General features: G+C 43.5%; 3 protein-coding genes across 6 annotated transcripts in view; 2 read left to right on the forward strand and 1 right to left on the reverse strand.

Moving 5' to 3' along the window:
• Positions 1-27119: 27119 nt before the first annotated feature.
• Positions 27120-97318, forward strand: LOC307180693 (uncharacterized protein; the record flags this gene model as incomplete). 2 transcript variants are annotated; one of them, XM_079911059.1, is made up of 4 exons in its annotated part: positions 27120-27280; positions 90600-90735; positions 92630-92721; positions 97100-97318. In XM_079911059.1, exon 4 carries the CDS (start codon positions 97112-97114, stop codon positions 97316-97318), a length of 207 nt encoding a protein of 68 aa, XP_079767185.1. In that variant the 5' UTR covers positions 27120-27280; positions 90600-90735; positions 92630-92721; positions 97100-97111. The 2 variants fall into 2 exon arrangements, with proteins under 2 accessions (XP_079767185.1, XP_079767184.1); XM_079911058.1 differs by lacking the exon at positions 27120-27280 and adding an exon at positions 86609-86791.
• On the forward strand, positions 97287-112258 carry BCL9 (BCL9 transcription coactivator). Of its 3 annotated transcripts, XM_079910812.1 has the most exons (8): positions 97287-97412; positions 98380-98696; positions 99896-100085; positions 100977-101076; positions 104835-107076; positions 108260-108297; positions 108403-108520; positions 109863-112258. In XM_079910812.1, the coding sequence occupies exons 1-8, from the start codon at positions 97360-97362 to the stop codon at positions 110978-110980; spliced, it is 4176 nt and encodes a 1391-aa protein (XP_079766938.1). In that variant the 5' UTR covers positions 97287-97359; the 3' UTR covers positions 110981-112258. The 3 variants fall into 3 exon arrangements, with proteins under 3 accessions (XP_079766938.1, XP_079766937.1, XP_079766939.1); XM_079910811.1 differs by having other exon boundaries at positions 108260-108520; XM_079910813.1 differs by having other exon boundaries at positions 98380-98474; positions 108260-108520.
• A 21547-nt stretch (positions 112259-133805) lies between these two features.
• ACP6 (acid phosphatase 6, lysophosphatidic) overlaps positions 133806-144179 on the reverse strand; it is an 18811-nt gene continuing 8437 nt past the window's right edge. The window contains exons 4-10 of the mRNA XM_079941437.1: positions 144027-144106; positions 140847-140934; positions 139861-139993; positions 138521-138621; positions 136301-136396; positions 134634-134799; positions 133806-133989 (exon numbers count right to left, since the gene is read on the reverse strand). Of these exons, the coding sequence (XP_079797563.1) occupies positions 133846-133989; positions 134634-134799; positions 136301-136396; positions 138521-138621; positions 139861-139993; positions 140847-140934; positions 144027-144106 (808 nt within the window). The 3' untranslated portion in view covers positions 133806-133845. The remainder of the gene's footprint in view (positions 133990-134633; positions 134800-136300; positions 136397-138520; positions 138622-139860; positions 139994-140846; positions 140935-144026; positions 144107-144179) is intronic.

Raw genomic sequence — 144179 nt, forward strand, 5'->3', positions numbered from 1 at the left:
AGGGAGATCTAGGAAGACTGTTTTGGATGGCAGGAGATGTAGATAAGGAGGTTCTTATATTTGCAGTGATGAAAGCTTATAATGGGCTGGAGGGGAGGTGACAGCAAATCACTCAGTCAGCCCGCCAGCAGCCTTTGCTGGGTACCCACTGTGCACAGAGCATTCTTGGAACTAATAAGTGCAGGGAGTTAACCAGACTGTAAAAGACCTTCTCAGATGAGCTTGAAAACTGGTGGAAGAGACCACCACAGAAAAACAACAGCTCTGTGAATGTGAGAGCAGAATCATATTGAATAGTGAAGATAGCTGTAACCTAAGCAGGCAGCAATACGACCACATGCACAAGAAATAACTCAAGCAATCTAGATAGTATAGGTTTAATATATATGTATGCCAGAGTTAACGTATATTGAGTGTTTGCTATGTGGCAGATATAGCATTAAGCACTTTATACACGTTACGTCTTATATATGAGAAATACCGACAAGCCAAAGAATCTAAACATCCAGTAATACGCCTGTTCATTTGGTATGAAATGAAGTAAATGCAAGGATATGGATTTGAGGTACAAGAACTTCAGCATTCAAGGATTTGACATAACCAGTTATGACTATTCATGAGCAGCCCTTAAAGTGGAGGACATGGATTAATGTGTAATTTACTCAGATACCAGAATGACTTATGCTGGGCAATGATTCTCAGCTTTTGAGAGAAAATTGTTCACTGCCCACTGTCTACATCTCAGTACAACTTGGTTGTTCTATATGTTTCATTGAGTTTGTCATCATTCTTCTGAAATGATGCTTGACTGCATTTTATGGGGGATAGTATAAACTATAGTTTTAACTGAGAGCTTGAAGACTTGCAGAGATCTTAAGAAGTATACTTCACAAAGGCAAAGGGTTTCCTGATTTTAGAGAGATGTGGAAATACCCCACAAGTATAGGTAAATTCTCCAAAATCTTTTTATTATCTAGTTCTAGGGTAGGATAGTGGTGGAGTCAGAAGGGCCTGTATGTGCAGTTATTTTAGAGCTGCTGCTGTGACAGCTTTGCCCTTCTTAAGTCTCTGGTGGGAGTAATATCTCAGTATTATTCAGAGTTTGGAATGGAGAATGACAGAATGTATTTTGGATGGGTCAATTTTTTCTTCAAAGGACAACTGGCTTCATCCTTCCATTCCTGGCTGTGCTGAAGGAAGAGGCCCTGGCTGTGCCTTAATGAGGATGGCCGTGTTCTCTACCACGAGAGCCTTCTCTCTGCCCTCTGATCAAATGCATAGTTGACTCCTGATATAAAGTCAGGCAATCTGAATTTTGTCAAGTAACCCCAGTAGTACACGAAGTTCTGCAGCAACAGGAGTGATGATTAAATAGGGCAGTAAAGTTCTTTCAGGAATTTGAACTGGGAAACTCCCCCAAAAATCAATCAGTACCATGAGATGCATCAGATGAACACAGAATGAACACAGAAGAGCAGCTGGAGAGAACAGCCTGGTCATGCTTGTGGTGAACAGTACAGAGATGAAGGACCACCTCTGGGGTTAGTCCGCCCAGTGCCCATATGGCATTTCACTCACTGTTGCCAGATGCTCCTATGATGTGTCTCTCTTCTTATTGCCACAGGTATGCCTCAATAATCTCCCACTGACTGAGGTATGCTAAGGAGTGCTGGTTCCTGGAAAACAAAAAATCCCAAGACTGTCAGAGCTGGTTAGGAATCACCTCGTCAGTGCTACTCAAAGTGTGGTCCAAGGACCCGTGGAATCCACCACCATTCCAGTGTGTGGGAAATAGGAATAGAAACTGAGTAAGCATTTGAAAACTTTAATAGCAATTTGACCTTGCCCCAACATCCAATTTTATGTCTGTTGAATCTCATAATAAAAATCTGAGCTTGCGTTTTGTAAATCTGTGGGGAGTTTCCAGTTCATTTTTCTAGTAATTTATTTTTATTGTGTTTTACGAAATTATCAGTACAATTGACCTTTGAGCAACAGGAGTTTGAACTGCATGGATCCACTTATATGCTGATTTTTTTCAGTAAGTACGATGACAGTACTACACGATTTGGTTGGTTGAATCCTCAGATGCAGAACCACAGGTAGGGTGGGCCGGCTATAAAGTTATACCTGGATTTCAACTGCTCTGAGTTGATACCTTTAACCTGGACATTGTTCAAGGGTCAACTGTATATGAAGGACTGGAAATTGTAAAAAGAAAAAAATTCAAAATGGGTTCTTCACAACAGGTAGTTTGAGGAGCACTGATCTAGTCCCCTGTTTTCAAACTGTGAATCTTTGATTCATGACTGGGTAGCAATGCATTGATGAGTCATGAAATTAACTTGTGTAGGTACCAGCATTAACATGAGAGTAGAAAATATCAGGATGCATTGCACGTAGTAAGGCTAAGTACTTAAACGTTCTGTGAAACTTTTATTTATATGTAAACACACATGCACGTGTGTGTATATATATATATGTGTGTATATATATATATATATATATATATGTATACATATATATGCAACAGGGAAAGGAACCTGGGATTCCCCATGTTTGTTTGTGAAATGTGTCTCTGCTTTCCTCATAGGTGTAGGAGAAAATTTTCGCATCACTGGAAAACTATGTGTTGTCTATAGCACACCATTTTTTTTTTTTTTTTTGCGGTACGCGGGCCTCTCACTGTCGTGGCCTCTCCCGTTGCGGAGCACAGGCTCCGGACGCGCAGGCTCAGCGGCCTTGGCTCACGGGCCTAGCCGCTCCGCGGCATGTGGGATCCTCCCGGACCGGGGCACGAACCTGTGTCCCCTGCATCGGCAGGCGGACTCTCAACCACTGCGCCACCAGGGAAGCCCTATAGCACACCATTTTGTATTATCTGATTTTGATTCAATGGGAGCTGTACGCTATACAACTCTGTACGTTATAGATAACTGATAGCATTGCAAATATAATTCTTGTCTATAGACGTGCAAATTTCCATCGCTTCTGGTAGAGGTTCAAATGACTCCCAGACCCCCCTGAGGAAGAAGCTAGTTTTGCTTCTTTTTACACATTCATGTCAATATGCCTGATCTAGAGATGGGTCTGTTCCCTTTCAGATTCCTTTTTGAACCAGTTGTAACATCTACTTAGTTCTCTCACTGATTGCATTAAATAAAATCTCTAATGAGTGTTCATTCTAAATCTGTTAAGTCATGATTCTACCTTTCCTTGAGAATGATGTTTTAAACAGAGGTCATAGTAGACCTTTCATACCACCATCAGGCTGTGGTATTTGTTCAAATTTAGGTCATTTCTAATGAAATGGGATCCCTTGACAGGAAGGAATGTCTGGGTCCTAAGCAAGGCTGAGGGCCTTCCACCTGGGTTAAGTTTCTGCTGCTGCCCTGATAGGAATCGAAAGGGGTTTCAGCTGTGAAACGTCTTTCACTGTGAACGACCACGTGCCATAAATGATTTTGATTGCTACTCCACAAGAATATTCCTCCCATGCGTTATTCCTGTGATTTAAAGTACACACCTCTTTTACTACAGTTCAGAAAAATCTGAAGGTGCAGTTTGATGTGGACGGGGCACATTAGAAGTACAAGATTTCAGATATAGCAAGAAAGAACACTAGCTTGAGAATTGCAAACCTAGATTGTAAGCCCAGCTTGACCCCTAATTAGCTGTATGATCTTAAGCAAATTCATCTCTCTGGCCTTGGATTCCTTATCTGTACATTGACTTATTAAGTCAATAGCTTTTTGCTTTGTTTGTTTGTTTGATACAACAGCTTTTTCCAAAGAAAGCTTGCACACGATGTCCCAATTTCCAAAACAATGACAGACACTCTGTTCAATAGGGGGTGTCTGCTTGGTTTCAGCTCCCCACACTGTGGTGGCCTCTATTTACGGGGGCCCCTCAGAACCCTGAGGAGGCCTGGAACTCTGAGAGGCACGGAACTCAAGGGCACTAAAACTCTTTCTGATGTTGTGACGATGTTACAGTCAATGATTTCGTCTCTGAATTAAGTGTATTAAAAAATACTTTCCAAGCTGTCCCACCCTTTCCTTCCTTGCCCCACCTCCAACCCCTTGACTGTCTCCAGTTTTAGTTCTGACCTTTGGAGTCATCTCCCATCCTCAGTTTCCTTCATCCCCTGGGATCCACCCCATAGCTTCAGTTCAAAAATATATCCATTGTATTGTAATAACGTTTAATTATCTGCTTCCCCCACCAGACTGTGAGTTCCCTGAGCTGCAAGTCATGTCTCCTCACCTTTGTTCTTGGGTCCAGCACAGTGCCTGACCCTCTCTTCTGTCCTCAGTACACACTCCACCCACCACTGCATCTCCTGTTCAGAGTTCTCTCCTGAACTAGACAACTACTCGCCAGACATTTCCACTTTGGGTATCTCACAGACTCTTCAAAATCAACACGCCCAGAACTAGCCATGGCTTCCATTCAGAATCCTCACCTGCTCCTGAAAAGTCTCATCTCTAGGAGGGGTGCTGCAGTCTGCTGCCCAAACCAGAAATCCTCAACACCTTTCTTTACTTGATTTCCACATCCAAACAGTCACATGTCCCTTCAATTCCTCCTCCTCCCACAATTTTTAACTCCATCTACTTCTCTCCATTCCCACTGCTTCTGCCCTAGGTCAGACCACATGGATAATAAGAGATAGTTTCGATGGTGTTTTCATGGTGCCAAGCGTTATAAAATAAAATAAAATCCTCTTCATACATTAGATTCCTCAATGTTCATGCCCATTCTGAAAGTTTAGTACTGTTAATAGTCCCATTTTACAGTTAAGGAGATTGAAGCTCAGGGAGAATAAGTAACTTGCCCAAGCTGGGAAGTCTTGGTACTGGAATTTAAACCCCTACCTCTCTAATGCTAACGCTCTAGCCCTTAACCATTACGTTAAAACTGCAATATTGACTGGTGTTGTGTCCTACAATTAGCCTGGCCCTTTTAAGTTCTTTCTCCATTCTACAGCCCAGGATTTTTTTTTACAAATGGAAGTCTTATCATGGTGTATCCTCTGCTTAAAACATCTCATTGTTTTTCCTTTGCCTGGGTACAGTACTACAGACTTGTTAGTAGCTTACTAGGCGCTTCATAATCTGGACCCCCTTAACCTCTTGGGTCTCTTTTCTTGCCTCGGCTTCAGTCGTGCTGAATCCTTTGCAATCGTGAGGCTGAACCTTGCAGTGTCTCCCATTTGTACCTCCATGCCGCCTTTTTCTTTTCCCTGGCAAATTCTTTTTCCCACCTCTTTACCCAGCCAGCTCGGAGTCGCACTCCAGTTCTCAGCTTAGAAATGTTCAACTCTAAGAAGCCCTCTGTGGGCACCCGTATTCCCAGAGCACTGTGTGTTTTCTGACAATATCACCGTTACTCTACACTGGAAGTACCTTTGTCGGAATCCTCTAGCGAAACAAGCTCCCAGAGGCTGGAGACTGCTGCCGATCCGTTCAGTGTTGCTCTTCGCCTTCAGTTGGGTTCCTTAGAAGCACAGCCCGAGATGAAGATTCTTATGCAAGTGATTTATTGAGGGAGTACTTTCAGGTGAGACCGTGGAATGAGGGAAACAGAATAGGGCAAGGGGAGATCAGCTGTGGGCTCAGCTGAAGTCTAGCTTAAGTCTAATGGAGGGAGGGGGGAGGGGGCTCTGGGTCTTGAATAACAACACAGAGTTGTCCCACCTTGAGGCAAGGGGGTGAGTTTTCACTACTCCCCCCCCAAACATCAGTCATCTCATCATCTGCAGGCTGCCCCCTGAGTATGTGTAGGTGGGGTTGGGAATGAGGGGGCATAACCTCCCAGGTATCACTGCCGGGAGTTCTTTCCACCTACAGTCTCCAGTAAAGGGTGCAGCTGTGGGTCCTCAGTGGCTGGCAGATGGTTACACCCTCCAGGTGACGAGGATCTGCTACCCACCCCAGCAGCTAGAACATATCCTGCCCCATCACACTCAATAAATGTCAAAGAAGTAAATGATGTGACTTTTTCATTCATCTCTCCATTTTTTCATTTATTCCTGGCTTCATGATTTTTCTAATGAATTAAATCCCCTAATCTTCCCAGTCTTGATTTTTTTAAAGGTCTCCATTTTTTTGTCAAACTTCTCTGAACTCTAATTATTTTACAGGGTTCCCGAATTTGGATAACTCTAGTTTCTCACTTAATAAGTTTTGTTACAATATTAGCCAAACATGTTCATGACTGCATATTTCTACAACTTAATTAGTTGTAAAAGGTCTGACTGGTCCCCAGTCAGAATGTACATATCTTCTCAAATCAAGTAGAATTTGTGGGGAGAAGGTTTCAGTCATATCAGCAAATTTGATTTTTAAACCATTTGTCTAGAACAGTTTGCTCCAAAATATCTGCATATATCCTACTTGGGGGTCTACCCAAATATATCTGTCAATTCTGCATAAGTTGTATACACATTATTGAGGTTTGGGGCCCCTCACCTAGTGGTTAGCTGCTGCCCATTCAGATGGCCTAACATGGGCAGCCCCCTCCCTGGCTAGGAAGCTAGAGAGACCCCCATGGAGGGAAGAAGAATTATTCCCACAAGAAGGTTTGTCTTCTGCTCGAGTGGGCTGGGGCCCTGACTTTATTCCTCAAGGACATTTTTCTCTCTGGGAGAAATTTAGCCCCATCGGGCTCAGCCAAAAATTTAAGAGCCTTAAAGATAGAGACTGGGGCTCCCCAGGTGGCGCAGTGGTTGAGAATCCGCCTGCCATGCAGGGGACACGGGTTCGTGCCCTGGTCCGGGAAGATCCCACATGCCACGGAGCAACTGGGTCCGTGCGCCACAACTACTGAGCCTTCGCTCTAGAGCCTGTGAGCCACAGCTACTGAGACCATGAGCCACAACTAATGAGCCCATGAGCCACAACTACTGAAGCCCACACGCCACAACTACTGAAGCCTGCACACCTAGAGCCCGTGCTCCGCAGGAAGAGTAGCCCCTGCTCGCCACAACTAGAGAAAGCCCGTGCACAGCAACAAAGACCCAACACAGCCAAAAATAATAAATAAATTAAATCATTTAAAAAAAAAAAGATAGAGACTGGGTCTTGTTCATCTTTACATAAAAACTAATAATACTTCAGACTCAACTGTTTAAAAACACTTTCACATATAATACCTCACAAAAATCCCAGTGAACAAAAAATTATTGTCCCCATTTTACCCACGAGAAAACTAAGACATTTGGAGATCAAATGAGTCACCTAAGGGCATGTAGATATTAAGTGGCAGAGCCACCATTCAAACCCAGGAATTCTGATACCAAATATGATGGTCTTTTCACAGCACCTTCCTGTATAACACAAGGCCTGGCATGCCATACGGCCTCATTAGCTGTTTGTTGAGTTGAATTACCTATGACTTCTATTATTCATGTCCAGGGCTCCCCTTCTTTAGTGTAGATAACAAGGAGTGCATGATGGGCTAGCCTGTGTCAACTAAAGCATTGTGCCAATGAGGTCAAGGTCATTGGTTCAATTCTCAAAAAGACCAGTTACCTTTGTCTTAAGACAGTAGCAATCTTAGTTCCAGTGATACAGGCCACTCCCCTAATCTGCTATTTTGCCCACTAGTGCCTTGGCCAACAGCAAGGAATGGGCAAAAGATTTTGAGTAGAGCAGAGCAAATCCTTCACTATTCTAGGAAGCATGGGGAAGAAAATCTTGTTATTTTTATTTTTTTCCCAGGAGAAGGGACAGAGAATCCATGGAGTTACCTATAGAAGGCTCTGGGTCAATATTCAGTGACTTGAGTAGATCTAGCCCCAAAAGGCTTTACGAAGGAGAGAGGGAGGCAGCCATGCTGAAGTGATAGCAAGGGCACAGGAAGAAATGACCGGCTGGGACATTCAGTCCAGCACATGTCATGTCTTCAAAGAGGAGGTCACAGGGTACATTTTCTGCTAGAGATAACTTAAAGACTTTGAGGAGTAGGAAAGTGTCCTGGTTCCAGTGGCTAAGTTTATAATCTAGAGCCCTAAACAAAACCTTCACCCACATTCACTTCCTCCATCCCTACAGCTTAGTCTATGATGCCAACAAAAAGCAAACGCTTCCAAACAGATGCTTGAAAACTGCAGAGCTCTTATTGCTAATAATGTTTATACCATTCAATTCAATGAACACTGATTGACAGGCCTGTTTTACATCTACTACTCTAAAGGCCCTAGGAGTGGGATGAATTGTCTCTGCCTTCAAGTTATAATCCAAGGAGTGAAAACTTTATAGTATATAACATAAATCAAGCAAAATATATATATATATATATATATATACTAATTAAGTGACTGTGCTCCGGGAGATTAAGGAGAAAAGTTGGCTATGATGAGATTCCTTTGGAAAATCTTCATGGGAGAGGACTGAACTGAACTTTGAAGGATTTGGGGGATCTGAATCTGAAGGCAGAGGGAGTGGAAAGAGAATTCCTCCTCTGAATTCAGTGCCGCACCTACATTTCTGGGCCCACCTTACTATTTCAGCCATTGCTGCGGCAACCAGCTGCAGGCCAGAGAAATCTGGAAGCATTGTAGCTTCAGGTGCCCTGACCAGCCCTGGCTTTCTCTTCCTGGCTTCTCTGCTCTCGCTGCCCGCAGGAACCTGCTCAGCCATTCTGATACACAGGCAAACCTGGAAGTGTGTGGATGTTAACACCAAAAGAACAACACTTGATCAACAGGGAGCAGAAGCTTGTGGACTAATACTTCCTTCTTCCACCCTGCAGGTTGCTAACTCTTAGAGGCACTGTACAAGGGCTCTTCAGAGGGTCCTATGTAGGACTGAGCTCTGGTTGCCCACAGTGATGATCAGATAACAAAAGTCATCATGGATTGGCTTCTCTTTCTTCCCTGTTTCGATCTTCACAGACCTCCCTATCCTATTCCTTAGCATAACTTCCCCTAATTAATCTTCAGTACACAAGCCCCGGCCTTGGAGGGAATCTGGATTAAGACTAAGAGTGAACTTGGTGCGTTTTCTGTATATCCCTGAAAAGTAGCTGTTTCAGAGACAGGAGTAAGTCACACAATATGACACAGGGAGGGGGTGTGGATTCTCTCTACCACACCTATCAGGCCTCTGACCAACTCCCTCTTTTGCGTTAGTCCTACGGGGACTTGACTTAGAGTCACCAGGGACCTTCAGAGAGCTCCCTGAGTCTTGGGAATACCACATCTGTGGCATACAGGACACTTTACTGAGGGCAAAGCAGCCAAGCCCCGTTCCCTCCCCTCTCCCCAGATGTCTGTGAAAGCTGAAAGGGGCTCTTATATTCCCAGGCCCAGGATTGCAGGGAGGAGTAAAGCTGAACTTCAGCCTGCCTGCAATACACTTTGTGGGACTCCTGTACATCCCTCCTTCCCTCTCCAAGTCTCCAGATCTCAGCACTCAGGAAGGAAGGCTGAGATCACTCCAGGACCTTCAGCCCATCCTCAGATAAGCACTTGCTCGGGCTACAGACAGCCAGGCTCCCCAGACCACTCAGCCCTATAGCATCCTCACCAGAAAGTGTGCTCAGAAGGGCCATCAGACTGGCTTCCTCTGCTCTTGGCAATAGGCCCGATTCTTCCTGAATGCAGACCATGTTGAGTTTGGTGCCTCACAAGTGAAGCATGATAATAGGAACTTAGAGCAGATGTCACAGGGATGTGAGTTTGAGAAACAGATCTAGGCTGAATGCCTAGAGGAGCAGGAGTGATTCAACGTAGTGAAAAGGAAAGATGCGCAGGGACACCAACTGTCCTGGTGACTCAGGCAGGCTGACTTAGACCAGAGGAATGGGACAGTGTATGAGAGATTGAGGTCGGATGGAACTTCTTCCTTGTAAGGGCCATGAAGGTCTTGAATTTGCTGGGGAGGTGGGAGTGGGAAGATTATCAGGAAGACTGAAGAGAGGAAGATTACTAAATAGTGTTTCTGGTCATATTAAAAGAGAAAAGATAGTTTAAAGGTGAGAAAAGCAATGCCCAGAGTCAGTAGTGGTGCTGAGCTTCTTTTCCTCAGCAATCTCTCTGGCCCTGAATGCCTCCGTCAGAGGTAAATTCTACCTTTGTGCACTTGAAGGTGCAGGAAAGTGATAAGGAGAGAGGACAGTGGGAAAGGAAAGGTGAAAGAGATCGCTGTCGGTACAGTTCAGAGTCACCACCCATTGCCACCTCCAGTAATCCTTACAAGGTCCTCCGGGCCCTTCGATATGGACTCTGTTCAGAAAAGCAGTGTTGTCTAAGGTTAAGATCATTGGCCTTAGAGTCAGACCCGAGGGTCCCAGCACTGTTGTATTCAGCCTGAACATCAGTACTCGCTCGGCAAGTACTTCCCAGCCTCAGTTTCCTCATCTAGAATGGAAGCCCCATGAAGACAGGGACTTGACTTCATTCACTGTAATATTCCTAGAGCCTGTTAGGACACCTAGGAATACCTATTTGCTGAATGAATAAATAAACCTATAAAATGAGAATAATATTAGCACTACTCCATAGGCAATAAACACAGTAATGAAGAACATGGACAGTAGAGCCAGACTCCCTTAACCTGAATTCAAACTCAGCCACTTCCACCACTGTAACTTCAGCAGGCTAGTAAATCTCTCTATGCCTCTCTGTACCAGTTTCCTCATCTGTAAAGTGAGGATAATAATAGGACATCTACCTCAACAGATTATGGTGTGGCTTAAAATAAGTTAATATATGTGAAATGTACAAAATAGTGCCTGGCTATTTATCAGTTAGCTATTATGATTGTTAGGAGAATTACTTGATAAAATCCAGAAAAAATGCTCAGCATTTGATCTTTTATTTAATTAAAAAAATTTTTTTTAATTGAAGTATAGTTGATTTACAATGTTGTATTAGTTTCTGGTGTACAGCAAAGTGATTCAGTTATACATATAAATATATATATTCTTTTTTAGATTCTTTTCCATTATAGTTTATTACAAGATATCGACTATAGTTCCCTGTGCTATACAGAAAGACCTTGTTGTTTAGCATTTGATGTTTTATTCTATATACTCCTAAACGATGCAACTCTCTTATGATGAAATAGAATCAGATATTGTTATTAAATATTTTTAAATATAAAAATATTTTAAGCAGTTAGCTCATCACCTGTCATATCGCAAGCTCTCACTAAATGGTAGCTATTATTATTGTTGTTGCTGCTGTTTTTGTTATAAGAAAATCATTCTGATCTCACCAGGCCTGCAGGCTGATGATAAGCCCACAGGTTCATCTTCAGGGTTGACTTTGAATAGGAGCAGGCAATGGCAGGGATTAACTGAGGAAGGATCCCCAGGAAAACTGCTATCGGTATTGAATAGGCTGAGAGTAGTAGGAACCAAGCTGGTTGTAATGTTTAGCCACAGGCTAGAGAAACAGACTTGAACAAGAGTGGAACAGGAGAAAAACAGTGACGTGAAGAAGCAGGACACTGGGTAGAACGTGTTGTAATACACCAGACCAATTTCTCCTTCTGTACATTCTGTTACTTCCATTACTAGTCAGAGGGGCTGATTCATTTCCTCCAGAAGTATTTATGAAATTTGTACCATTTTTTTTTCAGCACAGTGATCAGGGTTACGGGAAACAGAAAAGCGGTGTAAAGCAGTATGAGTCTTGGGCTTACAATCTCTTGCAGAGAGAATACATGAGATCATGTATGAATATATCCCCAGATGTGTCAAAACAGGCAACTGCTACAATAAGTTAAGACAGGGGAGACATTAATTCATTTGTTCCTCCTTGCATGCATTCATTTACTGACTCATTATTTCATGGACACTGAACACCCCTTGTGCTGAAGGCCATAAAGGATAAGGAGCTCAGGAAGCTAAATGCTGCCCTCAAAGAACCGATACTTTAATAAAGAATTGGTGGTGATCTGTATGAGAATGGCTCCAATACAGGGCAGAACAGGGTCATGCCCAAGAGACCTGCTTGGTGTTAACCAAGGGATCTAGTTGAATAGTCTCATGTGGCTTTCTGAGGATGGCGAGACTTGATTTGATTTGAAGGTATCATCTAAACAGATGGGGGTACGGGGTGGCGTGCCAAGCGGGAAGTCGCTAGGAGGAAACTCACGTTAGCAGGGATGAACACGGCTTTTATTTTGTTAATTCATCAATGCACGGAACAAAATTTTTTGGAAATATCCGTTATGGGTCTGAAAGATGAATAGGACATTACTCCTTCCCTCAAGCAGTTTCTGGTCTAATGGGGGAGGCACACACATGAAGAACAAAAGTATATCAGAGTGTGATGAGTGTAACCATAGAGGCCTGTGTAAAGTAGGTGCAGAAGGGTGTCATCCTCCTGGGGAATGAGGTGGGGGCTCAGTGGCTCACAGGGGAGCCAAGGCCCTGCAGCCACGAGGGACAGCACGTAAAGGCTCTTTAGGAAGGACATTGGAGGCCAGGGTGGAGGGTGGATAATGACTGATGGGAAACAAGGTAGTTAGACGGGTAGAGATCAGATCTTGAGGCATTTAGAGGACATTCTATGGAATTTGGGCTTTATTCAGGGGATGAGGCAATCAGTGAAAGATTTCAGAGGAGATGACATACCACATTTGCATTTTGGAAAGATAATGAGAACAATGTCTCACATTATTTAGGGCCAACTGCGGTTTATAAACCTCAACCTCACGATGACCTTTATCAGCTCCAGAGAGAGGTACAAACTTGCTCAAGGTCACTCAAGCAGTAGGAGCAGTAAGAAGATTTTGGGTTTCCAAGACCAAACTCTTAACCCCTACGCTCTGCTACCTCTCTGTCTGCTCCGCTATCTCTCTGTCTGCGGTGTGGGAGGGCTGGGGAGGGGAGGGGGGAGGGGGGAGGAGCCAGAGCCATAGTCAGAATAAAAGAGAATGAGGCCAGAGCTAAAACGGTGGGAGTGGGAATGAAGAGAAAGAAACAGAGTCCAAAACCATTTAGGAAATAGGTCCTACTGGGTGTTGTGATTAATTTGATGTATACATAGATTAAAGACGAGAGAGAACTAGCGTGGCTCCCAGAGCTCGGCTCCTATAGCTGTATTTCTTGTGGGGCCATCAGCAGTGACAGGAACCAGAAGAAGTAAAGGAAGAGTGTGTGAGATGATGCATTGAGGACATTGGGGTGGAGATCCTAGTGGGTAGTGGGCTAGGCTCAACAGGAGCTCAGGAGCCAGGTCTGAGCTGGAGGAAATCTGATGGACTGGCTAGGATGTGTAAAGGGCTGATTAGACAGTAGAGAGCCTAGATGACAGGATGACATATGGACCTGAGTGTGAAGACAGTAAGAAGTCACTGAGGCCCTTTGATGAGGGAAACAACATGGTCAGCAACAGCTTTTTAAATGTCAAGCATCAAACTAAAATATCCAAGAACCAAAACAGAACTTTATTTCCAGCCCCCGTTCCACCCTGTGGTGAAAATAACACCTCAGCAAGGATGGGCCAGCACTGCCATGCGCAGGGTGGAGACCAAGTTCTGTGAGGCTTAGCAAGCCCTGGGGACAGCAGCTGATCCTTGGCTGTTGTTACTTTCCGTGCTGGGGCCCCTGAGACATCTCCATTCCTGAGGAGTGCAGGCCAGCTCCACGAGGCGCCCAGCCACATGCTCCTTGTCAAGGCTGTGATGTGTCTCCGGGTTTGGAGGTGGTGAAAGGCTGGAGGAGTCCCAGCTTGTCTCTGTTTTTCTTGTTCCTTATACCACTTAGTGACTGAAAGGTAGAGGATGAAAAGAAATATTGGTAGATGAAATGGAGTAGGAGAGATAATATCTTGGAATATTATCCTGCCACATAATAAAAATCACATTTTGGGAAAACCAGTTCACTACAGTGGACAAGCTCTAAAGGAGTGTGGAGAAGATGGAAGAACAGGGGACCGATTCAGAGGCCACCACAGCACTGGGGTGTCATACGGGCTGGTGTCATTTACAATGCACTGTTACCTCTCATTTGATCTGAACAGTGACTCTGTCAGGTGGTATTCATTATCCCCATTTTACAGATAAGGCAAACAAGAGAAGATAATTGCATTAGACCAAATCACCTGGCTAGCAGACAGAAGAGCTCAAACTTAAAACCTCAGTCTTCTGGGAATTCCCTGTCGGTCCAGTGGTCAGGACTCTGCGCTTTCACTGCCGAGGGCCCAGGTTCAATCCCTGGTGGGGGAACTAAGATCCCACAAGGCTGGAAGCCAAAAACAAACAAGCAAACAAAACCTTGGCCTTCTGATGAAAGCTTCTAAGACAGAAGGAATCCCTTGCGCATTCATCACCCACTGCACGTCGCATAACGTCAAGTTGCCTCTCCGGGAATAAGGTGCTCTAAACATCAGAGCCTAAAGGTGCGTTTGGAGGGTCTGTCTTGAGAGAAGGTCCCGCTGGGAAACAAGGACGCACGGCCTTACAGCATTCCTCGGGGCTTCGGGAGGGACTTCCCACAGAGCGCTGCTTCCAACCACACCGTCAGCCTTCCGCGGGGCCCTGTGGAACTTAACCGTGAGGCTCAGTGAAAAGCCGGCTCCGACGACCATCCTCTGATTCATGCTGAATGAATCCCTGGTACGCACTGTCAGAATCTAAGAGGCAGGTGTAGCTCCCCTGACGCTTTCAATAGGAACTTGTTCAAATCATGGAGCCTCTTTAGGAACATTTTTTCAAAGGAGTGGTTTATAATTTCTCATCTGTAGCAGGAGCGAGGGGGCGGATTCGGAGGAGGAAGGAGGAAGTACTGATGGGGAGGCAGGGAAAGAGACCATTCTGGATCAGAGCAGCGAAGATCAAAGGAGGGGGGCGAGCCTCGCTTCTGGAGATGAGAGGCTGGGAGAGAATGCCTGTGAAGGTAAAGGGGAGAAAGAAATGGGTTGTGGGAGGTGGCGCCCTGTCTATAGAGAAAGCCAGAAGAGGTTTCTATTTCCCCACAGGAGAGCTGCGTTTAAGGCTCCCTGGCCCCGCCCTCATCCTCTGCAGGGACCTCCCCTTCGGCCCGGCTGCAGCTCCTGGTTCCCCACCTTCCTCATCCACCATACCCTCTCCCGCCAGCCTTTATGTAGTTTATGTATTCCAACCCCTATACTTTCACTGACCCGGTTCATCCTTCCTGGGTCACCCTCTACCCTTCTCTCTATCTCATTGAATCAGATTTGAGTACCCAATGACCCATGAGTCTGACCTGATCCTCCAGCCCCAGGGGTCCCTGTTGCCTACACCACTGGGTCTCTAGACTCTGCATCAGGATCTCCTGGAGGGCATTTTATTAATTAGTAATTAATTACTTAATCTCTAACCTGTTGGTTCCATTTGGCTTAAACTCAGGTCCAACTTATTACTGGACAAAATTCGGGCTATTGCAGAGTGGCAGCTCCTGTTCTCACACCAGTCATCGTGTACCCGTGTCACACACTAGTTTATGAGTATTGTTAACAATCAAGTTCCCAATTCAATTCAGATCCTTCCTGCTCTTTCACCAGCAGAGAAGTACAATTAAGTTTGGAAACGATCTGAAATTGTCTACTGGTTTACTGGAGAACTTTTTTTTTTTTTTTTTTTTTTGCGGTACGCTGGCCTCTCACTGTTGTGGCCTCTCCCGTTGCGGAGCACAGGATCCGGACGCGCAGGCTCAGCAGCCATGGCTCACGGGCCCAGCCGCTCCGCGGCATGTGGGATCCTCCCGGACTGGGGCACGAACCCGTGTCCCCTGCATCGGCAGGCGGACTCTCAACCACTGTGCCACCAGGGAAGCCCTGGAGAGCATTTTAAAACACAGATTGCTGGGATCCCCAGTCTCTGACTCAGTAGGCCTGGAGTGGAGCCTGAGAATTTACCTTGCTAACAAATTCCAAAGTGATGCTGATGCTGTGGTCTGAGGACCACGAATTTATATCATTCATTTAACCTTAATCACGCACTTCTGGTATTGATATCTTCATTGAGTGTGTATATCCTGCCTCCCAGATGAAACTGTGAACAATTCAAAGGCAGTGATGTGGTAAGTATTACTAGACAGTATGCCCCATTGTACCTAGGTGGCATACTCAGAAAAGTTACCCAAACCAGTATAACTTGTTTGTTGCTGTGAAGGGTTAGTATTGATTTTAGGTAAAAATATGGAATAGGCAGTTTGTCCACAGGGACCTCCCACTTTCCTCTCCTCCTTTCCTCAGCCTATTTCTGTGCCACTTACTCTTCCTCCTCCAGGATGAACCAGGTCCCCCAAAACATATGCCTGCCCTAAAAACCTGGAGTTCTGTGGTCTGCCCCTTAGAGTTTATAGACAATTCTCGTAAGAAGTTTGGCTGAGAAGGAAAGAAGTGAGGTAGGGCAGTAGTAGTTAAGAGGGGTATAAGCCCCAGGAGCCTTTTTATTTTATTTTATTTTTTAAAATGAGGGAGACCTGAGCTTATTTAAATACTGATGGAAAGAAGCCAGCAGAGGGGGAGGGGTGGTGGTATGGAAAGGGAAGGTATAATGGATAAAGGGAGGTCTTTGAGAAGGAGGGGGTGTGGGAGTCAGAGTACAAGGAGAAGGATTAGCTCAGACAGGAGCAGGGACACCTCTCCCATTGTAGAGGGAAAAAGAAAAGAATGGGTTTAGAGGTAGGAACAATGAGGCTTTAGACTCTACGAGGCTCCTAGCTCTAACATCTTATGATTCCATGAAATTAAATCGCTACGGTGTCAGTGGCTTAATGTGTCACCTCTCCTTGGCAAAGCTTTAACCCAAAGGAATGAATCTTTCATGAGAGATTCTCAGGCTATGGGAGGCCTGCCAGTAGGGCAGCAGGGCCTTCCCCAGCGGCCTCGAACACCTACCGCCCTGCTACACAAGGGGGAATTGGAGAAACAGGACAAATGTGCCCAACTGTGACAATGTAAGGCCTGGAACAAGATCACAGAGCTGAAAAGTAGGTGCTGGAATCAGACTAGAACCCTTCTTCACTGGACCCCAGCAGCCATTTGGTCCACCTGTATATACCTGTTCATTCCCAGGCCACTTAAAATGGCAAGGAAGTGGGGGAAGTATTAAGAACAGCTTCTCCCTAGCCCTTGGAATGGAGACTTGTGATGTCACGCTCCATCCCAGACCCACACAGCCCCAGCCCATCTCTGGAGCTCTGAGAAACACCTGACGGTGACAGGAATAACAAGTTATCCAATACCTCTTCAATTAAACTAGCATACAAAGTGCCTGGTACATTGTACCAGAACCTGGATCATAGGAAGAGGTCAATACATGTAAGTTGTCATCATCATCTTCCTCTTTATCATCATCATCATCGTTGTCAACAATCACCATGTGCCTAGGCACCATGCTATGTATTTACATATTTATTTATAAAGTATGTGTTTTTCCTAATTACAACAGTAATAGATGGTCAGTGTTAGAAATATCTAACAAGAAATACATAGCAAAAGAAGTGCGAGTGTGGTGTGCTGGAAAGAGGGAAAGCGCTGGATTCAGACTGCCTGTGTTTACGTTGTGGCTCTACTAATACTAACTGGGTGATCTTGGACATGTTATGTAACTCTTCTGTGCCTCAGTTTCCTCATTTGTTAAATGAGGGCAATAATACTTCTCATAACATAGGGCTCCTGGGAAATTTAAATAAGATATTATATACATAAAGCACTGAGCACGGTGCTTGGCACACAGTAAGCAGTCACTAAAGGTGATTATTATTGATATTATTAACATGGCTGTGTTATAAATAAAGTTCTCCATAATTCACATCTCAGAAGTAATCAATATCGATAGCTCTTTGCATATTTTTTTCAGTTTTTTTCCTATCTATACCGATATCTCTATATCTGTGTCTGTATATAATATGGGATCCAAAATATGTAAACTATTTCACATCTCTTTATTCACTTGACAGGTATTATGGACGATTCTCAAAACAACCCTACAAAGTACATACTGATACACCGTTTTGTCTATAAATGGATATTTGATGTACCCTCTCTGGAGGCTACAACTTCACATCCCAGATGTTCAAAGGAAACCTCTGGAGGCTGAAGTATAGGACATGGGTCCACAGCCTTTTTCTGCAAAGGGCCAGATAGAAATAATTTAGGCTTTGCAGACCATATGATTTCTCTCGCAACTACTTAACTCCGTGATTTCAGTGTGAAAGCAACTGTATGCCACATGTGGAGGAATAAGGGTGGCTGTGTTCCAATAAAACTTTATTAACGGAGAACAAAATTTGAATTTCATATGATTTTCACATGTCATGACCATTATTCTTCATTTGATTTTTTTCCAACCATTAGTTTAAAAATGTAAAAATCATCCTTAGATTGCAGGCTGTACTGTACAAAAATGCAACAGGCTGGATTTGGTCCACAGGTCATAGGGAGCAAACTAGCTTGCCATTCTGGAGCCTGGTTGAAATTTAGAGAGGCAGTGAAGCGTAGAAGTAATATCTTAATATAACCTTCCTGCTTTCTCAGTAGGAAGCACCCTTTCCTCTGCTTGAAATGCATTATTCCACCAAATCCACTAAAATCCTACTCAAGGTTCAGATCACATGGGCATCCTCTGTGAAGGCTTCCCAAAATTCCCTTGAAGAAATGAATGCTGTTCCCCTCTCAGATTCTTTTAGCCCTTCTTTTATAGCACTACATAGTGTACTTTTCCCCACTACCAGAATCCCTACTAGGCCTCAAAGTCTTGTGAGTTCAATTTATTTGGTGTGCATCTGGAACTCGTACAGTGCTCGCCAACTGAGAAGGCTTGAACCAAATTACTGAGCTTCACTCTCACTCTATTGGGTACAAGAAAAAGGAACTCATTAGCTCTAGTCTAGGAGGAGGGAAGGAGGGGGGTGATTTAGAATCAGGAACATCTTAAGGAACCTAAATTCAGGAAGCCACCACCAGAGCTAAAGCCATGGTTTCCAAAGCTGACAACCAGGGATCTTCTTTCTCTCTCAGGCCACATGGACTCCCATCTCTACCGTTCCGACTAGGCTGATTTCATTACTTTTCTTTTCTCAGCAGTCCTCTCAGTTCAAGAGCTCACAGATCAACTCACTTCTGAGAGTCCTAATTTTAAATTTCTGGGAGAGAGGATCTTTTGGCTGGGGGCACTGGTTGCATAGTATAAAGATAAGTGCTGAAGCTTATCTGAGTGGGTAGTCCAGGAGCTACTCGCCAAGAACGGAGGGAATGTGTTGGGCAGACGCCTCAAAATGCCTGTGATACTTGCTGGCTTCATTTATCACATGATGGCTCGTGGTTACTTGTGTGTGTCTCTCTTTTCCATTGTCTAGACAGCGTGCTCCTTTAGAACAGGGACAGAGCCTCACTCATTTTGGTGTCCCCAGTTCCAGTACAGTGTTTTGCACACAACAGGTCATAGCAACTGCTATTGAATTGAATTGAAAACATCACCTTCTATTCAGTCTTTAAGCATCTTTCATCTTTATGAAAGGTACACATTCCATTGCTAGGCAAAAGACTTGTGGCGTAAAAGATAAATTTTCTTTTCCTGGCTTCTGTGTTTTTTTAAATTAAATTGTCTTTAGCTCAGGTAATTGCATTATTTCCATTCCAGGTTTTCAGAGGTCAAACAACCTCAGGTCCAGATGTACTATGAATGCAACTATAATAGTTTCAGAGCAATTATCTCCTTCCAGCTCTGCAGGGCGGAACAACTTGAGCTCTGGAGCCAGGCTAGTAAGAAATCCTTTTATATGTATCCCTCTCAGAGTCAGCCCAAAGTGAACTCAAGGCCAGTTTGAGCAGAGAATTACTTAGCTGTGGCTAGTGGCCTAGGTAGCTGCTGCCTATGCTGGCTTCTAAGCAGGCCTGGGAGCAGCTGAGTGCCCCAGATCATACCTGAATCCCTCTGCCCTTTTACCGAGGCCAGGGAAGCTCAGCTGCTGCAGCCACCAAGGTCAATCAGGAGAGGCGGCCCTTTCCTGGCTGACTTGTAACTGCTGGAGAGCTTCTCTCCACCGTTTATTATTTCTCCTCTGATCTGCTCCCTTGGGGGAGAAGTTGGCTCCTTGTTTACCAAAACCAGTTGCTCCCACCCGTAGCTCTGCTGCCTCTTTCTGCTCTGATGAGCTGCAAGCTTCACGCAGAAGCTGATCTCAGGGAAGAGGCGTTACAGACACAGCCCAAGGCAAATGCACCATGTTCTAGTTTGTGCCTTCCTTGCCTTGGCTGACATTGATTCTTGAGGCCTTTCTCAGGCTCTTCTAAGCTCCCTTCTACATCCTGATCAGAAGGGAGAGGAGACAAGACAAAACGGATTTTCCGTCCCACTAAAATGCCAGTTGTATTATTACGTATATTCTTTGTTCATAATAGACAATTTAAGACTTTCAATGTTGGGGTACTTAATGTAGTTCAAGGCTGAACTTTCTCCCAAGAGGACTGTGTGTGGGTGTGCACATACATATGTGCCACATCTCATGAACTGCACAGAACTCAATTTATCATTAGTTACCCCACTTAAATAACAATTATAAATAAAATGAAATACATATGAACTCAAGCAGATCTCTGACTATCCTTGATCACCTAATCAGACTCCTTTAAAAGCACCCATAGGTCTTTGGCAACAATTAAAGCTTTTTCAGAAAGTTGCCTGGAGAAAAATAAAATAAAATAAAATAACTGTACTTTAAAAAAATGGTGTTAACATCCTGATCTGATTCACAGGCCAGTTCTCATGTCTGCCCTACCACAGCCAGAGTCCTCTGAGAATGGCATAGATAATTTCTTCTGTGATTCATAGTTATTCTGAAAGGTAGTGTTTTCACAAATGCTTGTATACAACCTTTGGTAACTATAGCAAATAGCATGTAAATTACATTGTACTTTTTGGTGTGCAACATCCTTTTTATAGTCTCAAGTATCAAATCTGGTTGTATTACTCTCTTGATTCTGACAATTAAAGTTTCTAATTCATTTAGAAGGACAAAAAATAAATGTTGTTAAGACCTTGGGGCATTTCATCTGTTGGTCACTTTCAGAATGGTTATCCTCTCAGTGTACCCACATGTGAGTCCATTCTTCTGATTTATTGTTTAAAAAGAATGATGAAGCTATATTCATTTATTCTGAAGGAGAGGGGAATTTCTATTTCCCACTACAATGATGGTCTATTTTTACCTGCTATCTCTCTTCAGAGTTCAATAATGTGTATCTCTTGTTAATACGTGATTTCAACTTAGTTGTGTTCCTTTAAACTTTTTTTTTTTGGCCTGTAAAAATTGTAGTTCTCAATTTTCTACCCATCTCTTAAAGTTTGGGGGGAGGCATATTACAGTTTGTGGATTACCCGGATACCTTATTCTTCTTTCTTCTATACTGTAGCTTTTGGTCACTAAATGCTCTTTATTGACCTGAAGCTTAGCTAAGAAAAGAAGATGAGGGAATTCCCTGGCAGTCCAGTGGTTAGGACTGCGCACATTCACTGCCAAGGGCCCAGGTTAAATCTCTGGTCAGGGAACTAAGATCCAGCAAGCTGGGCGGCACAGCAAAAAAAAAAAAGAAAGAAAATTTTAAACTAATAATTTTAAATTTCTAAAACATGAGTTTGTCACAGTACTTTTCTGAGATGCTTGAACTCCACTCTGGATTACTTTGAGGGATCTTTTCAAGTAGTATTTTTAAATGATAACATTATTTCTCTAAGATGCTCTGTATGGAAAATATATTCCCTGACTGCTTATGTTTGCAGACTAATAGTTCAAGTGGGAAGCTCATAAAGGTAAAACAAATGATGATGCAATTAGTATGTCCTTTCAATTATCTGTGGTTCAAAAACGTCGATGGTGAGATAGACAACATAAAAAACACTAAAGAGCAGGAGCTTTGGATCAAACAGAACCACGTTTTGGGACCCTTATATTTATGAGCTGTGTGACCTTGGGCAAAGCACTTAATCTCTGCAAGTCTGTAAAATGAGAACTAATATAACATCTCACATTTGTTGATTACTTGTTATGTGCTGGGCACTGTGCTAATTATGTCACATGCACTCATTATCTCATTTCATCCTCAAAATAATCCTATGAGGAAGGTACTATTAATATCCTCATTTACAAATGAAGAAATTGAAACTGAAAAAGGTTGAGTAATTTGTCCAAAATCACAGAGTAGCAGAGTCTGTAACTCAATGCCATGTCTGGCTCTAGAGACCAAGTATGTAAACACCACACTATATTGTGTCCCTGTAGTAGTACTCTACTCATAAAGTGAGTTCTGAGGATTAAATGCGATAATGCAGGAAAAGAGCATGCCTGGCACGTAGTTAGTGCTCTTATTCTTATTACATGTTATTACATATTACCAGCTAAAATTTGTGTAGCACTTTACTCTTTATAAAGCTCATTGACATAGTAGATCATTACTTCATGATATCATGTGAAGTATCATAAAACTGCGGCTCAGAAAGGTTAAAAGACTTGGCCAAGGTCATTTAGCTTATAAGCACACTGATATGGGAACTCGGCTCTTTTAATTCCAGAGCACAGAAACGTCACTGCCTTCTAATCATGGGGGGGGGGGTATTTTTTATATAATTTATTAAAATTATGATTAGAAGAGGTGGCTCTTTCTAGATTGAGTTCTAAACCTTCCTGCCTCTAAACTGCTGCCTTATCTTAGGAAATCTTGAAACTTGTTTCTTGAGTTTCTGCTTGATTCTCTCCTTTATGTCAGACAATTCACCTTTGAGAAATGTGGAGAGAAAAGCCTCTTTTTCCTGACTCCCACGTTTTTCTCCCCACAGTTAAATGTATTGATAGATATCCTGTAGATATCTATTATGAATCATATACATATAGATAGATATCAAATTATGAATGGGCTGGGTTTTTTAGGGTGAATTTGTAAGTTGGGTGTTTGGAAAGCTGAGCATTTTTCCTTCATAAAAACCGTCTTTTAGATGGAACTTAAGCCCCACAATGACCCCAGAGGAACCTATCATATGTATGTGCCAGCTGCAGGGAAAGGGGGGGAAAGGGGTGTGGAGGGAGATTAAGCAAAGGCCTTCTCCCTGCTTTAACTCCAGGCTTGCCCCAGAAGTAATTTTGAAACAGACTATTTGCTTTTAGTATTTCCTCTCTTCCTCATAGTTTATGCCATCTTTTAGTGCCCCTTTATCTTCTCTTGCTCTGAGCAACCTCCAGATCAGGCCTTCCTTACACCAAGGAGTCCTCTAAATTCTAAAACTACCTACCTGCTCCTCCCCTGGTCTTTCCACTTCACCCTCCAATCTAAATGACTGTTGGATACGAACTAGGTGTTTGGAGGAAAGCAGACTAATGAAATAATTCACACTGAAGTATAAGAGGCTGATTTTCCTTATTCCCTCTAGAGTTTTGCTTTTTAAAAAGATTATTAATTTTAGACTCACAGACATAGAGATCAGACTTGCGGTTGCCAAGGGGGAGGGGTGGAGGGAAAGGAATGAACTGGGAATTTGGGGTGGGTAGATGCAAACTATTACATTTAGAATGGATAAACAACAAGGTCTTACAGTATAGCACAGGGAACTATATCCAATCTCCTGGGATAAACCATAATGGAAAAGAATATTAAAAGAAGAACGTATATCTGGATAAAATCGAGTCACTCTGCTGTACAGCAGAGATCGGAACAACACTGTAAATCAACTATACTTCAATTAAAAAGATTATTAGTTTTGCATGTATATTTGTAGTTGGTGGAAATTCTAGCAATGAAACAAAACAAAGTGAAAATAGCTACTATGTAGAAGGTATTTTGGAAGGGATGCACCATTATGTGGGGAGACCAGCCCAACAGGGGTCTTTCTTGTCCTATCCTTTTATGCCACCAACCTCTCCAGTACACATATGCACACATGCACACAAACACACATCTCATCAGCTACCTTGGCTGCTAATCTTTTCCTCATCAACTGGACAATTATTAGAATGATGGCATTTCAGCGCTGGAGAGAGTTCTAGAGCTAATGTCATTAGCTCATTTTATAATTGAGGAAACAAAGCTCAGGGACAAGGGCTTGGTGAGTGGTAGAATTGGCACGAGGTCTTCTGCCCAAGAATCTAGGGTAATTTCTTCTACACTCCATGCTTAACATTCAGAAGTCTTGCAGAATAAACTTAGAAACACTCATGATTGACCTTGTTCACTTATCCACTTGGATTCTCTTTTCTCTCTTTAGAGGTGGCAGGTAGAAGCCATCACTGCTGGGGGCAAGACAGTCTGACCTGCTCTTCCTACCAACATGTCTGACCCAGAGGCTGGAGATTCTCTGTCCTCTGCCAGGTGGGACTGTGGAGGAATTAGAAAACTGGGGCTGTTTGGGGGCCCTGGTACATGCTTTCTTCTTCATTAGCTACTCATGGAGAACATGTGAAAATATGAAGATTATTATTGCCTCTCTCCTCTTTCTCTCACTGAGCACTTAGATTTTCACTCTAATAATTGGAACTACTCTTTTCACTCCCTCAGCAGTGCAGCAGAGTGGGGGAGAGCACAGTCTCTGGGGAGGCAGGCTGCCTGGGACCATAGCTCAGCTAGCACTTCCTGACTGAGTGAACGTAGCATGTTACTGAACCTCTGTGCCTCAGCTTCTTCTTCTGGAAAATGGGAGCAATAATAGTTTATACTTTATGGGGTTGTTTAATATAGATACGTGCTTAATACATGTTAGCTCTTGTCATCATCATCATTACCATCCACACCTTGTGGGTGTTCTTAGTTTGCTTTGTAAATTTTTTTAAGGAAGGAAAGCCTTTCTGGTCTTAGCTGCCTTTCTCCATTGCCTGGCAATCTGTAAATCATACAGTCATTAAAGGTCAAGTTGACCCTTTATGCAATTCTTGACTAGGAGGCCTCATTGTATATAGTGAGTCACCACCACTTGGAAGTGGACGGTGAATCAGTAGCCCATTAAGGAGAGGTCAGAAGGTCCCCTGGCTCAACGTGAGAGGATCCAAACCTAGCCATGGGGTGCAGAAAGAAACCGTGCACTTACATGGCTGAGTGGACTTGGGGTGCCCTGGAGAACCTGTGCTACTCAGGTCAGAGGACATAAAATGGTGGGTAAATGCTGGAGCGTTAGAATCACACAGACCTGAGGCTGATTTCAGCTCCATCTTTACCTTGCTGTGGGACCTCAGGCAAGTTATTTAACCTCTCTGTGCCTCATTTTTTATCATCTGTAGATAGAGGTGATCTTAATAGAAATGACTTCATGGTAAAAAATGCTTGGAAAATGCTGAGAATCAAGTAAATACTCAATCAAAAGGAACTATTTTCATTATCATCACCATTATTATCATGAATATGGGTCGGAACAGACAGTTCTAGGGATCAGCCATAATGGAGAAGCAAACTAAGGGGAAAAGGTAGCAGGAACAAGGATGTGTCTGATGCGGTGACTTTTAGGTAGTGACGAGCCACTTAGCTAGCGTTAAATGTAAAAAGTCATAATTTATTCTTTATTGTACCCCAACGAAGGAATGAGTGTTGTGTGTTCACATAATTTGCATTTTGTAGAGGAAGAGTCAGAGGACTAGGATATAAATAACCTTCCTGCAAAACACAGATCTGGTAGCTCCAGTTAGGAGCTGAGCTTCCATTCAGGTCTTGCTTGTAGAAGGGTAACCATCCCGGCCCAGGCAAAGAAGACCTTGTCAGGTTTATAACTCCACAACTGGCTAAAAATATGAATGTCACGTAATCATCCCGTCCTTCTTCTTGATCTCGACTGGCCCTCCTGACTTCATGCCATCTGCAAATTTGCGCATCCTTTGTGCTCCTTTTTGCTCACGTTTTATGCCTTCTTTTGCCATCTCATTTACTCCGCATGTTTCAATCTCTGGGCTTCCATTTTTCTTCTTCGTTTTTAATGCGGTGGTTTTTCTCCTCCTCTCTTTCTCTTCCCTCCTTTACACCCCCACCTTCCTCCTCCCTCCACACCAATCAAATTCCTGCTTGCTTCTTGCCATGTTCATTATCCTACCTCATTCCCCCCTCATTCCTCGAAAACAGCTCACAGAGACTCACCCTTCCCCCCTCCAACTCTCAGTGCCCACCCTCCATAAATTCCAGCAGCTTGGCAATCAGTAACTTTAGCATCACACTTCACAGCTCCCAGAGTTTATACTACTTGTTACTACTCTCCTTGCTACCGCTCTCTAGGGTTTCTGCTAAAAAAAAAAAAATTATTTTTAATTCCACTTAAAAATATCTTGGGTACAAGTTGAACCCACAGTTAAGTTTACTCACACATTTACCACATTTCCTGGTTTTATTTTAACTAGTAGCTCAGTTCTAGACTCCATTATGCAGTGAAGAAAGACTAGATCCTTAGGGAACACATTTTTTTTTCTACTGTGAAGAAGAAAACCACCTAAACATTCAACAGAAACCCCAGCCCTGGGTCCACCCACTCTCTTATCTCCCCACTCCCCCAAGCTGCAGCTGACGGGACAAGGCTTTTTCCTTTGTGGAGTCATTGATTTCACTCTTCCTGGAGCTCAGACTGCCTCCCAGTGTGTGTCTGTGTGCACACGTGAGTGGCCACTGCTGTTTTTGCAGAGGGCTCACCTCTCTTCTGCCATTTTACCAGGACACAGGAGGCTGCTCTCCCGCTCTCCCTCTCCCTCTCGTTTTCTCTCCCTGCCCCCAACTCAGCCTAGGCTTTTTCCTGTCTCTTAACTCCACCAGTGCAGCAGCAACTAGCTGAGCTGCTTGCGTGAGAGAGAGAGAGAGAGAGAGAGAGAGAGAGAGAGAGAGAGAGAGAGGGAGAGTGTGTGTGTGTGTGTGTGTGTGTGTGTGTGTGTGTGTGTGTGTGTGTCTGCGTGCGCAGCTAGGCCAAGCCTGCGAGCCTGCCTGTCACTGGAGAGTTTTAGTTTGCATTCAGAAGAAAGGAGGAGGGGAGACGGTGGGGGGGGGGGGGGGAGGAAAAGGTGGAGGGGGGAGGAGGGGGGCGCGGAGAAGGGAGGGAGAATGTCTTGTTTGTGGCTTGTCAGCAATTGCTTGAGACAAGCTTCCATGTGTGAAAGCTACTTGGCATGAATGCCTGGGCCGTACCAAGTGTCACCGCAGCAAGAGGGGGAGTCAGAAGAAAAACAGATCAGACCAGAGCAGACAATAGGCCCCTAAAGTGTTCCCCCTAAGTTGCTTTGATGTTGTCCTAGTGTCTTGATACCAGGAGGCCAGGGATTGCAGGAAAAGGGTCTTTTTTGTCTTCATTCACTTTCCCCCCTCAGTTTCAGAAATGATTCTCCAGAATTTCTCCTCATAAAAAAGGTAAGAGCCCTAACAATTCCTTCTTCTGTGGCAGGCTGGTTCGCCCGTGCCTGGAAGTCGGGGTCTCATTTCTGCGCTGCTCAGGACGAGCGCTGGGGTCCTGCAATTGGAGCTCTAGCCTTGCCCCTGGAAGTCTTTGCAGGCGCTCAGAGCTGGGGATGGCCCCTCTTTCTAGGGAACCCCAGTAACACGATCTGTGCCTCTGGGTTGTTGGGGGAGAAGGGGTGGATGGAGAGGGATGGGAGGAGGGTGTGAGGGTGGAGGGTGTGAGGGGGGAAAAAAAGAGAGAGAGAGCAGCCTGAAAGAGAGCGAGAGAAGGGCAGAGCCCTCGTTCGGAGCAGCCCCAGCCCGGAGCCCAAGGAGGCCTCCTTGCAAGCTTGAGCTGTGCCTTCTCAGGCTGAGCAAGGGCCGTCTGACGCTCTGCCGAGTGCCTGCAGAGATTGCACAGAGCTTTGTGTGTGCGAGTGTGCCTGTGTGCGTGTGCGTGTGTGGACTTCCCACACCCTGCCCTGGCGTGGCTCGTCGTGAAGGGGAGGTACCCCAATCCTTACCACCCGAGCCCAGACGCTCCGAGGAAGAGCGGCATGGCAGGCTAGGAGGGAGGGCGAGAGAACTCTGCCGCCAGACGATCCAGAAACTTTTCCCGTCTCAGGGATTTCTCTGGTGGTAGGGACCGTGAAGCAGTTGTGGGCTGCCCCGTGCCTCAGTTTCCCCGGCTGTAAAATCCAGAGAGCCGACCGGGGATGCTGCATGCCTCCCTGGGATTTGGTAAAACGGAACACATACCATTCTGTCTCAAACGCGTGGAGAAAGCTTCGAGCTAGAAATGCTGTGAATCACAAAGTAGAAGTGTTATCATTGTTCTTGATCATCATCATCACGATAATAAAACCATCATTAAGACACCCTGAGACAAATAGACCGGGGAACACAGATCAAGTGTCTGAGCATTTCTAAGGAAACAAAAAGCCTTTTTCCACCTGTTGGCTTCTGTCCTTTTCTCTTGTGTCTTTTCGTTAGATTTATTGGCCGATTTGTACAGAGAATGGGGTGGGAGGGGTTGGGTTTTCCCCTTTCCTCCTCCTTGGTACATATTTTTTTAAAAAAGAAGGTCAATGTAAGATGCTTGAGACAGAAAATACGCCTCCCGTTATAGGAGTTTATTCAAGACCTTGTGTTTTCTGGCGCTGGCAGGGCGTGCAGGCACATCTATAAACTCTACCTTGGAGGTTAAAGATTTTTATTTTGGCTTTTAGAGATTAAACAAGGTTTATTTACAATTGCTGTTTATCAGAGAGTAAATATCTTACTGTGTGTGTGAGGGTAAGAATGAGAAGGCTATTTACTCGCTGGTGGTTTTGTGGATAAAACCTTAGCTTTTTAAAGTGACATCTTGAGAGATGCGAGTAAAGGACTAAAATCGGTGCCTCATAGTCAGATAAAAAATTTTTTTGAGAAAAAAAGAGGTCTGCTTATTTTCTTGAACGGTGGGTTTCCCTTCCTCTGTTCTTATAACAGTGATTGTTTCAAGGCTCTCAGTTGTAGCTGTCTTTGAATTCTCTGAAGGAATTTTGCTTTCTTACCTAATTCTAGGTTTTCTGTGACTCTGCCACTTGTCCAACAAAAAAAAAAAAAAAAAAAAAAAAATCGGTAAAAGTCTGGGAGGCTGTGCTTCCTTCCATTCTAACTGCAAATGTTTATCAGACTGACTCCCTGTGATAGCTAGAGATTGAAGCAAAGCACCAGCCCTGGTTGAGAGTATTTATGCTCTTCCCATTGAGGCCTAGAGAACCTGACTTCTGGGTGTGGGAAAGGATGAAGGGAAGGTATCAACTGGCTGGGATCTGGCAAGAAGCCACCCCTACCCCCCAATATGTTTCATTGAACTAGAACGGAACTTCATAGTTTAGAAATTAATTGTTTTCTACTTTGTAAGCAGAAGGTCTTACCATGGTTTGTCTCTGGCAAGATTTCAGGGTCCAGATATCTTCCTAAATGGTTAGAATTTCAGAACTGCAAGGGAAAAGAAAGGTTATTCCTCAAGTTTTAAATGAGGACACTAAAGCCCAGCAACGATCTGAGGGGGCTCAATGCAGCTGTGGTTGCATCTGGATCACACCCTGGGGTTCAGAGTGCCCTGCGTGTCAGTCGTTATGCCAGCCACCCTTACCTGGCCTCCGCAGTTGACTTTGCCTACCCCAGCATTGGGCCAGCCAAAGAGAGGCGCCTTTTGGAGTTCTTTTTGCTGTGCTCTGTTATAACAGCACGCTCAGCCCTGCTCAAGGCACAAACGTGGCAAACATGTGTCACAACATGAATTTGCATGAATTCATTCGTGCATTCACTTGTTTATTCAACTAGTATTTTAGGAGCACTTACTATGTATCAGGCACCTTGCTGAGCACTGAGGATGTAGGAAAGAACAAGGCAGATGCACCCTTGCTCTCAGGGAGCTTGCAGTCTTGGTGGTAGAATCAACGTTAACTGCATAAACAAATTAGTAATTAAAAGATTGATAATATACATTGAACAGCATGCAGATACGATAATGCAGGGCATAAAGTTGTATAAGTCATTGACCTGAAGTTTGTAACTAGGCATAAGCTAACTGTCTTTTTGCCTTTGTGGTCGAGCACTTCTTGCCCTGGCCAACTTGCATTCCGCTGGTGGCATTCCTACTCACACGGAGTCCAGTGTTTCCAAAGACAGCAGAAAATTCCCTCTCTCTCTTTCCCGCCACCCTCCTCTGCACAATACAACAGAGACACAAATAATGTCTGCTAACCCTTTTACACTTGTACTATTAAACAAGTTCACGCTCATTGTGAGCCAGCCTATATAACTGTCATTATCTGGGTGATTCACGTTAGCTATAGCCTCTGTGCACTGTTAAACCAGATGCGCATGGGCGGGGGACATGTGGTTAGTGAGGCTCTTGTCTCACTGTACTTGTTCCATAGTTCTTCCAGTTGATACTAAACACTTAGCTGCAGGCCACTCCTCTGTTATCACTGTCATCTTGGAATTGCAAAGATAGTAGTGTAATGAAATGGCTTTGCCCATCCCTACCAACAAGGACACGTATCTATAAAGGGAGAACATTTTTAAAATCTCTTCCATGGGTCGCCTTTTGGTTGGGTTATTAAAATCCTACTGGTTTTATGAGGTCAAAGGTAGGAGCACCCCGACACCCCACTTACGTTCTTGTTTGGAGAGAATATTTGATTGAAATGCCAGTTATTTCCTTGCAGGCAGATTTGTGTTAACGCTTGTATCACTATTTTCTACATCGCGTCTTTCTCAGTACTCAGAGGTGTTGTCTTCAATGTTGTCAATCCATCGTTTTTTAGATTAATTTCGTAGTTTAAAAGGAGGACAGATATGCCCCCCACCCCCACATAAATCATAGGTCTGGCGCCTATACTTTGAGACTCCACACAGGTTGTGTGGTCAAGTCGTGTGAAAAAGAGTCATTTCTACGCACCCAACATTGTTACTCAGTGAGGTTGCTGACCCACATTGTCGCAACCGCCCTATGCGGCGCTTGGGTAGTCGCCTGCATTTGGCACCTGTGGCCACTGCCTTCTCCTGTGAGCTGTATGACTTCATCTGCATGTATTTGATCACTTCCGAGACACTCCCCCCAACCCCCCTTGTTACTCACTGGGGAGCTGCCTTTAGGGGAGGCGCTCCAGTTGCCTTGGAAGAGTAATCCAAAGAGAGGGGTAATCTGAGTGGGGAGTTAAGAAGTGAAGAAAACAAGAATCTGGTTGGGGAAAAGATTGAACAGAACTGGGGAGCCAGGCAGCAGTGATCCCAGTCATCCTTAACTCTGGGGGAATAAGAATGAAGACTGTGATGATATTTTAAAAGGTACAGTGTGTGGATACTTGTATAAATAAAAGTGCTAGAGCCTCTAGTCCTACTGAAGTTAAAACCAGTACAACATGGAAGACAGTACCAAAACTCCTTGGTTACAAGCATTGCTTTTCCATGTAGTTTTACTGAAGGAAATTTTGTGGCCCCACCCACTCCCAAAGAGACATACATATAAGATGTAAAATGGAAATTTTCTACATTTCCTTTAAGTCTTGACATGGTAATCCACTTTAAAATGATATCTGTTTAGTCCTTTCTTGTAATTAAATAATATTGTTTAGTTAATTATATTGCTATCCTTCTGTTATATTTGAGTAAGGTTATGTGTCTCATCCAAGGACTCACAAGAACATAGGGGCAAGATGGCCAACTGCTTAAATCTCCCCATTTAGGTTAAATCTCTTCAAGAGTTGAGAAGCAAAGGGGTGAGGTCGTCACCAAATCACCATGATATTCAGGTCAAAAGTACTGTGTTGACATGGCATTAAAATAATTGCTTTAGTTTTGGCCCTCTTTTTAAAGACTAAGATTTAGAATGTTGATCAGAAGAGAGGGATCCCCATTTCTTATTGAATAATTACATGTTTTTTTACAAAGTACATTGGACCAGTTTCTGGTTTGGGATTTGCCAATCTATGACCTAGGACTGACTCCCCGTTCTTCTTCTCCGGACCTCTTTTAGAATGAACGAGTTGGACTAAATCCTCTCTGTTTCCTTCCAGCTGCATTATTGAGTATTTCTCTGATTCTATGCATAGGATCGTCCATGAATCTGGTCTTTTGGTCACCTTACACAAGGCCCAGTTCAAGAACTATGGTTACCAAAGGGGAAGTGTGACTTTTGTGGATATATGGGATTAATTCCTCTACACCCAAACTATGTTGACATTTTGAAGTGAAAAGCACAATAGGAAAAAGTGGGATTTTAACTTATGGATGTTAAGAGAATTTGCCAGTCAGCATGTAGGCACATGTGCAAGGAGACTTAAGAACCATTTTCAAAAGAATCGACGATTTTGAATGCATGTCTTCCTGTATAATAAGTATGAATTTAAAATGGACGGGCACTGGGTACATCTCTTAGCTTCACCATTCTCACAGCTTTTTCACAGAAATTGTGCTGTTCCTTTTTGCATTATGCTTACATGCTGTTTTGAGGATGCAAGGGACCAGTTTAAGCAATTATAGTGTTTATGATACATGCTGTATGTTTAATGTTATGCTTTTGGGGATGACAGGACTGTTGATGATCTTTATGATATGCAACTCCTGAAGGATATTGCTGAAGACTTGCTGATATGATGATAAATAAATAAATAAATGTATGTGTGCATATATATATATATATATGATGCCTTTAGGATGTGAGTAATAAATCGCTTCTGAAATGTGGCCAAGAGTGGGACAAAGAGGGTTGAGAGTGAATGACATTTTTATTAAGCATGTTTTCTATGCGTAATTCCAAGCACTATTCATTTGAAATTGGCTAAAGCTTTGAAAAGACATAATTTAAAAATTTTACATGGTAGCTTTTAATGCAATTTTTAAAACCCCCGAGTAAGTTCTTCTGCCATGTTTTAGAAATATCATCTTCCTTATAGCAAAGGGGACCAGTTCAAGGCTGCTTTGACAATTAGTAAATCACTGACTCTCTTTGAATTGGTCTTATTTCTGTCTGGAAAAAAATAGTATATAATATATAATTACTTTCTAACTAGGGAAGGGAATTTTGAAAACCACATATAATAATTTTTTCACTTATATTGTTCTTTTATTCTTGATTGCCTAAAATTTCTGACATTGGATATCTTGCTTAACCTTACATAACAATCCTTGGAAGGAGATACAGAAGAGAAAGACATGATTGACTTTAAAGATGGGAAACAGGAATAGGTTTGTGAAATAGTATACCGGCACGCTTTTTAGAATCTAAGAATATACTCTCTAGAAATATGTGTAATGTTTGGTTATTGATAAATGATAAACTATGATGGAAAATAATACTGTACATATTATTGCTGTCAATCTAATTTTTAGTGATATAAATAATTATCAAAAGCATTTTTATGCTATTCACTTAAAGATTCAGCATGCCTCTAATCTAAAGCTCTGGAGAACTGAAATGATTTCCATGAAAACCAGAATCACTCTTTTTCTTGAAAAATAAATTCACAAACTCAAAATTAACAGTAATGGTGGTTGAAGGAAGCCAAGCCATCATTTGTTCAGAAGAGAAACTTGTGAATCTTGAGGTAGCTTTATCTTGCCTAATACTAGATATATTGGACTCTCTATAACCCTTGGGGCTTGTGTAGTTAGTATATGTTTGAGGAGGAAAATTTCACTGAGGGTCTGTGGACAAGGGACTTTTTGAATGCAGGTCAAGGGCACACTTGCTCTGAGGAGTGGTGATTTATTGTACAGAAATCCATGATATACTGGGCTGCTTAAGGCAACCATACTCTAAAGAATGCAGGATTTTAGCTCTTGTGCCGGTGCCCAGGCACCTCTGCCTGCAACATTCTTCTGCCTTGTCTTTTCCAAGCCAACTCCCGCTACTCCTTTAAAACTGATCCTGGGCATTTCTTCTGGAAAGCTCCTTAGACCCAAACCACCCTACCTCTGCTCCACTGTTCCTGGGCTGGGCATTCACTTATGTGGCCCTTATCACGCTGCACTGGAATCGTCTGGCTCCCACTCTGGTCTGTAGCCCCATCGAGGATTGGGGCTGTCTTTGGCTTTTGTACCCCTAATGCCTAGCATCGGGTGAAACAGAGCAGGTGATCAATAAATGTTGTTGAATGCATAAACAGTTTATATTGAAATATAGCTTCTTAATAAATTTAACTAAATACAGAAAGAATGACAGGTAAAAATCTTAAATTATACAATCTACGGAAACTTCTTATATTAGGGTATTCATTCTTCTCCCCCCTTGCAAAGAATAAGTTACACATTCATAACGAAGTATTTTTATACCCTTGAATCCCCTTTTTCTTATGTCCAGTTTTTCTCCCCTACAGCTTATTTGTCATGTTTCCCATTCTTGGATTTGTGCTTCCCTTACCTAAGAGTTTATTATTTATTTCAAAGAATCAGGTGATAAATGAGTTGGTGAAATTTGTTTTGATATTTAGGTGGTAGCTGAAGAGAACTTTCTTCTATCTCAGAACAGGGAAAATATAGAGATATTTGGGGAAGTCGGGACAATCAGGATAGTAAGGTGAGTGACCGACTTCCAGGAATCCGCAATTGTGACCCATCTGAAACAAAGAAGGGGAACAGTACAACTTAACTTTCATCTTCTAAAAAAGGTTTTAAGTGCTGAACCCTCTAGAAAAGTCATTCTGGTTGCAAAGAACTGACTCACTGAAATTTCCTCAAGAAAAGGGGCGTTCATTGTGAGCATGCTCACAGATGGAACCTGGAATCAGAATTAGAAACCTTTCAGCTACTGAAGCAGCTCTAGGGGTAACTTTCTGTCTTCTATCCATCCCGTCCTCTCACTGTGTGTCTGCTTTACTTGGGCTCCTTTTGCTACCTGCTGGTTTGGTCTTCTAGCTTTATTCTGAGTAACTGCTCTCAATCTCATAGCTTTTGCTTACATGGAATTGTTGCTTCTTTGACTTGCCAAGATCCCCCCCCATGTCCAAAACCCTACCATCTCTACCCTACTTCCTTCCTGGCTTCTTCCTCATAGCTTCTGTCCTTATATTCTTCCATTTGTAGTATTCCCTGTTAATTGCTTCATTCTCTCAGAATTCCCTAATTCAGATTCCCGAGAAAGAATCCAACTCATCTTTCCATTGCCCTTCCTTACAGGACTTTAACCAGCCTGTGATTGGAGTTGCCCAAGGGTCAGAACTACACCTCTAGTCTAGGGTGTTATAGCAAAGGGAGGTGGGTGGGAACGGGGGATTGTCGTTCGGTACAAAACTGGATTGCCTTTTAGTAGGAGCTATGGAAGGGCCATCTTCCCTTCCATGTAGCTGGCAACAAATGTACTTGACATGTCTATTATGAGCCCATTATGGAAGTCTAAGAAATTAAGGATAACCAGACTATTAAAAATTAAAATGTTTCATGGATGATGATTATTATAACTGAGATGAGACCGTGGGAACAACTAGCAAATTTATAACCAGGAAAGAAATTGAGAGAGGGAAGTGTATTAGAGTTACTTCTTAATGAGTGACATCATTTCATATATTTATTGAAAACGAAAGTAGGTGAATAGTGAAAGGGAGACTATATTGGTATGGATCCCAGAGGCTAGTTTAAAAAGTAAGCATCAGGACTTCCCTGGCAGTCCAGTGGTTAGGACTCCGTGCTTCCACCGCAGGGGGCACAGTTTCCATCCCTGGTCCAGGAACCAAGATCCCGCATCCCACATGCTGCAAGCCATGGAAGAAAAAAAAGCAAGTATCATCCTGGAACTGGGGGCTAGAGGACAAATAGGAATACTAAGGTTAAGGAGTTTCTGCCTGTATTCTCTTCCTGTATTTTCTTCCTCTACTTCTCTGTTCTGTACTTGATTCCTCTTATCTTTAGCTTCTTCTGGAATAATCTGTCATCAACTAGTGATGGGACCTTGGGCTGGTTATTTATTCTCTCTGAAACTCAATTTACTCATCTGTAAAATAGGGCTAATGATTATTATTTCAATAGCTTATTATATGAATTAAATTAGATGGCATAATATATTTAAAGTGACTGGTACACATTACCTAGAATGTAATAGGTGCTTAGTCAATTGTAGCAATTATTCTAGCACATAGGAAGGAAGGAAACATTGACTAAACAATGTGCTGGGCAAAATTTTGCTTGTCATATCATTTATTCCTTATAGCAGTCCTGCAGGTCTTGTATTATTGTTTCTATTTTTTATTGAGGTACATGTACAGTATTATATAAGTTTCAGGTGTTATGTCTACTTTATGAATGAGGATACAATAACAATACTTAATGGAGTACTTGCTATGTGTAAAGCACTGAGCTTTACACGTGTTGTCATATTTAAACCAAGATAGGTGCTATTCATGTCTTCATCTCATAGTAGAGGAAACTAAGGTCTAGAGAGTTTAACTTGCCCAAAGTCGTACAACTAGTAAGTGACAACCAGAGCTTGTGTGTAAGTCTATCTGAACTTAGGTCAGTCTGACTCTAAAGTTTTCCAAAATCACAGAGTTGATGAATGTGAGTGTGACTAAGTCAAGATTCAGGTCTGATTTAGGGCAATAATTCTGCAGTTCACTACCAGACAAACATGCTGATTGATGAAGAATAGCGGTAGCCATACACACACTTATGCTGCATCTGAATCTGAATGCCGTGATTAGACAGCAAGGGCAAATTTTGGAAAGGGTTCAAAGGGAAAATTTTTTTAGTAATTAAAATATGTCAAAATAAGGTCTCTCAGACCTGGTGAAATGATTTAACAAACATGTGTTGAATGTCTATTGTGGGTCAGGCAGTGAAAAATAGGCTTGACACTGTGGAAATGCAAAGTGCGGAAGGCTGAATCTCTCTCTTTAAGGTGCTTTCATTCTGGTGGAGGGAGATAGATGCTCACACAACAAATGATAAAGCATATAGCAATGGATCGAAGGACTGTGGAATCAAGAGAGAGAACATTAATTTGGTGGTGAAGGGAATGGTGGTGGAAGGAACTTGGGAAGGCTTCATGATGGAGTTGGCATTTGCAATGGTTTTGAGGGGACGAATATCAAAGTACTAGAAGGCTTCTATAGCTTCCTTTTTCTTCACGTCAAGGGTTTTATAAAGGGTGGTATAAAGTAGCTAACTACTGTGGTAATATATTGCCAGATGATAGAGTTTTCAAAGATTAGGCTCTTTGACTAAAAGTGGAGAAATATTTACTCTGATTAATCATAGAGAATAAACAACAAGGTCCTACTGTATAGCACAGGGAACTATATTCAGTATTTGTGATAAACCATAATAGAAAAGAATATGAAAAAGAATGTATCAATATATATATGTATAACTGAGTCACTTTGCTGTACAGCAGAAACACAACATTGTAAATCAACTAAACTTCAATTTAAAAATGTTTTAAAAGTTTTAAAAATTAAAGGAAAAAGTCATAGGGGCACATTGGCATTTTTCTCGTCTATACTTATCTATATTTTTATTGAAGGAATCATAAAATGGAATCCTCTATTCTGTGCATCCTCAGTTGGGGATCTATAGTTGTCCAGCAAACCAGCAAGGGCCTGCAAATCCCTCCAATGGCCAAATAGTACACCAGTATCAGTTCTCAGCTGTATTGAGTGGTATTAAGTAGTACTAAGGTACCGGCAGATAGGTCATTTATCCATCTACACTTTGATTGGAGATTTTTCTCTGCAATTGGGACTTCCCAATTTTCCTTACATACAATACCAGGATTTCTGAAAATTTTTTGAGACATCCTAATTTAAAACATTCTGTCTTGTCTCCATAAGTATATTCATGATTGGTAGTCTGTGTGTTCTGATTGTTATTTCAGGTTGTTAATTAAATGGAGTTTCCACATCTTAATCCTGTTTATAGAGGCCAAGTAGACATCTTCTGCATACGTACCTTATCCACTTGCACTGAGAATGTCCATACTTGTCTTTACACTGTGAGGTAGAAACCCAGCTAAGATCTATTGTTTTGATTAATTTTGGTTCTTTGCTCAAGTCCCCTTTTCCCAAGCTCTGTCAATGGACTATATGCTCATCTTTTTTTCAAGGCCTGGCTCAAATGTCACCTTCCTCACAAAGTCTTTCTCAATTCCTGGAGCCTGAGAAATCTCTCCAGCTCCATGGTGTCCATATTACTTGTATTTTTCTTGGAATGATCATAATAGCTATACATATGTGTTCACTATCACAAATCCCTTAACATATAATAAACAAGAGGACAGGGCCTTAGGTTTTATTCACCGATGTGTCCCTCAAAATACCCAATAGGGTCCCTGCCTTACAAGTGGTTGGTGCTCAGAGGTGTTTATTGAACTGAACTGAGTCAAATTCTTGGCTTCGTTGGATTGGCGTAGGGTATGGTTAACATTGATGTCCGAGCCCCAGTTCCCTTTTAGAAAAGGAATGTTGCTTTAAAAAAAAGTATCATCTTACTGATTTTAGAATGAAAGAAACCATGTAATATAAACAGTTATTGTAATTATTATTAATAAGCATCATTAAAATATCATGAACTGATAGGATTATTTCCTTCAGGCTTGGTAAACAAACTGGTCTTTTCCATCTCCAATATCTGTGATGCCTTGAAATTTTATGTAGACAAGTACACGCTAATGTACACTGGAAGGAACAATTGAAACAGCTCACACTCACTGATGGGCTCTGAATTACTCTACTTGTAAGTGCTCAGGAAAAAGATCTCGGATTCATTGTGGATTGCTCAATGGAGACATCTGCTTGCTGTGCAGCCGTAGTCAGAAGAATGAATGAGATATAATAGGCTGTATTAACTTTGAGAATGGGATAAAGAATAATGCAGAAAATAATATAGTGCACATAATTTGGCATTGACTATTTCTGTAATTACAATAAAACACTTTAATGATATACATTGATGTTATGATTTCACCTTAAAATCAGAATTCGGCATTGGGTCCTTTCATTTCAAAGAAAACAAAGCAGAAATACAAAGGATCCAGAGAAAAACAACAGACTGTCTGCAAGACATACAAGGGATTTGCCTGTAATGAGAAACTGAAAAGACAAAGACATTTTAATTTGGATAAAGGGGGGAAAATGACATTGTATAAATTTATTTAAAATTAATGAAAGTTTCAGAAAATTGCTAGAGCTAGCTTCTGATTATCCCTGGTAATGGAGGTCAGAGATAGGCAGGACAATTGAAATCCTTGATAATCTCCAACCCTCATTTTAGCTATTAATTGCAGCATCCTGTCCTATGAAAAGTTTTAACAGATGAATAAATACAAGACATAGCAGCCCATGGTTTGTCAACTAAATGGCTCATGAGAAAGACAGTCTGGGGTGTTGGGAAGCACACAGAATTTGGAATAAGGTGCGCAGGGTTCTATTTTATCATTTCTGTTTATCATCTGTACAACCTTGAGTGATATGCTTAACTTCTATGAGACCCAGTTAGTTCTGTCATCTGTAAAATGAAGGATCTGTAAAATTACGGGTTTGTTGAAAGAACTAAATAAGCTAGTGGAAGTGGTTGGTGAGAGGTAATGTATGAATTTGAGAGCTGGTTGTCAAGTGCACCTGCTTTCCTACTTGTCTTGCCCATCTCAAGAGCAGACATGCCTCCCAGCACCTGGGGGCTTACACCACACCTTCCCTTCTCTTGAATCTTCTACTGCTTGTGCTAGTGGCAGGAGATTTTAGAAGAGGTATGCAACATTTCCGTCATCTCCAGAAGCATCTGCAGCATGCCTATTCCCTTGCTCCCAGAAAGCCTTAAGATAATTTTGCATCTGTTTTTATTAATGCATGATTATTTAAAGGTCATCTCCGGTAATTTTCTCAATAGCCCTTTGAGGTGCATACTGCAATTATCCTCACCTTCCAGATGCAGACGCTGAAGCACAGACAGCTTGCTTAGAGACAGATAGTAATGGCAGAATAAAGAATCAAACCTAGGCTAACTTGCCTCTGGGTTGATTTTAAAAGTCTAAAAACAGACTCATGTGACAGTACCTTCCCTGGAAAGTGACTGGCTTTTCCTTATTCCCCTAGGAACTCCTACTCTATCCTCGGGCACACAGTTCAGTACTCACCTCCGTCACAGAGCCCATCCTAAGCCCTCTCCTCCCTTGGAAGAAGTCATCTTGTCTACCTGCACACCCTGTATTATAGCTCTTAACAGGCTATTATGTTAACAACAGTAGAAACCCTTATACCCTATTCAGTTAATAGTTGGTGACTTAGCTGAACAAGTTAGTTAAAGCAAGAATCATACAAAATGATGGAATCATTCCTTAAGCCTTTATTTCAACTTAAAACATCCCTCAAGTTTTTGATGTAGGGCCAAGGCCTGTCTTTTGAGTTTCGGGCCTCCCATTAGTGCTTTGCATCCTACTTCTCGTATAAGCCACACCTCGGAGGCTTTCACAATCATTTTGTCTCCGTTTCTTTAACGTGGAGTGAGATCTTAAAGACATTTTGTGAGGCAATCCGATTTTTCCAGATTTAATGATTTTTTTTTAAAAAAAATAAATTTATTTATTTATTTTTGGCTGCGTTGGGTCTTCGTTGCTGTGCGCAGACTTCCTCTCGTTGCGGAGATCGGGGGCCACTCTTGGTTGCGGTGCACGGGCTTCTCATTGCGGTGACTTCTCTTATTGCGGTGGCTTCTCTTGTTGCGGAGCATGGGCTTTAGGCTCGCGGGCTTCAGTAGCTGTGGCTCGAAGGCTCTAGAACGCAGGCTCAGTAGTTGTGGCGCACGGGCTTAGTTGCTCCGCGGCATATGGGATCTTCCCAGACCAGGGCTCGAACCCGTGTCTCCTGCATTGGCAGGCAGATTCTTAACCACTGCGCCACCAGGGAAGCCCTAGATTTAATGATGTTTTACAATTGGCTCTCCCACGCCTAAGTTGCCAGTACATTTTCAGTAATTCACCTTTATGTGCCTTTCCCAAACATTCAGCTTGGATCTTACAGAAACAACTTATCTCTTTTGCACTCATATTTCATTTCTTTAAGTAACTTTAATTAAATTGTGTTATTACGATAATAGGAAGAACTAACATAAACAACTTTGGGAACAAACAGATTGGCTTCTGGTGAGCAGACAACTCCACAGGTGGGAGTAGCAGGATGCAGGCCTGCTAGAGTAGCCACTACTGGCTGTGATCACTCAGCATGTCGCAGGCCTTGTCTTTACATTTGCAGAGGGAATGGAGACCACAGATTAGTCAGTTAAGTGTCAGCCACTTAAGAGAGCCCTGGCTCAGTATGGCTTCTGTTCCATGTCTGGCCTAGAAGATGAATACCTTGAAGGTCTAGCTTTTATCTTTCTGGTTAGTTCCAGAACCTAGCACAGTGGTGGGTGTATGGTGGGCCCTCAATAAACGTTGATAAACTAGCTAACTGACTATACCAACAAAAACAAAACTCAGCTTTGCCGCTGCACATCTTCTGGTGAGGGTCCTGAGCACCAATCCACTGTGCAGAAGTTGGATTAGAGAGAAAGAGCTAGCAAGTGAATTCCTAATATTGCTGTAAGATGAGATGATATATCACCATGAAGTAGTAAAATGGAAGGCAGCTATAAAGAAGTGAATTTTGTGTAATATATAATTAACCCAGGTAACTCACTAACACAAAATAATAGTGAGACAATACACTTGATAACATCTTATAAAGGATTAGATAATATTCTTTTTTTTTTTTTTTTTTGCGGTACGCGGGCCTCTCACTGTTGTGGCCTCTCCCGTTGCGGAGCACAGGCTCCGGATGCGCAGGCTCAGCGGCCATGGCTCACGGGCCCAGCCGCTCCGCGGCATGTGGGATCTTCCCAGACCGGGGCACAAACCCGTGTCCCCTGCATCGGCAGGCGGACTCTCAACCACTGTGCCACCAGGGAAGCCCAGATAATATTTTTGTATGAGGAAAAATCCACATTTATAACCACAGTATTTGACTACAAAAACATCTCTGATGATTATGTTCTGGACCAGCAGGGTCAAGAAAAAATTTCCCTGACTGATGTATCCTTGCAGCATTGAGTTTATTATATGCTTCTTGTGACAAAGTAAAGCATCTTGAATTGAGCACCAGAAGAGGAAAGAAGTCAGAGCTGAAAGATATTAAACTTGATGGTAGGTTTTGGAGAAGCGGGTAGAGTGTTGGTGATGGCAGGGATATCCTCTTTCCTAAGATAAAGTGGGCAAAAACATTTAGCCTTACGCTCAAAGAATGTGTGAAACAAAATAAACTGAACAAGCACAGTTGGAAAAGTACAGAAAGTTTATATGACAAGGAAATGGGATGAGAAAGAGTGTATATGTACATATATAGTATATGTGTATGTGTGTAGAAATAACCCTCCATAGGATCTGGTGTAAACCTTCTCATTAATTTTTTTAAATTAATTTTTAATTAATTTATTTATTTTTGGCTGTGTTGGGTCTTTGTTGCTGCGTGTGGGCTTTCTTTAGTTGAGGCGAGCAGGGGCTACTCTTCATTTCGGTGCGTGGGCTTCTCATTTCAGTGGCTTCTCTTGTTGCGGAGCATGGGCTCTAGGCGCCCGGGCTTCAGTAGTTGTGGCACATGGGCTCAGTAGTTGTGGCTTGCGGGCTCTAGAGCACAGGCTCAGTAGTTGTGGCGCACGGGCTTAGTTGCTCTGTGGCATGTGGGATCTTCCCGGACCAGGGCTCAAACCCGTGTTCCCTGCATTGGCAGGCGGATTCTTAACCCCACTGTGCCACCAGGGAAGTCCCAATGTGTATTGTATATGTGTGTGTGTGTGTGTGTGTGTGTGTGTGTGTGTGTGTAGAGTAGAAATAACCCTCCGTAGGATCTGGTGTGAACCTTCTCATTAATTTTCTGTATTGAGAATCTGTAGGCCAATTCCAATAATTAATTCTTGAGGCCCTCCCTGGTCCTCAAGAGGTTTTGAAGCAGTTGTCTAGAAAAGGAAGAATGGAATTAACACTGTATTGGGCACTCGTATGCCAGTTATTATGCTAAGTGTTTAATATATGTGAGCATATTCCTTTGAATATAAGTTGCAATTGATTTTTGTAAGATCCACATTACTTTTTGTGACACTGTGAAAGAAAAAAAAAAAACTTCTCCCAATTAAACCATGGCGTACCATCAATGTTAAAATACATCTTGATTTCAGAACTATTGAACGTGAAAAATATGCATCTTAGAATCAGTGAGATGTGGTATCTCATTCAATCCTCCCAACAACCCTTAAATTAAGTATTAATATTGCCGGATGAAGAAAGTGAGGCTCAGAGAGGTCAAGTAATTTGCCTGAAGTAAAGTAGCAGATAAGTGTTAGAGCTGGAGTTTAACCCAAATTAGTCTGTCTCCAAATCCAGTGCCCTTTCCATAGTACTATGCCGCTGATGGAAATCAGTGCTTGCCCAGGACTCAGAGATTTTAGAAAATAAATAATAAAAACAATGTATTCTAGTAAAAACAGTTACTTTTGGACTTGTCTCCCCAAAACCTTTTCTCAGGGGAAAACTGAGAGACTCTGGAGTCAACGAGAGCCATGGATTTCTCAGAGGAGAAGGACAATCTGAGTTCCTCTGGTTCAGTCTCTGTCTGGTGCTTGAACCCCGAAGATGACATTCCCCCAAGGAGCCCTGTGGCCTCTGAGAAGCACCAGCAGGGCAGGGCCACTGGGGCAGCTCAGGGCACCTTTTGTGAGCTTTGCTTTCATCTACTCACTGGTCCTGGTTCTATGTGTGGAGACATCTAAAGTTAGCCTCACACTGTCTTAGCACCACGCGGCCCTTCCCGTATTTGAAAACCAGTATGAGGGCCCTTCCAAGACTTGTTTTCTCTAAGTTGAACAATCTGAGTTCCTTGTAGGACATGATATAGACATCTCTCTGGCCGCTATTCTGATGTCTGTATCCCTTTTAAAGAGAGGCAGTCAGAATTGATCATTTTGTTTCGTATGGAATAGAGAACTATCACCTCCCTTGCTTTAGGAACGATACTTCTCTTGGTACCACCTCTGAGTACATTTGATGTTTCCAGCACCTCACCACGGAAGTATAAACTTCTCCTTCCACAGACCCTTCTTCTTTACTCTCCTTCTCTATTTTTTTTTTATTTTAATACCTACTGCTATGTAGGCAACCTGGACTTTAAACTTTATTTTGTTAGAATTGACTTTCTAAGGATTTTTTACTTTGGGCTTTTGTTTTGTTTTGTTGGGGTTTGTTTTTTGTTTTTGCATTTGACACTCATCTCTCCCAATTCTGTAACATCCACAAATGAGATTTTTTAAAAAAGGTTTCTCCGAGCATTAACAAAAGTATTGCTATACAAATTGAGCCAGACAGAGCCAAAGACAGAGCTGGTTGGGAGGTCGTAGGAAATCTTTTAGTTGTTCGGTACCAATCCACCAAGTTCTTCTGTCATACCCTATATTTCTCTATCTTGTTTATAAGACTATCAGGGGCCTTACACATGCCATCCCATTTAACCTGGGCAAAACGTCCATGAACCAGATATTACTGTTCCCGTTTTACAGTTAGGCAAACTGAGCCTGAGACAGGTGAAAGAGCTTGCCCAGGATTGTTTGTTAGCAGAACCAGGATTTGCACCCATGTTTTCACGTCCCTTCTCCTCCACCCATGGATGTACCCCTTGCAAATGACTTTGCTGAAATCCAGAAATGGCATTTTTACTTCATTTTCCTGAACTACAGGAGAGTACTTCCGACCTCAAGGAGACAAACGTCATAAAAGAAGTGCACTCTCTTCCTCCTTCCCCCGGCGAACCGCAGCCAAGCGAGTGCATACCTCATTCCTCTCTAAGGATAGGTGGGACTCGCACCGTTTCCTTCCTGTTGATCTCTCTTAGATACAAAAACAGCGTCTGAAAGAAAAGATTCTTTCCTGGACCCTCTGGGCAATTGAACAGTAGTTGGTCCTGAAGGCCAGGAGCTAGGCCCAGAGAAAACCGAGATTTTAAGAAGCTGGTAAAAGCTAGCTACCTAAATTCTTGGTAATAAAGTCAATTTCAAGTCCTCAGCACATGATATGAGGACTTCGTATTTCAAAATAAATTACAGTTGTAAAGTTAAAAAAGAAAGGAAAAGAAAACAACAGAAGTGATGCACAGAAGATCCAGGGAGCCAACGATACTGCTCAAATCATGACTGGTATCCAGCTTGTCGGTAGGGAAGAAGGTGTGTGGGCACGGATGGGATTCATAAGGGGGCGCCACTCCAGCGTGAGGTGAGCCATACGCTGAGGAATTGTTGACTGCCACGTTGCTCTCTTGCTGAGGGACAGATCTTTGGTGGATTCCTTAACCTTCCAGGAGGAGTCTTTTTAACCATTAAATAGTGATAAAAACAAGGCACCATGAGTTCATGGGAGCATCAGGAGTCACAGACATAATTAATAACAGGTGGTTTGCAACTAAACCATGCACTAGCAATATGTATAAGTTAAATAACCATGGGGACATCTGATTATCCTCCTTCATAAAGAGAGTCAAGGTCTGTGCATGAAGCAAAAGATAGTGAATGAGGAAAGGTTGCCTTGTTGCTTCCCAAGCAAGCCTTGTGCCCATTTTCTACGTAAAGAGAAACCTTGCTCGGTGAGGAAGTTCATTCAGTACTTTTCTTCCAGAGCAACGTCGCTAAAGATAAATGAACTCACCGACACAGCTGATTGAGGTAAACCCCAACACGCTAATTCAGTCTTTCTGGAATGCTAATATAGTAGAGTGAAGAATTAGGGAATTAGCTGAAACTTTTATCTTTTTTTCTAAAAAGGAACTACTCAACTCAAAATTAATTGCTAAGGGCAATGGTTCTACATTATTTCCCATAAACCGACCTTGGGGATTGAAGGGCTGTGGGTAGTGGGAGCCACAGACACAGAATCTGTGTCCTAGGGCACTGTTAACCCAGTACATGATTTTCAGGCAACTCCCAAGTGACTTTTTCTCACATCCATTCCATGTAAAACAATGGAAACCTATTTCCATGCTTATTTGTGTTTCCCGGGAGCCCTTCAATGCCATGGTGAAGATTAAAGGGCTAGGCCCTTCTTATTCCCTCTAATGATTATTCATAATTTTCTAAAATCATCTTACTGAACGATGCCACCTAAAGATGAATTTTAGGTTTAATTGTCTATTTGTTCATTCATTCATTCAATAAATATTTATCAAGTACCTCCTGTACACTATGTTCTCTGCTAGGGACTAACAAGCATAAAATATGAATAGGATTCAGTCAACATCCTCCAGGAGCTAATAATTTAGTACAGAGTAAGACATGGACACAGATAACTATAATACAAAGAACAATTTAATAAATGCTTTAAAAAGAGTCAGGCAAAACCCTGTGGGAGGTTCACATCTAGTCAGAAAGAGCAGAGGAAGCATCGCGAAGATGGTATCATTTGACTCCAGGGATTGAACAGTCTAAGGCATCTCACAGATGTAATTGGAGGAAGCATCCGTTCAGACCCAGGAAACAGCATAAATAAAAGCAAGCCATGTGCTGAGAAAAGTAAATAGACCAGTTTAGCCAAAGCATAGCATGAATGTAGGCACGTATGGAGAGAACAGTAGCTTAGGATACATGGCGAAGGATCTTAGACACTGGGCTAGAGAATTATAATCGCGTGTCTAGGGCAGTGGAGAGCCATTGAAAGTTCTTGAGCAAGAAAAGTGACATAAGCAGACCTTTACTTTTGGAAGATTTATCTGGCAGTAGTATGTGGGGTGGAAGCGTCAGTCAAGAGTCTGGAAGACCAGTTAGAGAGCTACTAGGGTAATGGTGAGAAGTGGTGAGGACTTGAATTAGGATGACGGCACTGGGAATGCGCCGGTGGGGTTGAACTTCAGAAACACAAGAGGCCGACTTGATAGGATTTGGCAACAGATTAAATGGGGGTGGGGAGAGACTCACGCATGACAGATAACTGGCAAAATGATGATGCTCCTAAGAGAAACTGGATGCATGCACTTATGTACTTACATTTATGTGTTTGGGAGAGGGGATGGCAGGATTAAGAATAATCTTTTTAAAAGGCAAATCAGATCCCATTGCTTCCCTGCTTAATCATATCCAAATGGCCTTCCACTGCATTTAGAATGAAATGCTAACTCCTTACCATGGCCTAGTGTAAGCTCTACATGATCTGGCCCCGGTTCGCTCTAACCTCATCTCTTGGCACCCTCTCCAGTACTTCAGCTTTAGCCTCACTGGCCTTCTTTCAGTCCCTGAAATGCGCCAACTTTATTCCTGCCTCAGGGCCTTTGCATTTGCTGTACCCTATGCCCAGAACACTCTGCCCTCACATAACTGGCGCTTCTTGTCAGTCAGGTCTCAGCTTAGATGTTATCTCCTCAGAGAGGCCTTTCCTAACCAATCAATTACCATACCCTTTGCCCACAGCCACTCTTTATCATGTCATCCTGCTTTTCTTCACAGCACTTGCCATAATCTGAAATGATCTTGTTAGTGTACACTGTATCTGTTCCCCTCTAACAAAAATAAGCTCCAAGACTGTGTCCATATCATAACTATATCTCAATTATTAGAATCAAGCCTAGCATATATGAGGTACTTCATAAATAGTTGCTGAATGAACGAATGAATGAATGGATTCTCTTTGGAGAATGTTGGCTGTTTATTCAGGTGTCACATTCAGGTAGAGGTGGGCAACAGATAATTGGATATGTGGGACTAGAGCTCAAGACAGGCCCAGGTTTGACATCTGTCTTCCAGGAGATGAAAAGTCAGGAAACATATTACAGCTCCAGGGCCTTTTTGAGCAAAGGCATCACTTTAATGTTTCAGCCTCAATCACTGATCCTAAAGCTACAATCTCTGACTCAACCTACATTGTCCAAGTGAGTGTATTCTGTCCTCCAGAGATTGTCTACTTGGTAGACTTTAGCAAAAATGCTACTTTGTCTGAAATAGTTTTGGAATACCTTTTTAGAGTTGACCACAGAGTCTGTAGCACCTTAATAATAATGCAAAATATTAATAACTTCCATTCACTAAGCACTTGTGCCAGGTACTGTACTAAGTATTTTCACATATTATCTCATTTAATCCACCTTAAAACCTTGTAAAGTAGGTAAAAAGGTTCCCCAATTTTGCAGTTGAGGAAACCAAGACTCGGAAGCATTAAAATCCTTGAAAAATGTCAAAATTAAAGTTCAAATTTAGTTTCAGTGACTCCAAAGCCTGCATGCTTAACCGCTTTGTACCATGCTCTGTGGTGAGATGTGTGTATGGGGAGAGTTTGTGGGAGGGTGGGAAGGGGGTGGGAATCTTTCTTTTCCTTTGAATGTGAATGTGACTTCTGAAAACAGCCAGGAGCTGTAGAACAGAATCCCGGTTGTACCACTCAATAGGCGTGTGATCTCAGACTAATAACTTTATCAACGATAAAACACTGCTGAGAATGCTGTCTCATAGAACTTGTTCTGTCACGTACAATCTACAAAACACTTGGCACACAGTGGGACTTAATTTTTCACTCCTTTCTTTTTCTCACAAGAGACACAACTAACTTTTGATTCTTTTAGGGTTTGATGGTCTAGTTGGTAGATTATTGAGTCCCTTGCTTTTCCTCATCTTTCCTATTATCATATTTAAGAGTATTGTATAATTTGTTACCACTTCCACAATGAAGTTAGCCAAGAGGTAGGATTGGAGGTTGTACTGTCTGTGAAAGGAACCAGAGAAATGAAGTCTGTATTGATTGATTTAAAGTATTGCTTCATTACTGTTTGAAATCTGTGACCTTAGGCAAACATCCAGGTCTCAATTTGCTCCTCTGTAAAATGAGATCATGTTATTTGTCTTCTACATCACAGGGTTGTTGCGAGGACCAAATTATTGTCACGAAAGAACTTTGGAGAGCATAAAATCATATATAGTTGTAAGATACTATTATTGCCTTCATTACAAAAAATCCTTCTTTTTAGAAGGTCTAAAACAATAATAGTGCTCTGATTGTAAACTGCCTGAATTAAACTCATGCCTTCTTTTATTCTTCCATTGAAATAATTCTCAAACCACTCTCTTATTCTTTTGTCTTTATAAAGTTCTGGCTTAAATGAAGTTTACGTCTGCCCCATCCAGTATGGTAGCCAATATTCACCTGTGGCCATCTACATTTAATTTAATTTAATAAAATTAAATTCAGTTCTTCAGTCACACTAGCCTCATTTCAAGCACTCAATAGCCACGTGTAGCTAACGGCTACCAAATTTGACAGTGCAGATGGAGAACATTTCCATCTTTGCAAGACGTTCCATTGGGTAGCACTGTTGTTGATTTTTTTGAGTTCCATTTTCCATTCTTTCTCATAGCCCTATAGCCATGATAAAACCAAGATAGATGTTCTTCAGATGAGGAAATTGAGACCCAATGTACTTGCAAACAACTATATGATAGAATATCAAGGATCAAAAGAATGTTGGCCGTCATCTATTCCAACTTCCTAATTTTATACAATAGAAAATTTAAGCCCAAGGAGGTGAGATCACTTGCTTGAGCTCATACAACTCTTCAGTGCATTTCCACTGTTCTTTTCACAGTTGAACTGTGGACACATAAGTAATACAGTAGGCTTCTTTTCCTCTTGCAAGGCTGCTAATACCATCCATCTCAGAAGAAAATATGCCTGAGACAGAATTTACAAGTTGCTTGCTATTGTCATTCAGCATCCTTCTCCTGCCTGGCCAAATGCTGCTGGTGAGCCCTTCCTATGTCACAGTGAAGATATGCTGAAAGCTGGGGAGCACACCCTTCCAAGACTGCCTCTGTTAAGTTACAAGGACCCTAGAAAGCTGGCTGCCTTGAGAACCAGAGTATTCTGTGATTGAGAATTTGAATAAATTCCCCAGATCAGCTCAAATTCCATGAGATTGGCCTCACTTCCTCTACAATCATTTAAATCATGAAAATATTGGATCTTTAAGCAAAGTGCTAGGGAATTTAAAATGGGGATTGTTGTTCCCAGGGTTATATGCAATATGGTTATAAAATGGTAAACAGCTCTTGGTATATGGTAGGTGCCCAGTAGACGTTTAATTCCCTTCCCTCCAGCTCCACCCAGCTGCTGGCCCTTTCCTAGATAACCAACGTAACACTTGCAATTTCCAAGCTGCTAGAACCCCAAACTCCTGTTTTGTTTTTTAAATTCTTTTTTTTTTTTTTTTTTGCCATATGCGGGCCTCTCACTGTTGTGGCCTCTCACGTTGTGGAGCACAGGCTCCGGATGCGCAGGCTCAGCGGCCATGGCTCACGGGCCCAGCTGCTCCATGGCACGTGGGATCTTCCCGGACCGGGAAACGAACCCGTGTCCCCTGCATCAGCAGGCGGACTCTCAACCACTGCGCCACCAGGGAAGCCCTGTTTTTTAAATTCTTATCCCTTTGATCAACCTTCTTTGAGAGCCTACAATCAAGGGCCCTGTATATGAACAGTTCTAAAGGTATGGCGGGGTGCGGGGGGGAGATATTTTAAGAATTTATCAAGACAAAGGATGTGGTTGGTATGAAAGCATTTCTAGAGACAAGAGGGTACATTTGAAATAGGAAGCATACCAGAAAATCTGCGCTGTGTGGTTGCCCTGCCCCTTCATACATCTGTGTGGATTAAACAACTGTGGGTTCCATTCTTCAGGTGAAACGGTCATTGGGGCCTTATTGGGAAAGGGGTTAGCTGGGTACTTGAGAACCAAATATATGTATAGGCAGAGGTGGGTCCAGGTTTGGGGGAACCTGAAGTTTATTCAATTTGGGGGACCCTCCTGAAGAAAAGAATATTCAAAACTAATTAGGCGCAGGACCCTGGAGGGGAGCTGTGAAGGTGAGGCTAAAGCTTCATTGTCTTTTGTCTTTTGTTTATAGGTTTAAGACCTAGCTATGAGGGTTTCTTTATGTTTATGATATCCCATGGGGGAGGGGGAGGTGTAGTGGGGATGCTGGGGGAAAGCTAACCAGAGAAGGATTCTGGATATGGGAGGTTATTGCATCAGGCGTCTTTTATTAACTAATCTTGTATGGAAGCTAGAAAAAATGGCTGAATTGGACCCTGTGGGAAATAGAGTGTGGGTGGTTAGGAAGCTGAAGGGGGGAAAAGAACATCTTCCAATGTGGGAAAGGGACAAATACTAACATTGCCTGTTTGCAGTTGTGTTTGACTCAATGAAGTGATATTGTATTCTTTTTTTCCTCTCTTGTTTTCTAAAAAGAGCAACCCCTTCCTAACCCTCCCTCACCTCACACACACACACACACACACACACACACACACACACAACTCCAACAAGTGGATTTTACAAACCCATTGGCTTAGATAATGAATTCTTGTAAAAGTGAATTCATTGACTGTACAGAAGCTAGGAAATGAGGGTAAGATTTTAAAAATCTCCTTAACATGTTACTATTACAATAGCAATTCTACTCTGGCCTGCTTTTCACCATCATAGATAATTTATTGCCAAAATATTCTAATTGAGTTGACATTTCACACATACTTGATATATGTCTAAGGGAAATTTAGGAGGGAAGACCAAAATGGAACCCATTCATTTTTTTTTCATTTATCTTTGAGTCCAGTAAGAGCAAGGAGAAAATGTATTATTTTAAAAGACCAGATATGTTCAACAATTAGTGGTACAAAAATCAATATTTTTTTAAAGCATCAAACTTGGCTTGTAACTGACACTCAGTAGGGAGTAATGCCTAACTCTGTTGAAGGAAAATATGTGAGGAAATTATGAGAATATAAGAAGTGAAAGCGGGCTTCCCCGGTAGCACAGTGGTTAAGAATCCGCCTGCCAATGCAAGGGACATGGGTTCGGTCCCTGGACCGGGAAGATCCCACATGCCGCGGAGCAACTAAGCCTGTGCATCACAACTACTGTGCCTGTGCTCTAGAGCCCACGAGCCACAACTGCTGAGCCCACGTGCCGCAACTACTGAAGCCCGCTTGCCTAGAGTCCTTGCTCCGCAACAAGAGTAGCCCCCACTTGTGGCAACTAGAGAGAGCCCGTGTGCAGCAACGAAGACGCAGTGCAGCCAAAAATAAATAAATAAATAAAATAAATTTATAAAAAAAAAAAAAAAGAAGTGAAAGCAAGTAGTGTTCCTGCATAATGAAACCTAAATCCGTTCTTGTCCTACGACCTCCACCCCCACCCCAATCTCAAGAATCAATCTCTTCCTCCTCCTAATGCAGAGATCCCCTTATTTACTTTGAGGGTGGCATTGCTAGTGACCCAGCAGGTCTGACTGCCTTTCTGCTCAACTGCTGGCTATCTATTTCAAATTTTATGTTTCATTTCAGCTCTAATAATCTCGCACTTTCAAATTGCACGCATACTGCTCTGTAACTCACTTGCGCACACGAACACTGGTAAACCCCATTCACTCTCCTTGATAAAGCCTACTGTCTCCTTTCTTTTGGAAGGCCTTGTGTATCAAGCTTTTGATATGCTAATGATCCCACTGACCTCTGTAGCCAATGCCTTATCTTTTCAGACTTCCAAGGGACCCACTCATCCCAAGAAAGTTCGAGTCACGTTACTTCTCCCAATAGGGCTCTGTTTTAAGTGCTTTAGGGCAAAAATGTGGCCAAATTATCTCATAAAAGGTGAGTTCCACAGCCTTTAGAGGCTTTATAACCTAACAGAACAAATTCTTCCTCACAAATACCCTGTTGACCATTCAACCTAGAATGCTGGACTTCATGAAATCACAGAATTTCAGAGTTGCAAGGAATCACATTTGGTCCAGCATCTCACTGAATGCTTAAAACCCTTCTCTTATTAAATTTCATACCTGGGCAATGTTGAACCAGAAAGCTTGTTGGGGAAAAAAGGCAAGAACAAGCCAGTCTCTTTGTCATTTTACTTGGTTCCAAACAGAACAAAAATTAATAGTTTGTGATTTCTATACACCTATCTGAGTGGGAATCTTTTACTTTTTTTTTTTTTTTTTTTTTGCGGTACGCGGGCCTCTCACTGTTGTGGCCTCTCCTGTTGCGGAGCACAGGCTCCGGACGCGCAGGCTCAGCGGCCATGGCTCACGGGCCCAGCCGCTCCGCGGCATGTGGGATCTTCCCGGACCGGGGCACGAACCCGCGTCCCCTGCATCGGCAGGCGGACTCTCAACCACTGTGTCACCAGGGAAGTCCTTTTTTTCCTTTTTTTCAAATATAGAAAGGGATCAGATGAAATGGGAGGGCAAATTCAAGAGGACTTTTAGCAGACTTCTTTTACTTGCTTCCCTCTTTCCCACAGTCTTTCTAAAAGACATAGTAAGTGAAATAATTAGACTTGAGGACATCTTTGAAGAAAGGCTACCTTCTATATAGGCCCAGAGCAGAAGTTGTCCAAGAGAAGGTGCATTTCTTTATGTGTATCGTTGTATACATGCTTACATTTTTCCCACGGCTTTTTTATACGTGTGTCCCGTTTCCCATCATTCTCGTTCATTCATTCATTTATTCAGTCATTCCCTGAGTACCTACCACTGTTCCAGGTGCTAGGGATCCCTAGGAATCATAGATAAATTGTCTTCCCTTAAGGGAGCGTACTGTGTAGTGATGAATAAACAGTCCAATATAAAGTGGCAAAAAATGATAAACAGAATCCTGGAGAAGGGAAGGTGACCACCAGGCAGCCGGGGGAAGCAGGGGAAGAAGAAAACTCTTACAGTGAGCTTTACAGGTCTAGAGGAGCCTTCTGGGTGGACAAATGGGGAAGGGAGGCAAGTGGAGGAAGGGCACCCACTAAGGGGGAACAGAATGTGTGAGGTCATAAAGCCACTTGAGAACCAAGCCTTCTTAGTACATATTTTCTTAAAAAGGATTCTTTTTGGAGAGAGTAGACGGAAATGAGCAAGGGGCCAGGAGAGAAAGGATCTGTCCCACCACAAGGACTTTGAAATTTATCCTGTAAGATCATTCTGACAGCACTTTGGACTAGGGCAAGACTAGAGCCAGAGATATTAAATAGCCGACTCTCACAGTGAAACTGGGGGGGGAAGGGGTGAAGGTCATTGGCAGTGAGAATGAGGAGGAAGGGGTGTATTTAAAACATTTTGGAGGTAGAATCTGAAAGACAACATGGTAGTGAGACAGTAGATCCTGGGATGACTCTGGACTCCGGTTTAGGTACCTGGGTATTAAGGGTGCCATTTTCTGAATTTAAAGAAAAGAATAGGGGTTAAAAAAGGAAGATCAGCCACAGGAGAAGATTACTTCTGTTTATGCTGAATCTGAAGACTATGGGACATCCTGATGTCCTAATGCAGCCCGTGGCTGGGAAAAGTCCAGCTAAAGCTCAGTTAGTTTCAACAGACAAATGTTGATTATATACTTTCTATATGTCACCTATTGTGTTCAGAGGATGTCTGGGATAGAGATATTGGTTTGAGAACCATCTGTTTGTAAGTGGCAATTGAAGCTATGGGATATCACCCAGGAGTAGCATGTTGAATGAAAAGAGAAGTCTTGAGATGGAAGTCTGGGGATCCCTGATACTTCATGAAAAGTAGAAGAGGGCTTCCCTGGTGGCGCAGTGGTTGAGAGTCCGCCTGCCGATGCAGGGGACGCGGGTTCGTGCGGAGCGGCTGGGCCCGTGAGCCACGGCTGCTGAGCCTGCGCGTCTGGAGCCTGTGCTCCGCAACGGGAGAGGCCACAACAGTGAGAGGCCTGCGTACCGCAAAAAAAAAGAAAAAGAAAAAAGAAAAAAAATGTAGAAGAAAGCTGGGAAAAAATGGGAAGTGAGAGAATTAGAAAGGTGGCATCACAGAAGCTACAGGGAGACAACTGCAAGAGGCCTTGAGGAGTCAATAGTGTGAATCTTGCAAAGTCAGGCAGGAGATAGGGTGGAAAGTGCCTTCTGCAGTTGACAGTTTGAAGCCATTTGTGACCTACATGAAAGCAATGGGGTAGATGGGAACTTTGCATTATCTTCTTAGGGGCAGGGATCATGTTTTCAAATTCTTATACATTTATGCTCTACGTTTGCCTCTCTTCCTCATCTTATCCCTTTGCACCCCCCTCCCCAAATACAACATTATTTTCTGATTTCTCTCCTGAATTCCAGACACATTTACAACCACCCATGGACACCACGCGCAAAACAAAATGCATGCACTTTCATCTAAAAAGCCAGAATCTCTTCCTGTATTCCCTTTCCTACTTAAATAATCCCGCCTTTCATCTGGTCCCCTAAGCTAGAACTCTTGGGCTCATTGAATTCTTTGTCTCCCTCACCTTTTACTTTTAGTCATGAGAATCTACTGACTGTACCTTAAAAATATATCCAAATTCAGCATTTTCTTTCTCCATCTAGCACTGTGTACATATTTCTTCTAGAACTTATTTCATTTCATCATAATGTTGTGTATGTTCGTGTTTCTTCCTCTAAATCCTGGGATCCTTGAGAATAAGGTTGTCCACGTATTTAATCTTATAACTCTGCCCCTAGTGTAGTATCAGGCACCCGGTAGATGCTCAACACGTGTTTGTTGAATGAATGAATGGCAAGACTTTTCATATTTGACATTTGCTTTACTGTCCAGAAGCTTATGGAACCCTTCCTCTGCCTGTGGTCTGCCCTTTCTGGTCTCTGATCTGCCTGCCAACCTCCCTCTTCACTTTAGCTCCAATTGCGTGACACGTGACCTTTGCCTGAAGATGATTGGATGCATTAAACCAACCAGTTAAAATTTGCCCCTCTTCACCCCTCCAACAGAGGAAAACATTTCTCAGATAAGAAGAAGGATAGATAATCTAGTCTTCAGGGGTATAGAGGTATGGGTAATTACCGGAGAGTAATGATCCCTTCATTTCAGGGATTCTGTCTTCCCAAAGTTACCCTATTTTGTGGCTCAGAATAGAAACCCAATAAGTGCCAGGTGGATAAATGAATAAAGAGCAAAAGCTTGAATGCAGAGAAATGTCAATCAGACCCCCAGCCTCAAAGAAGGACCACTTTCTTTCTACCAGGGAAGACTAACTTCAAGGACTTTTTAGGAAGACCCATTTTAAAGTTAAGCCTCATGGTGAGGTTCTTACTCGGCAGATTCTAGCCCTTCAGCCCTCCAGATGTGTGATCATATTCTTTTAACAGATACTTGAAGCAAGAGTGGATCATATTTTCAGGGACAGTCATAGTCGTTAAAGGGGAATGGATGGACGTACATAGTCCTAAAGTTACCAGCCCCATTTGGGGCTTTTCCTGGCTAAATGGGGTGAAAGAATAGACAAGACACGGTCTCACTGACACCTCTGCCTCAGGCGACCTCCCGGTACCTCTGTCATTTGTAGGAACCAGTCTTGGGTTGCTCGGAGGCCCATATTCACTGGGCCATCTCTCTGACGCCTTTAAATGGGAGGCCTTGTTTTTTTTGGCAACTTCATTGATTTTTTTTTTCCCTTCTGTAGCAACAAACGTAAAACACTTTTGTTTTTCTTTTGCCTCAGATGAGGAAAGCTGGTATGTTTTCTCAGGCAAATATCCCAACATGCTGTCTTCAGAGGGGCATAGTTCTATGGACCTGGGCACATCATGTAACCTTTCTGATCCACAGTTTTCTTTCTTTTTTTTTTTTTATAAATTTATTTTATTTATTTATTTTTGGCTGCATTGGGGCTTTGTTGCTGTGCACGGACTTTCTCTAGTTGCGGCGAGCAGGGGCTACTCTTCGTTGCGGTGCCCGGGCTTCTCAATGTGGTGGCTTCTCTTGTTGCAAAGTACGGGCTCCAGGCACGCGGGCTTCAGTAGTTGTGGCATGTGGGCTCAGTAGCTGTGGCTCACGGGCTCTAGAGCGCGGGCTCAGTAGTTGTGGCTCACGGGCTTAGTTGCACCGCGGCATGTGGGATCTTCCCAGACCAGGGCTCAAACCCGTGTCCCCTGCATTGGCAGGCGGATTCTTAACCACTGCACCACCAGGGAAGCCCCACAGTTTTCTTATCTGTCACATGAAGGGGTTGGCTGACTTACCCAAATTCTCCCTTAGACCTGCTATGCTGTGATTTGGGGATTCAGAATATTTCCCTCACCACTCTAGCCACAGGGGCCCTGGCTCTCTGTCTGGCATGCCCTAGATAGCACTGGAAGCTGAGTTATCTCAGCTGTATTAAGAAAACAAAAATGATACATTGAAACTATATTCACACAAAAGACAAAATGAGAATCAGGAGAATGGCATGATGATTCCTCTTATAAAAAGTTTCTTCGCTTTACCCAAATATTTATTTATTCATTAATATATTCATTTTTCATCCTCAAATTAATCACCTATTATGTCTTAAAGCCTGTGCTAATTTTTGCTCCCTTTCAGGATTCCTTAAAATTGTGCTCTTCTAATATGTCACACTGGGGTTCCCTGTGACCAAGGGCCTTTCTCTAAGTCCTTCACTTGCTAGGGTTGCCCATGCTCTTAGGAATGGTAAGGAACCAATCCTTGTGACCGGTAGAAAATAAGGAAGAACTCCTTAGCTCCCATAGGTCTTCAGCCATAGAGATCCATCTCCAGCAAAGTAAGAGATGGAGGCCAAGAAGGCATTGTGTGTGTCATCTGCTGCTTGGGTGTAAATCTCTGGAAACATCCTGCCAGATGAGCAGCCAAACCAATCTCTGGCAAAGACAGACTCACACTTGGTCTCAGGGAACCTGCCTGCGCATCTCCCATCCACCAGCCATACACCATGGAGCCCACCCAGGCGTCCCTGAGGACACAGTGGGTCACAGACATTCCCAAGCAGGTACCATTACAATTAGAGACAATTAATTAGTGGGCAAGAGGTAATAACTCACTGTTATGTGACATTTGCAGTGTGCGGTCAGTGGTAGCATTCATTACCTCTTTTGGTCCTTATAACTCTGAGGTGGGGAGGATTGCTTTTATTACCCCCATTTTACACAGGAAGAAAGTTAAGCTACCCAGTCTGAGACTTGAGTTTTCTGCTCCCAACTCCATTGTTTCTTCCTTCTCTTTGTGCTTTCTGACCAACCATAACTAAGGCTCTCACCTTGCAAGTGAGGAACCAACTTGACATTGCCCCTGGGTGGTCTATTTCAGACAGAGGCAAGGGTAGTTAAGTGTTTTTCAATCTCCAAAGAGTTAGTTGCAGACAGAGACCCACTTTTCCGTCAAAGCCAAGCTCCTGGGTTGGGAAATGCTCAGTGTTCTGGGCATTCAGGCAGGGTCTACCCAACAGCCCCTCCGCAGGGTGATGTTGAGGTCCTTGGATTCTTCCTCAACAGGTGAGAAAGCATCCTCTTCCCTCATCCCATGTCATTTTCCTCCACACAGAGACCCTGGAGTGAGGGAATCAGACCCAGGGACTGCCTTCACCACAGGATGTGGCCGTGGGCAGCCCTGCAGACATAGGAGTCAAAGAACAGCCCAGGCTATTTAAGGTTACCTCCTGAGGAGATGCCAGAATCGTCCACCAAAGGGGAGAAAAGATGCACCTTCCCAGAGCTCCACATGTCTGAAAAGGTGTAGAAGCTTCTTTGGTTTTGCCCCAAAGTCCTGCACTGGAACCCAGTGCTCCACATACATTTATTGAACATCTACTATATGCTAGGCTCTGTTCTGGGTACTGGAGATGAAACACGATACAAAACAATTCTGTCCTCCTGGAGTTTACGTTCTAGTGGGGTAAAGACTGGAGGCAGGCTTTTGCTGCAAAGGCCCCTAAGAGTCAGGTGGCCGATGTATTTCCATTCTAGGCGCTTCTGGCAACAACAGAAATCACTTCCAAGATAGGCTGCAGGAAATTCTTGATCTGAACTGACCATAGGTGACCAGCCAGCCTTTGCATTTTGATTGCCTTAACACTTCTCTAGAAGAAAAGGTACATGGTTTGAAGGTTTCAATTCTCTCTATTATTTAAGAACAGAGGTTTGGGCTTTATTTATGGGTTTTGTTTTCCCCAGTAGAACAATCCAGCAAAGAATTTCTGTCTGTGTATAAGTACTCAATATTTATGCAGTCTCTAATTAGACTCTGAGGATAAAAGAGAACCAGAGTCCATGGTTTTACATGAATTTTTTTCTGAGGGAAAAAAACAAAAGCCCCAGTGGTAGAGCCCAAAGAAGATAGCATAAGTGAGGATTTTCCACAAGATGGAAGTTAGTTTCATAGTTGTGAAAAGAGTTAAGATATGTAATTCTGATAGGGGCAGACATTTGTCAAAGCACAGGAACTCTAAGGCAGGTAGTCTAATAATGAAGTTCGTCAGGTGTTTGTGTTGGGGAAGGAGCATCTTATTTTCCCTAGAATGCCGCATATATTAGACACACAATAAAGACTTCATAATTGATTAGTATTGCTGGCTAAGAATACGGTTGAGAGGTTCACCCCATAGGACAGAACCACAGATTCTCAGAGAAGCCTTCTCTAGTTGCTTCAGTTACAAATGGGAAAGAAAAAAAAGGCAATTCAGTATAACAGTGATTAAGAGGGGCAGGCTCTGGAGTGAGACACAGGTTCAATTCCTGACCTTGTCATATAACAACAGTGACAGATTGTTTTTGTTTTTGAAAATTACTTATTTAGGTCTCAGATTCCTAATCTCTAAAATGAGGAGTGCTGCTATAAAGGTTAAGTCAAAAAATTCACGTGAAACAGTCAATCCTGGCCCTGGCTCAGTACATGCAGCAAAGTGTCGTTATTTTCCAGGAAGGAGAAGTGACTTGCTCAAGTCACACAGCTAGTTAGAGATAAACCTGAAAATAACTAGGTTTCCTAACTCCCTGTCACGTGCTTTTTCCATCACCACTGCACCATGCCAGAAAAGAGTAGCAAGACAGGTAACATGAGGACTTAGATCAGAAGTGAGTATTATGGTGCCTTAAAGAAAAAGAAAGTTCTGTTGCTTATTGAGGGCTACCACGTGCCAAGTACCATCCTGCATTCCGTATGTGTTACCTTATTAATCCTCACAGAAATGCTGCATGGCATTATCATTAGCCCTACACTAGAGCTGTCAAACTGAGACTTAGGTAGAATAAATAATTTACCCAAACCCATGTCATACTGTATGCTCTGAAGACTGCGGTAAGACTGTTGATTGTACATGAAATGTACGTGGAAAGCAAAAGGGACTCTGAACAAGGCTGTGAGTAGTCCCCCTTTACTACTGTCACTGATCTCAGTGGCTGCCCCTTCATGGGGAGAAGACTGTCCTCTGTGGAAGGACACAGCATGCTCTGAGAGGACAGCGTTTTTACAGTATTTGTTTCACTGTGTAGGAGAATCTGCATAGACAAATGAAGAACCTGCTGCCATCTGGGACCAGAATTCCAGAGGAGTAAACTATCTGCACACCTTGGTGGCAGGGGATGGTGTTTCATTTCCAGTGTGAAATGCCAAATAGTCCAGGAATGATAAAATCACCCTGGTTTTTCTTATGAACTCCTAGAAGTCATCTTTGTTGGTATAAATGAGATCATTTAGCCTAATTAGTTCCAAGCTTAATTAGCAGTAATTATCCCAACATGGGAGTAATATCCGAGCAGGAAGTGCCGAGTCCTCGATTAGACAGATCTCTAATTGGTGTTACAATATTGTAATTAAAGCGTGTTTGTACGCCTCTGCCGCGGCACGCCATTTGTTTCATGTCTGATTAAACAGGGAGACCCAGCAGCCTTTTAGGGGGCCAGGACTTCAGATCTGACTCATATAACACGTTAGCCCTGTGACAAAGAAGATTTGGGGCCCTGCCTCCATGGTCACGGTGAGTATGCTGCCCTGAGCCTGAGGGCGTTCCTGCCGAGAGGATGTGTACTTGGCCTGCTTATCCCTTCCCCTCCTGTGTAGCACGTGCAGGAGAACGTAAGTATTCGGCTGAAGGTTCATTTTGTAAGTTTTACACTTTTGAGCACAGCCTCATATATAAACTGGAGAAGGCTGTACAAAATGAACAAATAATAATAGCTGTCGTTTATTGAGCATTTACTATGTGCCAGTTGCTGCACCAAACGCTTTAGATATCAAAACGCATTAAATCTTCAGAGAAAACCTCTGAGATAGCAGTCATAATCCCTGTTTTACAGACAAGGAACTGAAAATGAGGGAGTTGCTTCACCTGATAACTCCAGGTCATCCTTCAGGTCTTACCTTGAACATCACTCCTCCAAAAGGCCAACTCTGACCCCTAGACTAGGTTAGCTCCTTGTCACGTTCCCTCACAAACTTTATTATAATTTAATTGTCCATCTTCCTCACCAAATGATAAACTCATTTCTCCTTTGTTCTCTGCTCTATGCCCAGTGCCCAGCACCCAGCGATGTGCCTTCACTGTAGCAGGTATTTAACAAATAAGAGCTAAATGAATTGTCAAAGACACCCAACTAATAACTTGGGTGACTCAGATGTAGCTCTGTGTGGTCCTGTAGTCTGTGTGTTTTCCATTGCGTCATGCTTCCTTTTTTTATTTTTTAAAATTCCAAGGTTAAGTCTCTAGGTGGTACAAGTACAACACTGGAGGGGAGGGATAGGGGATTTTCTTTCCTCTCATTTTAAAGTGCTATATTACAATTTTGCAGTAAGTCCCTTAACCATTCACCATATTTATCTATTCAATGCTTCAACCTTATCTTACAATTTAGAGATTTTTGCCCATAGTCAAATAATTGGTAATTGAATCTAATAAGCCCAAGAGAATTGGAGTAAACCAGATAAAATTTATGTGCGTTTATATACCACTGGATTCTGCAAAGTTTTAAAAATGTAACTAGCACTCTCAGAATCTGTATTTCATTGATTCCTGACTAGAGTTTTGGCACACTCCAAGAATGTCCAGTTGTTTTGAATAGTGACACACAATTCTTGGGATGTTTTTCTTCAAGTTAACTTTGCTGGATGTTTAAAAGGAAATGTGGCACAAGAAACATTGTGGAGGAATAAGAGGCAAGCTAGATCAGAATGGAGCCAATGCCTTTAAAACTTTGGAAATCAACTGCTAGTTAATCTTGGTCACAGCTGCAACATATTTTGGGATTAAGAAGCTCGACAAGAATATTTGTTTATTCATTAAAAAATTTTAAACATATTTTTAAATGAATAGATGATACTTATCCAAAGTATAAAATTCACAAAAAGATAAAAATGAAAAGGCCCCCTTCCACCTTGTCCCATCCCCCAGCCACTTCAGAGATAACCAGTTTTCCATGTTTTTCTGGAGATAGTTGATGAATATGCAAACATATACATTTAAAAAGGTATTATTTCTTTTTTTTTAAATTTATTTATTCACTTATTTATTTTTGGCTGCGTTGGGCCTTTGTTGCTGAGTGCAGGCTTTTCTCTAGTTGCGGCGAGTGGGGGCTACTCTTCGTTGCGGTGCGCGGGCTTCTCATTGCAGTGGTTTCTCTTGTTGCAGAGCACGGGCTCTAGGCACGCAAGCTTCAGTAGTTGTGGCACATGGGCTCAGTAGTTGTCGCTCACGGGCTCTAGAGCGCCGGCTCAGTGGTTGTGGCGCACGGGCTTCGTTGCTCCGCGGCATGTGGGATCTTCCCGGACCAGGGCTCGAACCCATGTCCCCTGCATTGGCAGGCAGATTCTTAACTACTGCGCCACCAGGGAAGTACTTAAAAGGTATTATTTCTTGATAAAACACCATAGTACACACTGAATCATAAAAGTGAATTAGCTCACTTCCTAGTCAAGGCAAAAACAGGAAGTGAGAGGGAGGAATTCAATATATAGAAACCAAAAGCACAAAGCTCTGTAAGTCTATATTCTTAGAAACTATTACTAAACATCACGGTTATTGAAATTTGAAATATGGTCCTAATGAATGAGAAATGCTGCGTGACTTAGGACAATAATGACATCGTCAAGTGTGAGTCCTGCATCGGCCTGGGTGTTCTGTTCTAACTCTTAGGATGATGTTTCTATACGGCTGTTTATTCCATATCAGCATAATGAAGCAGATGCCATGGGTTCTAGTCACTTAACGTTAGCAACTTAACTTACTGCTGGTCTCTGTAGAGGAGTTAGGTGAGAAAATGAGTATGAATTCATGCAAATCTATTACCATCGAAAGAGAAATGTCTATATAAAGGACATCATCATTATATATTATTTTGCGTGGACAGGGCTTGATGCATATCTTGGATGACTTATTTTAGTGCAAGAATAACCCACAAATCTTCTGGCAGTTATTACACTAATATTGGGGAATTTTTTTTTGTTTTGGCTTTTGAATAATGAGAAATATCTAACCATGATATTCAAATAATTGGATTTGCATTTATACAAGTAACAGATAAACAGGGTTAAAATTGCTGCTGTATGAGTATCTTATGATGCCCAAGGAGTGCCCTGGCCAAGGTCATCATCAGTTTACTTTAGTTTATATTTAGAATTTATTGAGCCCTGCGCATGTTAGGCTTTGCAGAAAATCTGATGCCCTGGGAACTGATACTCTTATGTTATTTATCATCTCATTCTGTTTATGAAGGACTTGCCTGTAGTCCCTCTAGCATTTCTTTTCATCCAGGGCTCACCTTGGGTGGAGACAGACTCTGACGCTTCTCTTATGACTGTGGAAGTCTCTCATGACTCTGAGTAGAGTGTGATTCCCTTCTGAAACGTGCCTCTGGCAAACAAGAGGACCAATGCAGTGGAATGTTCTGGAAGCATCATCAAGGACCACAGTAACCTTTTGTTTTTATCTTAAATAGTCTGTTCCATTAGGCCTATAAATGCTCTTGTATTTTGTGTCCCAATTTTTGGCTTAGAAAATATTAGCACTAGAGTTAGAACATAGTGGCTCTAGTTTTGGGCCCAACCCTTTCTCGCTTTCCTTAGAGAAAAGGTAAGTTTTTGCTTTGTTTCTCTGGACCTTAATCTTTCCATCTGTAATGAGACATTGGACCAAATGATCTCTAAGTCCTCTTGTCTTTAGCATTTTACTAGTATGAGCTTTGGCGCGGTGCTTCCAAAGTTTTCTACCTATTGTCTCATTGTGGGTTTTTAAAAAAAATGTCTCCATGATATCAACCTCTGAATGAATCTGGCTACGATCATGTGATGAATCAAGACATTATGTCTATAAGGACGAACTCCAAAATTTTTGAAATCTAAGTTAATTGATTGTTTCCATTTTACCCAGCTTAAATTTAGAAAAATTTGCCTCTCTGTAAAACCTTAATACAATCTGAATTCTCCCTCTCACTGTATATTTCCTCATGGTTCCTGGCCAGCTTTTCTTTGCCATCACAATATTTCCAAGAATCTGCTTTTTCTCCTGCTGTCTTATAACTGTCTGTGTAACTTACCTCAGTCATTCCCCTTTTGCCATTAATAAATTTAGTTAGTACTGCTGTCTTTTAGGGCACACACTGTGTGATATTCATCTTTTTGGGCTTCTTCCTCTATATGCCAAGTGCTCGGTACACATTAGGCACTCAGAAAATTGTTGTTGAATTAAACTGAATTTCTGACAATTCCCACCAAACACATCCTTCAGAACTTCCTCCAAAGAAACCTTTCTGGACTAACTCAACTCAGACTTTGCATTCCTTTAATTTGTCTTCCACAGTACTTCTGTACACATGGTTTGTATCATATTAACTTGTGTAGTTATTTGTTCTAGCTGTTCCTTTTGAAGTATCAAAAGTGAACCATAAGGGAATGGTACCCAGACTTGGAGTTAGGAAACATTGGTTCTATCTCTGCTAATTTACTGGTTGAGTGACCAAGGACAGTCAATCAGCCTCCCTAGGTTTCAATGTTATTGTTGTTTAATCTAAAAGATGGAGGGAGGGAAAAGTTGAGAATGGATCAAATGATTCTAGGCTTAGAACTCTGATATTTGGCATACTGGTTCCCCAACAAAATTACAGACTTCTCAAAGGCAAAGAATTTCCTTTTCCTACACTATGGAATAGATATACTGCCTGACATTGATGGTGCTTAATAAATTCTTCCCTAGAAAATGACCGTTATTCTACGCCTTCTGGCAAGAAAGTTAAACCCGAGTGTGCCCCTCTCATATCACAGCCCATGACCTGAAAGGGCTCTCAGATCCGCTCTGGGAATTGCTATTCTGGACTCAGGACATCGGCAGCTAAGACCAGCACACGGTATTAGTCATGAAGTTAAGGGGTACACCTAACAGCTTTGCCTTTTTAAGTAAATGTGTTTATGGTTTGTGCTGCTTTCCTCAGTAAGATCATTTCCTTACAAGTAATGAGAGCTGTGTGTGATATGGTTGAAATCCCGTCCCTCAGCTGAGATGGAGAACTCACGTGATGCTGAGCGGGGCCCATTATCCCACCGGCACTCACAGGAATGCTCAGTCTGGCAAATATTAACTCAGGAGCTACAGCAGCAGTTAGGAGACAGCCGTCCGCCCACCTTCCTGAACCTACCACTTCTGGGGTATTTTTTGATTTTCCTTTACTTGGCTTGAACATTGTGCTTATTTCCCCTTTCATTCATTCTTTCCTCCTTAAAAAAAAAAAAAAGCAAAAACAAAACAAGACGTTCTAGTTCCTCGATTTGTCCCCAACTGAAAGCCCTGATGTCCTCATTCATTTCAGAGCAAGGCTTTTCCTCTTTTGCCTGAGTGATGTACAGTACATGTATTCACCCCCTCTGCCTCCAAGCCACAGGCCCGGGCTTTGGAAGAACTCTGGAGTCTTCCAGAGGTCTCTGGGAACAGACCGGCTCTGGATAGAATAGATGGGTTGTGAGAGCAGCTCAAAACCATTTCTGTGTGCTGAAGAAGCTTTCTTTGGAGGGAGAGAAGCATATGCTGTTTTTCCATATGGCAGGGAAGGGAATGACATATTAGGTGGCAGAAAGCTAACACACATCTGAATGTATGTAAAGAAAAGACATAACTAACAGGGAGGAGTTGTGGTTTAGGTTAAAACCACAAAGGAAGTGAAGGACGTTACCACCTTCCTCTTTGTGGGTAGAAGATTCTCCTTTGGCTCATCTCATGGGCTCTGTGAGACTGAGTCTTCCTACAGGAATATGTTTATTGCTTCTACCCTTCTAGAAAAGCACCATGCACCGTAGTTTGTGGTCTTAGAGAGTTTAGACTTGCTTTTTAAGGCATGAACCTGCCATAACGTTCTCCCATTTCCAAACTTCTCCCAAACATGCTTCCCTTATCTTAAATAGAAAAGAATTAAAGCTCTCTGGGAAATGAGGGGAAGGAAAAACCTTTTCCCAGGTTACCTTAGCAATTTCCCTACTTTACTTTAACTCTCCTTTGTTTTCCTAGAAGAAACCTTCTGATTAAGCTTTGACTTAGCAAAGGAGATTGGTAGTAGTTGTGTTCTCCTAATAGAAACCATTCATTGAGCACTTACAATGTGCTGGGTATTTTCCTTATATTGTTTCTGAACTTCCAAAAGTTTTGAGAAGTAGGTTTTATTATCCCCATTTTTATAGGTGAGAAAACTGAGGCTAAGAAAAATCAACTCATATTATGATCTTGAACCTTGAACTCAGGTGTGTTTGATGGTAACACTTGAGCTTTACCCTGCCTTTCCTTAAAATCTGGCTTTAGAAACATTTCAGCCACCAATGCCACAAACTTAGAAGATTTGAAACCAGGTTCTGCCCCTTATTACCTAGATGACCCTGGACAAATTATTTGATTCCTCTAGGCCTTATCTGGTAGGTCTTGACTGGTATGACAATTGCTTAGATAATGTTGGGTAAAGTCCTCCTTACTGGCTTCTTATTATAACTAAATGAAGCAACCAACATAAAGGGGTAGAATATCAAGTAGCAAACAGTAACCTCCCCAAAAGATAGCCATACACTAATTGTGTGTAGGTCAGGTTCTGGACCAAACTGAAAGAGATGAAGTTTGCTTGGGAACCCTCCATTTCCTGCCCTAACTCCCCACTCTCTTTCCAGCAAAAGATGCATCCAAGTGTAAATGGCTAGTTAACACTTGGAAGAGCAAAAGCCATACCTCTTTAAAAACAAAACGAATGAAGCAAGCTTTCCTTATAGAATTCTGTCTTTCTAAAGCTTGAGACAGGGGTTGTTTTTTGGTTTATTGTTGGCAATGGGGGGGGCGGCAGGGGGCAGGGCGGTTGTTGGAAGAGGAGGAAAAAGAAGCATCTGAGTGCCCCCATCCACACTGTGCACAAGGACAGGTCCTTTAATCTGTGCTTCTTTTGGGGGATATGTTCAGTGTAGGGTCAGTCATAGATTCCAGGTCTCAGCTGCTTTCGATCAGAACTTTTTTTTTCCTCCTGTGGTGATTTTGCTTGAGTTTTAGACCCAGGCGAATTTCAGTTGCCTGGGTCTGTTTTTCATTGCAGATTTTGTCAAGATTTTACATCTAGGTTGCATTGGAAAGGCTTTTCTCTTTTTTTTTTTCTTCTCTGACTATTCTGTGTAAACTTCAGATTCTGGATTTTTTTCCCAGTTTATTTTATTTTAAATACAATATTAGTGTCTTCCTAAGTACAAGGGTAATAACTATTTATTGTAGAGAATTACTAGAACAAAAGAATAAAGAAAAATTTAATCACTCATGAACCCAGCATCCAGGGCACCATTCACATTTTATTGCATTTCCTTCAGTCTTTTCTCTATGTACATATATGTGTATATTTCTATCTATATAAATTGTATGTACATATGTTTTGCAAAATTAGGATAGGACAATGTATACATTTTATATCCAGCCTCTTTCACATAACTTTATCACGAGCATTTTTCAAATGTCATAAAATACTTTTTGCAAAAGATTTATGGCTGCATATTTCATTGTGAACGTAGCAAGGTTTATTTAACCATTCCCAGTCTGCTGGATGTTTAGATACTTCTTTGCATAAATTTCTGTCTGAGTTTCCTCATTTCCTTTTTCCTTATAAATAATTCCTAGAAAGGGAATTACGGGGCAATTAGGGAAAAGAGTACAAACTTTCCACTTTTCATTTTAAAAATTATTTGTACCAGATTATTTTAATACTGGCAAGCCTGTGTATGGCCTCTTTAAAGGCTCTTGATATATAGTGCCAAACTGATTTCCAGAAGTGTTGCTCTAGGACAGGGCAAACTATGACACATAAGCCAAATCTGGCCCATGGTCTGTTTTTGTACAGTCCATGAGATAAGAATGGTTTTTACATGTTTAAATGATTGGGGGAAAATCCAAAGAAGCATAATATTTCATGACATTAAAATTATTTGGAATTCTCATTTCAGTTTCCATAAATAGCATATTTTTGGAACACAGTCATGTTCATTCATTTACATACTGTCTCTGGCTGTTTTCATCCTACGATGGCAGAGCCCAATACCTGCAACAGAGATTGTACGGCTTGCAAACCCCTAAATATTTACTGTCTGCTCTTTACAGAAACAGTTTGCTGACCCCTGCTTTCATATGTAATCCTACAGGTTGCATGTGAGAGCACTCATTTGACCACACACTGAACATTGGGATTTTCTTATTTTTTGTTAATTTGAACAAGTCAACAAATATTTACCACATGTTTATCCTGTGCCAGGCCTGCATAGAAAATATGATTTATTTATTATATTACTTTTTTTTTTTAAGAAGATGTTGGGGGTAGGAGTTTATTAATTAATTAATTAATTTTTGCTGTGTTGGGTCTTCGTTTCTGTGCGAGGGCTTTCTCTAGTTGTGGCAAGCGGGGGCTACTTTTCATCGCGGTGCGCGGGCCTCTCACTATCGCGGTCTCTCTTGTTGCGGAGCACAGACTCCAGACGCGCAGGCTCAGTAGTTGTGGCTCACGGGCCTAGTTGCTCCGCGGCATGCGGGATCCTTCCAGACCAGGGCTCGAACCCATGTCCCCTGCATTAGCAGGCAGATTCTCAACCACTGCGCCACCAGGGAAGCCCTATATTACTTTTTTGAGTACTAGCTAGAATGAATTTTTCGTAAGTTCAAGTGATTTTTTTTCTGTTAATTTTCTGTGTATGTGAAGTGTTAAATTTCAACTCAGGTATTTACATTTTTCATATTGTTTTGTGTGAGTTCTTTATATACTAAGAATATTAACTTCTTTTCAGTCATATCTGTTGAAATCTTACTTGTTGGAAATATTTTGTTTTCATTAGGTTGTTTGACTTTTAGTTTTGTGATTTTTTTAAATACAGAATTTTACATTTTTATGTAGTCAAATCTACTGAATTCTTTATTTTTTTCCCTTGATTTTATTCTAAGAATATCTTTCCCTGTCCCCAAGGTCAGATAAAGATTCATCTATGTTTCTTCTAGTTTTTTTTTTAAAAACTAATTCATTTTTATATTTATCTCTTTAATCCCTCTGGAATTTTGTATTATATGATGTGAGATAAGGATCTGAATTTTTTTCCCCAAACAGTAGGACAATTATTTCAACATTATTTCTTGAGCAAGCCTTCCTTTTTCTACTTATCTGTGATATCCCCTTTATTAAATTCTTATGTATCCTGAGATGTGTTTCTGGCCCACATTCTAGTTATCTTTAAGTGTGTGTGTGAGTGTGTGTGTGTGTGTGTGTGTGTGTGTGTGTGTGTGTATTCCTTGTGGATGTCCACTTTTGTTGTTCCTGATTAAGTCTGTACAGTACACACATCCTGGCTGGATTTTTGGCTTTATATTTTTTTTGTTCTTCCAGTGTTTTACTCCTTTACCATTGTAAATTTCAGTAGCATCTCCCCTTCTCGTGGTCAATTTGTCAGGAATGTGGTATAAGCTTATCTCCTAAAAGTACACAAATGGTAAGGAACCTTCCTACCAAACAAGAGATAAAGGCCAAAGCCAGGCCTTGCACCTATGTGACCCCAGAACCGTAGTACTCATTTATAACCACTCCAGGTGACAAATAGCATTTGTAACCTAGGAGGTTGGAGGTTTTCTGGCCAAGTAGTATCAACTGGCATAAAAGGAGCAAATCTCTGGAAGGGGCTCCCAGAAGAGCTGTTACATGATGCACAGCCCCTAACCTTCTGTTAACGGCTCACCCCAACCCGACCTTGGTTCACAGTGGAGTTATTTCATTTACCAGGTGTGAAAATTGGATTTTACCACAGAGGAGGGGAGTTATTACCTATCAGGTCTGCTCTTTAGGGGAGCAGAGATTGTGGTGGGATTTATTAAGAGATTTGCTATGCATGGAACATATAATTAGAGATGTGTTCCTTTAAAATGGATGTCCTATCTTTGTCATTTTAGGAGTACTGTTCTTTTCTGTCTGACAGCCTTCTTTCCCGTGTAGGTTGCGCATAGCCTACCTAGGATCTGAATATTTTATACGGCACCCTTCTGCCAAGAGAGGGACCTCAGGGGTGTGACAAAGAGTACAGTGTAGGGGGCTGGTGGGGACTGTCTGTAGTTTGGATGCTAATATTAGTCACATATTGATACTAAGAATGGCAGAGGGGGATGATAAAGTAATTTTCATGTTTATTAATTGCTGTCTGGTCCAGGCCTCAGTTTGATAGAGATATTAGGGTCACTCTGAGACTCTCTGATGAAGGAATTCTTGAAAACCAAGAGTTTAGATTTAATTACCTGTTGTTAGAGACAGCCTCAAATTTAGTATCTGGTTAACCATATCTGCTTTTTAGAAAGACACCTTGTTTACTATCATGACGAGGAAGTGGCTGAATTTATTATTGTTTAGCGTTTCCAGCACACTTTGTTCTCGCCAAGTGCCTTGGACTTATTTATGTATGTATATTGGTTGCTCTCACAGCACTCCCATGAGATGAGTGGGTGATAAGTTTTATTATCATCTGCTTTTCCAACGAGGAGGAAACGGGAGCTCCTGAGAAGAGAAGGGGCTTGCCTGGGTTTACAGCTCAGATTGCCCTTCACCTTGTTAGGGGACCCTCAACAAAATGGTGATAAAGGCAGCCCTTGCAGCCTTCCTCTGCCCCATCCCAGTCTTGGTGTGTGACCTGTGCCCCGTTTTGTACACCACTAACCAGCGGCTGCTCCCTTAAAAGAAGTATCACTATTCTTGGCCTCTGACTCTGCGCCGCCACTTTACACCGCAACACCTTGCTTCCTCACCTGCTTTATAGTAAAGGCGTCTTCCTCCCCTCCTTTGCTTTTAAAGGCCTTACTGTTTTCCTCACTGCCCAACTCAAATCCCTGGAGTCCTCTGTGACTCAGCCCCTCCATCCACTTCAGTTGCCCAGTGAGCCATGTAGAGTCTGTCATCTGAACGTCTTTCCGTTTGTCCCTTCCCTCCTCTTCCCCCTGCCACTGCCATACTTCATTATACTCCCTACCTGGACGTCTGTAACAGCCCTTACCTCGGTCCCTGCACTCTCCAACCTCATCTCTCGTGTCTCTAAATCTTCGTAAGTACGGCTTTGATAAATACCACTCTCCCTCTGGGTCCATTCTCCGGAGCTCCCCACTGCCTTCCGATTTAAATGCAGATTCTCACCGTGCATTCAAAGCCTACCATCCTTTTAGCCTTCTCTCCTATTAAGTCACTAAACAACTGCGCGTCAAGATATGGGTAACCACGCGCTTGCCGGCAGAGGTCCCGACTAGGCGGGTCTGCGTGGCGGCCGGGAACCTGAATTGTTAACACTCATCCCCCCATCCCCCAACCCCCGTCAGGTGCGCCGCGTGCCGCGCGCTCTGGATCACGCGCGGCTCCAGCACCGTTCTTACCAAGCCATATGCTATCGGCCCTGTGCCTGGCTGTGCTGTTCGTTTCTCCTGAAACACTCCCCTCCCTGCCCCATCTCCACCTGTTGAAATTTTTCTCAGGCTTTCAGGCCCAGCTCAAATGTCCCCTCCTTCAAGAAGCCTTTCTGATTGTTCCAGAGGGAGAGGATGCAAACTCCTCAGCATTAAATGTAAGGTCCGTTCACACAGTACAGCCCGGCTATACAATTCCACGTCCCCCACCCCCACCCCCCGTCTCCTGCCGGGTTCCTCCACTATCCCTAAACTCCTACTGAAAATGCATTCTCAGAACAGGCCCTTTTACACATACCTCTGCCAGGAATGCGGTGCCCCTCCCCCTCCTCCTCCCTTCCCCCATCTCTCTCTCTCTCTCTCTCCTCTCCCTTTTTTTTAAAACTTATCCTACTAGACTCAGCTCATGTGTCACTTCCTCCGTGCCACATTCATCGCAACCAACAGTCTTTCTAGGCTCTCCCCGCCCCCACCGGCACTGAGTTACTCCCTCCTCTGTGCTTCCCCGGCCTTTTATACCCCATAGAGAACTCAATGCCAGTAGCTTACTTCGTGTTTTACCTGTTTAACTTAACCCTAGGCAGTGACCTTGACTAAGGTTGTATTCTGTGGACCGAGTGAACAGTCAGTCACTGCTTCTGGAATGCAAGCATGAGGGAGTCTCTTTCCTCCCGAACCATCCCTCCCCCAGAACGATCTTTGCTCTTTGCACTTTCCCCTTAGCATTTCTCTTTCCCCTGTCTTTTCTGTACTTGTTTTATGCCTCCTACTAGATTGCTGGCACCCTTGAGGGGAGAAACCTTGCAGAGTTTCGCTTGCCATCCCCAAGCCTGGTTCCTTACCACTTGCAGGAGCTCAATAAATGTTTGCTTAATTGAATTGTAGGGTGTTGTGCTCAGCTAGCTGCTAAACAGCCCCATTTAAGGGGTTAACTAATAACACTTGGAGAAGTTCTTCTCATCTGGGGGCATTTGCAATTTAATGGGAATCTTAAAAACCCAAAGGAAATGTTCACTAATGGTGGGACCGCAGGCGCAGCAGGGAGGCTCATTTTTGGTGGTGCTGGATGAGGACTGGGGAGTTTTTCCAGCCAGGGAGTCCTTCACCTTTTTTGTGACATGGAACCCCTTGGGCAGTCTGGTGAAGCCTATGGACAGAATAATGATTTTAAACACATAAAACAAAAGAAATTGTGAACAAAAATAGTTATAATGAAATATCAAAATATTAAAGGCATCAAATTTGTGATATAGTATTACATGTGTTTCTTTATTAGAGCATTAATAAAAAAGATCTACTGGCAGATCTAATAACTACTGTAATTTTGTCCTAGTGATGAGTGTAAGTGATATTTAGGATATCTGCCACAGCTGTAAGATGATGTGAAAATATCTGTGATTCTATTGGTAAAAAGTTATGAATTGCTCTACCTTGATCTCTTGCCTACATTCAGAATTGAAGGAAATTATAAATTTCAGTTAGAAGCTAGTGAAAATAAAGGTTTATTTTCCTTTCATCTAAATTCTACCTTGGTGTCCACCTTGCACCCGGGATTGAGAACCCCTGCTGAGCTGACCCCACCCCCACCCCCATATGATGTGGGTGGTAGGTGGTCCTGAAGCCAGTGTTGTTCCAACTTTGGGCTTCCATTCCTATCTTGAGCTCCCTGATTTTTTTATTTATTTATTTATTTTTTTGCGGTACGCGGGCCTCTCACCGTTGTGGTCCCTCCCGCTTCGGAGCACAGGCTCCGGACGCACAGGCTCAGCGGCCATGGCTCACGGGCCCAGCCGCTCCGCGGCACGCGGGATCTCCCCGGACCCGGGCACGAACCCGCGTCCCCTGCATCGGCAGGTGGACTCTCAACCACTGCGCCACCAGGGAAGCCCGAACTCCCTGATTTTTTGAATCTTTTTTTTTTTAATCCTTTATTTTCACAGCCAAGGTCTGTAGTCTAATTTTGCTTCATTTATACCAGAAATGTGACAGAAGGAGAAACAAAAAGGATTGTCAGGCCTTGGGGGAGGGAAGACATCTTTAGTCCCTAGCCTGGGAGGGTCTCCTCCCCAAAGTTCTAAGCTTTGGGTAGAGATGGGGTGGGGGCAGGAGGAGGAAGGGTCCACTAATTCTGAGGTGAGAAAGCAGTTGTAGAGTTTACCTGAGTCTCTGCTGGCTCCTAAATTCAAAAGTCAATATTGGGGCCAAAGAGTCTGATTCCAGGGGTGGTCCAGCATAATATTGATCCTTCTTGGTTGTTAGTAACTAAGTGAAATATCATTGCTCTTGAAAACTGCACTCCCTAATGCTGATGTTACTTCTAATTTGGGTAAAAGTGTTTGTGCAGTTCTCTTTTTAACATCAAAATACAGGGAACATATTCAGTCCATTCCCAATTATCCTTGTGTATCTTAGTCACTTAGAGGCAATTTTCCCCTGTTTGCCATGCTGTGGGGCACGTACCTTTGCTCTCAGTGGGTGTATGCTTAGAGAATACAAGTAAATCTGAATATTAGCTATAGATGCGTCGCTACCAGGGTAAATGCCACGTTAGCCCAGGTAAACCATCATCCTTGCCCCTAAATGGTAGTGACACCAAACGTGTGCCATTGGCATCTTCCTTTTGTCTTGTGTGCTTTTTTTTTTTCTTTCGTGATCTTATCCATTTTTATTGCTTTGGCTTTCACCTCTGCACCTCTAGCCTACCCTCTTACCTGGTGGGACATCTCCACTTTAGTGTTTAATGGTCACTTGTGATTCTAAAACTCTCTGCCTTCACAAACCAGCTTCACGTTTCTAAAGAACATCTTTATTGAGATACAATTTGCATACCGTAATTTCACCCATTTTAAGTGTATGGCTCAATGATTTTTTTGGTAAATTTACAGTGTTGTGCAGCCATCACCAAAATCCAGTTTTATAACATATACTTCACCCCAAAAAGGTTCCTCATACTCATTGGCAGTTGATCCTTATTCCCAGTCCCACTAAATGTGCTTTCTGTCTTCATAGATTTGCTTTTTCTGGACATTTCATGTCAATAAACTTATACAATATATAGTCTTTTGTATCTGGCTTCTTTCACTTAGCATAGGGATTTTGAGGGGCATCCATGTTATAGTACGTACCAGTACTTGATTATTTTTTATTGTTGAACGTGTTCCATCGTATGGATGTACCACATTTTATTTATCCATTCATCAGTTGATGGATATTTGGATTGTTTCCATAGTTTGGCTATTGAGAATAATGCCGCTGTAGAGCATTCGCATACAATTCTTTGTGGACATATAGGAGTGGAATTGCTGGGTCATATGGTAAATTATGTTTAACTTTTTAAGAAACTACTAAACTGTTTACAAAGGCGGCTGCACCATTTTCCCTTCCCACAGCAATGTATGAGAGTTACAGCATCTCTCCATTGTCACAACCCTTGACATTGTCTGTCTTTTTTAAAATCCATCCTATGTTGGTGTGTAGTGTTATCTTACTGTGGACCAGTACCATTTTTGAACCACTCTCATTTCTGGCCACAATGCCCCTCTTTTCACCAATTTTATGGCTAGAAGCCAAACTTAAGCTATTTTTTTCTTCCTCTTATATTTACATGCTGCAGAAGTGAGCTGCTATAACCTTCCTCAGATAGCCCCTGGCCTTGCCACCTCTTCATTCCCCCTCACACTATGCTACCTGGCTCTGCATCATCTCTACACACTAGTCTTCCAGCTGCTCTTCTTGCTGGTTGAAGCTCTCTCTTCAAATTGTCCTTCCTGTAGTTGCAGATTCATTATTAGAATAGTAACATGAAAAGGGCATGTGTGGATGTGGAATCTGGGGATCTGTGCTCTAGTCCAGGAATCACCTTCGTTATCACATGACCTTGAATTAGTTCTGTAACTTATCTGAGCCCAGCCTCCTTCATTAAGTTACGTAACCTCTCTTAACACCAGTTAGGAGAGCCCCAGTTTCCTCATGCGCAAGTAAGGATAATAATAGAGCCTATCTTACAGAGTTGTTATGAACCAACCATACAATCCATGTAAAGGTCTTAGCATAGTGCCAGGTGTATGGGGAACACTCAATCAGTGCTGGCTAATATTATTATTCTAATGATTATTATGACTACTATTATTATTCACTATGCTGGAGGTATCTTCCAAACCTGTCACATGGTTATCATAAAGACCAGCTGTTGCTATGAATGTGAAAATGCTTTGAAAAATACCATGTATGTTGCAGTGGTATTATTATTACACAGTTTTTCCCTTGCTCAAAGAGAGAGGCTGTGTAGGATAGCAGCAAGGGCACAGGCGTTGCCGCCAGCCTAGCATTCAAGTCTGGACTGAGCTGTTTAACTATTGTGAGGCTTGGGCAAGCCATTTAACCTCTTCATTTTGGTTTTCTCACCTGTAAAATGGGTGTAATTATAAATCCCATGCAGGGTGATACTGAAAGGAAGGTCCTGGTTCCACGAGCAGTGTTCAGTAAACTATGACTTTTTCTTATTAGTGGAGATTTAGAATGTTGTTTTAGCTATATAAATGCATATATACACATGTTTTTGGTTCTGTTTTGATAAGTATAGGCATCTATTGCAATATTTGCTAGTATTTTCAAATACACGTGTCTTTGTTAAATGTCTACCAGTAAATGACATTATAAAAATTATTCATAGAAAAGCTGTAAATTTTTTTTTGTTTTTGTTTTGTTTTTTGAGGCTGTAAATTTTTAAGCATGGTACTTTTCTTTTTACAATATTATTTTATTTAGAATGAACAATCTTTTGGTTGAAAGTTACCAACAGGATAAATCATGAAGAAAAAGTAAGCGTGTTACTTTTATAATACTAGGGTTTTTGTTACTCTTTTTTAAATCGAAGTATAGTTACTGTATACTATTATATACGTTACCGGTGTACAATATAGTGATTCACAATTATTAAAGGTTATATATACTCCATTTATAATTATTATAAAGTGTTGGCTACATTCCACATGTTGTAGAATCTATCCTTATAGCTTATTTTATGTGGCTTTTTTTTAAACTCACAGTGTATCCTTCTTGCATGCTTTCTCTAAATTATATTTTGTGTCATGAATTCCCAACTTATTTAACCAATTGTATGCCCATTGCATCCTAATACCTGCACTGAAGAGAGGCTGTAGTGTGGGGTGATTGAGAGATTTCACCTCAGGTTGACTTGGGTTATAATCTCAGCCCCCAATTAGCTGCACGATTTAGGACAGTTACATACTCCTTGAACCATCTGAGCCCTGAACTGTAAAATGAGAATAACAGATCATACCTCATGACGTTATTATGGGTATTAAGTGAGACAATATAAACATAGTGCTCAGAATAGTGCTTGTTACAGGCACATACTAAATACTCAATAATGGACAGCTGTCATTATGGTTGTTGGAAATGACCTTTACTGTTGTAATTTTTGGTCCACACATATGCTATTCTCTTTTCAGTCCCTGGCTTGCTCCTTGTCTCTCTTCCTCTGGGGTCATTGTCCCCTCCTGGAACTGCCCAAATCCTATTCTTCAAGGCCCAGTTCAACTTCTGACCCTTCAAATTATTGCTTGCTACTCCAGACTTTCCTCACTGCTTTTTTTTTTTTTTTCTTCAAGTCTAGAGTTTGTGTCATGTCTGTAATACAATTTAGGAATTAATTTTTTTTTCTTTTTTTTAATGCGGTACGCGGGCCTCTCACTGTTGCGGCCTCTCCCGTTGCGGAGCACAGGCTCCGGATGCGCAGGCTCAGCGGCCATGGCTCACGGGCCCAGCCGCTCCGCGGCATGTGGGATCTTCCCGGACCGGGGCACGAACCCGCGTCCCCTGCATTGGCAGGCGAACTCTCAACCACTGCGCCACCAGGGAAGCCCTGAAATCTTTTTGCTTCCTCAATTGGACTGTAAGGTCCCTGAGAGGGACTATTTCTTCAGCCTCTAATGAAATTCTCACTCTACTTAATTTGTCACTAAGAAAGATAGTAGGTATTTATTAATTTTTGATCATGAAGAAAGCCAACATGTAAAAGTCATTATGGAATTTTAAAACCAGGGATACTTAGTCACTGTATAGTCTCCTTCATTAATAAGAATTAAGATGTATCCTGAAAAGAATGATTTATTCCAAAACACAGCACAGAGTGGAGAAAGGAGTGGTGGATGAAGAGTTCCAAAGTCAAGGTCAGCACTGTTTGTTAAGTTAGTAAAGCCTGTCTTTACTGACACAAATGACCTTGTTTTTGTTGTCCTCATTACTTCTTGTCATCTCTCTCCTATCTCACCTCTTTCTCCAATCCCAGAGGACCTACTGCCCTCAGAAAGCCCTCTGAGTATCTCCTTCTAGCTTAAGTTTCTGGGGAAGGTTCTCCAAGCTTCAGAATTAGCCTTTTCTTTCTTCTCCATAATATTTCCTCAGTACACGTGGCAGTTAAGAAAGATAGAGGTCTGGCCAGATAAATTATTAAAATAAAACAGGGCGAACGCCCTATTATGTTCCTTCCCAAGGGATTGGGGAAGTGACATCTTAAATCCAAAGGTATGAATTTCTTTCTTTCTTTGCAGAGCATGGGCTCTAGGCATGCGAGCTTCAGTAGTTTTGGCACGTGGGCTCAGTAGTTGTGGCTCACGGGCTCAGTAGCTGTGGTGCACAGACTTAGTTGCTCCGCAGCATGTGGGATCTTCCTGGACTAGGGATCAAACCCGTGTCCCCTGCATTGGCAGGCAGATTCTTAACCACTGTGCCATCAGGGAAGTCCCCCAAAGGTATGAATTTCTAATGATAGAATTTAAAGGAGTGTATTCGGAGAGTTGAAGAGATACCAGTGAGTGAGATTTGATGTCAGAATAAGTGAAGTATTGAGGAGATGGCCTTTTTGGTGCTCCAAAAATCTCTCCGAAGGTCAATCCCATTGTGGATAATCCAGAGATGAACAAATGTAATAATAATAACCAACATTTATTGGGCACTTACTGTATGCCAGGCACTATTCCTAGACATCTACATTAGTCATTCATTTGTTCCACTTACTACCCTGTGAGGAAATACTATCATTACTCCATTTTATGGAAGAAAAAACTCGACCCTAGAGAAGTTAAGTAATTTTTCTAGAGTCGCACAGCCCTCTAATGGCAGAGCTGGGATTCAAAGCTAGGCAGTCTGATTGAGAGCCCCTCCACCCAGAAATGGCTTTTTTGAATCATGAGTCTCCCCTTGTAAACATTCTGGGAAGAGGGAAGAGGCAACTTCATGAGAAAAACCTAGGTATCACCATCATCATCATAATCATAACCATCATCACAGCAAACAAGGCACTGTGCCACTGTGTACAGGGCACTGCATAGAATGCTGAGAAGGCAAAGAGGCATCTGGCCCCACGGCATGTCTGAACCTGACCCCTGAACCCTTCAGGTTGCTTCAAATGCCTCCACTTCCACAAAGCAGTTTCTGCTCACCTCATGGAACTCCCAATAATGTATCTCCTCTGACAGCCACTTTTTGCCTCTGCTCTGCCACTTATTTATTATATTACTTTCTATCTTGTATTGTGGTTATTTATATACATTGTCACACAGCTGAGCCTTTGCACATTGCTGAGTCCTTTGCCTGGCTGACTCCTACGCATTCTTTAAGATTCCACTCAGGTCTTATTGCATTTCCTGACTCTGCTGTCTGGATTAGATACGCCTCCTCTGTGTGCCCCAAATGCCTGGTATTTATCCATATCACAGCATTTACTATACTTGATTATAAATGTTTACTTGTTAGTATTCCTAACTAGATAGATCCCAGATCCTAACATCAGGGAACATGTCCTCTTATTTGAATCTTCAGTACTTTGCACAATACCTGGCACAAATGAAGCATTTACTAAACTTTTTTTTTTCCCAATGAATGAATCTTCCATATAAGTCTAATTATACTTTGAGGACAAAATTGGATATCTGATTCATTTTTTGACCCCCTCAAGATGCCCTGAACCTAGTAGATGCTCAATAAATATAGCAATGACTAAATGACTGCAAAACACAAAGAGGTGTCAGATTCTGCTCTCAGGATATAGGGGAGGATTGGCAACTACAATTGAAGGTAGATGACATTAAAAGTTTGCGTGTCTAGGCTATGTTCTAAAATTGGTGATATAGACATCTACGACTGAAATTAATGATAAAGAAAATAACGTTTTTTCCTATTGAAGTTTGAAGTTATTTGGCCAGTAAAATGCAGTCCAATATTCAAACCCAGGTCCAGGTGACTCTAAAGCCAATATTGTTCCTGCTATACGACATTGTTGAGATGTTAGCGTAGAGGGGCCCTAGCTGGGCCCAGAAGACCCAGTAGGGCTAGGGTAATTAGAGACGAATAGGTACTACACAAATGATAATATACATATTATATATATATTATGATAATTATATCACATATGTAATGATATCATATATGATATCATATATCATTATATATGATGATTATACACACACACACACACACACACACACACACAGGTCTTTTAGGGAGCTCTATCTGGAAAGAGCATGGAGAATTGACTGATGGGGGAAAAGCTGGAGGCAGGAATGTCTACTTGGAAATTATTACAACAGTCAGTCTCAACTTGGGAACAGAAAACAAGAAATTGATTTAAGTGGGAATTTGTGGACATTGGTGATTGAGAAAAATACATAGACAGCTGGAAACTTTGAGTCAGGATTACTCCAAAGTTTTGAGCTTAAGTGAGAGGCAGTGAATTCAGAAATGAGACGATTTTGAAAGATGGTGAGTTTGTTTTTTGATGTGTTAAACTGACTTCTAGGTGGGCAAGCTGAGTGGATAGAAACGCAGGATTTAAGCTCAAGAGAGCGCTGAGCTGGACTTGAAGATGTGTTGATCACCTGCAAAGAGGTGATGGCTGAAGTTAGGAGAGTGAGAGAGAGAGACATCCTAGGGAGAAGTGGAGACAGAAAAGATCAAAGAACCAAGGAGTTTAAGGAACATTCAGGGAATGTTCAGGTCAAGGAAGTATTAAAATCAAGAAAGAAGACAGGCCTCTGGCTTCCCTGGTGGCGCAGTGGTTAAGAATCCGCCTGCAAATGCAGGGGACACGGGTTCGAGCCCTGGTCCGGGAGGATCCCACATGCCTCAGAGCAGCTAAGCCTGTGCGCCACAACTATTGATCCTGCGCTCTAGAGCCCGTGGGCCACAACTACTGAGTCCACATGCCACAACTACTGAAGCCCACGCACCTAGAGCCCAGGCTCCACAATTAGAGAAGCCACCACAATGAGAAGCCCGTGCACCGTAACGAAGAGTAGCCCCCGCTCGCTGCAACTAGAGAAAGACTGCGCACAGTAACGAAGACCCAGCGCAACCAAAAATAAATTAAATAAATAAATTTAAAAATTAGAAAAAGAAGACAGACCTCTAATTATCTATTCGAAGGAAGTGAAATTACGATCTTGAAGAGATATCTGCGCCCCCATGTTCACTGCAGCATTATTTACAACAGCCAAGACATAGAAACAACCTAAGTGCCCATCAAGAGATGAATGAATAAAGAAAATGTGGCGCATATATATATACTATATATATATATACTATATATATACACTATATATATATATATATATACACACACAATGAAATATTGTTCAACCATAGAAAAGAAGGAAATGTTGCCATTTGCCATAACTTGGATGAAACTTGAGGGCATTATCCTAAGTGAAATAAGTCAGAGAAAGGCAAATACTGTGTGATCTCACTTATATGTGAACTCTAAAAAACCCAGACTCACAAAAACAGAGAACAGATTGGTGGTTACCAGAGGCAGAGGGTAGAGGGTTGGGGGAAATGTGTGAAGGTATTCAAAAGGTAGAAACTTCCAGTTATAAGATAAATAGGTTCTGGGGATGTAATGTACAGCATGGTGACTATAGCCAACAATACTGTATTGCATATTTGAAAGTTGCTAGGAGAGTAGATCTTAAAAGTGCTCATCACACACACAAAAATTGCAACTATGTGAGATAATGGATGTTAACTAAACAGTGTGGTAATCATTTCACGACGTATACATATATCAAATCATTATATGTACATCTTAAACTTATACAATGTTATATGTTAATTATATCTCAATGAAGTTGGGGGGTGGGGAGGGAGAAAAAACCAGAATATCATCGTATCTTGGAATTCAAACTGTAAGAGAGTAAGGAAAGGATATTCATTGGATGGATTTGGTGATTAGGTTTGGCCATACTGGAGAAAGAATTTTGGTAAGTGGTTGGGTTAATTATAGAGGAAGAAAAGGAATTGTGGTAGCAGAGAACGTAGGTTACCCTTTGGATAAGTTGGGAATGAAAAGAAAGGGGAAAAAAAGAGTATTTGTGTACGAAAGATTTTACTGAAGATACTAAAGTAAAGAGAAAGTAAAGGGAAGAGAGAGAACTGAGCAAAACCCTTCTGAGGTGAGATGAGATGACAAGGTTGGTCCTGCAATGTAGGAGAAGTAGTGGATAAAATTTGGAATAATTGCTGTGGGAAATGACATAGGAGGCAATGAGGATGCATAAAAGGATTGCCAAGTAAAAACTAATAAAGTTCAATTGAAGTTTCATCACTTGAAATTTGATTGAGATCCATTTTCTTGTTTTCATGGTTTTTTTCTAGTAATGTCTGCCAGCCCAGGAGTGGAAACAAATGTAGGTACATCTCAGCCTTAGGAATTTCCATTGCTGGGATGATGGGTGGTCAAGGATTCCAAAAGGCAACGTGGCTAATAAGAGCAACCTGGATGCAAACCATGGAGGTGAGGTCAAAGCTGCAGTAGTTGGGTACCAATCACAGAGAGGCTGGGAAGAGATTGTGGGAAGTGGGAAGAGTTCAGCAGTGAAGGCAGAACCCAGGAAAAATAACATAAGTGTATCTGAGGGGCAAAATTCCTAGAGAAATGTCTAGCAGAGTAAAATGAAATGAAGTAGTAGAAATACTCTCCCAGAATTATTCTTGGGAAAGAGGTTAATAATAAGAAATGAAATAGTTAATTAGTGGAAACTGAAGAGGAAAGGGGACATGAGACTGTAAGGACAGATGTGAAGAACTAGACTGAAGACCAAGAAATCTGGGGAGAAATGGTTAGAGCAGATGCAACACATAGGTTGTTAAGCCATGATGGACTATGGCTAAATTGGAAAGCTGGGGAAGGGGATCAGCATTTAATATATCAATCAATTAGGGCTCAGGAATCTGCGGGCTGAATGTCACAAAGCTTGACTTTTAGAAGGCAGGCAATGAGGTTTGAGTGTGAATGTGAAGGAGAAACATTGGTGGTACTGTCTAAAGGGATCTGAGTGTCACATCACAGATCTGTCAGAGCTTTTACAGATAGGGTGCCTCTAATTCCCAGGTTGTGGAAAACAGATATGTGGGGACACAGAACAAGACCCAAGCTCACATCAGAGTGCCAATGGCCCCAGGTGGAGCTGCAGGAAGGCAGGAGGTGGGAATTTTGATTTTTTCCTTACAAAAGAGACACTTAGCCCTCAATTTTCCTGGCGGGGATGAAGCTCTGGGACTCCCCATTGGCTTAAATGGACTGGTGAAAGCTAGGATAGGGAGATTTTTTTCTCCTCCATGGGCAACCTAAAGAAGAAATCCCTTCCTGACTATTTTATTACAGCACTGTGAAAGTCAAGATGCCATTCCATTCTAACCCCTCATTTTCAGTCATAAATGACTATCTTAGTAGTATTCCTTTGGGGTTGAAATTTGCCACTTTTGCTTTAGTCAATGAGATAGACGAATTGGTAAGAAACAGTATAAGCAGCAGGAAATCGTGGACAAACTAAGGGCTTTGACCAAGGCAAGGATTTATTAGGGCCTCTTATAAACCTAGCAGCAGCTGCCTGAGTGGGTTCAACCCTTCTGAGTCTTGATCTCATCATTCCTAAGGTAGAATTTCATGTTCTCTCCTACAATAGTAAATATTGTTAGGAATGAATAATCCTTGGAGGTTAGAACAGTGCTGTAGAGTGTTGGACTTAAATTCTAGTCCCTAAAAATGGGCATAGTTTTGGCAAGTCATTAAACTTCTATGTCTTAGAATTCTCATCTGTAAAGTAGGAGGTGTTTCTTTCCAACCCTAAAATTTAGGTATACGTTTATCAAGAGCTGAGAGAACAAAAGTGTTTCGAAGGTGGAGTTCACAGGTAGAAAAGACTGGCGGCACACTTAAATAACAGATGCTGTGATTACTTGAAGAACTAAGAAGCCAGACATACAACCCATGTTTGTATCACAGTGAGTGCATATCAGCATTATGAGAAGCAAATTTCAGAAAGTAAAAACTCAAACCCAGATCTCTTTAGTGTTGAAAGCTTTTATTTTTAACAATACTACCATTTGGATTTTAAAAAATGATTTACCTTAGAATTTCTAGAGTGACAGAAATAGTTTGAAGCTTTTATTTCGAGGATGCTTTTAACAATGATTTCATCATTATCCATTAGTATTTATGTATATACAGTGTACTAGATCCCTGTACAGCAAAATAGAATTCTTTCTCAAGTGAGATGGACATGCATGGAAGTTAGAAAATTCAGAGGAAAAAATTCTAGTAAAAATAAACTATTTCATTACAATAAATAATATTTTAAAGTGCATTTCTGTCCCTTGTGCAAGGCAGCTAAATTAACATGACTTTCAGCTTGCTTAAATTCTCAGTATTATTGCTCTTTTAGCCTAGTGTTGCACATTTAATATTCATTTGCTTTTTTCTTCTGGTTCAATAAATAATTCCGAACTTTGACACATATAAAGTGTCAAAGTTAAGTGAGGGTGTAAGGCCTAGTAAAATGGTTAAGACTTTTTTGCATGTGTGTCATTATTATAATGAGCTTGTTTTTTGAGCTCTCTGAGCAGAGGTGATCTGGTTTATTTTAGTAGTGGTTTTCTCTTACAGATAAGTCTGTGAATCTCTTCTTTCCATCTACCTTAGCAATCCCAAATGCTTCTTGTGTATTTCTGGATTTAGTTGTCTTTTCATATGTCCATACCTGACTTTTTCCTCCTGCCTTCTTTTACAGAGGTGCCTACTATGTTTCATCAAATATTCTATCACCAAAATTTGACAAGAAAGCATTTTAATTATTTCCCATTTGGAATCCTTCAATCGATCCTAAATTTATATTGTTTATACCTGCTTTTGTCTTTTTTCTTTATTTATATGCTCAGTTATAACAGAAGACAAAGAGAAAACATCTTGCTATGAAAAAAACAGTTTTTCATAGAATCTAAGCTGGGGAGCCATGGTATAGAAACTTACATGACCAGCTTACAGTTTTAAATGGTTTCTAAAGCTTTATCATTTTGGGCTCTCCTGTACCATCCTTTACAACCAGCACCATTCGTTAAAAGATTGCCCTAAGGAAGGTTTCCTATTTTCTAGACAGGGAAAGTGACATAGAGATAAGTACCTGGTTAAAACCATGGTGATAGAAGCAAAAGCAGAAGAAAATTTATCTACTTCTCTTGGCCATGTTGCCTCCATCTATCTTCGGGGAGAATACACAGTACATTATAACATAAGCAGTCTTCGCTTAACTGATTCAGAAAAGCTGCCGGGCCAGTGCATATAGTTGCAGAAACATCTTAGATCAAGACTCTACAAACACAGAGATGTAACACTGTGTTCTGGGGAGGGCTGTGGAGCAGACAGGTCTGTAATAACAGTTGGGCAGGGCAGCAACAAGGGCCACAAAGATAAAACAGGAGTAGTGGGAATCTGAGCTTTATTCAGCAACATGCGCTCACCATGATGCCATCATTTTTCCTTCTAAGAAAAAGTGCAGTCTAATGGGTTACCCTCTCACTTCACAGGGGACAGTGCCGGGATGCCCGGGCTTTGAGCTCTCCAAAGCACAGGCCTTCCAAAAATCAGGGAAGTGATGCTGCGATTAAAAAAGCGGTTGTGAAGCGATTCGAGGATCTAGGTAGAGGTCCTCAATGGGCACTAGGTAGCGATGCGTGAGCGGGGCTGGGCCGGGCCCCATAAGGAAGGGGAAACCCTGCACCAGCCAACGCATCTGCAGGACCTGGCGAGAATGTGCTTTGGAGAAGCTGGAAGAGAGTTCAACCCCAAGAGGGGCCTGCACCCTTGGGAGGGGAGAAAGCCGGCAACAGCAAAGGCAGTGCAGAGATTGAGGGGTGAAGACAAGGGACGGGAGAGGGGATGGGGCAGGGTGGAACCGCATCCGGGAGGTGCGCGGGGGGTCGCCTTGAAGATTGAGGACTAGGCCGGGACCAGGACAGCAGGGAAGTGTGAGGGAAAGACCCCTTCCTTTGGCAGCTCCCAATGTATTTCTGTCAAAGATGGCCAAATTCCACGCTGCCCTTCCCCCCTCCGCGCCTTTTCCACTGGGTTGCTTCTCAATGCTGCGAGAGGCGGTGGGGAGGTCCGGGTGAGTGTGTGCGTGGGGAGGAAGGTGCGGGAAAGAAGCGACCCTCCCTGGCCGCCCCTCCCACCCCACCGGCCTTTTGGGAGGTTCTTTTAGTTGAGAAAGGGGGCTCTGCCGCTTTAAGGTGGGGAATAGGCGTCACCTCTGGCCGGGTGACGAACTGGGGCGGGGACCTGGTGGGCGTGTCCATGCAAAGCAGGAGGTGGTGCCGGCGGTGGGCGGCCCCATAGTAAAATATTGGAGGGAGGGGCGGGGTCGAGGAGGCGAGGCTACTTGGTGGGCGGGGCGAAGGGGGCGGTGCCTCTTCGGGAAGGCAGGGGAGGGGGAGGAGGAAGCGGCCGGTTGGTACCATTACGCGCGTTCCGGAAGGGGGACAAGTGACATTCCCTTGGAGGGGGGCGGGCCCTTCCCGGCGGCGGGGCCCTTACTGAGGCGGGGAGGGGCGTTCCCCCTTCCCCCGCCGGGCGGTACGTCGGGGCCGGGGGGAGGGGGCACTCCTTCGCTCGCGTCAGAGGCGGGGCCGGCGGTACCTTTCGTGGCGCGGCGCGGCTGGGGGAGGGCCGAGGGGAGGGGGAAGGGGCGGTACCAGGAGGGGGGTGCCGGAAAGGGGGAGGCGCCGGCGGACAATGGAGCCTATGTGTGCTTGCGGGAGTGGGACGGCGCCGCCGCCGCCGCTGCCGCCGCCGGGGGGAGACGCTGCGCCGCCGCTGCCGCTGGCTCGGGCCCCGGCCCCCCGGGGCTGAGAGCCGCCCCGGACCGAAGCCCCCTCCCCTACTCTGTTCCTCCTCTCCCCTCCCCCACTCCTGCCTCGGGGGTAAGTGGCACCTCAGGGGGAGGGGGAGGGGAAGGACCGAAGCCGGGGGTGGGGGGGCCGGGTCCGCGTCCGCGTGTTTTGAGCGGGTTTGAGGGCAGGGGTAGCGAAAGCCGCCAAGGGCTGGGGGGGTGGGGTGAGGGGAGAGAAGCGGTGGGGGTCGAGGTCGTAGATTTAGAGTTGAGTCTAGAGAAACCTGTAGGGGGAGATGGGGGGCGTCCTCTGCCCACCGCTCACTGAGTGGTGGGGAGAGACGGAGGCATCTCTCGGTTTATTTTTTAGAGGATATGTCCCAGGCGGTGCTTGGAGAGACTAAACGATGAGATGGGACGGTCCCAGGGTCCTGGGGTGAAGGGGCATTCGAGGGGCGAGATGGAGAGCTAAATGAGGGAATTCGAGTTGAGTCTGGTGGGGTCTGTTAGACCCCGGAGATGGATAGTGAAGTACAGGGGACTTTGCAGGCCAGTGACTTGTTGGAGGGTTGGGGAGAAGTGAAAGCGAAGAAGAATGTTCATGTAGTAAAGGGCTCCAGCAGGTGAGGTGGGGATGTCTAGGTCACTGAGTCATTGTGGGGGTCGTGGACACACCAGTGGTTTCCAAAGTGGAGCTGTAGCCATTAACCTTTGAAAGTTGCAAAGACTATTAAGATGTCACTGGTTAGTGTTGGGCGAGCCCGGTGAAATGGAGATATCCCAAGGAAAAAACAGCAGGGTTGGTTATTATGTTCAGAGGGAAGGGCCAGAGGCCTATAACAGTGTTGCTGGGGGCCTTAGGTGAAGGCTCCCAAGCCTTGAAGGAGGAGGCCTGAAATCTGTCCTCCAGAGCCCTGCCCTGTGATAGAGAGGAGTGACTTAGAGCCTAGATTGCAGACAGTTGGGGACTATTAAAGTTACTAAACAAAGTAGAGAAATGGACATAACTATGTGTTGGTAGCGAGAGACTAAGGTGGGGTAGAATTGGCGCAGAGTTAGACTGTGGTTAGGGCAGACATGGACAGATCCCTGGCAATGACTTTAGTGGGAAAATGATTGAGTGGCTGTGTAAAGAGTTACATTTTGATCAATGGTGTGTGATGGAGTATTTGTTAGCATTTGATATATTCAAGAATTAAGTGTTTATTCTTAGGTCAGAGATCTGGACTCTTGTACACTGAGCACAAAGTGATGAATCAGAATTAGCAGGTAGGAAGGATAAGTAGTTGAGAGTAAGGGGTAGGGGGTGCAAATGAATATTGGTAGATAAGACTCCTGTGTGGACAAGAACTTTTCACTCTTCATGGAGATTGTACAACATGGTTGTTCTGTTGATTTTGGTTTTTGACTGGATACTAATGATATGGGAAGGTTTAACAAGGATTTAGTGTGAACAATGTTATGGTCCTAAGTACAAATTTAAGAAAGACCTCCTTACTAACTATTGAAAAAGACCCAATCTGTAAAACACAGAAATGGGTTAATAAAAGCAGTTAGATGGCATAAGGATGCTTTGGGGAATGAGAATTCCATTAATTAGTGGTTTCGATAAGAGAAAATTTAATGCAGAGTTGAGATAGGGATGACCTTTCACAGTTTTAGAATCTAGGATCTAATGGTATTGAACCATTAGAATATTATTTTGTAATAACAGTGTTGAATGTAAGATGATAATAGTTCCTAAACATAACGGTAGATCGATAAGAAGGTCATTGACTAAAAGATGAAGGAACAATTTCCATACTGTTCTCTTCTTATAAGGCAGGTTTTATGTAGTAACTTGGCTCCTGAGCTAAGGATTCCTGACCTGGATTCTTAGATGACTAGTGTAAGTGAAAAAGCACTTACGTACTTTGGAATTTATTCTATGGGATATTTTTCCCATAGCCTTCAAAAGTGTGTCTGTTCCCATGGATCAAAAGAAAATGCTCTCTGGGCTTCCCTGGTGGCGCAGTGGTTGAGAGTCCGCCTGCCGATGCAGGGGACACGGGTTCATGCCCCGGTCCGGGAAGATCCCACATGCGGCGGAGCAGCTGGGCCTGTGAGCCACGGCCGCTGAACCTGCGTGTCCCTAGCCTGTGCTCCACAACGGGAGAGGCCACAACAGTGAGAGGCCCGCGTACCGAAGAGAAAAAAAAAAAAGAAAATGCTCTCTGGCTTGTAGGGGAAAAAAGTACAGAGGTTTCACAAGCATTATAATCAACTTAATATTTGGTCATGGTGATCTGGTATAGTAGTTAGAGCCTTGAACTTGGAATCAGGAAGCTGGCTTTACCATTGACTTATGTGTGACTTTAAACAAATCTCTCATATTTATTCTCCAGTTTTCCCATTTATGAAGTGGGGATACCACTGCCCTAACCACTCACAATGCATTGTAGCACTTAACAAGTTAATGCTTATCTGCACGGTGCCTTGGACACTTCTGGGAATGAAAGTTTACGTAGCCCAACTTTTTTCTCACTTGTAAAAAACTGCTATCTCTGGAACAGACCAAATTCAACTTCTGTAACAATTACAGCAGCATGCTTGATCAGGGAACAAAAAGGAGTACCTTATACATCTACCTTGTTCTGTTGTCCAGGTTTTGGTTTTATATTAGTTTTGAAAGGTGATACCTCTTCCCCATTTAGTGGTAAAACAGGATAGTGATGACAATTGTAGAAATGTAAGCAAAGGTCCCCATGAGAGAGTGGGACTGTACATGCTGTGAGTGTTAACCTAGGCTGATGCTGACTCTAAATTTGTGTGACCTTGGACATGTTACTTGGCTTCCTGGTGGCTTAATTTTCTTCAACTATGAAGTACTGCTAATGGAATGACTTACTTGTCTGTCTGCCTTGGTGACTATGTTAGGGTCTATAGAAACTTTATGTGCTCTAGATCAGAAGTTCTTAATCTTCTACCTCCCATGTTTTCCTTTGGCAATTTAATGAAGCATAGGACCCCTTCTGAGAATCATGTTTTTTAAATGTATGACTTAAAATATATAGAATTACAAATGACACGGAAACAGTTATCAAACTGTTAAACAATTGTAATACAGTAGTTTGTATGTTTACAACACATTAAATAACAAAATGTAGCTTCAGGCCTAATGATACTATAATTTTGAAGTAGTGATGAGTGTAAATATTATGTTGAGAGATCTGCAACAACTGTAATGTGATGTGAAGTGTTTTGTGGTTCCTCTTGGTGACATAGTCAGGGGATTGCTAATACTACTGTGGGTTGTTACCTACATTCACAGTTAAAGGTGGTGCTAACTTTTACTTGGAGGTTAATGAGTGTGAAGATCAAAATTTTCGCCAGCCAGGTTCACAGGTGCCACCCCTCCCAAGTCTCTCCAGAGACCCCTTAAGAGGTCGTGGATCCCAGGTTAAGAGGTCCTGCTGTAGACCAGCTGATTTTTGAAAATTGAATTATCTAATGGCCACTTGCCTTTTAAGCTTTGTAGTTTTTTTTCAGCATCTTCACCATGCTAAGAACAAGGGCATAGAGAAGATATGAAATAAAAGTCTATTTTACAACCTGTGATAACTGTTCGTGGTTGGGGAGAAAGTTAAAAACAGTGATTAGAATGAGGCTTTTGTGCCTGATGGATTTTGCTTTTCTAAACTTCCCAGTCTTCAATAGGATAGAAGTAGGCTATAGTGCTCCAGCTTCTTGCATTTTGAGTTTTAGTGGTTTTGCCTTCCTTCCCCATTTTTGACCTAATTATTTTCTTACTATTCCTTCTTCCAAATATTGTTTTGGTCACAGAGCATTGGGGAATGGGTGGTTTTCTTTGCCGATGGTGTGATGGGCTATGAACTTTTCCATTCTTCTCATTCCTGTAGGACTGAATGTGGGACTAGCTGGTGTTACTCCACTTTGACCTAAAAATTCCTTTCTGTTTGGGAGGCAGAGATCACTCTTGGAAAGTTCCTCTGTGTCCCAATGTTAGAAGAGAGAGCAAATTGGACATCTTGAAAGGTAAAGAGCCCGATGATGAGCACGTAACTTCTGTGATTCAGTCTGTGCATTTTGGATTTTGTTTCTGCTTCTGTAGGGTCTCTTGTAAGTTAAAACTATATTTGTTCATAACTGTAGCAGTTCCCAAGGCAGAGGTCATCAAGTTAAATGCAAGTCATAACTGTAAGTGCAATTACCTTGTACTTTTCTATGAACAGGGACTTCTGCAATAAATTATTTCCTAGGAAAGGCAGATGGTAAGAAGTTAAACAAGTATTTATTGTGTCATCATTGATTTGTATGAATGTGAGGCAAGAGTAGCAATACACAAGCCTCAAGCTCATTATAATACACGAATCAACCAGCATTTATTGAGTTTCTTTTGGGCCCTGAGATGATGACCCTTTCCTCAGGGGGTTCCCTGACTATATGTAACAGGGAAACAATTTTTAAAGTGTTCTAACAGTGTCATGAATGTAATGCTATGGGGCCATGGAGGACATTCCTGGGGATAGTTTGGAATCAAGGAAAATTTCACAAAGAAGGGATATTTGTGCTGACATTTTACTTTGGGTAGCCATTACTCTAAATGATGACAGATGACGTTCGTTTTTGAATGGTTAAATTCTGTCGAAACTCTTGAGCTTGATATAAATTTATTTGCTTGCTTAAAGTTCGTTAGCTTGAAGGACAGTAGGTGAGTTTTTACTCTTTGAATATGAAAACATATATTAGCATTTTGTTTGGACCAAAGTTTTCTATATAAGTCCATAGTATAGTTTTCTTTTCTCCACATGTTTGGGAAAGATTGGTTCTTCCTATTGTGTGCTTTTTCTGAGAGGAAGCCTTTGAGTAGTTGGCATGCCAGAAGTTAAGAATGAGCTAGGAATGGAATCCTGAGGCCTTTTAGTTCCACATTCTAAGTTTGATACTATGCCTTTTATGGTGTAGTGGTCATAGCATAGAAACGAAATTTGTTAAACATGACATAGTTGTAATAAACTTGACTTCTTAGAGCAGGAGAGTGGAAAAGGATCATTGGAAGAGTTGAAATCGGAATTATAGAGGTGATTTTGACCTAAGTTAGACTAATTTGTGAATTTATTTACAACTTTGTGGTAACCTTATAGAGTTTCCTTTTAAAGATTCCTAAATAATTTGGCCTTAGGACAATCTGGAACTTGGTTCTTCCTTGCCATTTCAAAACTATAAATTCTGGGCAAAGGGGGAGGCTTGGTGTTATAATTCTAGTTTACAAGGACTAATGTTGGAAATTGTTCTGCCTGGTGAGTTACTTAGTGTTTTATTGAATTATCTAGCTCAAGTCAGTATAGCATTTCACACACAGTAGGCTCTCAAGCAAAGGAAATCATCTGGTCCTGTTGTTCAGTCATATGTTCCCACAAAAGTATGTGAAAATAAATTTCCTTGCTGCATGCTTGCCATGTAGAGTTACAGTTGAGAGTAGGGAGGAACTGTGAATGGTGTGCACTTTGTGAATTCAAAAGCGTATCTGGAATTTTGAATCTTTCACCTTTACAGTCAGCTCTCAATTCTCTGTACTAATTAGGAATGGGAAGAAGCAAAAATGTGAGGGTTTTTTTTCCTACTAAATGTTCAGAAAAGTAGAAAAATTGATTTTATTTGCTATTAATATTTTTCCAGCTTCTGAAAAGAAAATATGCAGTTGGGAAGGAGGGAGAGTCACAAGGCCCTTGAGATATCTATAGATTGGATAATATACCCTGTAATAATTGGAAGGTGGTTCTGTTTACATGGGAGGTGATAACTTCCTCTTCAACTAATACTCTAGAATAAATAGGAAACCTGTTCTTCTCTTAAGATAGTAACAATGATACTATTGATTTTTTTTTTAATCACTTAGAAACTTCTTCTTTATTTTATCCTCATCCAGGTGAGGGTCACCTTTGAGACAGGGGTTCCTGGACTCCGCAAGCTCCTCCCCTCCAGGATGAGCACTGCTGTATCGTGACCCTTGGGGTTTTGGTGAGTAGCCTGATGGATGATAGCACTAGAGAGCATGCGTGGCTTAGAAAGATGATCTTGGGGGAAAGCTTCAACTTTTATTCAACAGATATTTTTTGAGCAAATAGCACGTGTCAGACACTATAGTAAGTGCTAGGAATACAAGGATGAACAAATCAGTCTTGATCCCTGCCTTCATGGAGTCTAGCATGAGAGATGAATGTTACGCAAATGATCACATAATCATACAACATGGGAAATGTTGTGAAGGAAAAACACAGGATGCTATGAAAAGAGTGTAATGGAGAATTTCGTCTAGATTAGTGGCTATACAGTATCCTTTCTCTCTGAAGAAGAAACACTGAAGCTGAGATTTTCTTCACTCAGCAAAAATATTCAACTTGATATGGAAGGTTAGGGGTGAGGGAGAGAGGTGTCAAGAATGACTCCAAATTTCTGTCATGAGCAGCTGGGTGGATGAAGGTGCCATTTACTAAAACATAGAAAACTGAAGGGAAAATACTTTTGGGAGGGAGGCTATATACCGAAGAAGAATTCATCTTTGTCTTTGTTAGGTTTCAGACATCTAGTGAGATGTCAAGTTGGCAGTTGTGTATACAGGTCAGCAGAGCAGAAGCTGAGCCGGAGATGGAAATTTGGGAGTTGTTGGCATGTAAAGAGCTTATAGAATACGAAGAGAAGACGCCCCAGGGTAGAGTCGTGAGGAACTCAAAATTGTAGAGATTGGATAGAGAAGGGGCCAGCAAAGGAAGCAGATGAAGAGTGACTTGAGAGGAAGGAGGAAGACTGGGGAGGTGTGGTATTATGGGAACCAAGAGAGAGGAGTTTCAAGAAGGAAGTGATCAACTGGCAGAGTCTACGAGATGGAGTAAGATGAGGTTAGAAAAGCGGTCAGTGGTGACCTTAACAAAAGTCATGGTTTTTGTGATCTGTGGGTAGAAGTTGGTTTAAAATGGTTAAAGGGTGAATGGCAAGTAAGGAACTGAAGACTGTGTCTCATCAACTCTGGTAGAGAATCTTGGCTCCAAAGGGGAGTAGAATGCCAGAGCTGGTTTTGTTTTGCTTTAATTTTTTTTTTTTTTTTAATCTGGAAGATACTACAACATGTCTGAAAGCTGATTGGAAATATCCAGGAGATGCAGGACGTAGAGAGGTGGCCACCGGAGAGAGTGAGGGTGCTCAGTAAGCTGGAAGGGATGGTACCTAGATCACCTGTGGTAGGACTGACCTTTGGGGAGAAGTGAGCTTTTTTTTCGGTTTCATTAATAGGGAAGAAAGATGGGATAGGTACTGATAAAAAGAGATTCGCAGATTTGGTGGTGAGGAATCCTGCCTGGTGACTTCTCTTATCCCTGTTAAGTCCTGGGCAAGGCCATGCACTAGGAAAGGAGGATGATGGTTGGAGACGGCGAAGGTAAGAAATGCCATTAGGCAGGATAGGCGAGCTTGCTAGAGAATGGCAGTAGTCATGGTTAACCTGAATGTTTATGTTGTGCTGCTAAGCATTTTCTGTGTACTGGCTCACCTTGTCCACCAAGTCCATGCTTAGCCAGGCACTGCAGTGATGAAGAGCATGGCCAGTGTCTGGCTGAATGCCAGCTCCACCACTTACTGGGGTGCGACCCAGCTTACTTGGGCAAATTACTTACTGTTTCAGAGCCTCAGTTTCCTCATCTCTAAAATAGGGATAGTAGTAGGACCTGCCTTCTGTGGTTGTTGTGAATGAGTTAGTATGTACACATAGTAAAAATTTTAAGTATTATTTAAGAAGAAAAGAGAGAAAAATTATATAAGCAGATCTTAGAGTTAGGAGATTTAGTTATACTGGGGAAATATCTCACTCTGGCTACAATTGACCATTCTGTGGAAGATCTTTTCTAGTCCTTAAAGGTAAACATTTGAGCACTAACCTGAAAATGTAGGAGCTGAAAGAGTCTCATTTTATTCTTTGGTGTTGTATGATAAGATACTTGGCAGATTTCTTGCTTGGTTGTTTTTGGTGTCAGGCTAAAGCTAGGGTGACTTACTTCAACAACTCCCTTGGATTAGGGGTTAAAGCACCTGGATTTTATTCCCATCACTAGGTGAGCCCACAAGCTTGTTTCAGCCTTCTGTGCTGTCTCTCCACCCGTAAAGTAATGGTAAGGAGATGGCTTAGAGGAAAGAGCAGGTCAGAGAGCACTGATGCGAAACCTGGGAGAAGCCCATTCACACCTGTGTGCTCCGTCCATCTGTAAAATGCCGTTGATTATTATTATTAGAAATAATCTTTGCTACCAGCTCATCAGAAATGCCTGGCAGGTTGAGGTGATTTGATATTTGTAATATGTTTAGAGTTTCTTTGGAAGGAGAGTGCAACACAAGTGCCAGGTGTTTCTGCTCTGAGAGGAACTGGGTACATCACCAAGAGTCCAACCACATTCTTAGTACGTCATGCTGAGTATTATAGAAAAACCAAAGAACTTTAAAACAAGGTTCTTGTCTTCAAAGAGCATAGTCTACATAGGGAGATAAAAAATACACATGGGGGCTTCCCTGGTGGCACAGTGGTTGGGAGTCCACCTGCTGATGCGGGGGGACGCGGGTTCGTGTCCCGGTCCAGGAGGGTCCCGCGTGCCGTGGAGCGGCTGGGCCCGTGGGCCATGGCCGCTGGGCCTGCGCGTCCGGAGCCTGTGCTCCGTGGCAGGAGGGGCCGCAGCAGTGAGAGGCCCGCGTACCGCAAAAAAAAAAAAAAAAAAATACACATGGGACTATTCAATTCGACGTATGATTGAGTGCTAGAATGTGTGATGCAGACAGAAAGTACCAGAAGAAGTTACAGAAGGGGACTGTGTAGGTGATAACTTCTTTTTTTTCCTGAGGTGAATGTTTTCTGATGGCTTTGTCCATGCAAGATTCATTTACCACTTCTGTTTTACCAGTGATTCCCGATGTTTAGTGGGAGGTTACAATATGGTGTATGATCATATATTATGTTGAACTTGACAGCCACAATCAGTTTTATAGTCTAAACTGGAAAAACAAAAAAAACTAAAGGTGGTGGGGGATAAACATACAACCTTAAATATAATCAAGACCAAAATATTTTTAGGATGCTTTCTCCCAAGGTCAGCATAGAAACATTCCGTAACATTGTATTCTATTTCTTTTTCCTGACTTCTTCATTTAAAAGAAAAAAACGTGATTGTATGCACTCAGAACTTCCATAAATTCCTTTCATGGTCTCAGGTAAAATCGCTGGGACTGTTGCAAATTTCTAAATGAAGAAATAGACATCTAACACTTGACAATGATCATATTCAGTGCCAAGTCCTAGAATATAATGGACCCTCCCAATTTTAGTCCAGTTCTTGAGCCTCTCAAAGTGTATATAACACCTAAGCTACTTCTAACTCCCTTTGATTCTTTAGCCACTAATCCTGCATCTAATATCCTCATTCAATCCTATACCCCATGGATAAGATACCAGAAGGTAGAACGGGAGGTGCGGGGGGACAGTGGTTACCAAAAAACCACATTGGAACTGCCCTGGAAGGACCAGTGACTGAAAGTGTATCTTGGTTTTCCCTGTTTAGGCTTCCCTAAATAAAGGGCTTTCTCATTTGTTCTCTGGCTAGGTTTGGGAATATTTTCTTGACCTTTATGCTTCAAATTAGCCTTGCAAATTGGCTCAAAAAATATCTTAGCCTTCAAAGATGTTCTTTTACCTTCCGCATTATGGATCATTCCCATGCCTACCCATGCCTACAGCTCCTGTCATTAAGCAGTGAGAACACAGGACACGTACTCAGCATAATTTAGTAGAAAGATGATAGAAATCAGGGGACAGAACTGATTGTATTGGCTCAATAGTTGATTTCAGAAGTACCTCCTTTAATGTCTCCCCACCCTGAGGCCCTGAGAATATAAACAGAGAGTAATTTGTTTCATGGTTTGAAATTGGGTTGGGTTGGTTACATTTCAGAGCCATCAGAGGTGAAACACCAGATAGTTGCTATGGATTTGGAGTACTCAGTGGTTTCAAAGCATTGTTTTGAAGAAAGAAAAACCCAGGTTTTTGAGGGTTTTGTATCTGGACGTAGAGAAATGTAAGGGAGGATATACGGCTAAAGATAAAAATGTCTTTCTCATCTGCTTACAAACGCCTGGTACACGAAGCTTGGGTGGGAGGCTTGTATGCTTGGCAGAAAGTCTTAGTCACCCTTCAGCTGCATTAGCACCAGGGCCTTTTGGCCGGAATATGAACATCTCCCTTTCCTTTAACCCTGATGGAAGCTGAGGAACCATCTAGCTCTGCACCATCAAGTTGGCGGTGCTTTAGCCTTGGTCCTGCTGTAAGGGTGTTTGATGTCTCTGTTTTTGCTCTTTTTGCTCCCAGTGTGCCCTGGAGATGCGAGATTTTCCTTTGGCAGCAGGAGGCACACACCCAGAGAATGCTGGAGCCGCAAGGGGACAGGACCCACTTCCACAGCGGAGAAAAACAAAGAGGAAAAAGGCGTGCAGGTGGCCAGCGCTAAGGGACTCACCCAACAAGCAGTGGGCCACTGCCACTGTCCTCAGCAGCTGTTTCTGCTGCAGCCCGAGAGGAACTCGGTGAGCCCGTCCCTGTTTGTGGCTGCAAGCTCAGGATTTCAATCAATGCATTCCAGTAACCCTAAAGTGAGGAACTCTCCGTCAGGAAACACACAGAGGTGAGGGCTAGGGCCTGGCCCAGCTGCCCCTTTGGGATGTCATAGTGGACCATGAATGCTCACTGGTGGAACAACATGTTGAATTAGAAGCGAATGGGGAAAGAAAAAAAGATAATTAAATAGTGATAGAATAGTGAATCAGAGTTTAGGTTAGAGTTTTCCTCTGTTATTATTTGTCCATTATTACCTGGCCGCTCCTATTTACCACCCCTCTCCTCACCAAAACATAAAGAAAAAGACCTTAAAGACCAGCCAGTACAGTGAGCTAAACTTGGCAAATGAGGAAACCGAGACCTGGAATGGTGAGGAGGCCTAAGGTCCTAGAACTGAAACACCAGCCCCTGGACTCCCACCGTGAGGCTTTTTCCTCTGTTCCATGGAAGTTAAGCTGACGCCCTAAAAGAATTGTTTCCTTCTCCCCTGGCGGCAGTGGTTAGTGTGCCTGCTCTGGTGTGATCCTGCTTGTTCAGGGAGTATGTCCTGGAGGATTTCCCTAACCTGCCAGTCATGGGCAGGTTTCCTCGCGCTCTCCTGGACCTGCTCGTATTTTCCAGCAGGGAGGCTAGTCTCCTGTTACAGCTGTTCCTTGTCATCAGCTGAGGGGCGGGTGGTATTTTGATCTTAACGATGTCTGTTTGTTTACTCTGAGCTAGTCTTAGTGTGAGAGTCATTTCTCTATGTACATAGAAACCGTTGTCCTTTATTGACAGAAGCCCTAGAGATGGGTCCCCATGTGACTCTAGGGTTCCCAAGGCCTGGCAGGCCACTCTGCTTGATCCTCCTCTCTGTTGAGAGCTCTGAGATGAGAGCAGGGGAGGAGGGAGCAAGCAAGTGGCTGCGGTGAAAGGTGGGGTGGTTACTTAGTGGTCCAGGTCTCCTTGACCCATGATAAAAATCAGTCCTCCCTAATTTGTGCTGCCCAGTTGCATCCGGTGTCTGATCTCCCTTTGTTATTTGTCTCTTTTAGTAGCCCTAAGTCAAAGCAGGAGGTGATGGTCCGTCCCCCTACAGTGATGTCCCCATCTGGAAACCCCCAGCTGGATTCCAAATTCTCCAATCAGGGTAAACAGGGGGGCTCAGCCAGCCAATCCCAGCCATCCCCCTGTGACTCCAAGAGTGGGGGCCATACCCCTAAAGCACTCCCTGGCCCAGGTGGGAGCATGGGGCTGAAGAATGGGGCTGGAAATGGTGCCAAGGGCAAGGGGAAAAGGGAGCGAAGTATTTCCGCCGACTCCTTTGATCAGAGAGATCCTGGGACTCCAAACGATGACTCTGACATGAAAGGTATGTCTATAAGATATTTGAGACTCAGAGGGAAGTAGGTATTCCTGAGGAAAGGCCTCTGACATTGGTGGATGCCAGAGAGCCTAATAGCAGCCAAGTGGGGAGAGTAGGCGCGTCAGATTCAGGAGTTCTCGCAGTTTAAGATGGAACTATTTCTGGTCGTTTTCCTGCTAACTAAGAATAGTTTGGAACCACCTTGTTGACTTCTTGCTCTTGAGGATGCAAGCGTTTTAGGATGTTCCACGGCCCTAGCCACGTTCTTGTGGATGTTTCTGGCCTCCATACTCTTGGTACTTAAGTGTCAAGCCGGTAGCTCCAGCTTGTCTATGCCAGGGTCCACCCTGGAGCGGTCTTTCTGACACTCCTCCTCTCCATCAAATCCATCCTTCAAGACTTGGGTTTTGTGCACTCTGGCTGCCATTTGGCCAGAGTTGTAGGCACAAGAGGCAGCCCTGGCACTAGTCCAGGTTTGTCACAGTCAGTTTCAGTGTGGCAGGAACGAGTGGCTACATGTAGTAGAGATACAGTAGGCACCAAAATGGAGTGAGCCAGAAAGAGTATAGGACCAATGGCTGTGGTTTTAGGCTTTTTCCTCCTAGTATAAAGTAAAAAATCGTAACTATAGGCCAGAACATGAAACTAGTATTCAAGCAGTGGAAGTGTTACTTCCCGACCCAAATTTGAAATGAGAACCTGGGTGATCGTTCCCCTGTCTTTCCTTTCTTCTTTAGGTGTTTGTAGGAGGCCTGTTACAAGCACCAGCACTATGCTGGGGGCTGGGGGTGCCATGGTCAGCAAAACAGAAACAGTTGCTATCCTCAAGGGTTTGAATGCACCTAGACAGCAGATCATTAAACAATTACAGTAAATTTGATAAATGCTGAAATAAGGGGAGTTCGGGGGCTATGGGTTCAACTAGCAGGGGCAGCCAGTCCAGGAGGATCCAAAAGGGGTTTCCAGGAAGGAGGGACATTTATGCTAATATCTGAAGAATGCATAGTAGAGAAGTAAGGAGGTGGGGGAAGAGTGCTTTGTAATTAGTCATTTAGGGAGAAGTGTTTTTATGAATAGAAGAGGTTTCCTCTTAGCAAGGTACTTCCTCCTTGAAATTCTCAGGGTGTTTGCATTATGATGCTGTAAATGCTGGCAGAAAAAAGAGTTTTATTCTTTCTATGACATGACTCTTTTCATTCTTTTAGAATGTAATTCTGCTGACCACATAAAGTCCCAGGATTCCCAGCACACGCCACACTCGATGACCCCGTCAAATGCTACAGTCCCCAGGTCTTCCACCCCCTCCCATGGCCAGACTACTGCCCCAGAGCCCACACCTGCTCAGAAGACTCCCGCCAAAGTGGTGTATGTGTTTTCTACTGAGATGGCCAATAAGTAAGTTGATGGCTGTGTCTTGCTGTTGGCGTGGCTTGTGTGTTTGGGCATCTAAGTTCTTACTCCCTTTGAAGATTGATCCTTTTTTTGCCCACTTGTATTATTACTTAAAGTTAACGCTACAGAAAGAGGTAAAATAAAATATAAAACCTCCCCACCCCTACTCCCCAGAGGCAACCATTGATGCTACTTCCTTGGCTTTCCTTCCAGAAATTTTTTGTGCTTGTACAAATATACATATATATACTTTTTTAAGCACAAAAGGGATTGATTGCACAATATACACTTTTCTGCAACTTAGTATTCTTTTTAAAATGACACAAGTAATGTCCATTTTGGAATAATTAGAAAATGTAAACAACTAAAAAAATCTCAGGAATTTACAGAGATAACTACTGTGAACATTTTGGTACATACGTCTCTAGTGGATGGATGGGTCAATGGATATTTATTTATTTATTTAAAATGTGAATATACCCTAGTTTTTTTCATTTAAGGTTTTAAAAATTAAGATATAGAATGAATCTTGGCAGCCTTTAATTATTAGGTGTGAGAATTCATTTTACCCTTCTTGGGTTGGGATTTTGAGCTAGGATGCTCTATAAGACACCTACTAGAGTGGATGGCTTTGAAGGAGAAAATCCTGGGGGTTTTTAGTACCTCTTTTTGAGATTTGCTAATGGCTATCTTTTAATTTCAGAAGTTTGATGATAAATGATAGACAAATAATGAAAACCTTTTTCTCTTGATTTCTTCTCATTCAACATTGCTGGTGGTTCTTTATACTTCTCCTTCCTCTCTTATACCAGTTTAATCGGTTAAAGTGCTTTAAATTTACAGTTAGTGAAATAGGAACAAGTCCTAGTGTGTGCATCTCTTCTGTCTTTGCAGAGCTGCAGAAGCTGTATTGAAGGGCCAGGTTGAAACTATTGTCTCTTTCCACATCCAGAACATCTCTAACAGCAAGACAGAGAGAAGCACAGCCCCTCTGGTATGTCATTTTGGAAACGGAATAATGGTTTAAAGGTTCTGCAGTGACTGTAAAGGTGGGAGATGGTGAATTTCACTGATAGGGAGATAGTCTTTTTTTCTTCTCCCAGTTTTATTGAGATACAACTGACCGACAGCACCGTATAAGTTAAAAGTGTACAGCCTACTGTGCTGTATACTGTATACTTTAACTTACATACGTGACGAAATGATTACCATCATCTCATATAGATACAAAATTAAAGACATAGAAAAAAATATATATTTTCCTTGTGGTGAGTACTTTTAGGATGTACTTTCTTAACAGCTTTTATATAGAACATATGGCAGCATTCATTATATTTATCATGTTGTACATTACATTCTTAGTACTTATTTATTCTATAACTGGAAGTTTGTGCCTTTTGACTACCCTCCTCCAATTCTCCCTCCCTGGTAACCACAAATCGGATTTCTTTTTCTATGAGTTTGTTTTTTTGTGGTCATTGACCTACAACACTATGTTAGTTTGTGGTATACACGTAGTGATTTGATATTTCTGTACATTTCAAAATGATCACCATGATAAGTCTAGTTACTGTCTATCACCATACAAAGATATTACATAGTCATTGACTGTATTCCCCACACTGTGCATTTCATACCCGTGACTTATTTATTTTGTAACTGAAAGATTGTACCTTTTAATTTTCCTCACCTATTTCTCTCCTCTCCCCAACCCCTCTCTCCTCTTTCAGCTACCTGTTTGTTCTCTGTATCTATGACTCTGTTTCCGTTTAGTTAGGTTTGTTCATTTGCTTTGTTTTTTAGGTTCCACATGTAGGTGAAATGATACAGTATTTGTCTTCCTCTGTCTGACTTATTTCACTTAGCCTAAACCTTCTAGGTCCATCCATGTTTTTGAAAATGGCAAGATTTCATTCTTTTTATGGCCAAGTAATATTCCATTGTATATATATACTACATCTTCTTTATCTGTTCATCTATTGATGGGCACTTAGGTTGTGTCCATATCTTGGCTATTGTAAATAATGCTGCAGTGAACATAAGGGTACATGTCTTTTCTAATCGGTGTTTTTGTTTTCTTTGGATAAATACCCAGGACTGAAATTGCTGGATTGTATGTTAGTTATATTTTTAATTTTTTGTGGAATCTCCACACTGTTTTCCATATTGGCTACACCAATTTACATTCCCACCAACAGTGTATGAAGGTTCAATGGGAGATAATCTTGATGGTATAAACTACATTCTGAGCATTTAACCTAATTGTGTGGTTTTAGGCATATCACACTGCATTGGCCTTTTCTACTAACATGCTGATATATTGATGAATTACTAGGAGAGAAGAGGTACAACATAAAAAAGGAGATATTTAGATATCTTAGGATTTCTGTCATGTAGCCATCTCTGGGAAATTCTGAATTCAGACCCTCTGTAAAGAGCAGGATTTTAAAAAATAGCAAACACTCTTGAGTTACTTGAAGAACAGAGAAAAAGCAGCAACAAAAACTGCAGTACTGGAGTACATGCTGATGATACCATAATTAAGGTCTCAGTGACTTTCAAAATGATTCTTATTTATTTCAAAGTGAGAGAACCATTGAATGCTTTTAATTGCTTGATATTTCCAAAATTATAGTAAATGTTAGTCTGTTTCCTCTCTGGAACTTAAGCACCTACTATAAATTACATTAGAAAATGCATATAATGGTTGTTTTAATACACGTAGTGTTCCAAATTGAACCAAAAGATATTTCTTGTGTCTTACATTGTCAAGGCATTGCACCAAATGCTGTGGGGACACTAGAGGTTCAAGGTACAGTCCCTGAGTTCAGGAAGCATAAAATCTAAAACTTGGATGAGTCTTAAACATGGGAAAAGTTAAATGACAATAAACGACTGAAGTGACAATTCAATACAGAATGGATGACATTTCGTCCTTGTTGTATATGAACATAGAAGTCCCCCCTGTGACATAGCAGGCTTAGGCTTTCCTAGGCCTAGGAAAAGAATTTCATGTCACTCTGCATCTCTGCTACTCAAGGGTAGACGATGGATATGTATAATATTTTAAATGTATATATTTTTAAATTTATACTTTAAAAATATTTGTTTATTTATAATTTATATCATTTTGGAATGCACGGCGTACATTGCAACTCAAACCGACATTTTATTGACTTAATGACAGATCTTAAGTCATTAAGACAGTTTTCACTTCCACCTTCTCTGGTACTAAAATGAAATCAGAAAAGGAGTTTATAAGGAGTGAATTGGGAATAGTCCAATCACCATTGCTCCAAATCTAAAATATAAAGGGTGGTACTAAACTGTTTCTTCTGTCACAGTCACCTTGTAGGAAATCAGTGACCACCCTTAACAACAGAACCAAACTTAAACTAGCACTGGAGAGAAAATTAAGGTGACCTCCACACTCCAGTTAAGGAGTCAGAGAGACAGAGGACACTGCAACATCCAGAGTCATCCAAGTTCAGCCAGTCTTACCCCCACCAGTCTCGGTCTGCAGACACAGATGCATGGAGAATACCAGCAAGTGGAACATTTGCATACATACCCACGGAACGTGAACTGTTCGTGTTCAGGGATATGTATGATGATTCCTGTACAAATCTGCGCCTTGATAAACGTTCCAGAGAGTAGGTGGGGATGTAAGTAAGAGTGTTAGGGGTTTGGAAATACAGGCTGGATTAAGCGAACAGGTAGGAGCAAGTGAACATCAAAAAGGGATCACGCGGCTCACTGGAGGCTGGTGAGAGATCCCTTGATGGAGTCGCTAGACTGGGCCTGTCTGTTCTTCATTACCGCCCTTCTCTAGTACCAGTACCTCCAGCAGTGCCGAGGTGTAGACCCAGAACATTACAAGTCCCTCTTCCAGACACTGACAGTGTCCGTGTCACCTATTGTAGGTGAGCGTGCCTTTACCCAGGACTTAGTATAGCATCGGTACTTAATAAATAATAATAAGGCGATCATCCAGCCTGTAGAAAGGGCCGCGTGCTGTCTATTGGAAAGAACAGATCAAGGGACAGCACAAGCTAGATAGCCTCAGATTTCTCTGCAGACCCTTCCTGCCTACAGATGGTCTCACTACAGTTAATGTACAAAGTCTCGTATGGAATCAGTGATCACAAACTGAAAACAGAAATCGGAGATGTCAGGCCCCTGGAAACTCAAGGATAGGAGTACCTCACTAGTCACCGTGCCAGGGGAAACACTGAAGTGGAGCGGCCGTACCTCCCGCCTCTGACGGGCAGAGTACAGAGCTGGAGGTGACAACGGCTTTCTCTTTCAGTTGAAAACATTAGACTTTTTGATTGACAATGAGAAGTCTACATATCCAGTTATACTTTCGGGGAAAGAAAAAGGTGTTAGGTACAGCCTCCCACATACCAAGAAACTAATCTCTCCCTGAATCAGAAACACATAGTAGACATGTGATATCAAACCTGTTCCTCGAAATAGATACTCAAATGTATTCACTTTGGCAGCGTGGCTTTCCCTTGGCATGCTTTAAAGTTATTCAGCAAGGGAAAGAGGATGCCGTTTGACAGCAAAGTGTGAGAAAGAAATCAAAATGTCTGCATGTCCAGAGTGGGGTTGTACATGAGCAGTTTCTACAGCAAGTGTCAGTGTAGATTTATGTGGCTGGGACAAGTCCTTTATAACATATCTTGCTCTTTTCATTGCCCTTCTGTTCAGTTCACCAATGATTTTTAAAATCTCGTTTATCTTCAGAACACACAGATATCTGCCCTTCGGAATGATCCGAAACCTCTCCCACAACAGCCCCCCACTCCAGCCAACCAGGACCAGACTTCCTCCCAGAACACCAGACTGCAGCCAACTCCACCCATTCCGGCACCAGCACCCAAGCCTGCCGCCCCCCCGCGTCCCCTGGACCGGGATAGTCCTGGGGTAGAAAACAAACTGATTCCTTCTGTAGGCAGCCCTGCCAGCTCCACTCCACTGCCGCCAGACGGTACCGGGCCAAACTCGACGCCCAACAACCGAGCAGTGACTCCCGTTTCCCAGGGGAGCAGTAGCTCTTCAGCAGATCCCAAAGGCCCCCCACCTCCACCCGTGTCCAGTGGAGAGCCCCCCCCGCTGGGAGAGAACCCCGACGGACTGTCTCAGGAGCAGCTGGAGCACCGGGAGCGCTCCTTACAAACGCTCAGAGATATCCAGCGCATGCTTTTCCCTGATGAGAAAGAATTCCCGGGAGGACAGAGTGGGGGACCCCAGCAGAATACTGGGGTGTTAGATGGACCTCAGAAAAAACCAGAAGGGCCAATACAGGCCATGATGGCTCAATCCCAAAGCCTAGGTAAGGGACCTGGGCCCCGGACAGACGTGGGGGCTCCATTTGGCCCTCAGGGACACAGAGATGTGCCCTTTTCTCCGGATGAAATGGTTCCACCTTCCATGAACTCCCAGTCTGGGCCCATTGGACCCGACCACCTGGATCACATGACCCCTGAGCAGATAGCGTGGCTGAAACTGCAGCAGGAGTTCTATGAGGAGAAGAGGAGAAAGCAGGAGCAAGTGGTCGTGCAGCAGTGCTCCCTCCAGGACATGATGGTCCATCAGCACGGGCCGCGGGGAGTGGTCCGAGGGCCTCCCCCTCCGTACCAGATGACCCCCAGTGAGGCCTGGGGGCCTGGGGGTGCAGAGCCCTTTGCTGACGGTATCAACATGCCCCATTCTCTGCCCCCGAGGGCCATGGCTCCCCACCCCAACATGCCAGGTAGCCAGATGCGCCTCCCTGGATTTGCAGGAATGATGAACTCTGAAATGGAGGGGCCTAATGTCCCCAACCCAGCATCTAGACCAGGTCTTTCTGGAGTCAGCTGGCCAGACGATGTGCCAAAAATCCCAGACGGTCGAAACTTCCCGCCTGGCCAGGGCGTGTTCAGTGGTCCTGGCCGAGGGGAACGTTTCCCAAACCCCCAAGGATTGTCTGAAGAGATGTTTCAACAGCAGCTGGCAGAGAAACAGCTGGGTCTGCCCCCGGGGATGAGCATGGAAGGCATCAGGCCCGGCATGGAGATGAACAGGCTGATCCCTGGCTCCCAGCGACACATGGAGCCGGGGAGTAATCCCATCTTCCCTCGAATACCAGTAGAGGGCCCGCTGAGCCCTTCTAGGGGTGACTTTCCAAAAGGAATGCCCCCACAGATGGGCCCCGGTCGGGAACTCGAGTTTGGGATGGTTCCTAGTGGGATGAAGGGAGATGTCAGTCTAAATGTCAACATGGGATCCAACTCTCAGATGATACCTCAGAAGATGAGAGAGGCTGGGGTGGGGCCCGAGGAGATGATGAAACTCCGCGCCGGCGGTGCAGACATGCTGCCTGCTCAGCAGAAGATGGTGCCCCTGCCCTTTGGCGAGCACCCTCAGCAAGAGTATGGCATGGGCCCCAGGCCGTTCCTCCCCATGTCTCAGGGTCCAGGCAGCAACAGTGGCTTGCGGAATCTCAGAGAACCAATTGGGCCCGACCAAAGGACTAACAGCCGGCTCAGTCATATGCCACCACTACCTCTCAACCCTTCTAGTAACCCCACTAGCCTCAACACCGCTCCTTCCGTTCAGCGCGGCCTGGGGCGGAAGCCCGTGGATCTCTCTGTGGCAGGCAGCCAGGTGCATTCCCCAGGCATTAACCCTCTGAAATCTCCCACGATGCGCCAAGTCCAGTCGCCAATGCTGGGCTCGCCCTCGGGGAACCTCAAGTCCCCCCAGACTCCATCGCAGCTGGCAGGCATGCTGGCGGGCCCAGCTGCTGCTGCTTCCATTAAGTCCCCCCCTGTCTTGGGGTCTGCTGCTGCTTCGCCTGTTCACCTCAAGTCTCCATCACTTCCCGCCCCGTCACCGGGATGGACCTCCTCTCCAAAACCTCCCCTTCAGAGCCCCGGGATCCCTCCAAACCATAAAGCACCCCTCACCATGGCCTCCCCAGCCATGCTGGGAAGTGTAGAGTCAGGTCAGTATGCTTTCATCCTCACAGTTGCACCTTAAAGCCAGAGATTGCAAAAGCCTGATTTACATCCTTTAAGAAAACTGGTGTCTTAACCTGATTATGCAACCAAAGGAGGTGGCTTTTGCCAAGATGGACGTATTTGTGGCAGAGTGCGTAATCAGTACTTCCATGGGGTTATGCTCTTAGTGCAGAATATGTTTCTCAGATAGGACTGGGAGGAAAATGGGAAATGTGTGTCATTTCACTGAATGATTTACATTTGCACAGTGAACTCACGGTGGTGGAATAGAATGTCTCAACAGTGGGTAAATGTGCCTTTAAATACTAGATCCACCCACTTCAGAGGGCTGCCCTTCATCATGTCAAGAGAGTCTGAGTATCATCCCAAGCAAAGAGGAGAGGCTGCTGAGAGACTTGAGTGGTTCTCGTAAATATGTGTTGACCATAGAAACTGTTACCGAAACATTCTCCTTGGTAAACTGCTGTTCTCAGAGATCAGCTACAATTTATTAGTATTTTCTTCCTAGGAGAAGCTCTCACTGATGATGGTGGTTTTGTGAACGGGACCAGAGGAGGTCAGTGGAAGATGAGCACTGAGGTATAAATACTAGGTCTGTGCTGTCTCCACTTGAGGAAGACTAGAATCAGAATAAGATAGATTTATCCTCCCAAGCTCAAGTGTGTCTCTCCGTTAGGTAGCAGTTCACAAAAGCAGTACAGTGGAGTTGCCCCCTCAGACCTTTTCAGTTCAGACACCTTGGTGGCAGAAAATCAATCAAGAGCGTGTGTAGGGCGATTCGGTTAGTACCTGGGGTGGGATTGCTAATCTGGCTTCCTAGCATACTAATGCCTGAGTCGAATTCTAAATTGTGATTGGCAAGGGAAAGAGATCCATAAGAGTTGCCTGTAACCCATGGTTTTCCCAAGTTTGAACTAATATTTCTTATGCATTCTTGGTGCGTTTGTCTTCCCATCTGCTGAGCTGTCACCTCCATCTCACACTGCAGTCTCCCTCTGCACACACACGGAGCTTGACTAGAGACTGATGATTCATGTCCTGGGCCTAATAACACTGTCCTGTTCATCTGTCTCATTCCTGGCCCTGCTCGTTCATAACGATAGGCCCAGTAGCTTTCAAGAGAAATCTAATTCCCTGCCCTTTTTTTATTTTGCTTTCTTCTCCTAGGTGGCCCCCCACCTCCTACAGCCAGCCAGTCTGCCTCTGTGAGTATCCCGGGAAGTCTTCCCTCTAGTACACCTTACACCATGCCTCCAGAGCCGACCCTTTCCCAGAACCCACTGTCTATTATGATGTCTCGAATGTCCAAGTTTGCAATGCCCAGTTCTACCCCGTTATACCACGATGCCATCAAGACCGTGGCCAGCTCAGATGACGACTCCCCTCCAGCTCGTTCTCCCAACTTGCCGTCAATGAATAATATGCCAGGTAAGAAATCAGGAAGATAGGATATGGAGCTAGCTCTGGACAAAAGAAAAACTTCTTGAAGTCTTTTCTTGATGGCTGGACGTTCACCAAGTTGGAAAAGTATACTATCTGAGTTAGTTTCAGTAAGACTAAAGTGTCTTGCCTAGAGGAAGAGAATGATCACAGTATTTTTTATTAGCTTAATTCAGTGTTTGTTGATAAGAAAGCAGGCTTCTTTATAGTTCTTGTCACTTTCTTATGGAAATTTTGATGCTTCTGTGTACCTAGATGCTTTTTTTTTTGTTGTTTTTTTTTTTTTTGGTAGAAGTTGGGGAGGTCCTCCTGGCACAAAATTGAGAGCGGTATCTTTTCAACATGCTGATCAGAATGTCTTTAGTCCTCAGATATTTTCCTGGAAGGGCAGCCTCAAACCACAAGCAGCCACAGGATTTCAGACAATGGAAAGCCCCTATTTCCTAGAGAATCACTTTCTTTAGGACTAGAGAGAGAATAAAATTCCTCCCTTCCCTACTCATTCTGTTCTCCTTCACCCCTACACCTCCTGTTTCCCCAAATCTCACTAATAGGACATGATCTGGGATGGTGAAGGTGGTCAGTAAAGAGACCATGACTTTTGAGCCATGGGTGTCTGGTTCCAGTTCCATTCTGATTGTTAGGGATGCTCTTTATCATCAGGCAGGTTAGGGCATGCTCTGTGTGTGGCACAAGCACCATCCTTACCATTCTCAGTGGTTAACTCCATGGAGAGACCAAATATTTAAATGTCCCAGAGACCATAGTAGAACCTGTGTGTTTTCCTTTTCCATTAAAAGTTGGCTTTTCTTTACCATTTCACGTAACGTAGAGTTCGAAATGCTCTCTCTGTAAGGTAATATAAAATAGTGATGTCCAGTATCAATTGAAAAAGGCCTGTTTGGTTTCCTTGTTGTTATTGCTGATTCTTAGACTCATAGGACTGATTAGTCTCCAAAAAGGACCATACTAAGTCATCCAGGCAAATTGTTTTCTTCTATATTAAATGTCTCCAATGAAGAAGACTGTACTCATTTGCATATTCACTTGTAACTTTTCACACAGGAGACTTTCTTCCTAGCTGTCTTCTATATACCTTTATGTCCTACAGTTTAAGACTCAATGATATATTGTCTTGTAGAGCTGTTGGTTTGTGTGCCCCAAAATGTATTATAACCTTATTGAGGGCAGAGATTGTGCATTGTATGTTTCCCCAGCACAGTACCATGCACACTTGATGCACAATAGTTTTTTTGTTAATTTGATTTATGATAGTTTTCCTGAGTTGCTTTCGGTTAAGTTGATTCCTTTGATATCTTTATTTTTCTAGGACTGGGCATTAATACACAGAATCCTCGAATTTCAGGTCCAAACCCCGTGGTTCCAATGCCAACCCTCAGCCCAATGGGAATGACCCAGCCACTTTCTCACTCCAATCAGATGCCCTCTCCGAATGCCATGGGACCCACCATACCTCCTCATGGGGTCCCGATGGGGCCTGGCTTGATGTCACACAATCCTATCATGGGGCATGGGTCCCAGGAGCCTCCGATGGTACCTCAAGGACGGATGGGTTTCCCCCAGGGCTTCCCTCCAGTTCAGTCTCCTCCACAGCAGGTTCCATTTCCTCACAATGGCCCCAGTGGGGGGCAGGGCAACTTCCCAGGAGGGATGGGTTTCCCAGGAGAAGGGCCCCTCGGCCGCCCCAGCAACCTGCCCCAAAGTTCAGCAGATGCAGCACTTTGCAAGCCTGGAGGCCCAGGGGGTCCTGACTCCTTCGCTGTCCTGGGGAACAGCATGCCTTCAGTGTTTACAGACCCAGATCTACAGGAGGTCATCCGACCTGGAGCCACCGGAATACCTGAGTTTGATCTGTCTCGCATTATTCCATCTGAGAAGCCTAGCCAGACACTGCAATATTTCCCTCGAGGGGAAGTCCCAGGCCGTAAACAGCCCCAGGGTCCTGGACCTGGGTTTTCGCACATGCAGGGGATGATGGGCGAACAAGCCCCCAGAATGGGACTAGCATTACCTGGCATGGGAGGTCCAGGGCCGGTGGGAACTCCGGACATCCCTCTTGGTACAGCTCCATCCATGCCAGGCCACAACCCAATGAGACCACCAGCCTTTCTCCAGCAAGGCATGATGGGACCTCACCATCGGATGATGTCACCAGCACAATCTACAATGCCCGGCCAGCCCACCCTGATGAGCAATCCAGCTGCTGCCGTGGGCATGATTCCTGGCAAGGATCGAGGGCCTGCCGGGCTCTACACCCACCCTGGGCCTGTGGGCTCTCCAGGCATGATGATGTCCATGCAGGGCATGATGGGACCCCAACAGAACATCATGATCCCCCCACAGATGAGGCCCCGGAGCATGGCCGCTGACGTGGGCATGGGTGGATTTAGCCAAGGACCTGGCAACCCAGGAAACATGATGTTTTAAGCTGCTAAGATTGGATGTGCCGATCCTTGTCAAGATGAGATTCCAGGTCCTGAGAGCTGCTTTGAGGGAGTTCCAGGAGTACTGTTGGTCATGCAATAGGAGAACAGAGACCCAAGGGCTGCTTTGGGGGAGGGGGGAACTCGAGAATGTATGGATTTATCTGAAAACAAATTATTCATTTAATCAACAGGTGTGTTTTTTTAAGATTTATTTTTTAAGAATTATTTTTGTGGACTTGGGTATCCCATGATAGCACCTACTTGGGGATCTGTAGCCGTGCTTTGAGAATTGCCATGGGCCATGTGTTGCACCATTCTCTGTATGTTTACGTCCTTTGGACTGGCTTCTCCCAGGATTCTTTTCTGGTTTTGTTTTTGCTTTGGGCTTTATTTTTTTTGTGTGTACTGTACTATATTGTAAAAGGGATTTTAGCAGAGACTTTAGTCTTTGGGACAAGAGAACAGGAATGCTGGGCTGTTTACTTTAGGTGGAGAATCCATCTTCAGACCTTTGGACTATTTTCTTTCAACTCCAGTGTATAGAAAAACCAAACTACGACCTCAGAGCAGAGTATTAATGAAAAGCACAAAAAGAGGAACTAAGTTCAGCGAGGGGTGGGGGGAGGGGGGAGATTTTTCTTTTTAAAAATAATGATGCTTAGGACATTTGTTTTTCAGTTCAAGTGCTCTTCAGCACTGTCTCTCCCAATCTGAAGACCCACCTTCACATTTTTCTCTTGTTTTCCCTCCTCTCTCCTTCCCTATCTTCTTGGTTAAGTGAGTTTCCTCCTGTTGTGTCCCCCACTGGTGACCCCCTGCTTCCCTCCTCTCTTTTTCCCTTTGGCAGCTGCAATACACGGTGTTATTTTGGGGAAATAAATCTAACGAAGCCTCGCCTTCCATGCCGAGCGTTGTCCCGGCTCTGGGAGGGAAAGGTCTGTCTTTGGGATGCTCAATGGTCTTCTTTGCCCTTCGTCTTTTCTTCCCCAGCCTACCCTTCCCTGCCCACCTTGTTTTCTGTTCTCCTTTTATTAGGAATTCCCAAGTGAATTTTATTAATGTGGGAGTGGAACAGATGCTAAAAGCTATCCAAGATTTTGTTTTTGTTTTTAATTTTGTGTTTCCTTCCCTTTCCTCCCCGTCCCATGCGTCAAACGTTCTGTGTAACCTCCATTAAATTTGGTACAAAACCACTCACCAGAGCTGTGGTGTCAGAAAAATAAAATATATTGTTTCTTACAAAACTGAATTGCCTTTTTTGTCCATTTGGATTCCTGTTTGTTCAGTATTGGGCTTATTAGTTGCCCTGTGACCCAGAAGCATAGTAGCTTTGTATCGGAGTTGATCTGGGTGAAGGTTAGGGGAAGTACATAAAAGTGCTTTTGCAGATGAAGCGTATTGCTTGCTGTTGAGGAGTAACTACCCGTGTAGACTGATCCTGTGCTGTTTCTGTCCCAATCAGGAAATCCTAGTTATAGGCAGAAGAGCAGCCCTGGTCCCCATGCCCCACCTCTAGAGGCAAATTCATGGTCTTTACTGGGAATTTTTGTGAGAGCCAATGTAATGGTGTGAAGTAATTAAGAGGCCAAAGGTATAGTTTTAGTTATTTGAAAAGCCATGAAATGTCCCTGGAGCTTGTCAAGGTGAAGTATTCTTACTGCACCCGCAATCGTGGGTCTCTGTCGTCCGTTCTGCTTCCCCACCGCTGCCTGTCCGCGTCCCCTCTGCAGGCCCTGCTCAGTCTACACAGTTCACTTCCACGCACACACCTTCGGCACGTCAGCGTGTGTCCCGCAAGGTACGCCTCTATGGGACCAGCTGTTTGTGTTTCTGTACAGTTAGGTTTGTTCTGGTGTGTGTATTTGAGTTGTAGGCGTCTTTAGCTAAGCAAGTGGGCGTCTGTGTGCGTGTTTGTTCTCAGGTGAGAGAATCTAAGCGAGGAGCAGCAGGTGCAGAGTCGTCTGCAGACAGGCTTGTACAGATGGGGCTCTGCTGGTGTTCCACAGTCTGAGTTTTACCTGTGAATGTTTCTCTCTCTCCCCGAGAGTGTTCTGAGAGTCATTTTCTCTTCCACCTTCAGCAGCACTATCTTCTCAGTAACACAAGAGCCCCAGACCACAAAAGTGAGATATAATTTGAGCACCTCCTCTACCAGTCACGTCCACTCTACTTGCGTTCCCTTGCAAATTCTTGAGGGGCCCTAGGAAGTAGGTCGTAATCATCTCATTTGCAGTTGAGAAAACTGGGCTCACTGGTTTAAGAATTCTGACACAATCAGATCTTTACAGAGGGTCCTGGGCGGTGAAAATTTTACCTTGTGGAGAAATTAGAAGAGTACAACGAGCATTTTGTTTCATGAATTTAGCCCTGTTCCTAGGTTCTCTGGCTTTGAAGTAATAGAAGAGAACAGGGAAACAGCTAGGCATGGGGAGCGTGAGATGAGAGCCCTGAAAGGAAGGCTGGGACCTGGCGTTTGTCCACTGGTCCGGTTTCGTGGGCATCCCCACTTCCTGCTGCATCTCATAGTGCTGTGGTCACTAATGCTGTGTGGTCCCTTTGCGTCTGTCCCAAGGAGGGAGCCAAAGGCAGACAGGAGTCTTGTGGACCCTTGCTGGGAGAGGCTGGGGATGTGGCACTCCGCGCTGCCCCCTGCTGGAGAACTTGCAGCAGTGCAGACCAACTTACCCGTTTCAAAGGAGCTGGGTTTTGAAAAGACCCCTTCAATAAATCTTCATTCATTTACATTATCAGCTTATACATTTCATCATGATGACATCTGATAAACCAAGTTCATTTGGGGTTTAAATGTAACAATTTCTAATTTGCCACTCTTGCTATGAAATAAAATCACATTTGAGAGGTTGGATGCTTTTGCATGGAGAACTAATGGTGCAAGATTTTTTAAAACAGTGAAGGGGTGATAAAGATGTTTCACGTTAACATAATCCCGTGAAAGCCAAGGCAGTCTCTCCCACTCCTGCCCCTGCCAAAATTTGGGGATTAAATGAAGGAGATACAGTAATGATGTGTAACTTCATTTCTGGGGTAAGTCGTGAGGTGTGGATCATAGCATTATTTCTTAAGGACTAATGAAGCGTATGTGGTATTTTCCCTAAAACAATGTGAAATAAAATTACTTTTTTAAAGGATCTGCACTTATAAATGAAAACAAGCAAACATAACTGAAGGGGCCTTATGAGGGGTTGGGGCAAGAGAAAATAAGTTTTAAAACAATTTTACATATTTTGAAGCTATGATCCAAAAAATTGATCCAAAATTTCTCCCAGCTTCCCTGCTCTCCTGTACTTCTTGATATTGTGATCGTGATGCAACTTCTGTCATCAGGGCAGCTTCCTGGCCATGCGACCTGTGCAGCTGCACAAGGCCCGGCTTGGTTTAATGCTCTGCTGCCACATGTTGAAATTCTTAATAATCTTTGACCAGGGGCTCCACATGTCCATTTTGTACCGAGCCCCACAGATGAAGTAGCCGGTCCTGGCTGTTGTGAGAAATTCCAGCAGCTCCAAGCAGAGCTGGGATCCTGGTCTCTATCTTTATTCTTGCTTTCTCCTTCCCAGTGGCCGGGAGTACCCTAGACAGGGTGGGTACTGTGTTCCGTTTAAACTGTCTACACTTTAGTCACTTCCTTTTCCTTTTCTGACTACTTTTAAAGTGCTGAGAGGAGAGGAAAGCTGTATTTAACCCAAAGACTCATTTATTCAGCAACCAGCAACCATTTAGAGAGTGCCTAGTGTGTGTCAAGAACTGTGCTAAGGCTGGGACCGGGAAGTGCGTGTGTGAATTGACCATTCCGTGCATTGCCATAGTGAAGGTGCGGACAGAGTGCCACAGGCCAGAGAAGAAGGTACGGTGAAGACTCCACGAAAGGTGGTTTTGAGTTTACTCTTGAAGGAGGGAGTACTTCCTGGTGGAGGGTGGTGGTAGGCTTTTAAACAGGAAGTGGGGGCAGCAAAGGCCTGCTTGTTGCAGCCAGCTGGGCTCTTCAAAGGGGGTGGAGAGAAGAAATTAGCTCAGAAAGAGAACAGGCCACAGGAGAACCTGGGGTGGCCCGCTGAGGAGTTTGAACTTCCAAGTTTTAAGCACGGGAATCTGGTGATGAGATTGGCTCTGCAGAAAGATTACTGCCCTGGGGTGTGGAGGATAGGCTGGGGGGGGGGGGGGGGGCGCGAGAGAACCACAGGAAGATCACATGCAAAAACTTGCTTATTCTACGAAATCTTTAAACTCACAGACTCCTCTTTTGCTTTAAAAAACATCAAATTGCATCATATTTCTTCTGCTGCTTAAATAAGTTGAGCCTACTGTCACTTTCTTTTCTCTAACCCAGACCAGTCATGTTTTTCAAAATCACAAACACTTATATTTAAGAAAAGTCAAGGAATCTTAATTTGGTGGTAAAATTTTAATGACACATTTAAAGCAAACAGTTTATAGAGCCCAGAAGCCAGTTTGTGGCCCAATATTTTATACTGGAGGGAGTTAAATCATAAACTAGATTAAAAAGAAGGTATGCTATGAGGATTGTGTAAATTAAAAAAGCCTCTCTCTCTCTCTCTCTCTCCCCCTCACATGGCTCCTTATCTGGGTTACTGTAACAGACCCGATCTGTTTTCTGCCTATAGGTAACCACACTTCAACTGTTAACTTTCTGGCTCAGTGCTTAGTTGTGCTTGGCAACAAATACTGCCAGAGGAAGAAGGTGAGTATATGATCACAGAAAGAAGATAAAGAGAAGGTTCAGAAATGAGTCCCTCACACGTATTTAAAGCATGGAAAAATTCAGTTATTTCACCAAACATACAAGAACTCAGGCTTCCCTTGCAGAATCCCCCCTCAGAGCCTGAAGCAATTATGAGGGACCCCAGGGTTCCAAAGAACAGGTTAAAAAAAAAAAAAAAAAAGCCCAGCCTTAGGAAAGTGCAGGTCTTCCCCATGGTGGGGAGAGGGGGACAGGACTGGACTGGTTTGATGTGTGACTCCAGGAAGTTTGGTTCTTCATACTGTACAACCTGCCCACAGCTCTGTGCTAGACTCCCTCTTTCTTTCTCCTGTGGCTGGAGCTAGGGTCAAAGGCAAAAAGGACTTAGAAATCTCAGTGGTATTCAGTGTCCAGTTAATTAGTGTTGAGGGTGGATTTAACTTTTCAAAAAAAATTTTTTTTTTTTTTTTTTGGTCACAGCCTAAGTTTCTTCCGTTGAAGACTCCTGGGAGCCTGTATTTATTTCTCAGTCTTTGCCAAGCTTTCAGGAGCTTTCATTTTCCCCGCTTCCCACATAGAAACCCCACAGCTCCGCCGAGAGTTTCTTTTCCTGGAAACTCTCGCCCTTCCCCATGAATCAGTCTGATCTAAGCATGTGCTTTCGGCTGGGCTTTAAAATCTCTGGAGCTCTGGCCTCTGGCGGCTCAGTTCCCAGCATCAAATGCAGTCCAGCCGGGCCCAGCACCTTGCTAGACACTGAGTCATCACCATTGCCTTCATTCAAAGTGTATTTGGTTACAGGGAGTCATGGATTACTGTGATTTATTTTGTTCTCCAAACTGCAAAAGTTCTTCCAAGGCTTTGGTGAAGTTCTCTGTTACAGCTGTCAGTAGTTGAGCTATTAAAAAATTTTATACACACACACAGATTTATTTATACAAATGTATATGTACTTTTAATATACTACAGTATGTAAATAATTAAATGCTAGTTTTGAAATGTCAATATACTGTCATAAAGATTAGTTTGTCTTTTCCTTGTCAATGAAGCTAGAGAATTCCTACAATCCTCTTCATTCCTATTATACTTAGTGTCTGCAAGGCCTTTAAAATATAATCATTATTATTTAAAAGTGTAATAATACCAATAAGGAAATACAAGGATCACATCCATACAAAGTATGAACTAGGCGTCACTTGGCCCAGGAAAGAAATGGTCTTTAGCATTATATAACAGAATCCATGGTTTCAGCAAGGGCCTTATAAGAAACATTGGGCATTTATCTTAGATCCTGCACTGTGCTGGGCACAGCAGAGTAAAAGGAAAGTATAACAGCTGCCTACAAGGAGCCTACATCTAATTGAAGAGATATATACTAGCAATGGCTGTAAAATAGAACTGACACCTTCACATCCTTCAGGTCTCAGCTTAATTGTTACCTCCTCAGAAAGGCCTTTTCTGATTACCCCATCAAAACATCCACCCATCCTCAGCGCGCGCACGCACACACACACATGCACATCATCATTTTGTAGCACAACATCCTATTTGTGTCCTCTACAGCAATTGTTTATTCTATCTCACCCACTCCATGAAGTCAGGAACCGAATTTTTCTTGCTCATCACTTGTTCACGAGCATCTAGCATAGTACCTGCATTCTAACAGCAATCAGTAAATATTTATTCGGTGAATGAAAGAAAGGAAGGATCAGCGTGAGTTTGGGTGGCCAGGAAAGATTTTGTATGGTTGTGGTACATGAGGTGGTCTCTATAATAAAGCGGGGGGGGGGGGATACACAGAAGGACAGCACACATGAGGGAATGGCGTGGGAATGAACCGGTGAAGACAATCAGGCTAGTTGACATTGAAGCGAACAGCTTAACCAAAATAGATCATTTGAGTAATAGAATGTGAGGTGGAAAAGACAGGGAAAGAAGAATGGCCCCAAAAGGCAAGAAAAGAAATTTCATTTTGACGTGGGAGGCACTGGGAAACCACTCTTTGGTCTTGATCAGGGGAATTACATGGTAAATATTTTATAAAATGAGTCTGGCAGGAGCATGCAGAATGGATTGAAGCAAGCAGCCCTAAAGCTGGAAGAGCTGACTGGCAGCACGCACAAGTCATCCAGGGATGAGGAAGTCAGGCTGCTGGCAATGGCGGTGAAGAGTAAAGGGTAAAGCCAAGAGGGCTGTGAAGGAAGAGCCCTGAAAATGTCATTAGATACTGGGGGAAAGAAGGAGGAGTCAAACAATGCCAAGACTGAGAAAATGAAAGGAAGCTAGAATCATGGTGTCGGAAAGGACCCACCTACTGCCCTACAGCGTTCCTGACAGGTGGCCACCCAGTACCGGGGAGGCCATTCTACTGAATGTCATCAGTTCTAATATTTAGAAAATTCTGCCACACGAAGAATCAGCCTTCTTTTAGCTTTCTGTCTATCCCAATTCTGCTCTTAAGAGTAAATACAGAATAAAGACAGTCCTTATTTCACAGGCCAGCCTTTCAGATAGTTGAAAACAATTATTCTGTCCCTCTTAATTTTCTTTTCCCCAGGCTAAATCCCCTTATTCATCAACCAAAAACCGTGAGATCTGGTTTTGAGTTCCCTAACAGTTCTCACAGTTTTATCCTGCTTTATTACAGCTTATAAACTCCTTGAAAGTACAATACCGAGAACTGAAGAGAGCGGTGCCCCAGTCTTGTCTGATCAGCACTGAGCACAGTGAGACTGTTACTTCCTTTTACCTGAACACGGTTCTACGAATAGGGGAAAGTTATCTTTAAAAAATATATATTTCTGCTGTGGGGTTACTTTGGAATTTTAGGAAATGAAAACGCCAAGATCTTTTTCATGTAAAATAAGTCATTTCCCTAATCCTATATAAATTTTGCTTATTTATATTCTGCATTCAGAATTTTACAGTTATTCCTCCTTAATTTCAATATTAATTTTAATCCATTATTCCAGAATCTTAAAGTCCTTAGAAAATTGTTCTAACATTGTTTGTTTTGGTTCTCTCCAAGTGATGAAAGGGCCCAGAATAAAGTTCTGAAGTTCACAATTAGAGTTACTCTTTTTTTTTCACCTATTTCTTTTTATTGTGCTAAAAAAGAACTAACATAAAATTTACCATTTTAACCATTTTTATTTTTTAAAGATGTTGTGGGTAGGAGTTTATTAATTAATTTATTTATTTTTGCTGTGTTGCATCTTCGTTTCTGTGCGAGGGCTTTCTCTAGTTGCGGCAAGCGGGGGCCACCCTTCATCGCGGTGCGCGGGCCTCTCACTGTCGTGGCCTCTCCTGCTGCGGTGCACAGGCTCCAGACGCGCAGGCTCAGTAGTTGTGGCTCACGGGCCTAGTTGCTCCGCGGCATGTGGGATCCTCCCAGACCAGGGCTCGAACCCGTGTCCCCTGCATTAGCAGGCAGATTCTCAACCACTGCCACCAGGGAAGCCCCCATTTTAACCATTTTTAAGTGTACAATTCCGTGGTAGTAAGTATATCATCGTAGTTCAACCACCACCACCATCCCTCTCCAGGACTCTTCATCTTGCAAAACTGAAACTCTGTGCCCATTAACAATAACTCCCTGTTTCCTCCTCCCTCCAGCCCCTGGCACCCACCATTCTACTCTCTGTCTCTATGAATCTGACTGCTCGAGGTACCTTGAATAAATGGAATTATCATATAGTATTTGTCCTTTTGTGACTGGCTTATTTCACTTAGCATAATTTCTTCAAGGTTCATCCGTGTTATAGCATGTATGAGAATTTCCCTCCTTTTTAGCACTGAGTAAATCCATGTGTGTATATATCCCATTTTTTTTAATCCATTCCTCTGGAAATGGACACTTGGGTTACTTCCATCTTTTGGCTATTGTGAATAATGCTGCTATAAACGTGGGTATACAAATATCTATTTGAGTCTCTGCTTTAACTTTTTTTAAGTAATCCTTTTTTTTTTTTTTTTTTTTTTTTTTTGCGGTACGCGGGCCTCTCACTGTTGTGGCTTCTCCCGTTGCAGAGCACAGGCTCTGGACACGCAGGCTCAGCGGCCATGGCTCACGGGCCCAGCCGCTCCATGGCATGTGGGATCTTCCCGGACCGGGGCACGAACCCGTGTTTCCTGCATCGGCAGGCGGACTCTCAACCACTGCGCCACCAGGGAAGCCCTTTAATTAATCTTTAATGTAAGTCAACTTCATTAACTTACAGAAGTAGAATTGCTGGATCATATGGTAATTCTAAGCTTGATTTTTTTGAGGAATTGCCAGTTTTCCACAGTGGCTATACCATTTTGCATTCCCACCAGGAATGTACAAGGCTTCCAATTTCTCTGCATCCTTGCCAACACTTGTTATTTTCTGTTTGTTTGTTTAATAATAGCCATCCTAATGGGTGTGAAGTGGTTTGGGTTTACATTGTCCTGATGACTAGTAATGCTGAACATTGTTTCACGTGCTTATGGGCCATCTGTATATCTTCTTTACAGAAATGTCTATTCAAGTCCTTTGCCCTTTTTTTTTCTTTTAACATCTTTATTGGAGTATAATTGCTTTACAATGGTGTGTTAGATTCTGCTTTATAACAAAGTAAATCAGCTATATATATACATATATCCCCATATCTCCTCCCTCTTGCATCTCCCTACCACCCTTCCTATCCCACCCCTCTAGGTGGTCACAAAGCTCCAAGCTGATCTCCCTGTGCTAAGCGGCTGCTTCCCACTAGCTAGCTATTCTACATTTGGTAGTATATATAAGTACATGCCACTCTCTCACTTCATCCCAGCTTACCCTTCTCCCTCCCTGTGTCCTCAAGTCCATTCTCTATGTCTGCGTCTTTATTCCTGTCCTGCCCCTAGGTTCTTCAGAACCTTTTTTTTTTTTTTAGATTCCATATATATGTGCTGGCATACGGTATTTATTTTTCTCTTTCTGACTTATTTCACTTTGTATGACAGTCTCTAGGTCCATCCACCTCACTACAAATAACTCAATTGCATTTCTTTTTATGGCTGAGTAATATTCCATTGTATATATGTGCCACATTTTCTTTATCCATTCATCTGTCGATGGACACTTAGGATGCTTCCATATCCTGGCTATTGTAAACAGAGCTGCAATGGACATTGTGGTACATGACTCTAGAGCTAATCAATGAATTTGGTAAAGTAGCAGGATACAAAATTAATGCACAGAAATCTCTTGCATTCCTATACATTAATGATGAAAAATCTGAAAGAGAAATTAAGGAAACACTCCGATTTACCATTGCAACAAAAAGAATAAAATACCTAGGAATAACCTACCTAAGGAGGCAAAAGACCTATATACAGAAAACTGTAAGACAGTGATGAAAGAAATTAAAGATGATACAAACAGATGGAGAGATATACCACGTTCTCGGATTGGAAGAATCAACATTGTGAAAATGACTATACTACCCAAAACAATCTACAGATTCAATGCAATCCCTATCAAATTACCAATGGCATTTTTCACAGAACTAGAACAAAAAATTTCACAATTTGTATGGAAACACAAAAGACCCCGAATAGCCAAAGCAATCTTGAGAAAGAAAAATGGAGCTGGAGGAATCAGGCTCCCTGATTTCAGACTATACTACAAAGCTACAGTAATCAAGAGAGTATGGTACTGACACAAAAACAAAAATATAGATCAATGGAACAGGATAGAAAGCTAAGAGATAAACACACACACATATGGTCACCTTTGCCCTTTTTTTTTTTTTTTGCGGTACACGGGCCTCTCACTGTTGTGGCCTCTCCCGTTGCAGAGCACAGGCTCCGGACGCACAGGCTCAGCGGCCATGGCTCACCAGCCGCTCCGCGGCATGTGGGATCCTCCTGGACCAGGGCACGAACCCGTGTCCCCTGCATCGGCAGGCGGACTCTCAACCACTGCACCACCGGGGAAGCCCACCTTTGCCCTTTTTTGACTTGGGTTGTTTGTGTCTGTTGAGTTGTAGGAGTTCTTTATATATTCTGGGTATCAATTCCTTATCAGATACATGATTTGTATCTCTCATTCCATGGGCTACCTTTTCACTGTTGATAGTGTCCTTTGAAGCACAAACTTTAAAAATTTTGATGATGTCCAACTTATCCACTTTTTTTCTTTCATGTGCTTTTGGTGTCATATCCAAGAAATCATTGCCAAATCCAATGTCATGAAGCTTTCCTCCTGTTTTCTTCCAAGAGTTTTATAGTTAGAGCTAATCTTTAGATTGGCATTAATTCAGTAATTCATTAATATTTTAAGTATACTTTTGCAATCACTTATAAATCTATTAGCATCCAGTTCACATTTTCCACCTACCCATTAAGCAATTAATCCTTTTATCTATTCTTTTAATCAGTACCTACAAAGCTAAGAATTATGGATACAGCAGTGAAGTGGTCAGGAATGGTCCCACCCTGCCCTCACCAAGCTCATAGCCTATTGATTGAAGAAGCCAGACACTGAACAGGTGATTACAAGCACAGGTATGACATGAAAGAAAAGGAAACTGCCAACATGTAAGACTGAGAAACATAAACTAACCAAAAAGATTTTATCAATTTCTTGGGAATCTTTGACTTATTGGTCTATTAACCCAAACAAAAAAAATACTTTAGCTAACTACTGACTCCGAATGGTAATTATTGCTTTCTTCTCTAAGTGCTCACAGACTTTTATTAGTTTCAGAGTCCACTCTAGGCTCTACTGGGGGCCAAGGAGCTCTTGGTCTTCAGATTCTGGAATCTAACATTTCACGGGTTTTAAAAAACTAGGACCACATTTGCCTCTGTATTTTTGGCTCTCTGAGACTCAAAATCTGAAAATATCTTAATTTCTCATAGATAATTCTCTGAAGTAACATTTATAACTTCTTTATCTACCTCAGGGTATTATTCACTGGATATGAAGATCTGAAGTCATTAAAAGCAACCCGGTGTTATGTGCTCACCTCTTTAAGGTTTTGATCCCTCCTAACCATGTTTGTTTGGCCATTTTTGGCTTGAAGATTGGTTCCCTTTATAGCAAAGAGATTTGGAGTTAAGTGATTTCATTTTGTCTCTCTCTTTTATTAAATCTTTTCCCCCAGATACTTGGGCCTATATTTTACTTTTTCATTATATTCTCAGAATATAGTTTAAAAGCAGTTAGCTTCCCCTCCTCACCCCACCTTACCCAAGCCTCGGGTGTCACGGATAAAAATTGGGGGAGTTGGGGAGAAGTGCTTGTTGGGGGTTGAGGAAGTGCTGAGTATGAAGTGAGTGATGACGTGGCATCTATGTGTGCACAGCTGGAAGTAAAGGCAGGGGGATGAGAGGTTTGGATTGGTTATGGAGATGTGAATTTTTCCACATGGAGATGAGTATAGATTATCTGTCCATGGAAGTGGGAGAAAAGAGAGTCGCATGGAAGGCCAAGAACTAAGTCATGAAGGATTGGCACAGTCAGAAGCGGGGAGAAGTTTCAACCAAAGAAACTGAAATTCATAGAATAGGAAGAAAGCTTAGAAATGATCTAGCCCACCTCTCTCGTGTAACTGATGAGGAAATGGTTGTCCAGATAAAAAAAGAATCAGTCAGTGGAATAGCTACAAATGTATAGAGTTGTATACGTCCTGAGAGGGTGGAAAAGTGGTTTTCAAGAAATAGGAGATGGTCCACAGGGCCAAATGGTACAGAGGAATTGAAGAATGAGAGGGCACTAAGGATGGGGCTCAAAACTGATTAAATGATGCTTTGGTCTTCCAGAGTACAGTTTTGATAAAGCAAAAAAAAAAAAAAAAAGGAAGCCAGATTGCAAGGGTAAGTATCAGGGAAAAGGGTTTGAGTGTGAAAGAGACAAGGAGACAGATAGTGAGTTATAATACACTCGGTAGGTTTGGCAGTACTAGGCAAGAGAAATAAGATGATAGCTAGAAGGAAAGGAGAAATAAAGTTTAAGATAATGGAAATATTACTATTTTAAGACAGAAAGGAAGGAACCAATTGAGTGGGAGGGACTGAGGATGCAAGAGTACTCCTACCATCCTTGGCAGGAAGATCACAAGAAGCAGAAAAGGAACCAGAGCACAGGTGGATGTAAGCTTTGGAGAAAGGAAGATACTGGGAAGTGAAAAGAAGAAGGTACCACATGTGGTGAAGGAGGCAAAGCAAAAGGAAAGCCACATCTCAGAGGACAGGTATGGGGATATGGGGAGAAAACCAAGCTGACCTCAAGGTGCAAGGTGGGACTCTGAGTCCTGCCTCTGCCTCTCCCTGGAACACTGACTTTGATCCCTCAGAGCTTTGTTCCCTCGGAGCCAGCAGCTTTACGTTTGGATGTCACAGAGTTTTTATGAGACTGATATCAGGTAACATACATGCATATGCCTTGTACAAGCTGAGTTATCAAAGCATTTTTGAGATTCATCCCGGGGCTCACAATGCAAAAAGAGAAGATCTGAAATGGCGGCGCTAGTGAGTAAATTCAAAAGTTCACAAGATGTGTGCTGGCTGGGCAGTAGGAAGGTTCTAGCTGGAGCTGGAAATTGTGTTTCTTCTTTCAGAAGAGAGACCCAGGGAGCCCTCTTGCTGCTCTCCTGGGCACTGAAAGGCAGCACAGAAAAGCCTTAGAGAAAGAAGCACCAGAGTGTAAATTCTGAGCAGTAGCAAGAAGGTACTATTTCAAGGGCCACTATTCCCTGGAGTCTCAAAGCCCAACCGGCCCAAGGTGATGGTAGCAACACTTTTAACAGGGTTATACTGAGGTCACCAGATTCTCAAGCACTCCCCTCTTCTTTAAAGTTCAGAATCATCAAATTAGAGGACCAAACCCCATCCTTGACCACATGAAAAACAAAACGAGGCCTGCCTCTGACTCAGACTGTTCACAGGGAATGAAGGATGCTGTGGAATCATAGGAGCACAGATTCTCAGGGTGGGTGGAGACTTGAAGGCCATTTATTCCACCACCTGGCTGGTGTGCGGCCCTTTTCCATAGTCTGGCAAAATGCCAGCATAAGCTCAAAATCCTCCAGTGACAGCCCAGTTCATGCATGGCAGCTCTGATTATTTCATCGACTATCCTTATATGGATCTAAAGTCTACATGTCCCTATAGCTTACATACTGGTCTGAGTGTGGTCCCTGGGATCCACATAAAAAAATCTTCGATGTTCCCTCAGTGCCTCCATTCCTCCCCCTTGATGGTCCTTTTCCAGTTGACATGTTTGTCTGTCTCTGCTACCAAGTCTGGCTCTCAGATCTGAGCACAGCCCTCTGGGTGTGCTCCGGGCTGCACAGGACAAAACAGGGCCATCACCTCCTTCATTTCAGGGACCAGTGCAGACACAGCACACTTAGAATTTTGAGGAACATATCATATTATTGATTCACACTGAACAAATTGCTCACTACAACCCCTATACTGTTGTGGGCAACTGACTGTGAGATCAAGAACTCTGTATTTATCCCCAGTAAGTTACATCTTGTAATATTTGGCCCAGGAACAAAAGAAAGATATCAACATGGACATATCTGGACATATCTAACATACTTATCATTTATTCACTCTTATTCATTCATTCAATAACCTGTTCCTCCCAGTTTTATGCACTTAGTAAATGTGACTAGCCTGCACTCTATGTTTATTTTTACGCAAACCGTTGAAAAACATGTCCAAAAGGGCAGAGGCCTACCGTACAACATGAAACATCTCCCTGAAGAATGACTGACCACTGATTTAGTTACTTTATTAATTCAGAAAATTCACTCAATTAATATGTGTTGAGGCTGCACGCGCCAGGTCATGATCTATGTGCTGGAGAAACACACAGCAGTGAACAAACCAGACAAAGTTCCTGCTGATTATAGAGGGAGAGACAGGATAATGCTAATACTACTACTACTAATAGCTAACATTTATCGAGCATTTCCTATGGGCCAGGTATTTTTCTAAACACTTTATATGTTTATTCTTCATAAAATCTTATGAAGTAAATACAGTACTATCATTATTCCCATTTTATAGATTAAGTGTTCTGAGGCACAGAGGAGTTAAGACACGTGCTCGAGATCACACAGATCCTAACGGATGGAGCATCAGCCTAGGCTGTCTGGCTCCAGAGCCTGTCTGTTTAACCACTGAGTTTCTATTGTGTCTCTGAAAAAATAAACACTAAATTAAACATACACATAAACACATAAGGAAATATTCTCATACGAAAAAGTCGCATTTAAGCTGAGGTCTGAATGACGAGAGGGAGCCAACGTCTCAAGAACTGAGGGAAGAGCAAGAGGTAGGAGAGGTGGGCAGAGGGCCTATCATGAGGGGCCTCTTGTACTAGGGGAATGCTAGGGATACAGCTATAGGAATTCAAGCGTTCAGTATTCAGCCTCCACATGACCATTTTTTCCACAAATATAACGTGAATGATTTCCATTCCTAATCCCTGCACATGATCAAAGATGCCCCCTTTGCATTCTGACAGTTCCCTTCTAGCTGTCACCATCACTGGTGTATACCAAGACACACTCTGGACCCACAGTCAAGATTCAGCATCCATTGCATCTGCATCGTGCTATGGGATCTTGGCCAAGTCACAGCCTCTCTGATCTTCAGTTTCCGGGGATTTTGCCCATTGCTCCAGAATGCCACCTTACACCTAGAACTGAACCACGAGGGTGTTAAGCATCTGGGGACACTTTGATCTAGGGAGCAATCACTCTTTCAACCTTTCTCCTTCCTGATCTCTTCCATCCTTCTCCCCACAGGCCCAGGTAAGCTGTGTCTAACATGATGCATCTGGCTTCCATTACTAGCAGCTCCAGGGACTGCTCTCTCATCTCCCAGAAGCCCTGCTGGTTTGACCCCATCAAGTTCTACTTACCCAAGTGTTATACAACCCTCCCCTTAATTACACACTCAATCAGTTCCTCCCGAGCTCAGCAATTTGTGGTCTCTGGGCATCCCCCGGCTGCTTTTCTGGAGGTAGCTCCCAGGCTGGGCCTTGGCGAGCCTCTGAAGCACTGACTGGGTTTCTAAGGCCAGAGTTGAAAGCCTTGCTGCTACTTCACACTCTATTTCCTTCCAAATTAATTCTCTGATGAATACTGTCCTTTGCAGTGATTCAGTACAGGCCATTTTCTTACATCTTTCCTTTACCTTTGAGACTTTTAATCTCTCTTGAATCCAGATTTTCCTCCATGGAAAACCTGCCTCAGGGAAAAATGCCCTGCTTTCCAACCAATATAAACAGACCTACCCCGCAGCACACTTCCTTTACTGGTTTACCTAGGCCCTACTTTTGATTTCAAAGCACATGCTTGCACTCTCTAAACATCCCTACACCACAAGGAGCAACTCAAAACTTCAGGGCATGTAACAAGGCTGCTGAATTGTAGTTTCTTTAAGCCCCAAGTACATGAAGATGCAGATTCAAAGTTTGTACTTAAGAAGCTACCATGTCCCAGACCCTTTTATATAGTGATTTTGCTTTACACTCTCCACCCCTTTCCCTCTCCAACGTGCAGAGAGTATCATCATCCTCAATATACAGATGAAGAGAGACTTGGCCATGCTAAGTGAGTGGCACGTGGTCACAGAGCCCAGGAAAGTGGTAAAGCTGGAATTCAAGTCCCTGGTTCTTTACTCCAAGGTGGGTGCTCTCTTGCCATCCCACAAGTGGCTTAAGTGCCTCTGAAACAGTCACCAGGATCTTAACCCCCCGTGGCAGGCCATCTAGGATGGGGCGCCCACTGCCACGGCTGCCTGAGGAACACTCAGAAGGAGCCACAAAGAGGCTTTTCTGGCAATAATTTGAGCAATGCCTCACGTTTTTATAACACTTTTTACATTATGAAGTGCTTTACATATGTGACCCCTGGGATAGTTCTGTGAGGGAGGCGCTATATTTGAGTCCCACCATACAAATGAGGCTACGCAGGCTTGTTAATGGAAAGTTAACAGAATGTCCAAAGTCACACAGAAAGTACATACAGAGGTAGGACTTGAACTCACAGCTCATGACTCTAAGACCAGTTCTCTCTCAAGTCCTTACACATTAGTTTGGATTTTTGCTTCAGAAATGGAGATTCCATGCCACCAGCCCTCTTCCACCACCTCCCACCTTCAGGGAAGTGTACATTTCAAAAGCCAGGTGGAGAGAAAGGAGCTCAGGGAAGACCAGCTTTTTATTGGGGAAAGTGTTTCTCCCCTCTCTCCACTCACCCTTGGACAGGGACCAGGTTCCTAGAGGCTGGCGGGGTGGACTGAGAGGGTCAGGACTGCATGGCTGGTCCCCTTGGCCACTAGAAGGCAGGGTCTGAACAGAGCACAAAGCCTCTCCCCAGACAATTCTCCAGCCAGCCAAAGGGACTCACACTCGCCCTAGCAGACCCAGGGTACACAGCAAACCACAGCTCTTGGCCCCAAAGCTGAAGAATGATACGTCCCTGGCATATAGTAAACAAAGTAGTTGCTCTTAGCCCCTCCCAGCCTCCTTCGCAGGTACATGGGCAGTGCCCTAGAGGAGTCCAGCTAAGGAAAAGGGGGGCCAGGTATCACTTACAAAGACCCAAGTTTCTTATAATAAATACAAACAGGTCCCCATGCCAAGACCCAGTGCTCTGAGGTCTGGGGGTGGGGTGGGGTGGGAACTCTTTCTTCCTCCCTCTCTCCAGGTGGAACTTTCAGAGTTTTGATGTCCTTGCTGTTCTTTTAAACTGTCTACATGCAACTATTAAAGGGGTGCCGGCACATAGCAATGCCTGGCCCTGTCTACTAACAGCTATTTCATCCCACTGCGTACCAGACCAAGAGCTCTTGAGTAAGATAAGCCATGAGGCCCTCAGGAGGGTTTGGCAGGTGAGTTCCCCATGAAATCAGCCTACCCGAGCAAGCCCGGTTATGTGGGGGAAGAGGAGTGACCGCTCTCCTCTATCCTGGGAGGCCCTTTACTTTGCCATCCAAGGATGAGATCCCCTCTGGAAATTATTTTAACCTTAACAACACTCATTTTCAAAAGCATTAAGAGAAAGGAGTCAAGGGCAAGGGCTGGTTAGGAGTTTATGAAGTGCTTTGCACATCCATCCTCAGAACAAATCGTCAGGGAGGCAAATAGCAACGTCACTGTTTTATAGTTGGGAAAGCATAAGCTCAGAGAAGTTAAATGACTTGCCCACAGCTGCACAACTGGTGGGCGAGGGGCCAGAGTTCTCCCGCACACACAGGCTCACTCTTCTCCGTAAGGGCAGACACTGCCTGCGGAGAGTGTGGCTGGAAAGAACAATCCCAGTTTCCTACTAGTTGAGGAAACCTGTTACAGCTAAGAATCTAGTGGGGAAGAAATAGCCAAAGGGCAAAAAGGAAAGTTTGAACGCCCTTATATTTACTCAATTCTCACAACAACCCTAATTAGTAGGTATAATTATCTCTGTTTTACATGAGAGGAAAAACAGGCTCAGAGACACCTGTCCAAGGGTCACAAATACTAGCTTCAGAATTTGAACCCAGTAGAAGCCGCGTGTTTTCTTTACTCCATGCTTCCCCCTGGTGGTGAGTGGGGAAGAGTACATAGAAGCCCCTTTGTGCAAAGCAGAAACAAGGAGACGGAGAGGTCAGAATCCATTCAGTAAATCTTGGCTGAAGTCCACTTTGTGCCACGTCTTGTACTTGGCTCTAGGAACACAATAATGGACAAGACAGGCAGCCCCCTACTGAGGGACAAACAGAAACACGGGAGGCATCAAGATGAGAGGGATAGGGACTTCCCTGGTGGTCCTGTGGTTAAGACTCCACACTTCCAATGCAGGGGGTAAGGGTTTGATCCCTGATCAGGGAACTAAGATCCCACATGCCACAAGGCACGGCCAAAAAAAGAAAAAGAAGAAGAAGGAATTCTCAAGACAGACCATCAGACTCAAGATGGCAACACCATCTCTTACCTGAGCCTACTTCCTAAAGACTTGCTGGTCTCCAGGATTGTGTGAGCCAACTTCTTAAAATAAATGTCTCTCTCTCTCCTCAAAAAGAAATTGCTTAATTAAAAAAAAAAAAACAAAAAAAAGATGAGAGGGATACATGGGCAAAGGGAGGGTGTGTTGGGGGCCAGGGTAGGAAACAGTGTGTCACAAGAGCCAGAGGAGCGGGACTAACTTTTCTTGAAAGAGTTCAGTCTGGCCGGGGGGCGATGCATGAGGGGGCGTGAGGGACAAGGCTGGAGATATAAGCAGGGGCCACGTCTCAAAGGGTAACGGAGCACAAAAAAGGGAGTGACCTGTTAGGAAGGCACTGAGTAACCTGGGAGGATGATTATGGGCCCAGGAGAGCAGTGTCAGAGGTGCTCGCTCACTCAACAAATGTGTGAGCACTAGTGCATGCCAGGCATTATTCTCAGTGCTGGGGACACATCGGTGAACAAGGTAAAGTCTGCCTTCATGGAGTTTACATTCTCATGAGGGAGATAAATAAATACACAGATGTGTCATATCAAGCACTGAGAAATACCACAGGGGAAAACAGACAGGACAAGGTGGATCCTGGGTTTGCTTGGGCTACTGTAACAGAATATTACAGATCAGGTAGCTTAAACAACAGAAATATTTCCTCACAGTTCTGGAGGCTGGAAGTCCAAGATCACGGTGTCAGCAGGGTTGGTTTCTGCTAAGGCCTCTCTCCTTGGCTTACAGATGCCCATCTTCTCCCTGTGTCTTCACATGGTCTTCCTTCTGTGTCAGAGTCCTAATGTTCTCTTCTTTACCCAGTCATATTGGATTAGGGCCCACCCATATGACCTCTTTTTTTCTTTTTAAGTTGAGAAATATGGTTTTTAAAAATTAATTAATTAATTACTTTATTTATTTATTTTTGGCTGCGTTGGGTCTTTGCTGCTGTGCGTGGGCTTTCACTAGTTGCAGTGAGTGGGGGCTACTCTTCGTTGCGGTACACGGGCTTCTCATTGCGGTGGCTTCTCTTGTTGCGGAGCACGGGCTCTAGGTGCACGGGCTTCAGTAGTTGTGATGCGTGGGCTCAGTAGTTGTGCTGCACAGGCTCTAGAGTGCAGGCTCAGTAGTTGTGGTGCATGGGCTAAGCTGCTTCACGGCACGTGGGATCTTCCTGGACCAGGGCTCGAACCCACGTCCCCTGCATTGGTAGGCAGATTCTTAACCACTGCGCCACCAGGGAAGCCCATATGACCTCTTTTTACCTTAACTACCTCTTTAAAGGCTCTATTCCAAATATAGTCACATTTGAGGTACTGGGGGCTAGGACTCCAAAATGTGAATTTTGAAGGGACGTAATTCCACCCATAACACAAGGTGATAGAGTGTAACTAGGCCGGAGGTAGAGTGAGGGGTGGATCTGAAATATCTTATGTAGGACAACAGGGAAGGGCCTCCCTGAGATGACAGTGAGCTGAGATCTGAATGAAGAAAGGGCGCTAGCCATGCCCATGTCTAGGAGAGCACTGCAGAGAGGGGAAGAGCTTGTGCAAAGAGCTTGAGGTGAGGACACGACTTGGGGGTCCTTGGCAGACGAGAACGGTAAGGCGGCTAGTGCAGCCAGCGTAAAGTAAGAAGAGACAGGTAGGAGAGAAGTCACATAAAAGCCTTGACGACCATTATGACTGGCTCTCGCTTTGAGATGGGAAGCCCGGGGAGAATTTTGAGCAGAAGAGTGACATGATCTGACTCATATTTTAAAAGCAACACCTGTGTTGAGGATAAATTAGCAGAGAGGGAAAGGGCAGAAACAGGAGACTTTGCAATAATCCAAGTGAGAGGTGATGCTGGGATGAAAATAGTAGCAATGGACGTCTCGAGAAGTGGTCAATTCTGGATAAAGTTTGAAGAGAGGTGCAGTAGGATTTACTGACGGATTAGATGTAGTACAGGAGAAAAAGAGAGGAGTTAAGGGTAACTCCAAAGTTCTTGGCCCAACCGGCTGGGTTAATGGTGATGCCACTTACCTCAATGGGGAAGTGTGTGGGAGAAGTCGAAGAGGCATGAGAACTGAGAGTTTAGCATGGACAATGGGAAGTTCAGTACATATTAAATAGCTTAAATATCCACACAGAGATGTTGAGTAGACAGCTGGAAATGGAACCAGAATTCAGGGGAGAGGTCCAGGTTGAAGGTATGAATTTAGGAGACATTATGTAAATAATATTTTAAATTGTGGAACTGCTTGAGATCACCTAGGGGGGTAAGTGCAGGAGAAAAGGTCCAAGGACTAAGCCTCGAGATACTCCAACGCTTAGAGATTTTTAGAAGGTGGATTCAGCAAAAACTGAGAATTTGAGAAATGAGGAAAACCGAGAGAGTATTTGTCAAGGAAGCCAAATGAAGAAAATACTCCAAGAGTGCCGATGAGAAGCTGAGTACGAAGACTGAAAACTGGCCACGGATTTAGCACCCAGAGGTCACTGATGATGTTGCCAAAGCTGTTTCCGTGGAGTGGGAGGGGTGAATGCCAAATCACAGTTGGTTCAAGAGAGAAGGGGAAGGGAAGCATCAGAGACGGCAAGTATGAACAACTCTTTTGAGCAGTTTTGCTACAAAGGGAAGAAGAAAAGAGCATAGTAGTTCAAAGATGTGGGAAAACTTTTTAAGACAGATTTTAGAGCATATGTGTAAGCTAATGGGAATAACTGGTAGGAAGAGAAAATTAACAATAGTGAAATAATTGTAGGAATTACTGCAAAGCTGGAGGGTTGGCCTTGGATAGGAGTAGGGATGGTTCATTCTTAGTAACAGGAAGGAGGGCCTTATAGGCACCAATGCAGCTGGGTTAGCAGGTTGGGGGTGGCGTGATGGATATGGAAGTTCTCTTCTGATTGCTTTTACTTTCTTAGTGAAATAAGAAATAGAGCAATTAGTGGGGTGAGGGGATATTGAAGATCGAGGAAAAAAGATAGGAGTATATTCAAGAAATAAACAGGTAGGACTGATAGAACTTAACTGATTAGACATAGAAAAGTGTGAGAGGAAGGAGACAAGGATAGATTTCTGGTTTAGTAACTTGAGTGGATGGTGGAGGCGTCTTCCATTCAAATAGGGAAGGCTGTAGGAAGAGCAGATCTAGGAGGAGAGAGGGAAAATTTTTTGCCTGTGGGACATCCAAGTGGACATAAGTGTCTGAAGCTCGGGAGAAAAAACTTGAACTAGAGCAGTAGATCTGGGAGTCAACAACATAAAGATAGGAAGCAGAGGGGCTTTTGTGCTTGCTATTTTCTCTGAGAAGTAAAGGGGTTGGTGGCTTGAGATCAGAGGAAGTTTGAAATAGATTCTGGGGAAGAACGAGAAAATTGATAAGGAAAGAGGGGGATCACCAGGTAACCTTGGGGACCCAGGTCAAGGTGGAGGACTTATGCTGAGAGTGGTCCCGACCCGCCAAGCGAGCCCTCATCCACGCTCCTGGAGCTCCAGCCACCAGAAGCCAGTGCCCTTCCTGCCAGGTCCCCACAGCAGGGCTGCACCTCATTGCCCAGCAACGTGCCCTGACCTTCAAGCCTGCCTTTTACATAACACCACTTCCTTCTTGCTTACCTGGTTAACTCCTACTCCCTCATTTTCTCTATTCAGATCAGGACAGAACTTCCCAAGAAGCGTTTAACTGCTCCCCCCAGCCCCTGCCAACTGGGGCTGGGGCTGTCTTCTCTGTACCCAAGTAGACCCTGATGTACCTTATCACAGAATGAAATATACTGTATTGTCATCACTGATTTACTTATCTGCCTCTCCTACTGGACTGAAACAACTTGAGGGCAGTAACCTTTCACTTTATAATGATCACTGCTTAGTAGGTGCTCAATATATGTTTGTGAAATGAAGATAAGAAAAAAGAACTGAAGTCCAAACCCACACTCAATTCTACAGGGTCATGATGTCCCCAGCCTATGTCACAGGCAGCTGCTTCTGGCCATGGAAATCAAGCCACAAAATAGGATATATCATTCTGGTCTCAACATTACATGCCTTTTCCTTTCAAGAAGAGACCCTAATACACCTACAGGAGGGAAATACCCTTCCCTCATGTTAAAGTACCTTAACCCTTGTTCCTGCCTTTCCCAAACACAACAGCTGGAGGCATTGTATAAAGGCATTTTATTCAAAAAATCAACACATCCTACTTGTACAAATCACTCACTCTCTATTTCCAAGTCCCATCACTTGGGCTTCAGAGCAGAGGGTGTGGTATTTTTCTGGGCTCAAGGTATAAATTGACATGGTGTTCAAGAACTTGTCCAGCGGACACAGCCGGTCAGGGCAACCTTTCGGCACCTGCTCCTGCGGAAGAGACAGAACTCAGCAGGGGCACTGAGGACCCTGCCTGGCTGTTTTCAGCTGTGCCCAGGGTTCTGAAAGGCTTTGACCCAATGGTGTGTGTATACACACATATAACAGCCAGGAAGGTCCCATTAACTGGTCAACTTCCAGATGAAGAGCACTATGCCCTGCTTGTGAAAGTCCCTCGAGAACGGTTGGTTGAACTGACTGGGAAAACACACTCATGTTTACTCCCGAGCTGGGAAGGCTAAAGGTCTAAGCCGTGGGGAGTGCTCTCGCCCCTGCCCTGGACAGCAACCTGCTGAAGCAGCCGAGGCACCAAGCGTACTGACCGTAAACATCGCCTCCCAGAGACACCATCATTAATGTTCAAAGCAGGCCTCACGGTCAGGGTGTTACATCCTGGCAGAGACACTCAGGAGAAGAGAAGGGTGGCCCTATTCTTAGAAGATAAGGGATAAGGCCCAAGTCCCAGCCTGCCACTATATGCCCAGTTCTGCCTTAACCCTGGGCCACAGCCTTGAGAGGATTCAGAGAGCTCAGGTGCCAGTGGAGACTCCCTGGGCCCGAGGAGGGAGACTTGGTGCTAAACCGGGCGGGTGGGGTCGCCCAGCCACCTCCCAACCCCACCCCAGAGCTCTTACCTCCCCGCGGTAAAAGAGCTGCACAAACCACTCCTTAGACTCCCGGTGCTGGTAGAGTTCCATGGTCAGGTCCACAGCAAACGGGGGCCATTTGTGGTCAAAAATCCCCAGGGCCATTAAGAGAGGCATGAGGGTCACGTCATGAGCTGCATAGAGGTACAGCTTTCTGCAAGAAGAAAACAGTTCTTCACAATTAATTCTTTACCTTAGGACTCTGGAGGCCAGGACGCTGCTGCCTTCGCGAGTGAGGACACCGGTGACATCTACGAATCAGCTGAGCCTACTAAAAAGCTCCTTTGAAGTAGATCGTGGGGAGGACCCTCATCCGCATGCCCCTTGTTTTCATGAGGAGGGATCCCCACTGGAGTAGCTCTCCTGGCCTCCTCGGGCCCAACCAACCACCTACTCCTCCCCCGGTGAGTTTTGAAGAAGAAACTGGGCATGTGTGGCACAGCTCTACCTCTCTCTTCTCTTCGGGACCCGCCTGCCTACAGCAAATGTTCTTCCTACTCTCAGCTGTGTGATGAGTTTAGCAGAGCAAGCTCTCCTTGTTGGGGAAGCTTGCAGTTTGGGGGAATTAAGTCCATTTCATTAATATGCCTGTTTGGCCCTCAATACATTCTCTAAATGGGCTTTAATCAGTAATAAAGTTGCCTTTTAATCTATATCTACCTGAACCCTGTATCTGTCTCTTGGGAAACACTGAGGATTTTATTTGTTGACCCTCAACCTAGAAGGCTAGCATTGGACCCTACAGTACTCTACAGACACAAGGCTGAGGCGGGGCAAGGTGGCAAAGGTCAGTAAGAAATATATTGTCATTGCAGGTCTGTGAAGGACAGGGAAGGTCATTCACATGATTTGCTATTATAAATCTAGGCCCAAAGTTCCTGAATGTTCCTATTTCAACTCACTGTCCCCTACCTTTCCCACACTCATCGCGCATTTCTAACTACGTACAATTCTTTCCCTCAAGAAGGCAGTCTACAACAGTCCTTCTCCAATATTAGGGCGCTTACAAACCACCTGGGTGTCTTGTTAAAATGCAGATTCTGATTCAGTGGGTCAGGCTGGGGCCAGAAACTCTAACAACCCCAGGTGACAGTGAAGCTGTTTATCTGCAGACCACACTTTGCTTAGCAAGTGCCCAGGACACACAACATTCCAAATCCATGGTCCCTAACCTGGGGTTCCAGGCACTCCAAAAGTGGCAGTGGATGTTCACAAGCCGCTTCCAACATTTTTAAATGCCCAGTAGAAATCCTACCTTCCTGTATACGCAATGAAGGTGTTCAAACAATCTATTAAGCAATTATCAGTGTTTGGGGCTATTATAATATCAAATCAGTGTGATGTCCTAATTAGCTACTCCATTGGACACATGTTCAATTAGTTAAAAAAAAAAAAGGGAAAAATAAATTTAGGGTTCTTTTTTACTGAAATAAAATTTCCGAACATGGTAGGACAGGTGTGGCAGGAAGAAAGGTAGAAATGTTGTGAATGTCTCTGGGACACGTGGCCTCTTAAACATCTACTTTCAGTCACTGACAGCCTCGTTCTTGCCCTCCCAGAACCTGGGTTCTCTCCCTGCAGCCAGACGCCACCCCGTCCCCACCTCCACCCCCACTGCCCCCAGCCACACCTAGCTGAGCTGCTGGGCCAGGTACCTGGTCTTGCCGGGCGGGGTGGCAGGGTCCACGACTTTCAGCAGGTTGCTTTCCAGAATGTGGAGGAATTGGCCCACTGCCATCTGAAGGCTTTCCCTATGGCGAGTAAACAATATTTAAGTACCTAGCGGGCACCTGGCACACAAGGGATGCAGGCTAGTTCTGCCCCCTTGCACCTCATGAGCCCAATGAGAGAGAGCTGAGAAAAGACAAGGGATGCATGAGGGACAGTGACAGGCGGTAAGGAGAAAAACAGCGCTGCCACAAGTCTGAGGGCTCTCTGTGCGCAAAGACTGCCAACAATAACAGCAGCAGGATATAGACCTGGTAAGAACACAGCTGAGACAGGATAAGTCATGGAGAACCAGGGCTTCACGGTTAAAAGAACAAAACTGGGAAGGACACGGTGTAATGAATTCCAGGAATTCCAGAAGGCCCTTAGAAAAGCCATCCAAAGGAACTGCCTAAACTACACTTCCTATGCTTCTTTGGAATTTAGACCATAAGGACTTTTCTTGTTTATTTAACAAGAAGTTCAACACTAGTGCTCCCAGGCTTGGCGCTGTGGGTCCACGACTTTCATTCTCAGGACTGTCAACCTCATGATCACAAGGTGGTACCTCTACTCAAAAGCATGTCTTCTCACAGTAGCAAATAAAGCTGAAAGATGGGGGCTAGTAAGTAGCAAAAAGGCTTGGTTTGGGTGCCTCACACTTTTTATCAAAGAGGAAAAAAAAACCTCTCCCAGAATTCCCAGAACCCAATCACTGACACAAGGAAACGGGGTTGCCATGATTGGCTTAGACCAATCTTTACTCATGGTGACTGGGTAAATGGCCACCTTTATAAATCAAGGAAAGTCGAAGCAATAGCTGAGGAGTATGCAGATACGCTTTCCAGAAGAATGTGTGCAGGCCAAGCCAAGTTGGATGGCACTGTGAAGTTGTAACCATTTGTCCTTGAAGAAACATCAGTTTTATGAAACCAGGGCTAACGGAAAGGAGAATGGATCAGGTCTTGTGTGAAACGCTTTACACCAGGAGAAAGCAAACTATGGCCATGGGCCAAATCCAACCCACCTGCCTGTTTTTGTAAAGAGAGTTTTATTGGAACACAGTTGTGCCCATTTGTTTGCGTATGATCTATGGCTGCTTTCACGCTACACGGGCTGAGATGAGCGGATGCAACGGACAATACACGGGCCGCAAAGCTATATTTACTAAATATGTGTGTATGTGTTGGTGGAGGGGAAGGCAGTGAGTGACAATTTAGGTCCAGTGGGGCCACTTCAGGAAAAGATGAGGGAAGGAGACAAGTCACTGGGAGTGGCAGCAAGCTGAGTGGCGCGACTGGAGCCTTCCAGATGCCCGAGGCAAGTGCAAAGTGGACACACTGACTCTGCGTGGGAGAAAAGCAGGCAGAGGCTCCTATGCTTATGCAAGACCAAGCAAATTCTTGAAATGTTAGCTGCTTTTTCCTCCCACTCATCTTCCCCAGGACTGTTCCTCTACTTCCCATCTCCCCTCTCTACCAAGTCACCTATTCTGAGGACAAGCTGAATGCTTTGAACCAATCACAGAAAGGTGTTTTTTGAGATTTGGTAAGAGAGGCATTCCCCATTCTGGCAGTCAGGAAATATGTCTTCTAAAAACAGAGCCCTAAGTACCAGTAAAATAGAGAAAACACAGGACTGGCGGTCAGAAGATCTGGGTTCAAGTCCCGCCTCTGCCACTTGCTAGCGGAGCCTGGGCAAGGTAGCCCACATCTCTCAGGTCCAGTTTCTCCATCTCTAAAGCGAGGACTTGGACTTGTCAGGGATAATGACACCCACCTCACAGCGAGAACAGGAAGGTGCTTTGTAAATTGTAATGTGATGAATAAAGTAGCAATAATGATTCTTCCTTCAGCATCCCCGCCACCCCAATCTTTTGAAACTTAAAGCAAAGGAAAAAGTCAGTGATTAAGAGAAATCCAGTCGAGTGGTGGCTCCCGGGTCTGTGTAACAGTGAATGGAAGCACTAGGTCACTAGTCCCAGCTCTGGAAATGTAAGGACCTAGGGCCGAGTCCATTCAGAAGGCCAGGAGAATGGGGTGATCTCGGCCTCTGCACACAGAGACGCCAGCTAACAAGTGTGAGCAGGCCTGATGAGCCCCCTTCCCCACACACTGGGAGGTATGACCAAGCGTGACTTTATGCCAGCAGCTGAAGAGGCTCCTTACCTGTCTTCCCTTTGCAGGATGTACAAGGCTGTGTCCACTGCTCTCTGCTCAATCATCCATGCAAACCTCTTCAGCGTGGGGCAGCTCGGGAGGCTGTGCACCTGAAAGGTCCAAGGTACAGTTTTTGAAAGAAATGCTTCTCTTCCACTGAGCCTGGCAGCCAATCAGCTTCCATGGAGCCCTAGGGGCCTGTCTTCTCCCGGGGAGAGCCTTAACAGCTCAAAAATCTATGTCCCCAAGGCCTGTCGGAAGCTATTCCTCGAGATCTAAAGGCCCAGGAAAAAAAATTGTTTTTCCTTTTTCTGATACTCCTCATCTACCCCAAAGTAAAAAAAATTTGTATTTTCTTAAGCTAAAAAAAAAACAAAAAATTGAATAGAATACAAGGCAAGGAATTCATAAATTTCTACTTGGCCTTCATTTTCCCCAAGATGATTTCTAAAAAGTATGCCATATAAATATGTTATATATGCAAACTCTTGCTTATTAAACTTAAACCTATTTTACACATAAGCACAAGGTGCATTTCTGCCTTCAGGGCACACCATCAACTGCACAAGAGAAGGAAGGAAGATCCAGGCTATACTGCCTTTGGGTGTCCGATCTTTTTTTTTTTTGCGGTACACGGGCCTCTCACTGCTGCGGCCTCTCCCGTTGCAGAGCACAGGCTCCGGACGCACAGGCTCAGAGGCCATGGCTCACGGGCCCAGCCGCTCCGCGGCATGTGGGATCTTCCCAGACCGGGGCACGAACCTGTGTCCCCTGCATCGGCAGGCGGACTCTCAACCACTGCACCACCAGGAAAGCCCGGGTTTCCGACTTTTGAATCTAGGACAGCATTTCCTATTGTGCGGTCTTCAGTATTTATTAGATAAAAAAGATTCTATGGCTAAACAAGTTTGAGAAAAACAGACTTAAGGATGAACCAACTTTCTTTACTACAGGTTTCTCAGATTCTTTAATATGCTGACGTGTGTACAGACTCTCCAAAAAGTGATACATTAAAGAGAGATTCCAAAATTTTTAGACAATAATCTCTCCCTACCATCACCCACCCCACCCCTGCCTGCCCACGTAATACACACTCACATCATGAGCATTCTGGTGAATGTGCTTTAAGAAACTCTGGTTGAGAGTTAAATGTCTGGGCTCCCAACCCAGTAAGGGGTCCTCCTTGATTGTTCCCTATCCCTCAGTTCCCACGTCCATTCTGTCTGCAAGTCCTATCACAGGTGCCTCCAAGCCAGGAGCTCTCCACCCAGTTCTAACTCAGGAGGCAGCCCACCAAGCCTCCCCCAGGGTCCCCCACCCCCACGGCCCGAGGAGGACAGCCAGCCCACCTGCTCAGCAGCCATGTTGTCCAGGAGGATGAGGAAGTCCACTCCATCGCTACTGGCAATGCCCATCCCTTCCTTCACCTTCTTCAAATCCTCTGAGATCCCTGGCTGCAAAGAAGCAGCCTGCCTCCGGCCTCTGCCAAAAAATAAAAAGTTACTCCTTGTATTTCATCATACTGTATAGTGATTAACAGTTGACAAAGTGTATCTCATTCTTCATTTGGGATCTCATTTAACCTTCAACGACGACTCACTGGGGTTAGCTAGTATTATTGCCATGGTATAGATGAATAAACTAAGACTCTATGAGGTCAAATGACTTGTAAAAGGAAGTTAGTATGTACCAGGACTAGAATAATAACCTGGATTTTCCAAATCCCACTCTAGCATTATCAAAAACAATGCAAACATGGCCAGGTCTGCTTGAAAACAGCATTCTCCTTCTTCTGGGGGAACACATACTACATAGTTTCAGTGCAGACCAGAAATACCTGAAAACGGCCAAGTGCCATCAGCCCAAACCAGTCTATCCTACACGGCAGAGCGCTGGTGAGAAAAGCGGAAGCTGTGTCTTCTTCTGCTCGTCCATCTGGATTTGCAGTTTGATGACTGACTTACTCATCTTTATTTAATCATCTTTTCTGTAAGGTTCTTCATCTGCCCCATCTGAGAGCATTGAACGATTGAAGAGAGGATAATGCTTGGCAAATGGTAAAGCCCCAAGCACGGCTGTATACACCATCTTTCCAGCCCAGCGTGTGGCTCTCCCCAGGCATCCTGTACCTTCACTATTAGCCTGTCACTGTGAGTAAGAGCTGCCTCACTTCCTGGACAGTTGATGGCAGACCTGAGCTTAATGCAATCTCTTTCATTCCTTATCCACCAGCACGGCCAGCCTGGGCAGGCCCTCAGTTCACGGAGCGCCTGCCAGCTAAGGTGGTAAAACGCTGCCTGTTCACCCCTGGTGAGCAAGAATCAGGGGCAGTTACCTGGTTCTTTCCCGGAGCCTCTGGCAGTTTTGGTAGTTGGGGTACAAGACTTCAGAGCTTGCTTCATCAGTGTGGATGATGATGGGTCCTGGAAGGAATGTGGGAAGCACAGGTGGGAAGAGGCTTCAGCTTGTTCTTCCCAGCAGCTCCACCCCCTTCTTCTTCTCTCTGTCTATGCAGACGGAGCTGCTCCCAGAGGCAGATCATCCCCTTAAGGACAGTGAATGCCTTCAACATGCCCTGGCCTTGCCAACAGGAGCTCTGCTGCGGTCTGAGCAATGGAGAAAGCAGTAGCAGCCTTGCTTTGTCCAGCACAACCTCTCCTGCTGGGCCACCTATAGCCGAGAGCAGGTACAGGTGCCGATCAGACTGGCACGTCCATGACCCAGTCCAAAAAACGTCGCCTCGAGGTACCACCAGTACCTGGGGATTCTAATAAAGAATGCGTCCTCCCTCACTTTATCAGAACTAGGTGACATTCTTGCTTCCCAAAGTCCGATCCTATAGGCCAGTATGGTGACTGACATGACAATCTGAGAAGGGTGGCCACAGGGTCACAAATTCTCTCAGACCCCATGGCCTCGCCCAAAAGAAAACCCAGGCTTCCAGATGAACTACCAGGAACCAAAGACTAGACTACAGTGTTTCTTACAGGCCTCGCAGCAGCCTGCTCCTGTGCAGAGCTCACGAGTACCCTTGTCCCGTCCAACAACGCCCAAGAAAAGTGCTCTAGCACCTTCCCATGCTTTGCTCTGTGCCAGAGATGGCAATGGCCTGTGGTAGCGCCCTGTTCTATCCAGCTCAAGCCTCACCTTCTCTGATGGCAGAGAAGCTTTTTGGAATTCACTGAGGTCAATCCATGGAGTGATTAGGTGAATCTAAACCCCAAAGAGCTATTATTTCCGAACAAATTATTGATAGCCCAAACCTCAGTATTTAACAGTAGCCTATGGTGACTTGAGTAGAATACCAGTATTCAGACACACTATGTTGGTCTGGACAGAAAAAGGAAATCAGACTGAAAGTCATGAGTTTAGGCCTGAATCTATAACTAACCAGTAGGATGGCCCTGGGAAGTCACTTCCCTTCTCTGGGGCTCATGTGTAAATCGAAGGGATGAGACTAGTATCAGCAATTTTCAATTGTTTCTAAAGCAGTGGAAGCTTCTTTCTCCCACTATTAGATAAGGTAATAAAAGAAAAGGTGCTGATGGCTTCAAGGTAGGGGTCCAAAGTATAGTCTACCTGCATGCCCCAACCCCCTCCTTTTCTGTAGTTTCTGACCCCTCTGAAGAATCCTGGGGTTCCGCAGGAAACGTTGTAAAAAAGAATAGACCAAATGATCAGAGGCCCTCTCCAGATACACATGTTTTCTGAGAAGCAGGAGAGCACAAGAGGGAAGGGTATGGATTGTGAAGCCAGACTGCCAGCGTTTAAATCCCAGCTCCTCCATTTACCAGCTTTGTGTTCCTCAGAGAGTCATTTAGCCTCTCTGTGCCTTAGTTCTCTTATCTGTAAAATGGGGATAATGTTACCTGCCTCACAGGGTTATCACAAGAATTAAACAAGTTAATATCCGCAAAGCTCTTAGAACAATATTTATGTATAGTAAGTCCTTTAAATGTGAGAATAATAGTAACTATGATTTAAACCTCTAATTAACACATGATAATTCCTACCTGGTACCTGACATTAGTGTCTGGATAATGGACCTACAGTTTATAATAAATAAGGCACATTTGAGTTGGCACTCAGATACGCATTGAATGAATGAAAGACCAAACGGTGCAGACCAACACCTTCCAGCTTCCCCCCACCAGCCTGATTCTCTGTAGTTTACTCAAAACCCTCTGGGCCTTCTCTAGGATTTTACTCTTGAAACAATATGCCAAAGTTGCACCACTTCCACCAATGGTAGCACCTTGTGGGGTTCTTAGGTCTATTCAAATCCCTTGATACTGGCCAAGGCATGGAAGTAGCTGTGACAGGAGTCAAACTGGACTGTGAGGATGTCTGGGTCCAGTGCAGGGAGCGGCTACCCAGGCAGCCACACCAGAGGCTGGTGATGATACCACTTCCTTCCCTGCACCAAGAAACCCCTTTCCTACCTCAGTTACACTTTAGGTGGTTCTGAGGAGAGGACATTTGCCTTTTAGAAGCTGAGCAAGTGAACAGCTTTCAGAAGGCCAGGCACTATGGATTATTCCTAAACTCAGGGGCTCCCAAGAGGTAAGGAGCAGCCCATCCTATTTGCTTTATGTTACTTAGGCTCGCTGTTTGTGTTCCGCCAACTTCAGCCAGAACTAGCAGCAGTACCCAAGCCAGCTGGGGGCAAGGCCAGCCTCCTTTGGCCTGGAGGTTCTGTATTTTTACAAATTTTTTAAAAGCCTGATGGAAGTTTTATCTCTATTTGAGATACTGCTACAGAAGCTAAAGAAAATAACAAGAACCTCTGCCTTATGGCATCGTTTTAGTATTTTAATATTGGTGAGGTCATGATGATCTGAAACTCAGACCAGCAGTTCAATGTAAATTTCAATCAATTACAAATGACAAGATATGGCTTCATTTGATAGTCAAAGGGCCTCAACACATGAGATCCATAAAGGAAAATACTAAATGTAGTTCTTGGTGGTGAAAAGGTTGAGAATCACTAGCTGTGCTCATTCACTGGCTGAACAGGTCAAAACCCAAACTCGACAGACTTTCTTAACTAGGAAAGGCGGTACGGAGTACTGTTAATACCATCTGGGGCACGCTGTGGATTACCACCAAGACCAGGGCAGTAGCAGCAGACCCAGGCCCCAGCAAAGGGTCCCTCCTGCCCTCCTTTCTTTTCAGCAGCGTCTCTACTAAACAAAAAGGCCCCAGGACTGTTCACGAGACCTGGCTGGGGCTGCCTCATGCAGCTTGTGTAGACGCTTGAGAGGAGAAGTCAGGAGCCAGAGGCGCATCAGAGCAGCTGACGCATTGCTGCAGGTGTGCAGGTCAGGCTGACAAGGGCAGCAGCAGGCCAGACGGGGAGGGGCCTGCCAGAGGAGTAGGTACACCATGGAAGCTACCTGAGCAGGAGGAGAGAGACCAAGGGGACAGATACCAAGAAAGAGGGAGCGGGGCTTTGGAAGTGAGAAGAAGAGGCTCCTCAGGGACAGGGGCTGACTCGTAGAGCCCAAACTCAAACCTTCTTTCTGACATTGGAAAAGCCCAGCCAGCAAACACCGGGTAGACTCCAGATTCCGATATATGTTAGTGGAACGAATGCTGGGGAAAAAACCAAAAAGGTAGATTAACTCATAAAAGGAAGATTCATATGTACACTCCACCTTATTCCACA

The sequence above is a fragment of the Stenella coeruleoalba genome (assembly GCF_951394435.1).
Source record: "Stenella coeruleoalba genome assembly, chromosome: 1".
Taxonomy (NCBI): Eukaryota; Metazoa; Chordata; class Mammalia; order Artiodactyla; family Delphinidae; genus Stenella; species Stenella coeruleoalba.

Bases quoted from the DNA above. Each gene is read 5' to 3' on its own strand.
- BCL9 (XM_079910811.1), top strand. From the start codon at position 97,360: ATGCATTCCAGTAACCCTAAAGTGAGGAACTCTCCGTCAGGAAACACA. The intron at 97,413-98,379 runs GTGAGGGCTAGG...TGTCTCTTTTAG, and splicing joins CCGTCAGGAAACACACAGAG to TAGCCCTAAGTCAAAGCAGG. The intron at 108,521-109,862 runs GTAAGAAATCAG...TTATTTTTCTAG, and splicing joins GTCAATGAATAATATGCCAG to GACTGGGCATTAATACACAG.